The sequence below is a fragment of the Salvelinus fontinalis genome, chromosome 15, assembly GCF_029448725.1.
Source record: "Salvelinus fontinalis isolate EN_2023a chromosome 15, ASM2944872v1, whole genome shotgun sequence".
Lineage (NCBI taxonomy): Eukaryota > Metazoa > Chordata > Actinopteri > Salmoniformes > Salmonidae > Salvelinus > Salvelinus fontinalis.
The window spans coordinates 30,871,128-31,014,654 of record NC_074679.1 but is presented as its reverse complement, the minus strand read 5'-3'; the positions used below and the strand labels follow the sequence as shown (position 1 = coordinate 31,014,654).

The 143,527-nt window shown below is 43.3% G+C and overlaps 7 protein-coding genes and 1 pseudogene across 12 annotated transcripts; 4 read left to right on the top strand and 4 right to left on the bottom strand.

The window, feature by feature from the left end:
- Positions 1–3,136: 3,136 nt before the first annotated feature.
- LOC129811786 (cell division cycle 5-like protein) lies at positions 3,137–24,747 on the bottom strand. Its single transcript, XM_055863395.1, has 19 exons — positions 24,541–24,747; positions 18,927–19,030; positions 18,616–18,777; positions 18,402–18,529; positions 18,196–18,295; positions 17,852–17,978; positions 17,683–17,774; positions 16,841–16,985; positions 16,480–16,674; positions 13,336–13,484; positions 13,077–13,245; positions 12,836–13,000; positions 12,676–12,756; positions 12,430–12,564; positions 12,254–12,358; positions 4,200–4,397; positions 4,016–4,078; positions 3,746–3,895; positions 3,137–3,612 (listed from the first exon to the last, which is right to left on the bottom strand). The coding sequence occupies exons 1-19, from the start codon at positions 24,583–24,585 to the stop codon at positions 3,505–3,507; spliced, it is 2,421 nt and encodes an 806-aa protein (XP_055719370.1). The 5' UTR covers positions 24,586–24,747; the 3' UTR covers positions 3,137–3,504.
- A 15,672-nt stretch (positions 24,748–40,419) lies between these two features.
- On the bottom strand, positions 40,420–47,069 carry LOC129811785 (beta-soluble NSF attachment protein-like). 3 transcript variants are annotated; one of them, XM_055863393.1, is made up of 10 exons: positions 46,853–47,066; positions 43,530–43,612; positions 43,328–43,444; positions 43,020–43,066; positions 42,662–42,739; positions 42,522–42,577; positions 42,221–42,305; positions 42,028–42,132; positions 41,807–41,875; positions 40,420–41,685 (listed from the first exon to the last, which is right to left on the bottom strand). In XM_055863393.1, exons 1-10 carry the CDS (start codon positions 46,948–46,950, stop codon positions 41,533–41,535), a joined length of 891 nt encoding a protein of 296 aa, XP_055719368.1. In that variant the 5' UTR covers positions 46,951–47,066; the 3' UTR covers positions 40,420–41,532. The 3 variants fall into 3 exon arrangements, with proteins under 3 accessions (XP_055719368.1, XP_055719367.1, XP_055719369.1); XM_055863392.1 differs by having other exon boundaries at positions 42,522–42,739; positions 46,853–47,069; XM_055863394.1 differs by lacking the exons at positions 43,020–43,066; positions 43,530–43,612; positions 46,853–47,066 and having other exon boundaries at positions 43,328–43,435.
- Positions 47,070–47,322: 253 nt separating this feature from the next.
- Positions 47,323–55,327, top strand: mcm8 (minichromosome maintenance 8 homologous recombination repair factor). The gene is given in 20 exon segments (XM_055863389.1): positions 47,323–47,560; positions 48,698–48,834; positions 49,030–49,110; positions 49,363–49,445; positions 49,555–49,704; positions 49,774–49,874; positions 49,948–50,146; positions 50,250–50,335; positions 50,525–50,673; positions 50,757–50,831; positions 50,933–51,068; positions 51,166–51,196; positions 51,303–51,443; positions 51,526–51,675; positions 51,678–51,952; positions 52,040–52,253; positions 52,327–52,536; positions 52,648–52,724; positions 53,621–53,810; positions 53,912–55,327. Coding segments are annotated over 19 exon segments (2,571 nt in total). The 5' UTR covers positions 47,323–47,560; positions 48,698–48,704; the 3' UTR covers positions 54,005–55,327.
- Positions 55,328–55,462: 135 nt separating this feature from the next.
- On the top strand, positions 55,463–59,325 carry LOC129811784 (cardiolipin synthase (CMP-forming)-like). The gene is made up of 7 exons (XM_055863390.1): positions 55,463–56,413; positions 56,682–56,819; positions 58,028–58,157; positions 58,340–58,425; positions 58,631–58,699; positions 58,826–58,917; positions 59,026–59,325. The coding sequence occupies exons 1-7, from the start codon at positions 55,859–55,861 to the stop codon at positions 59,114–59,116; spliced, it is 1,161 nt and encodes a 386-aa protein (XP_055719365.1). The 5' UTR covers positions 55,463–55,858; the 3' UTR covers positions 59,117–59,325.
- Positions 59,326–65,100: 5,775 nt separating this feature from the next.
- Positions 65,101–77,304, bottom strand: LOC129812109 (thioredoxin-related transmembrane protein 1-like; annotated as a pseudogene).
- On the top strand, positions 77,142–109,434 carry LOC129811779 (1-phosphatidylinositol 4,5-bisphosphate phosphodiesterase beta-1-like). 3 transcript variants are annotated; one of them, XM_055863383.1, is made up of 33 exons: positions 77,151–77,322; positions 77,561–78,083; positions 78,993–79,070; positions 79,617–79,685; positions 79,945–80,085; positions 80,356–80,435; positions 80,606–80,659; positions 80,925–81,000; positions 81,155–81,255; positions 81,416–81,579; positions 87,084–87,230; positions 90,894–91,051; positions 93,233–93,315; positions 93,412–93,496; positions 93,662–93,848; positions 94,026–94,099; positions 94,231–94,330; positions 94,835–94,919; positions 95,606–95,730; positions 95,852–96,006; positions 96,143–96,307; positions 96,580–96,679; positions 98,260–98,364; positions 98,562–98,674; positions 98,833–98,971; positions 99,130–99,183; positions 99,285–99,501; positions 99,749–99,908; positions 99,974–100,050; positions 100,170–100,259; positions 100,481–100,538; positions 100,686–100,772; positions 107,204–109,434. In XM_055863383.1, the coding sequence occupies exons 2-33, from the start codon at positions 77,985–77,987 to the stop codon at positions 107,375–107,377; spliced, it is 3,600 nt and encodes a 1,199-aa protein (XP_055719358.1). In that variant the 5' UTR covers positions 77,151–77,322; positions 77,561–77,984; the 3' UTR covers positions 107,378–109,434. The 3 variants fall into 3 exon arrangements, with proteins under 3 accessions (XP_055719360.1, XP_055719358.1, XP_055719359.1); XM_055863384.1 differs by lacking the exon at positions 77,151–77,322 and having other exon boundaries at positions 77,398–78,083; XM_055863385.1 differs by lacking the exons at positions 99,974–100,050; positions 100,170–100,259; positions 100,481–100,538; positions 100,686–100,772; positions 107,204–109,434 and having other exon boundaries at positions 77,142–77,322; positions 99,285–99,491; positions 99,749–99,840.
- Positions 109,435–111,442: 2,008 nt separating this feature from the next.
- Positions 111,443–117,517, top strand: LOC129811780 (cell division cycle-associated protein 4-like). 2 transcript variants are annotated; one of them, XM_055863387.1, is made up of 2 exons: positions 111,443–111,604; positions 115,347–117,517. In XM_055863387.1, the coding sequence occupies exon 2, from the start codon at positions 115,356–115,358 to the stop codon at positions 116,256–116,258; it is 903 nt and encodes a 300-aa protein (XP_055719362.1). In that variant the 5' UTR covers positions 111,443–111,604; positions 115,347–115,355; the 3' UTR covers positions 116,259–117,517. The 2 variants fall into 2 exon arrangements, with proteins under 2 accessions (XP_055719362.1, XP_055719361.1); XM_055863386.1 differs by having other exon boundaries at positions 111,444–115,023.
- Positions 117,518–127,861: 10,344 nt separating this feature from the next.
- Positions 127,862–132,998, bottom strand: si:dkey-229e3.2 (uncharacterized). The gene is made up of 6 exons (XM_055863388.1): positions 132,941–132,998; positions 131,870–132,077; positions 131,552–131,700; positions 131,282–131,435; positions 128,367–128,447; positions 127,862–128,241 (listed from the first exon to the last, which is right to left on the bottom strand). The coding sequence occupies exons 2-6, from the start codon at positions 132,062–132,064 to the stop codon at positions 128,101–128,103; spliced, it is 720 nt and encodes a 239-aa protein (XP_055719363.1). The 5' UTR covers positions 132,065–132,077; positions 132,941–132,998; the 3' UTR covers positions 127,862–128,100.
- Between the last annotated feature and the right edge of the window lie 10,529 nt (positions 132,999–143,527).

Genomic DNA, 143,527 nt, shown 5'->3' with positions numbered 1-143,527 from the left:
GTCACACGCTCGCAAATTTGGTTAAATGATCTACAACCACGCATGACAAGGCCAATGAAATCCGCGCCTTCCACATGTGATAGGTGTGAGGGTCAGATTAATTCGTTCAATTTAATACCGCTCTCCACTGCCCAGGAACAGGGAGTGCGGGGCAAAACAGGTGTTTTCCCTCATTCAGTCAGTCAACTTCGGTACAACATGCTATGGGGAATGTGGTAGTTAGCTGGTAGATGAGGTAGTTCTAGGGGCAGTTAGTTTAGTACAGTAGGGTAATTATATCGTAGTAGTTATATGGCAGTGTGTCCAGTGAGGTGTGTACTTAAATTGTTCTTTAGTATTCAAGGTGTGTAATGAAATTGTTCTATATTATTCAAGGTGTGTCTGGTGTCCTTACAAGATCCTCTTTCAGCTCCACAGATACACTAGCACACAGTCAAGAGTGGGAATAAGATTGTGTGTATGTTAACACTGGTGTCCCTCAGGTATCCTAAAATGGCAACTAAGAACCGGGAGACATCTTTGCCAAGTTCTCCGCCTACATCAAACAACGCAGGTACAGATACACACACCCTGCTGATCTAGGTGGGTTGCTTGGGTTTGTGTGTGTGTGTGTGTATTCACTGTGTGGCTCTCTAGGTCTGTCTACAGTAACTTTGATTGCGCTGTGGTACATGGCCACCTGGGGAGAACAGTAAAGTGTTTACCTACAGAGAAAAATATGTTAGACACACACAAACTAACCCGAGAGAGAGAGAGAGAGAGAGAGAGAGAGAGAGATTGCATTACCAAAAGTATGGGGACTCCTGCTCGTAGAACATATCATTCCAAAATCATGGGCATTTATATGGAGTTGTTCCCCCCTTTGCTGCAATAACAGCCTCCACTCTTCTGGGAAGGATTTCCACTTGATGTTGGAGCATTGCTGCGGGGACTTGCTTCCATTCAGCAACAAGAGCATTAGTGAGGTCGGGCACTGATGTTGGCCGATTAGGTCTGGCTCGCAATCAGTGTTCCAATTCATCCCAAAGGTGTTCTATGGGGTTGAGGTCAGGGCTCTGTGCAGGCCAGTCAAGTTCTTCCACACCGATCTTGACAAACCATTTCTGTATGAACCTTGCTTTGTGCATGGGAGCATTGTCATGCTGAAACAGGAAAGGGCCTTCCCAAAAACTGTTACCATAAAGTTGGAAGCACAGAATCATTTAGAATGTCATTGTATGCTTTAGCGCTAAGATTTCTCTTCACTGGAACTAGGGGGCCTAGCCTGAATCATGAAAAACAGGCCAAGACCATTATTCATCCTCCATCAAACTTTACAGTTGGCACTATGCATTGGGCCAAGTAGCGTTCTCCTGGCATCCGCCAAACCCAGATTCGTCCGTCGGACTGCCAGATGGTGAAGCGTGATTCATCACTCCAGAGAACGCATTTCCACTACTCCAGAGTCCAATGATGGCGAGCTTTACACCACTCCAACTCGGTAGTGAGTGTTGCAACCGATGACAGATGATTTTTAGGCGCTTCAGCACTCAGCAGTTCCATTCTGTGGGCTTGTGTGGCTTACCACTTCACAGCTGAGCCGTTTTTGCTCCTAGACGTTTCCACTTCACAATAACAGCACTTACAGTTGACCAAGGTTGCCCTAGCAGGGCAGAAATTTGACAACCTGACTTGTTGGAAAGGTGGCATTCTATGACGGTGCCAAGTTGAAAGTCACTGAGCTCTTCAGTAAGGCCATTCTACTGCCAATGTTTGTCTATGGAGATGGCTGTGTGCTCAATTTTATACACCGGTCAGCAACGGGTGTGGCTGAAATAGCCGAGTCCATTAATTTGAAGGGGTGTCCACATACTTTTGTATATATAGTATATGAGAGTCCCTCACTAAGTGATTGTACAACGTACACACATATATTATGATTTAAGTTTGTGTGTGATATGGGGGTGAGAAAGGCTTTCTTTATAATGTTGAAATAAACATGTAACAATTCGCAACCTTGCCACATTGATCTGAGCCTTGCTGTTGGAAAACCACATTTTTGCCTACTTTAGCCATACCACTCAGTGCTGATTTTGGCAACGTCATCTCACGGAATCTACCTTTAAATTATAGTCATTCTCCCGCCAGATTCAGAAGCTTCTGATTTAAAAAAAATAAACATTTAAATCAGGAAAAAAAAAAAGCTAGAAAATGTCATTAAATGCAGCAGTGGTTTGTAAAGAAAACCAACGAGGGACAAAGTCTATTAAATCGTTGAATCGTGGTAGGATTGCATTATTCTAACACCTTCGACTAGCCAACTTTACTCTTTGCCCCTCAATCTGACTGGGTTCTGGGAGAAAGTGGCAGACCTGTTGGCTAGTTAGAGAACGAGAGCAAAAATAATTAGAAAACTCTGATGGGTGTGTGCGCATGTTGTACATTCCCTCTCGCTGTCTTCAGCCACAAGATTGAATACTGGACGACTGTCCCACAGGATTCACTCATGCAAACACTGAGGGGGTTTTCTGTGTGTATCAAGAATGGTCCACCACCCAAAGGACATCCAGCCAGCTTGATAACAGTAGGAAGCACTGGAATGAACATTGGCCAGCATCCCTGTGGAATGCTTTCGACACCTTGTAGTCCATCCCCTGAAGAATTGAGGGCAAACGGGGGTGCAACTTAATATTAGAAGTGTTCCTAATGTTTTGTACACTCTGTATATATCATTATTCAGATATAAATTTGTCTTTTTAATTAAGCTATTTGATTAGACTGACTCCTTAGTTATTTAACACTGTCAATATGGCACCTTCAACACTTCTGTGACTGTATCAAAATGGATTATCATCCAATAGCCCTTTGACAGAGGAATGCAGACTGCTAAGAACAAATGTCTCTAGGTATTTCATGGGTGCTGAAGTAAGTTCAACTGGGCACAAAGGTCACATCTCGTGACCTAGGGCCTAGTTTCTTTAGCACAGACAGGTACAATTACTGAGCTCTTTCAAAGCAGGAATGTAGTTATTAGAACAGTTCCTGGCGCATGTTTTCAACACACAGCTAACAGTCATGAATAAGAGTGAACACGGTCAGTCAGGAATTTTAAATTTAACATCAACCTGTCACCATGGGACAAACACCAAACGAGAAATCAGTTTTGTATTGATCTCTTTTATTCCAATGACAAGATTCCAATGTCCTCTGATCACTAGTCAGAGGACAGACTGACACTAGGTAACTACTTAGCATGCTCACAGCACTGGGCCATGACATCAAAACATAGAGGCGGAGTTAGAATAGTTAATTCACTTGCATGTCTTTTTAACTTTGGAAAATAAAAAGCAAATCAGCACAATATTTTTTTCTCACAGATTTGCTGAGGGAGACGAGGGTAGCTATGATCCTGTGCATTAGCAGACACCTCCAGCAGCGTGTGTGCATTTACTCAATGTGTTTTATAGTATGTGTTTGTCTTATGTGTTTGGTGTGTCTAGTAAGCACGTATGGTGTATGTATGTGTTAGAATTTGGCAGACAGCAGAGCTTCCTTCTCCAGCAGCAGGTCTCCATATCTCTGTTGCAGCTCCTTCTCTCTCTCCTGCTGTCTCTCCACATCCTCCCTTAGAGCCTAGACAGAATGAGAAAATTAAGTCCATTAAACAACTTCACATGCCTCCAGTTTTTGTCAGCTGCTGTGTGTGTGTGTGTACGTAACCCGATGTTTGTGTGATATGGCCGGGTGTGTGCGTGAATATGTGTACCTCTTGTCTGCGGGGTATAGCTGTGTCTTCTTGTTTCTTCAGCTCAGTGAAGGTGTGGAGCTCTGTAGCTGCCTGCTCAACCTGCTCCCACAGTTCACCATGCTGCTTCAGTAGGCCTACAGCACGGGACTGGTACCCTCCTAGTAACACCTACACACACATCATATAACTGCTCTCACAGATCACCATTATGCTTCAGTAGGCCTAGAGCACACACATGGTTCTGTTTAGAAACACACAGAAAGAGTATAGGTGTATATATATATTCACCTTGAGACGGCGCTCCAGACGAGCAGCACGGCGGGCCTCACATGTCATATGGCCTCGGTTTATCTAGGAATACACAGATTCACACATCATAAACACACACATTCACTTTCAGACACTTCATAATATAAGCCACCTATGAATCAGCAGCTTCTAGTGTATAAAGAACGTGTGTGCATGGTCTAACCTCCAGTTTCTTCTCCAGGGAGTCTATTCTGTCCTTCTTGGAGGCCAGGTTGGCCCTGGTGTAGCGGCTCTGGGCGGAGAGGTACAGCACCTGGCCGTAACACTCCTCCCACACCTGGCTGTAGGCCTCCATGGACAGGTCCCCGTGACCCATACCTGCCCTCACCACCTCCATCTCCTGGCTCAGCAACTCACTGGCCTGGGGTGAGGGGAGAAGACACATTTGATCATTTATGCATTTCAAGCAAATTTTCACATTGCGTGGATAGGGCTGTGGTGGTCATGACATTTTGTCAACCGGTTATTGTCATGCAAATAGACAGTTTCACGGTAATTGTCCATTAAAATCAACAAACATGTTTAGCATCTCAAGGCCTCCACGCATACAAACCACCGATGCAAGCCTTTGGAATATCTACATTTAAAAAAAGTTAATTTAATATACACCATCACAATAAATCCATTATTTTTTAGGCATGTCTAAAGCAACATAAGAAAATGTATTTCAGAAGAACCGAATACGAGTTGGCCTACTGTTTGTTATCTGGTTATCCCATAGGCTGTAGGCTTGTTCATTTAGCAGGCAAGATATAAAGTATAAGTCCCGTGCTATTAATTAATTTAAAAAATAATATAAGTGAACTTTGAATTTTGTAAAATAGAAAGGATATTTTTTCCCATTTCGGAGTGAGTGCGCATATGCCTTGCCTCGGGCTTCACACCCTGTTCTCTCATCAAGTGATCACATTTTCACCCATCAGACTATTCTCTAACACTAAATGTCAAATTTGTTTCGATTTAGAAGGGCCCATTATCAAATGGGTAGGAACAAGGGCAGGGGGAAAAAAATACATGTCATCTCTAGGCACTCGATTCCGGTTTTAGAACTGAAGAGCTGAGAAATTAATATACAGTGAGCTCCATAAGTATTGGGACAGTGACACATTTTTTATTGTTTGGCTCTGTACACCAACACTTTGGTTTTGAAATTATACAATGACTGAGGTTAACGTGCAAACTGTCAGCTTTAATTTGAGTGTATTTTCATCCATACCGGGTGAACCATTTAGAAATTACAGCATTTTTGTACGTAGTCCCTCCATTTTAGGGGACCAAAAGTATTGGGACAAATTAACGTCTATTAAAGCAAATAGTTATTATTTGGTCCCATATTCATAGCACGCAATGACTAGATCAAGCGTGTGACTCAACAAATTTGTTGAATGCATTTGCTGCTTGTCTTGGTTGTGTTTCAGATTATTTCGTGCCTAATAGAAATGGTAAATAATGTATTATGTAATTTGAGTCACTTTTATTGTAATTAAGAATAGAATGTTTCTAACCACTTCTACATTAATGTGGATGCTACCATGATGAGTGAGAAAGTTAGAGGCATAAATACCATACCGCCCAAAAAATGCTAACCTCCCCTGCTATTGTAAAGGAGAGAGTTTAGCATGTCTTGGGGGTATGATATTTGTGCATGTAACTTTCTCACTCATTATTATTCACGATTCATTAAGGACTACCGGTACCCTTAATCATGGTAGCATCCACATTGTAGAAGTGTTTAGAAACATATTCTATTCTTATTTACAATAAAATTTACTCCAAAATGGCAATACATTATTTATAATTAATTGCTACAAAATAAAATAATCTGAAACTAAAACAAACAGCAAATGCATCCTAAAAATTTGTAGAGTCACAAGCTTGATGTAATCATTGCATGCTAGGAATACGGGACCAAATAATTAACTTTTGATCACTTTAATATACACAAGTGAATTTGTTTGACTACTTTTGGACTACGTACAAAAAGTGCTGTAATTCCTACACGTTTCACCCCATATGGATTGAAATACACTCAAATTAAAGCTGACAGTGAACTTCAATCTCAGTCATTGTATCATTTCAAATCCAAAGTGCTGGAGTACAGAGCCCAACCAAAAAATGTGTCACTGTCCCAATACTTTTGGAGCTCACTGTAGTAGCAGCTGGAACCCCCTCTTTCTAGTGGCAATCATCAAAACTCTGCTTTCACACAGGATTGCAAGAACACTTATTTCACTTCACGCATCAACCACTGTTTGAGGAGCATGCAGCCTCTCGCTGCACGACAGGTGATATTCTGTCATGGGCTCTCCAACCATGTTCCTGCAACTACCCAGTGCGTAATTTGGGAAACCAAGTGAAATCTGTTCTGGAACATCGATAGCATTTTTTAAATGAACTAGGCAAGTCAGTTAAGAACAAATTCTTATTTACAATGACGGCCTACCGGGGAACAGTGGGTTAACTGTCTTGTTCAGCAGCAGAACAACAGATTTTTACTTTGTCAGCTCAGGGATTCGATCCAGCAGCCTTTCGGTTACTGGCCAAACGCTCTAACCACTACGCACCTGCTGCCTAGTAACACGTCTTCACAATGAAACATTTAATTAACCCATTGACATCTCCGCGCACTCGAGAAAGGAATTAAGGAGCGAGAGGAGATGGAAATGCAGTGATGAGATATTCTTTAGCCAAAGTTAATGGGGTCAGCCTTTTAACTATGAAAATTATGAAAAGACTGGAAAACCTGGACCCATACAAATCAGCTGGGCTTGACAATCGGGACCCCCTATTTCTGAAACTGTCCGCCGCCATTGTCGCACCCCCTATTATCAGCCTGTTCAACCTCTCCTTCGTATCATCTGAGATCCCCAAGGATTGGAAAGCTGCCGCGGTCATCACCCTCTTCAAAGGGGGAGACACCCTGGACCCAAACTGTTACAGACCTATATCCATCCTGCCCTGCCTATCTAAGGTCTTCGATAGCCAAGTCAACAAACAGATCACTGACCATCTCGAATCCCACCGTACCTTCTCTGCTGTGCAATCCGGTTTCCGAGCCGGTCACGGGTGCACCTCAGCCACGCTCAAGGTACTAAACGATATCATAACCGCCATCGATAAAAGACAGTACTGTGCAGCCGTCTTCGTCGACCTGGCCAAGGCTTTCGACTCTGTCAATCACCATATTCTTATCGGCAGACTCAGTAGCCTCGGTTTTTCTAATGACTGCCTTGCCTGGTTCACCAACTACTTTGCAGACAGAGTTCAGTGTGTCAAATCGGAGGGCATGTTGTCCGGTCCTCTGGCAGTCTCTGTGGGGGTACCACAGGGTTCAATTCTCGGGCCGACTCTTTTCTCTGTATATATCAATGATGTTGCTCTTGCTGCGGGCGATTCCCTGATCCACCTCTACGCAGAAGACACAATTCTGTATACTTCTGGCCCTTCCTTGCACACTGTGCTATCTAACCTCCAAACGAGCTTCAATGCCATACAACACTCCTTCCGTGGCCTCCAACTGCTCTTAAACGCTAGTAAAACCAAATGCATGCTTTTCAACCGTTCGCTGCCTGCACCCACACGCCCGACTAGCATCACCACCCTGGACGGTTCCGACCTAGAATATGTGGACATCTATAAGTACCTAGGTGTCTGGCTAGACTGTAAACTCTCCTTCCAGACTCATATCAAACATCTCCAATCCAAAATCAAATCTAGAGTCGGCTTTCTATTTCGCAACAAAGCCTCCTTCACTCACGCCGCCAAACTTACCCTAGTAAAACTGACTATCCTACCGATCCTCGACTTCGGCGATGTCATCTACAAAATAGCTTCCAATACTCCACTCAGCAAACTGGATGCAGTTTATCACAGTGCCATCCGTTTTGTTACTAAAGCACCTTATACGACCCACCACTGCGACCTGTATGCCCTAGTCGGCTGGCCCTCGCTACATGTTCGTCGTCAGACCCACTGGCTCCAGGTCATCTACAAGGCTATGCTAGGTAAAGTGCCGCCTTATCTCAGTTCACTGGTCACGATGGCTACACCCACCCGTAGCACGCGCTCCAGCAGGTGTATCTCACTGATCATCCCTAAAGCCAAAACCTCATTTGGACGCCTTTCCTTCCAGTTCTCTGCTGCCTGCGACTGGAACGAATTGCAAAAATCTCTGAAGTTGGAGACTTTTATCTCCCTCAACAACTTTAAACATCTGCTATCCGAGCAGCTAACCGATCGCTGCAGCTGTACATAGTCCATCGGTATATAGCCCACCCAATTTACCTACCTCACCCCCCATACTGCTTTTATTTATTTACTTTCCTGCTCTTTTGCACACCAGTATCTCTACTTGCACATGATCATCTGATGATTTATCACTCCAGTGTTAATCTGCTAAATTGTAATTATTCGATTTATTGCCTACCTCCTCATGCCTTTTGCACACATTGTATATAGATTCTCTTTTGTTCTACCATGTTATTGACTTGTTTATCGTTTACTCCATGTGTAACTCTGTGTTGTTGTCTGTTCACACTGCTATGCTTTATCTTGGCCAGGTTGCAGTTGCAAATGAGAACTTGTTCTCAACTAGCCTACCTGGTTAAATAAAGGTGAAATAAAAAAAAATGTAAAAAATCACTATAATTGTAGGCCAACTCTGTAAGCCGCCCTGCACAATCAATAAACCAACAGCATTGCCTAGGCCTATACGTTCTCTCCCATACTCAAGGATAGAAAGTTTGGAGTGTAGCATAAAGTAACAGACGGTAGGCAATTATGGTCACAGCTATGGAAACTTAGGACACTAAAGAGGCCTTTCTACTGACTCTGAAAAACACAAAAAGAAAGATGCCCAGGTTCACACAGATGAGCAGGGACCGTGCCTTAGGCATGCTGCAAGGAGACATGAGAACTGCAGATGTGGCCAGGGCAATAAATTGCCATGTCCGTACTGTAAGACGCCTAAGACAGCGCTACAGGGAGACAGGACGGACAGCTGATCGTCCTCACAGTGGCAGACCACGTGTAACAAACACCTGCACAGGATCGGTACATCCAAACATCACACCTGCGGGACAGGTACACGATAGCAACAACAACTGCCTGAGTTACACCAGGAACGCACAATCCCTCCATCAGTGCTCAGACTGTCCGCAATAGGCTGAGAGAGGCTGGACTGAGGGCTTGTAGGCCTGTTGTAAGGCAGGTCCTCACTAGACATCACCGGCAACAACGTCACATATGGGCACAAACCCACCGTCGCTGGACCATACAGGACTGGCAAAAAGTGCTCTTCACTGACGAGTCACGGTTGTCTCACCAGGGGTGGTCGGATTCGCGTTTATCGTCGCAGGCAATCTCAACACTGTGCATTACAGGGAAGACATCCTCCTCCCTCATGTGGTACCCTTCCTGCAGGCTCATCCTGACATGACCCTCCAGCATGACAATGCCACCAGCCATACTGCTCATTCTGTGCGTGATTTCCTGCAAGACAGGAATGTCCGTGTTCTGCCATGGCCAGCGAAGAGCCCGGATCTCAATCCAATTGAGCACATCTGGGACCTGTTGGATCGGAGGGTGAGGGCTAGGGCCATTCAACCCAGAAATGTCTGGGAACTTGCAGGTGCCTTGGTGGAAGAGTGGGGTAACATCTTACAGCAAGAACTGGCAAATCTGGTACAGTCCATGAGGAAGAGATGCACTGCAGTACTTAATGCAGCTGGTGGCCACACCAAATACTGACTGTTACTTTTGATTTTGACCCCTCCCTTTGTTCAGGGACACATTATTGAATTTCTGTTAGTCACATGTCTGTGGAACTTGTTCAGTTTGTGTCTCATTTGTTGAATCTTATGTTCATTCAAATATTTACACGTTAATTTTGCTGAAAATAAATGCAGTTGACAGTGAGAGGACGTTTCTTTTTTTGCTGAGTTTATGTACCCCACACATACAGTTGAGAGAATGCCAAGAGTGTGCAAAGCTGTTAAGGCAAAGGGTGGCTACTTTGAAGGATCTGAAATATATTTTGATTTGTTCACTTTTTGGGTTACTATATGATTTCATGTGTGTTATTTCATAGTTTTGATGTCTCTACTATTATTTGCTGCTGCTTGACAAAAAAAACTAATCGACCAGTCGACTAATTGGGGTGAACCCTACTACTAGTACACACATACATGTTGTGTTGTAGATATATGTTGTGATGTGAAATGTAATCTAATGTTTTTAATTGTATATAACTGCCTACATTTTTCTGGACCCCAGGAAGAGTCAGTGCTGACTTGGCAGCTGCTAATGGGGCTCCATAATAAATACATATCTAATGTAAGAGTCTTATTTTGAATGGTTTTTTAAAAACAACTTTACTTTAACTTTGTATTTTAATCCCACTTTGTAACAATATTCAGAAAAGTCAAGGTGTGAATATTTTCTGAAGGCACTGGATAGCGAAAAACTAATATGCATATGGGTGTTCTACTTTCAATTTCTTAAATGCTTTGAATTAATCATTACCTTAGAAAGCACTGTCCATTTTGTTGTTTGGCTTTGAAACAACATCCACACTTTTCTTCAAATTGATCATCTAAATTGGTTTAGATTTTTTTTTATCCTCCTATGTAGTAAATTTCTTTCTATTTTCATTGTTTATTTGGGGGGGGGGGGGGGTCCATGTGAAGCACATTGCATGTCTGAAATGAGATGCATAAATAATGCTTGATTTGATCATGGTGAGATAAAATAAAAGTTGCCTAATGGTGAGTTTTAAAAGCATGATTCTCTTTTGATATGCGTTTGTGATGTTCAATTGCATTTGCATTGATGTCAGAGTGGTTAGAGGGACAATAGAGCTTTGAGTATGAGGCCATTAGAACCTGATGATCTTTAGCGAGTTGGGTACTATTAATGTCCGGAGTGCATAAGAAAAGATAACCGTGACTCAGCGGTCACTTGGAATTTGACTGTGGTCACCGCAATAGCCCGATGCGTGGACAATGAAGTTATTGTACTCTATCTAGACAGTGTCCACCTTTCCTATTCATTTTAGGATTGAGGCATACTAGAATAGATGAAAACACAGCTGATGAAGACTAGGGGTGTGGAAACATTGCCATACTCGTAATCATATGCATAAATTGACAGTTAATAGTCGGATCGGATTTTGTACCCTAACCCACATCTGTGCTTCGACACAATCCTGTCTCTGAGCTCCAAGGACAATTCCTTCGACCTCATGGCTTGGTTTTAGCTCTGACATGCACTGTCAACTGTGGGACCTTTATATAGACAGGTGTGTGCCTTTTCCAAGTCATGTCCAAGCAATTGAATTTACCACAGGTGGACTCCAAGTTGTAGAAACATCAAGGATGATCAATGGAAACAGGATGCACCTGAGCTCAATTTCAAGTCTCATAGCAAAGGGTCTAAATACTTGTGTAAATAACGTATGTTTTTTTTGGTTTATAAATTTGCAAACATTTCTAAAAACCCGTTTTTGCTTTGTCATTATGGGGTATTGTGTGAGGGACCTTTTTTTATTTAATCAATTTTAGAAAAAAGGCTGTAATGAAGGGGAAGGAGTCTGAATACTTGCCGAATGCACTGTAGATGTTGGCAAAATATCTCACTGCAAAAAAGATGCATATTAGGAGAAGCACGTGGAGGGGTATGTGTGTCCTAAACTGGCAGTGGGCAGCCAAGCGCGCATTGGTTTAATCTTTTTCCCTACCCTTGCTCTGCATGTTAAATATTATGCACATTAATAGCAAACCTGCTCGCCATGTCATTTAGCAGGCATAAGCAATCTAAATGATCAGACCAAAAACATGCAAGGAAAACCGATCAGGTAAAATTATGAAGCAAGTGGACGTGAAATACAGCTTCACTATCCAAATCAGAGCAGCAGGATGAACTTACAGCCAACACTTCTCTTTACAGACAGCCAGTTGAGTTATTTAGACTACATAGAACCTCGCACATGACTGACTGACATGAGAAAAATGCGTGCTGGCACCCGAAATTTACTTTCCCCCCAATAACAGATAATTACCAAAAATACTCTGATAATAGTTTTCAGAAAATTTCCCATATCCGTTACGATACTTGTTTTGCAACACTACTCAACACACCCCTAATGAAGACCATTGCGATGAAGTAAAAACCGGTTGGGCAACACTGGCTAATAGGTGTGTGTGTGTGTCTTTGTTTTACCTGTGCCAGATCCTCATTGCTGATTGGCTGGTAGGGGTGTCTGTCCAGGTGGGCGATGTGTTCTGCGTTGTTGGAGGTGGAGGAAGGCCCTCGTTGTTTGCTGCGCTGTGGTTGGATAAACAAAGAATGTCACTTCTGCCCCAAATGCAGCCCTGTGTGTGTACGTATACACATACCTGTTGGTTGGCTGGTGGGTGGTGTAGACAGTCAAAGTGCAGCATGGTGATCATCTCCTTCTTGATCATCTCCTCAGCCTGCTGCAGCTCTGACAGAGGATCTGTTCCCATTGGACGTAGGATGGACTCATTCACCTACACAATTTTGCATTAGTATTGTCGCTAATGTCAGGGCCGGGAAGGGGAGAAGGTGATGCACTGGAACTCGGTGTGTGTGAGACAGTGTGTCACTGTGTGTGTGCATACCTCTGATGGTCTGGGTAAAGTCCTCTGTACAGCAGTGTGTCTCAGCTTCAGCTCTTTCTCCCTTTCTACGTCCCGAGCAGCCTGCAACACACACACACAGACATAGGTAGGATAGTCTACAGTAGGGCTTTATGAGATGTATGCATGCGTTACAGTATACCTGTTTGCGTAGCTCTATCTCCGAGGCATCCTCTATGTATCCGGTCTCGGTCTCCATTTCCTCCAGTTGAGTCTCTGCGTTTTCTGGTAGAACAATCTCAAAGTCATTCTTGGGGACTGGCAGCGACATCAGACCCAGCTTCAGCTGCTCCCTCGACTCTCGTTGCTACACACACACATAAAACAGTTATACACACAAACACATACAAAACAGTAGCCAACTCAAAAATAGTTTTTGTTACCAGATGTTTAGCGTAGGCAGGGTCTGCTAGTTGTTCCTCAGTATTGATGTTGAGTTTGTCTCGTAGAGGGGTGCGTCCCGGGGTTACTCCAGGGGTAACAGTACCGGGTCCTTTAGGGGTTAAACCTCCCTGGGGGGTCATACTGCCCTCTGACCCCGGACCAGGGGTTCTACAACAACAACAGTGTGTCAATAGCCTGTCAGGGTGTGTGTGTGTGCGTGCGTGTGTGTGTGTGTGTGTGGATGGCTCACGTGTGTACCTGAAAGGTGTGGTCAGTACAGTATTAGGTGTCTGTACTGCCTGTCTTTGGGGTGTGACTCCTGAGAAGTCACTCTGGTGGAGAGGAGTGTTCAGACCTCCTTTCAGAGGAGTGTCTACATTAGTTAGAGCCATCAGGTTCTGGGCCTCCTAGAGAGAGAGAGAGAGAGAGAGAGAGAGAGAGATACAGGTAACTGCCAAAATAAAGGAAACACTTGAATAAATGAGGGATACAAAGTATTGAAAGCAGGTCATGCCACACAATTGTGGTTCCTGAGTTAATTAAGAATGGAACATTCCCTCATGCTTAGAGACATGTATAAAAATGCCCAGCTGGCCATTATTTTGACTACCATGGCTAGAAGATATCTGAGTGATAGAGGGTCTCAAATGAGCATAGGGTGTTTAAAGGGTGTGTGTCTCAGTCACCAGATGTCAACTCAATTGAACACTTATGGGAGATTCTGAAGTGGCGCCTGAGACAGCGTTTTACACCACCATCAACAAAACACCAAATTAAGGAATTTCTCGTGGAAGAATGGTGTCGCATCCCTCCAATGCGACTATTCCCAAACTGGGGTGCGCGCAATGCCGTCGGGTGTACACCAAATATAAATGTGGTTCACATTTTCAAACAGTCCATTTAGATTTTCCAACGGGGCTATACATTTGGGTGATGATTTTTCGCCTGAGTAGCCTCGTTTCACTGGCAAAAAATTTATTAAACCATCTAGTGTTCAGCGAAATAACAAAGTCAAATACAGGTAGCCTAGTCAAATAATGAACATCCAATCACATTAACCGTTATTCTCTTGCGGGAATTCCACTAATGGTCGGTATGTAGCCAAACGTAGCTGCTGCTCCTTCCGTTTGCTCGAAAACAATGCCAATTTGAAAAATAAGCCACAGGAGTTTGAGCGAGAATTAAGACGACTTTCGAGTAGTAAGACATGTATGAAATCAACAGATACCATTAATAAAAAGGGGCTAGAAGCGTCTTTTATGGTGAGCTACCAAGTGGCTAGGACAGGCAAGCCCCATACTATTGTGGAGGACTTAATTATTCCTGCTGCCGCAGATATGGCTGGGACAATGCTGGGGGAAAAGGCAAAAATACAGACAATACCTTCATCAAACACTGTTTCACAACGCATCAGTGACATGGCAGGAGATGTTTTGAAACAATTACTGCTTCGCATACAAGCCGGTGAAATCTATGTGTTACAGCTGGATGAGTCAGACGTGGCGGGCCTGGCACATGTCCGTTACGTTTATGGGGGGGTCAATTAAGTAAGACATACTCTTCCGCAAACCAGGACAACAGGAGAGGATTATTTAAGTACTGGACAGCTTTGTGACATCAAATGGACGTGGTATCTGTACTGATCGCGCATAAGCCATGACAGGGAGAGTGGTAAGCAATTGCCACTTGGGTACACTGCAGCATTCACGAGAGGCTCTTGCTGCCAAGGGAATGCCTGACAGCTTGAAAGACGTTTTGGACACTAACAAAGTTAACCATTTTCACTGTAAAGCAAGGCCCCTGAACTCTGTATTTTCTGCATTATGCAATGATATGGGCACCGACCATGTAACGCTTTTACAACATACAGAAGTGCGCTGGTTATCAAGGGGCAAAGTATTGCCACATTTTTTTAAATTGAGAAACGAGCATAAAGTTCTTTACTGACCATCATTTTCACTTGTCTGACCGCTTGCATGGTGACGAGTTTCTCACACGACTGGCCCATCTGGGTGATGTTTTTTTTCCCCTCACCTGAATTATCTGAATCTAGGATTACAGGGACTCTCCACAACTATAATTAATGTGCGGGACAAAATTGAGGCTACGATTAAGAAGTTGGAGCTCTTCTCTGTCTGCATTAACAAGGACAACACACAGGTCTTTTCATCACAATATTATTTTTTGTGTGCAAACGAACAAGCTTACAGACAATGTCAAATGTGATATAGCAAAACACCTGAGTCATCTGGGTACACAATTACGCAGGTGCTTTCCTGAAATGGACGACACAAACTGGATTCATTATCCCCTTCATGCCCTGCCTCCAGGCCACTTACCGAGATCTGAACAAGAAAGCCTCATCGAAATTGCAACAAGCAGTTCTGTGAAAATGTAATTTAATCAGAAGCCACTGCCAGATTTCTGGATAGGGCTGCGCTCAGAGTATCCTGCCTTAGAAAATCGCGCTTGTAAGACACTGATGCCCTATGCAACCACGTACCTATGAGTGGATTCTCAGCCCTCACTAGCATGAAAACTAAATAAAAGCACAGACTGTATGGAAAATGATTTAAGACAGACTCCAATACATCCAAACATTGCAGAGTTACGTGCATCCTTTGAAGCACACCCTGCTCATTAACCTGTGATGAGTTATTCACAATTTTCGCCGATCAAATGTATTTTTTTATTTAACAAGGCAAGTCAGTTAAGAACAAATTCTTATTTACAATGACAGCCTACCCCGGCCAAACCTGGGCCAATTGTGCACCGCCCTATGGGACTCCCAATCGCGGCCGGATGTGATTCAGCCTGGATTCGAACCAGGGACTGTAATGATGCCTCTTGCACTGAGATGCAGTACTTAAGACCGCTGCACCACTCGGAAGCCCACACAAATAAGGTTTTATATGTAAGATTGTTAAATAAAGAACAAAATTATTGCTTACTATTATTTGTGCCCTAGTCCTATAAGAGCTCGTTGTCACTTCCCACGAGCCGGGTTGTGACAAACTCACTCATGCTTATGTTTAATAAATGTATCGTATAGTGCCTGTGGCAGGCTTAGAGTGCCCTGACCCTGGTGCTAGAGGGGGTACACAGTTGGAAGTTGAACGTTTGAAGGGGTATGGGACTATAAAAAGTTTGGGAACCACTGCTCAAATAGATTTCCAGACATTTGTAGAATCTATGCCTAGGCGCATTGAAGCTGTTCTGGCAGCTCGTGGTGGACAAACACCCGATTAAGACATGTTGGGTGTTTCCTTTATTTTAGCAGTTACCTGTATGATGTCAAAGGTATTGTGTTGGCATTCATTTGATGTCATGACATTGTATGGTGAACAGCTTGCTTCATGTTATATCCCGAGAGACAGAAAAAGGGAGAGTGAATGTGTGTACCTGTAGTATCTTGTCCTGCGCAGCAGGGGTCTTGGGGGTGCGTAGCCCAGTTGCCATAGCACTGTTGGTGAGGCTGTATTCTGATAGGAGGGCTGAGGAGGCGGAGTTAGTGATCCCAGACTCCTCAGCGGTCTGACGAGCCACTTCACTGGCCTGGCCCAGCTTCACCACCTCCTCCAGCTCCGCATCAGAGATCTACACACACACACAGTGTCAGAAAGACACAGCGTCAAGATACACACACAACAGACAGTGTCAGACACACACACAACATCAGACACAGTCAAACTTCACTGGCCTGACCTAACTCCACCACTTCCTCTAGCTATTCATCAGAGATGAACACACACAGCAGTGTTACCTGCGGTGCAGGCAGCACCAGTTTGCTGCGTTTCTTGGTGAACTCTGCTACTCCGCTGGTCTGCAGGATGGCTGATGGAAGATCACTCTCCTTCTTCTTCTTGATCTTCTGTCTATCCCTCTTCCTCTCCTTCTCTTCCTTTTCACTGAGGACACAAATAATGTCAGACACACACAGGTCTCTCCTCTTCACATTCAAATGAAAAAAATATAAACTATGCACAGCCCAACCCACATCGCACGTAGCGTGACATGCTGACTACACCGGGCACACAACTGCATGTGCGTATCGATTTTGTCCATCCACACCAGACGCAATGAGAACATTCAGGTTGAAATATCAAAATGAACTCTGAACCAACTATATTCATTTGGGGACAGGTGGAAACACATGAAACATTTGTGGACATTTAGCTAGCTAGTTTGCTGTTGCTAGTTAATTTGTCCTGGGATATAAACATTGGGTTATTATTTCACCTGAAATGCACAAGATCCCCCTTTTCTTGGATCTTTGTAGAATTTTGACCCATATTTAGTCCAACAATTAATCCACAGATAAAAGGATAAACCAGGTTAGTTTCTATTAATCTCTTCTCCTTCAGTCTTCTTCAGACTTTATATGGCGGTTGGCAACCAACTTTAAAGGTGCATTACCACCACCAACTGGACTGGAGTGTGGATATCACGCGCTCCTAAAAACCAATGAGATGAGAAAGGCAGGAATTGCAGCACATGAAGCTTAAAAAGCCAGGCGCTATTTCATTAGGCTACGTAGACGCACCTAATGCGAGCGGTGTAAACAGCATGTTAGCCCAGAAGAGTTAGTGTGTTTGTGTGACTGACTTGCGTAGCTCTCCGTCCAGGTGTTGTTGTCGCAGGCGTTTGAAGTTTGGTTCCAGACCTTCGTAGAGCTCCATGCTGGTGTCATAGAATCCCTGGAATCATACTGAGCATTTAGCACCCAATAATACATCAATGTGTGTGAGATGTCTGCGTCTGTGTGATGTGTTACCTGAGAAGGCTTCTTCTCAAAAGGGATCTCAGCATTGTAGTCCACTCCTCTCTTCTTCTTCCTCTTCTTCTGGGCATTGATGCCTGCTGCCCTCAACTCCCTGCGCTTCTGTAGAGCAGCCAGACGTCTGGGAGGGGGAAAGAGGGCGTGTGTGTTTGTCAGGGTTGTACATTTTCTTTATTTGGCGGTAGCACAGAGCAAATTATGAAATGTCTGTCTGAAGGTTATGCTGAACGTTATGCAGCAAATGCCACAGCATAACAGTTTGCAACAATCACAAATCCTGCATTTGTTGTATTCACGACACAGCTCGATTGAAACACAGACGTGTGCAAAAGGTGTACCTGGCCTCCTCCAGCTGTTTCTCTCTGGCTTTCCTCTTAGCTTTCTTCCCCTGAGTGTTGGCCAGACGAGCTCTGGCCTCAGAAAGCATCTCCAGCTCATCTATACACACACACACAGTCAGGTATGGCTGGTTGTCTCATTTATTTATTTTTACCATTCAAAATGACAGCACAGCAATGACCCGAGGAAAAGTTGCACTGTGTACCTTCATCCATGTCCACAGGGTCAGGCCTAGCGGGCTTGGTTTCAGGGTTGGGGTCGATCTCACCAGGTTTCAGTTTCCTGGGATCGTCAGCTGTATCCTCCTCATTGTCCCTCTGAGCCGCTTTGTCGCTATACACACACACATCAAGAAAAAGTATGAGAACACTTCAATAAGTCTTCTCTGAACACAAAGAGAAAGTGTGTGCGTGTCTTACAGCAGGAACTCGTAGTGCTCCAGACACTGGGCAGCGGTGCGTCCTATGATAGGAGCAATGGTCCTCCACTGGGTCGGCATCAGCTTGGCCAGATGTAGTAGTTTCTCCTCTTCCTCTCTGGACCACTCAGTTTTCTTAATGCTGGGATCCAACCACTCATACCTACACACAAACAACAGATTAGACACACAAAGACCTCTTTAAAAAAACACACACACACAGAAACCACTCAGTCTTCTTTGATGTTGGGGCTCAGCTTCTAACGCCACACACACACACACACACACACACACACACACAGACAGACTGACCAGCGGGCCTTGCACTGTTTGGCAGACTTGCGGTGCAGCAGGGAGGCAATACGAGACCACTGGTTCTTCCCATATTTCATCACCGCCGCCTTCAGGATCTCATCCTGGGAGAAAGAGGGGGAGGGGCATTGTTTTATTGATTAATTCATTGTTTAATGATCACAGAGGGAAATTCACCTTCAACTGCAGACAAACTATTTTAAAAGACACAGCATAGACAGTGTTACAGGGATACTTTGTGATTTTGGCAATGAGACCCTTTATCTACTTCCCCAGATTCAGATGAATTTGTGGATGCTAATGCTTTCGTGAGCCGATGCCTGGAAGACTATGGGTAGATATATTTCCAGTCATTGCACTAAAGCTCTTGCACGCAGGTACATAAAAATGGTATCCACAAGTTCATCTGACTCTGGGGAAGTAGAGAAAGGGCCTACTAGCCAGTGTCAACGAGCTAAATTGAAGTTCAGCTAGCAAGCTACTTTTAGCAACACTAGTATATTTACACACTAGCGTGGCTCGTTAATGGGTTGCAATAAAGTGAACGGTCCACGGGAAGCCAGAAGTTAAATGACATAGTCCTGTGTAAATGTGGGCTATTCTTTGCGTGCTGAAATATGTAGATTTTGATAAAACTTAATTTTCTGTGAAGTCGGAACTCCAGTTAGTTCACACTAGTTGCCGCCCAAATCCATTGTAAATCGTTGAGTTTAGTCGTGTTGCTTACTCATTTGAAGTAGGCTATATTTGTCATTGCTAAAGCAACTTGTATTGTCCTAATGTTCCTCTCTTTGTAGCTATGTTTTTATTTTTACTGGTCAAGCAACAACTAAGCGAGCCAAATAAATCCTTTAGGTTGTACTTTATCTCTGACACTAGTACCGCTATTTCAGTCTCGGGAACAGTTATTTTTCATATCTTTTTTGGTTGCTCCCTTGTATTTCATGATGCGGCGTTGTATATTCTCCACAGGTTTTAAAGGTATGATTTTGAGCATATATGTTTAATCAGGGGCATTTGGAAATGCTAACAGACAAGGTCATGCACGAGCACAGCGAACAATTGGTATTTATCAATGGTTATTTTTTTAAACTATGCAAGCCAGTTAAGAGCAAATTCTTATTTACAATGACGGCCAACCCTAACCTGTACGACGGTAGGCCAATTGTGCGCCGCCCTATTGGACTCCCAATCAAGGCTGGATGTGATACAGCCTGGAATCGAACCAGGGTCTGTAGTGACGCCTCTAGCACTGAGACGCAGTGCCTTAGACCGCTGCGCCACCGGTAGGATTGTTTGATAAATTACACTTTTTCTATGCGTAGGACCATTCTAAATCCTGTTCGTAAGTAGCATTTTAAAATAGTTTATACACAATATTTATTTGACCTTTATTTAACTAGGCAAGTCAGTTAAGAACAAATTCTTATTTATAATGACGGCCTACAACATATTAAATTAATGCATTAGTGTTTAAGCATTCAGAAAAAAGTAAGTGATTCTTGAAGCACCATCTTTGAAACCATTAACACTTGTAGTCAATGCATTTACCAAGTGTGCCAAACTAAATGCACGTTCTCTGCTTTACACCCAGTTTGTAATTTTATAACACTTTTTGCAATACTGTAAACACAACTCACTGCTTTACACTCAGTTTGCAATTTAATAACACTTCCAGCAAAACTGTAAACACTGGTCTCTACATTACTAAACTATTTCACCAATTGCCTTTCCACATTGACACATGTGAGATCACTTTTGGTTAATGAGTTGACTTACAAATCAGAGCTTGAGCATTATAAATAGGCCACAGGTAAACATTTGGTTTGGACAACAATGGAGGCCAATATTGGACAGAGAGTAAAAGGGGTGATAACTAGAGGAGGACGAGGAGGTGGTGAAGTATTACGTGGAAGGAGAGGACGAGGAGTCAGGAACACAATAACCGATGAAATCAGAGCGAGTGTGTTTGACAACGTTGTCAACCATGGGATGAGCATGAGGGAAGCTGGGCAAAGGGTCCAACCAAACCTGAGCCGCTACACTGTTGCAGGTATCATCCGGAAATGTTGAAATGAGAACCGGTAAGTAACTGCAAGTACTGTCGTCTTACTGGTACAGTAATATGTAAGGTACTTTCATAATGACAAGGATCTATCACTAAAACCATTCAAATGTTTTTACAGACCTACAAGAAAACCAGTATCTGGTGGAAGAGGTCGACTTTTCACCTCAGAGCAGGAGACACACATTGTAAATATGGTCATTCCAAATAACTGCATCAGACTCAGAGAACTGCAGGACCACATAATCGTAGATAATACCACATTCCAAAACGTCAACAGAGTGAGTCTCTCTGCACTGTCTCGTCTACTGAAACACAATAGAATTAGGATGAAGCAGCTGTACAGAGTCCCTTTCAAAAGAAACTCAGACCGTGTAAAACAGATATGAATATGTGCAGGTAAGCTATACTATCCTATCATTGGTACTGGATCTGGAAGTGTATGGTGCTACATCATATTGACTGAACCCTGTCTTTTCGTACTGTGCTACATTGTTTTGTCTCTTTCAGAGAGTCATGGAGCTAAAAGCAGATGCAGTGCATTATGAGCTAATATATGTGGACGAGGCAGGTTTCAACCTTGCAAAAACAAGGGGACGTGGCAGAAATATCATGGGACACCGTGCAACATCAACATCCCGGGACTTGGTGGCAACATAACATCATGCAATCCTAGGCTAATACAACACTGCACACATTATCACATTTCTGGATAGCCTCCACAACAGACTAATCCCTAATCACCAGGGGCCAGAGCAGCCCAGGTACATTATCATCTGGGACAATGTTAGTTTCCAACGGGCTGCTGTGGTCCGCAATTGGTTAACAGGTCACCCACTTTTCATCACACTCAATCTCCCCCCATACTCTCCGTCCTTGAATCCGATTGAAGAATTATTCTCTGCATGGCGTTGGAAGGTGTCTGATCGCCAGCTCCACCAACGCATACCCCTTCTACAGGCAATGGAGGAGGCTTGTGGAGACATTGATTAGGGGTCATGCCAGGCCTGGATACGGCACTCCAGGCGATACCTTCCACGCTGCCTAGCTCAAGACAACGTCGCATGTGATATGGATGAAGTCTTATGGCCAGACCCACAAAGATGGTAGAGATGTAGCAACAAAAAAAAAAAAAAATTTTTCTAGCACAAATGTTTTTGCTTTCTTCTACTACGCTTGTTGTTGGTTGAGGAGTGTTGGAACATTGAGATTTATTTTAACTTTTTCCCCTTATACGTATTTGATAGTATGTTATGTTCGGAATACACATCCATACTTACACATTTGGATACCTGTGTGTATGTGTGTTTACTACATGCATGACAAAACTTTATTGCAAGCTGCTATGCCCTGTACACAGAAAAAGCAAAAGCCACAAGTGTTTTTCATTTATACTATCAGTGCATAGTTGGTGCTTTGTTTGCTTATTCAAATGATGATTTGTGTGTACTATATTGACGCAAAAATACAACTTTTTAAAAGAGTTTGAAGAGTTTTGCAAGAATTGTTTGCTTTTGCAAAAGATGTATAATGTTTGGTGTACGGTTCTGTGGTTAGTGTGTAGAGTTTGGAAAAATAGCCTATAGTTTCGAAGATAGTGCCTAAGCAATCAGAAAAAAATGTATTCAATGAGGCCCCTGGAATGGAGGTTTTTATTCTAGGCGTTCAGATATTTCAACGTCTACCCTATAGACGATAATAGGCTAAACAGATAACTCGTGCTTGGCTGCCAAATGTATAGGTGTCCCCATAATATTTAAATTGGGGAAGTGTGATTATAATCATTATTTTAGCACTCAATGGTAGAGATCATTACTGATCAAAAAGCCCACCATCTGGCTAATTTGAGCTGCTGAACCATATTTGCAACACTTGGATGAGAAAGTGAATGATCCATTTCCAAAAAGTTTAACTCAGTGGAGAATTGGTGATCTATTGACTAGGACGGGGTTTCCCAACTGGTGCACATGGGCGAATATTTTTACTTGGCCCCCAAAGTTGTTGGGGGGGGGGGGGGGGGGGGGGGGGGGCATAAAGACTAAAAACAGCAGCAAATCAGCTCCAAGTGATTTTCTCTCAGGAAATCAGTTCAAAAGTATTCCCACGCATAATAGAGATATGTGAGCGTATACACATGTATGCAAGGTTTGAAATTATTATGATTTAGTCAAATATTATGTTTGGGCTTCATGCGTTAAATTATTTGTAATTATGTTCCAGCCCCCTGACCAGCCGCCCAAGAAAAAAAAAAACATCCCGTGGCTTAATCTAGTTGATGATCTCTGGCCTAGAATAATAACAGCCAGAGTTTCATTAAATAAGCTTTAGGCACCATACTTTTTATTGCACATTTACTGCCTAATTAAACTGATTCATTTGGGGATGTTTAACATCAATAAATATTTTTATATTCGTTTTATTTAACTAGGCAAGTCAGTTAAAAACAAATTCTTATTTACAATGACAGACTACACCAGCCAAACCCGGACGACGCTGGGCCAATTGTGCACCACCCTATGGGACGGTTGTGATACAGCCTGGAATCGAACCAGGGTGTCTGTAGTGACGCCTCAAGCACTGAGATGCAGTGCCTTAGACCGTTGCGCCAAATTAACTGGCACAATGTAGAATATGTTAACCATTCTCATTGATAGGCTAATATATACTTTAATATTCTTTTGGTAAATCAAGACATTGCGAGATACAGTTTACCGAGATATAGCTTATGCACTCTGTTCCAACCATCTATCCCTAATTTCCCTCCCTCGTGGGCTCGCCTGCTCTCTCTCTCTTTGCTAAGAAAGATGCTAGTGTGTGTTCAACTTTTGGTAAATTGCGTGTAGAATAGCCTACTCATTTATATCCCCTACTTTAGTGACTTGCGAGAAATTGCAAGCCAAGCTATTGCGAAATACAGCTTTTGATGACCAATGCACGGTTCTGACCGTCTGGCTGGTGACCGACCTGCCTGCCTACCTATGCCTAACTGTGCCCCTCCCCTATCCAGCTCGCTCTTTCTTTGCTATGTAAAATGTAAGAGTTTGTTCTCGGAAGTAGTTTGAGGCAAAATACTCCGTCTCCATTGTTGCAAAAATACTAAATCTTTGGAGTTGATTCCTAGCGGGACGGAAACTTCACACAAATAAATGGGAGTAGATTGGGAATCGATTATTTTGTTAAATCTTCATCAACCGTCCGGACCACCAGCAACATTTTATTTCACTTCTGGCACCGCGGACTCTTCAGTTTTTTCCCAACCATATTACGAGCAACGCTAGTGTGTAAATAACATTAAATACACCAGCTATAAACAGCTAACGTTACTAGCTAGCTACCTTAAACTAGCTAATGTTGTTAACTAGCTAGTTGACTAGCCAACTAACGTGATCCAGTGAATTACAGGATGTTAAGTAGCTAAATCAATACATTTACATCAATACATGGTAGCTAGTTAACCTAGCGTAAGAGTTGACTACCTATCTAAAAGTATTTGAATATTAGTTGGAACCTAGCTAACAGCACACCGTAGCGTTAGCCATGCCAACTTACCTCGGTGTTTCGCCATACACCCCCCTTGATCATGATACGCGGCATCTTGGCTGTTGTGTGTTGCTACCCTTCAGGTAGTAATTATAAAGAAACAACTAAGATATCACAAAATAAAATAATACGAAGAGTTGGACAAAATGTTTAACTACGATACACGAACGCGTTATGTTTTCAACATGGACAGAAATGCAATATGGCGGACACCGGAAGTGCGCAAAGTATTGTGGCTCCATAAAAATATAATAACTAGATTGTTCCTGCATAGAGTCACATATAATTTTTTATTTTATTCAGGACCTCTACTGCCTATTTTCGACTCTTACTCTAGTCACTAGTGTATACACCCGTATCAGACAGTACATTCCTTTCACTTATGTTAAACTAGGGCAACCTGTAATCAGCGATTGACATAACATAGTAAAGGTAAATCGGTGACCTCCATTTAGTGTGATACGTTACGTTTCGTATGATGCATTAATTTGTTTCTGTCCATCATCCATTTAGTATATTATGTTACGAATTACTATTTGTATGATGTTACAAATTACAATTTGTACAATTTATTACGAATTTGCAATGCGTAGGGTATGTTACGAAATCCAATTTGTTGTGGCTAACGTTAGCTAGGTGGGTAACGTTAGCTAGGTTCGGGGTTAAGGCTAGGGGGTTCTCAAATGTTTTTGGCCCGCAACCTCATTTTAATATAAACATTTCTTCCCGACCCCACAATGTAAAAAAGTTATGTAATCAACGGCCAATGTTTACTTTTTTAATTTGGACTATGACAGTCTATTACAAATCAGTCTGACACAGTGGAGGGTCTGCAGAGGAGGAAGGAGAGAACCATCCTCCTCAATGAATTTAATTTAAAAAGAAAATTGAACATTAAAAAAGTGATTAGATAAAACTCTACTAAATATATTCACGTCACAAAATAATTTATTACAACACAATGAAGGTCTACAGTAGCCTCAACAGCACTCTGTAGGGTAGCACCATGGTGTAGCTGGAAGAGAGCTAGTTTCCGTCCTCCACTTGGGTACATTTACTTCAATACAAAACCTAGGAGGCTCATAGTTCTCACCCCCTTCTATAGACTTACACAGTAATTATGACTAGCAGAGCTCTTGCAGGATGAACTGACATGTTGTCCACCTAATCAAAGGATCAGATAATTAATCAAGTACTGAAAGCATAAGCTACAGCTAGTTAGCACTGCAGGGCATACAATGTGGCGAGTAGTTCACTCAAAGAGAGAAAAATACAATAGTAGAACAGTTTTGAGCAAATTCATTTATTTAAAAATGATGGAGAGAGATCGAGCAAGCTATATTTTGTTGTATTTTTTTCCACTTTCACTTTCCCTTAGCTGGCGAATGCAGCTAGCTAGTTTAGCAAACTCAAACACCCGGGGATGCTATCTTAGCTAGCTGGCTATGGCTATCCAACAATGGAGCTCTTCCAAGTCAAGGTAAGCTTTTGGTTTTTATTAATTTATTGCAACTGGGCACCGGTGTAACCGCTAAACTGCTTGCTAACTGTACAGCATGATTGTAGCAGGTTTACAAATACGTTAGTTCTAGAAGCTATGTTGACTATGACATTAGCTAATACAGTGACAGCAATGTAGGCTGTGTAGTGGTTAGCGGTTATGATATGAAGGTTTGGCTTGGAAAGTTTTTTTTTCCTGGTCACAGACAGCTGATCTGTTGTGCACTGAAGTCCGCAAGTGAAGAGAAAAGGTGAGAGGAGGAGAGCACGTAGATGTGAAAAGGAATTATACAACAAGCAAAATGATCATGCTGTTGGTATGTGGATGCTATGAAAGTGAACTGTGTTTGTTTGTAATCAGCGCTGTATTCATTCTGCCGATTCTGTTGAAAAACGTTTCTTAAAAGAAAGCAAACAGAATGAAACAGGGATAAACATACCTAAATTTGTCCAATAGAAACTGTTGGACTAATGATTTCACCCTTTTCATGTACTGAATAAAATCTAAAGTTCAACATGTTTCCATTGCATTTTCAACAGTGTTGTCACAAAAAACTGTTGCGTTAAATAGCAAATGCACCTACTCTGGTCTTGGCACGTGCGCTCTAGCCAACAGCTCGCAGATAGGGTAGGGTAGGCTTTGCGGGTAGGCTAGTCTATGATGAGATTATTATGGATAAGAGGAAGAATGAAAAATAAAAACAAAGGCAGTCAAGCATCGATCATCATGTCACCAAAATCAGACCCTCGATATTTATTGGAAAGGAGCATCAAGATCACTGTTTACTTTCACCATCCTGTGAAGTTCATCATAACTTATTTCATCTGTAGTCAAATAACCTGCATGTTTTCCAAGTTGTAGTGGAAGGACCCCACACCATATCATTACATGACTCCAAGTTTACTTTGATATTTTTATTTAACCTTTATTTAACCAGGTACGCCAGTTGAGAACATGTTCTCATTTACAACCGCGACCTGGCCAAGATAAAGCAAAGCAGTGCGACAAATACACAGAGTTACACATGGGATAAACAAACATACAGTCAATAACACAATAGAAGAAAAAAAAGAAATATACTGTGTGTGCAAATGTAGTAAGATTAGGGACGTAAGAAAATAAATAAGCCATAGTAGCGAAATAATGACAATTTAGCATTAACACTGGAGTGATAGATGTGCAGATAATGATATGCAAGTAGAGATACTGGGGTAGAAAAATAAATAACAATTTGGGGAATGAGGTAGTTGGGTGGGCTATTTACAGATGGGCAGTGTACAGGTGCAGTGATCAGTAAGCTGCTCTGGCAGCTGATGCTTAACCTGTTTGGGCTGCAGGGGCAGTATTGAGTAGCCGGATAAAAGGTGCCCATTTCAAACGGCCTCGTACTCAATTCTTGCTCGTACAATATGCATATTATTATTACTATTGGATAGAAAACACTCTCAGTTTCTAAAACAGTTTGAATAATATCTGTGAGTAAAACAGAACTCATTTTGCAGCAAACTTCCTGACAGGAAGTGGAAAATCTGAAATCGATGCTCTGTTCTAGGGCCTGCATATAAATGTCCTTGATATATATCAGTATACATGCACTTCATACGTCTTCCACTAGATGTCGACAGGCAGTGAGAGAAGAAATGGAGTGTATAACTTGATCTGGGGTCGAACAAAAGCTCTTTGTATGACGTGTCACCAGTTTCCTGTTTTCTGGAGAGCGCGTGAAGGGACCTGGTTTTGCCTTCTGTACAGCTGTCGTTATAGACGACTAATATCTCCGGCTTTGATTTTATTTGATACATGTGACAATATCATCGTAAAGTATGTTTTTTCAATATAGTTTTATTAGATTATTGAACATTTTTCGGGACGTTAGGCGTGTTGCGTTGTGTGCCTTTGTTCAGGAAGGAGAGCTTCGCGCCACTTTGCTAGCTTTCCGTGCTAATTGACTGGAGAAGAGGACATTCTAAATCCAAACAACGATTGTTCCCGACAAAGGACCCCTTGTACAACATTCTGATAAAATGGGTCCTACTTTTGACGATCTTTCATGATGCTATTTCATATATCTGTCGAACATGTGAAATAGTCGTTTGCGCCCAGATTTTGGGTACTCTCTCGCTATACCTAAGCTGGATGTCGTAATGAAGTTATTTTTTGAATTCTAACACGGCGATTGCATTAAAAACTAGTGTATCTATCATTTCCTATACAACATGTATTTTTTAGTAACGTTTATGTATAGTTATTTGGTCAGAATAGTTGAGTGCCATAAAAATATCCGCACATTCTGGGAAAAAGATGCTACGTTAGCACAATGTATAACCACTGATTTCAGATCTAAATATGCACATTTTCGAACAAAACATAAGTGTATGTATAACCTGATGTTATAGGACTGTCATCTGATGAAGCTTATCAAGGTTAGTCAAAAATTATATATCTTTTGCTGGTTTATTCGCTATCGCTAACGTGCCTATTGCTATCGCTAACGTGCCTTGATGAATGGATGCGGTAGTGTGGTAGGCTATTGTAGTAAGCTAATATAATGCTATATTGTGTTTACGCTGTAAAACACTTTAAAAAATCGGAAATATTGGCTGGATTCACAAGATGTTTGTCTTTAATTTGCTATACACCATCGATTTTTCAGAAATGTTTTATGATGAGTATTTAGGTATTTGACGTTGGTGTCTGTAATTACTCTGGCTGCTTCGATCCTATTTGTGACGGTAGCTGTGATGGTAGCTGCAATGTAAAACTGATTTATACCTGAAATATGCACATTTTTCAAACAAAACATAGATTTATTGTATAACATGTTATAAGACTGTCATCTGATGAAGTTGTTTCTTGGTTAGTTTGGTTGGTTCTTGGTTAGTTAGGTTGGCTTTGTTCATGCTACCTGTGCTGTGAAAAATGTCTGTCCTTTTTTGTATTTGGTGGTGAGCTAACATAAATATATGTGGTGTTTTCGCTGTAAAACATTTTAAAAATCGGACATGTTGGCTGGATTCACAAGATGTTTATCTTTCATATGCTGTATTGGACTTGTTAATGTGTGAAAGTTAAATATTTCTAAAAAATATATTTTGAATTTCGCGCCCTGCACTTGAAGTGGCTGTTGTCATATTGTGCCCGGCTTCGGGCTTGCAGCCCAAATAAGTTAAAGTTAGTGAGGGAGATATAAGTCTCCAGTTTCAGTGATTTTTGCAATTCGTTCCAGTCATTGGCAGCAGAGAACTGGAAGGAAAGGCGGCCAAAGGAGGAGTTGGCTTTTGGGATGACCAGTGAAATATACCTGCTGGAGCGCGTGCTACGGGTGGTGTTGCTATGGTGACCAGTGAGCTGAGATAAGGCGGGACTTTACCTAGCAAAGACTTATAGATGACCTGATATAATGGTTATTATATCAATATTTGTGCATAAAGGTGTTCCCACCTCCATTTCTCGCATAATACAGTTTACAGACACAAAAAGACACGCCCAGTCAGCAGCTGGGGACCACGTGAACGGAACCTTGGGTGAGGTGAGTGCAGAGTGGGGGGAAGCCAGGGTGATGTAGCCCCGGATGAAGCAGTGGTAGCAAATCCCGGGAAACATTACAGCTGCACTCTGGATGTGGGCTGGGGCCACTCCACCACCGCTCTCACCTTGTCCAGATCCATCTGAATGTTCCCGGCAGCGATTACGTATCCCAGAGAGGAGATAGTGGAGCCATGAAATTCACACTTCTCTGCCTTGACAAACAATTGGTTCTCCAGGAGGCGCTGGAGGACTTGTTGGATGTGGAGAACATGGTCCTGAGCCGAACGGGAAAAGACAAGGATGTCGTCAAGGTAGACAAACACGAACCGGTTCAACGTGTTACAGACCACATCATTGACCAGAGCCTGTGTAACGCTCGTCTTCAGGTGAAAGAGAGGAGGACCAAGGCGCAGCATGGTGAATGTTAATGATGTTGAATTTTAATGATTTATCCAACGAAACAGAACACTGACAAAATACAAAATAACAAAACGACGTGAACAGACCTGAACTTGAGAACATAAGACATGAACGCACAAACAGGAACAAATGAACGAACGAAACAGTACCGTGTGGCGAACAAACACAGACACAGCAACAATCACCCACAAACAAACAGTGAGAACAGCCTACCTTAATATGGTTCTCAATCAGAGGAAACGTAAAACACCTGCCCCTGATTGAGAACCATATCAGGCTAATACAATGAACCCAACATAGAAACACATAACATAGAATGCCCACCCAGCTCACGCCCTGACCAACTAAACAAGGCTAAACAAAGGAAATGAGGTCAGGAACGTGACAGCCTGGAACACTGCGGGAGCGTTAGTCAGTCCGAAAGCCATAACCAGATACTCGTAGTGCCCACTAGCTGTGTTAAAGGCTATCTTCCATTCGTCTCCTTCCCGTATCCGAACCAGATGGTAGGCGTTCCGAAGGTCCATCTTCGAGAATAGAGTCGCCCCCAGGAGAGGCTCGAAAGCCGAGGAGAGGAGTGGTAGCAGGTAACAGTTCTCTTCTGTGATGTCATTAAGGCCCCGGTAGTCGATACATGGGCGCAGGGTTTTGTCCTTCTTCTCCACCAGTGGTGTAAAGTACTTAAGTAAAAATACTTTAAAGTTCTACCTAAGTAGTTTTTTGGGGGTATCTGTACTTTACACTATTTATATTTTTGACAACTTTTACTTTTCCTAAAGAACATATTGTACTTTTTACTCCATACATTTTCCCTGGCAACCCAAAGTACCCGTTACATTTTGAATACATAGGACATGGTAAATGGTGAAATTCACACACTTATCAAGAGAATACATAGTCATCCCTATTGCCTCTGGTCTAGCAGACTCACTACATTTACATTTACATTTAAGTCATTTAGCAGACGCTCTTATCCAGAGCGACTTACAAATTGGTGCATTCACCTAATGACATCCAGTGGAACAGCCACTTTACAATAGTGCATCTACATCTTTTAAGGGGGGGGGGGGGGGCAGAAGGATTGCTTTATCCTATCCTAGGTATTCCTTGAAGAGGTGGGGTTTCAGGTGTCTCCGGAAGGTGGTGATTGACTCCGCTGTCCTGGCGTCGTGAGGGAGTTTGTTCCACCATTGGGGTGCCAGAGCAGCGAACAGTTTTGATTGGGCTGAGCGGGAACTGTACTTCCTCAGTGGTAGGGAGGCGAGCAGGCCAGAGGTGGATGAACGCAGTGCCCTTGTTTGGGTGTAGGGCCTGATCAGAGCCTGAAGGTACTGAGGTGCCGTTCCCCTCACAGCTCCGTAGGCAAGCACCATGGTCTTGTAGCGGATGCGAGCTTCAACTGGAAGCCAGTGGAGAGAGCGGAGGAGCGGGGTGACGTGAGAGAACTTGGGAAGGTTGAACACCAGACGGGCTGCGGCGTTCTGGATGAGTTGTAGGGGTTTGATGGCACAGGCAGGGAGCCCAGCCAACAGCGAGTTGCAGTAATCCAGACGGGAGATGACAAGTGCCTGGATTAGGACCTGCGCCGCTTCCTGTGTGAGGCAGGGTCGTACTCTGCGGATGTTGTAGAGCATGAACCTACAGGAACGGGCCACCGCCTTGATGTTAGTTGAGAACGACAGGGTGTTGTCCAGGATCACGCCAAGGTTCTTAGCGCTCTGGGAGGAGGACACAATGGAGTTGTCAACCGTGATGGCGAGATCATGGAACGGGCAGTCCTTCCCCGGGAGGAAGAGCAGCTCCGTCTTGCCGAGGTTCAGCTTGAGGTGGTGATCCGTCATCCACACTGATATGTCTGCCAGACATGCAGAGATGCGATTCGCCACCTGGTCATCAGAAGGGGGAAAGGAGAAGATTAGTTGTGTGTCGTCTGCATAGCAATGATAGGAGAGACCATGTGAGGTTATGACAGAGCCAAGTGACTTGGTGTATAGCGAGAATAGGAGAGGGCCTAGAACAGAGCCCTGGGGGACACCAGTGGTGAGAGCGCGTGGTGAGGAGACAGATTCTCGCCACGCCACCTGGTAGGAGCGACCTGTCAGGTAGGACGCAATCCAAGCGTGGGCCGCGCCGGAGATGCCCAACTCGGAGAGGGTGGAGAGGAGGATCTGATGGTTCACAGTATCGAAGGCAGCCGATAGGTCTAGAAGGATGAGAGCAGAGGAAAGAGAGTTAGCTTTAGCAGTGCGGAGCGCCTCCGTGATACAGAGAAGAGCAGTCTCAGTTGAGTGACTAGTCTTGAAACCTGACTGATTTGGATCAAGAAGGTCATTCTGAGAGAGATAGCAGGAGAGCTGGCCAAGGACGGCACGTTCAAGAGTTTTGGAGAGAAAAGAAAGAAGGGATACTGGTCTGTAGTTGTTGACATCGGAGGGATCGAGTGTAGGTTTTTTCAGAAGGGGTGCAACTCTCGCTCTCTTGAAGACGGAAGGGACGTAGCCAGCGGTCAGGGATGAGTTGATGAGCGAGGTGAGGTAAGGGAGAAGGTCTCCGGAAATGGTCTGGAGAAGAGAGGAGGGGATAGGGTCAAGCGGGCAGGTTGTTGGGCGGCCGGCCGTCACAAGACGCGAGATTTCATCTGGAGAGAGGGGAGAGAAAGAGGTCAAAGCACAGGGTAGGGCAGTGTGAGCAGAACCAGCGGTGTCGTTTGACTTAGCAAACGAGGATCGGATGTCGTCGACCTTCTTTTCAAAATGGTTGACGAAGTCGTCTGCAGAGAGGGAGGAGGGGGGGGGAGGGGGAGGAGGATTCAGGAGGGAGGAGAAGGTGGCAAAGAGCTTCCTAGGGTTAGAGGCAGATGCTTGGAATTTAGAGTGGTAGAAAGTGGCTTTAGCAGCAGAGACAGAAGAGGAAAATGTAGAGAGGAGGGAGTGAAAGGATGCCAGGTCCGCAGGGAGGCGAGTTTTCCTCCATTTCCGCTCGGCTGCCCGGAGCCCTGTTCTGTGAGCTCGCAATGAGTCGTCGAGCCACGGAGCGGGAGGGGAGGACCGAGCCAAACACAAATGCACCTTTTTATATAATGTCTGAGTGTTGGAGTATGCCCCTGGCTATCCATACATTTTAAAAACAAGAAAATGCTGCCGTCTGGTTTGCATAATTTGAAATTATTTATACTTTTACCTTTGATGCTTAAGTATATTTTAACAATTACATTTACTTTTGATATTTATGTATATCTTCTTTTTTTTTACATTATAGATTTTCAGATGAGGACAGAAGCAGTACAACCCCAACCCCTCATTTTCCCATCCATCCCTCCCATCCATTCCTCCCTATCATCCATCCATCTATCCATCCCTCCCTCTCTCCCTCCAATCCACCCACCCACCAAGGCATCATACTTGGATATGCTAGAAAAGTAAATTAAATGTGACAGAAATAAACAGTAATACAAACAAAAACAATGGAAAAAGTTATATCAAAAATTCTTATCAGAACAAATGGCCACTAGAACAGACATGATTGCTTACCAAAATATGCAAGTTACACTAAGGAAAAGACAGGCTCTCCATGTATTGTATTAATGGGGACCAGGTTAAGTCAAACTTTTGTCGGGACCCATACAGTTTACCTAACCTTCTCCAGAGGCAGAGATGACATCACCTCCTTAACACACTGCATAACTTCCAGTGAAAGACGACAAGGCGGCGAGCTAGCAGCGAGGCAAATTATATCACATTTGCCTGATGCGTGGTAGCATTCTGGTCGAGGGGAAGTACCCCAAAAATGGCAGTGAACGTGTTGGGGCTAACAGTTGTATGACACATTATTTGAGAATGCCTCAAAAATGGGGTCCCAGAAGCCACTCAAAGATTGGCATGATCAAAATATGTGTCCCACAGTCGCTGGACTCTGGTGGCATCTCAAACACTTGGGGTCAACATTTGGATATATTTTTGACAATCTGTCATTTGAGTAATGGAGACGGTGCAAAACTTTAAACTGAATGAGCCCATGCCTTATGCAAAATGATGATGTGTGGATAGGCTCAATACTTTGTTGCCATGTCATCAGGTAGCGCGCTACCAGTGTCTTGCTCCCATGCAGATTTTGTACTTGCCAAGGAAGGCGGATTAATGTTCTGTATTATGTCGTATAATCTGGGGATTGTGCCCTTCAGATACGGATTAAGATCTAAGCACCTCTCGACTGGACACTTAAAGGGCTCAAGTGGAAATAAGGGAATGTTTTTTTGGTAAAACTGACAGTTTGCAGATATCTAAAAAAAAAAAAGGTGGGTATTGGGAATATTTTGGTCAACCTTCAGAGTATCGAATGAGATGAATGTGTTATCAACAAATATGTCACAAAAAAACACCAGACCATTCCTATACCAGAATGCCGTGTCAATCTGTGACGCTGGGAAGAGATGATTAGATGTTAATGGAGAGAAGCAGCTTGCTTGTTTAAGGCTAAAGTGATTTTGGAATTGGGACCAGATTTTAAGGGAGTTCTTGACAATGGGATTCAAAACATGGGTACCAAGGTTCATGGGCAGTGGGGAGCACAGGAGTGAGCCAGGAGAAGTTGGCAGGCTTGACTGTAACTCCATGATGGCCCATCCTTATTTTCAAATGTAGAAACTCAATAAACACATTTAGATATATTTGCTGAACAGTAGTAGTGTAAAAAAATTGGCCTGCGGGCTTAGGTCTCTCTAAATATACCTTTCTCATTCGTGGATTTGACTTATTCCAAATGAAGTTGGAAATGTAGCTGTCCAGTTATTTGAACATCGACTTTGGCAGAAAAATGGGAATCATTTGGAATAAGTACAAAAACCTAGGTAGTACAGTCATCTTAACAGAATTAATGCAACCTGCTAATGAAATGGGAAGAGGCGACCGCCTTGTGAAATCCTGGTTAGTGCGCTCCAGAAGTGTTTTGAAGTTATGTTTAAACAGAGCCTTAAATGAGCATGTGACCTTTATCCCCAAATAAGTAAAAACCTGATACTCCACCTTAAATTGAGCATAATTTAAGGTGATTAATGGGGAGGAGCACAGTTTTTGTTAGGTTTAACTTATAAACAAAGAATGTCCCAAAACCTTGTAGCATGTCCAAGAGATAGGGTATAGACTCCACGGAGTTAGAAATGTATATAAGAAGATCGTCTGCATATAAGGACACCTTGTGAGTTGTCGCCCCTTAGTATTCCCTTAATCCTCTCCTCCGTGCGCAGGGTGATAGCAAGAGTCTCAATAGCTATATCAAATAGGAAAGGGATAAACAGCAACCCTGCCTGGCCCCCTGTGGAGAGGGAAGTAGCTGGAGGTAACATTGTTGGTGCAAACAGAAGCCACTGGGGACAAGTACAAAATCTTAATTCAGGAAAGGAATGACGGGCCAAACCCCAATCTCTAGTTCTGTAAATTGATATTCCCACTCAAGCCGGTCGAAAGCCTTCTCAGCATCAAGAGAGATGGCAATCTCTGGCTGTTGAGTTGAGTGGGCAGAATAAAGAACATTAAATAGCCAGCGCATATTATAGAAAGATTGCCTATCTGAGATAAATCCGGGTTGGTCAGAGTTAATTATATTAGGTATTACTGTCTCTAAATGGCGCGAGAGGACCTTAGTGAGAATTTTATAATCGCAGCACAAAAGACACAAAAGGCGGTATGTGTAACGTTCGTCGAATGGAGGAAGAGAGGAGGACCAAGGCGCAGCGTGAAAAGTATCCATTTTTAATAGAATACGTAACAAACAAACAAAATAACGAGAAACGAGAAACACACGAAACGAAACAGTTCTGTCTGGTGCAGACACACAAAGACTGAAAATAACCACCCACAAACCCCAACAGAAAACAGGCTACCTAAATATGGTTCCCAATCAGAGACAATGACTAACACCTGCCTCTGATTGAGAAGCATACCAGGCCAAACACAGAAACGGGAAAACTAGACACACAACATAGAATGCCCACTCAGCTCACGTCCTGTCCAACACTAAAACAAAGAAAACACAAAAGAACTATGGTCAGAACGTGACAGTATGAGTCACAGTCTAGGGGATTCTTGTCCTTTTTAAGCAAAACTGAAATAGTTGCCTGCGTAAGTGTCTGGGGCAGTTTCTGACTAGAAAGGATTTCATTTTACATTGAGCTGAGGATAGGGGATAGTTTAGAGGAGAATGCTTTATAAAATTCAATAGGGAAGCCATCAGGCCCAGGAGCTTTGCCGTTCTGCATGGAATGGATTGCCAGAGTAGCTTCGAACATCACTTATTGAGGCATCTATGCTGGTTTTATCATCTGAATTGAGACAGGGGTTGCCCAGATTGTCTAGAAATGCATGCTTACGAGATATCAGCAAGAGCCTCAGACGAGTAAAGAGCAGAGTAGAATTGCTTAAATTGATTGTTGATTTCTTTGGGATTGATAGAAGTATCAAGCCCTGATCTGTTTCACCTGTCCTTGTGATAGTCTCCACTCCCTCCAGGTGTCACTTATTTTCCCTGGTGTATTTATCCCTGTGTTTCCTGTCTATGAGAGAGTCGAGGTCCAAGGGCAGCTCCCGGGCTGCGAGCTTGTCCTTAATTCCCTTTGAAAAACCATGAAGGAACGTGTAGAACAGGGATTCCGGGTTCCAGGCACTCTCGGCGTTAAAGTGCACTGCGTAGTCTGCCACACTACGGGAGTCTTGATGCAGTTGAAGTAGCTTCCGAGCCGCCTCTCTCTCAGACAATGGAGAATCGAACAACTGCCGCCACGAAATCCTCCAGACTACGGCAAACAGTGGATTTGTCACGTTCGTCATACGAATGAGACCAAGGTGCAGCGTGGTATGCATACATTCTAATTTATGAAGAATGAACACTGAACAAACTAACAAAACAACAAAAACGAACCGTGAAGCTAATATGAATAGTGCAGACAGGCAACTAAACATAGAACAAGAACCCACGAACACAAAAGGGAAAATGGCTACCTAAATATGATCCCCAATCAGAGACAACGATAAACAGCTGCCTCTGATTGGGAACCATATCAGGCCACCATAGACATACAAATTACCTAGACCTACAAAACCCTAGACATACAAAACCCCTAGACAATACAAAAACTAGCATACCCACCCTCGTCACACCCTGACCTAACCAAAATATAAAAAAAACAGAGATATCTAAGGTCAGAGCGTGACAGGATTGTTCCTCCCACACCGCCGTAGCCCAGGCGAGTGCCCTCCCGGACATCAGCGTTATAAGATATGCCATCTTTGAACGGTCCGACGGAAACGAAGAGGGCTGTAGCTAGAAAATGAGGGACCACTGGGAGAGAAACGCCCGGTTCGTAATCCTGGTAAATCGGTAGACGTAGACGGCAGGCAGGCTCAGGACAGGCAAAACAGGTTGTAACCGGGGAGACTGACAGTGAGAATAAAGTGAGACACGTGCCCAGTGAAACACAGGTGCTGTCCCGCGTAGATGGAAACAGAAAAGTCAGAGCCTCTTGCTTAAAACACCAGGGTAAATCCTCAGTGAAAATGCGCCATAAGTAGTGTAGTCAAACCTTAAGAAAAATATTCAGCTTTATATTGATATAATTCTCATGTGGCTCATGGAATAGAAGGCATTTTTATAATGTCAGTTAAGTTGATTGCAACTAATGGATAGGAAAGATTAAAATGGTTAAGCACGGAAATTCAAGAGCTGTAGGTTACTGTTGACGTTCATATCAAGAGCCACTGACTAAGTGCCTTTATCCAGTATATTCCAAACTCTTTGATTGAACTATAGGGTGAAATCTAATCTACAATATATCAAATTATAATAATAGTGTTATTAAAATTGCATAAAAGAAAATGAAGAACACAATTCTATACAAATGTCCTCCTTTATTGGTGTTGCTTTATATATTGTGTGTGTGTGTATGTGTCAGGTAGGTACAGTCTGATCTGGTGTATGTGCCTGTGTGTATGCCTGTGCATGTGTGGACAGCCAGGGGTGTGTGAGAAGCTCGGAGGCAGAGAGGCGGAGGTTGGGGTTAGAATGCAGGGCTGAGCGTATCAGACAGCGAGCCTGCGAGGTTAGTACGGCCCCCTCTTGGGTTAGTCCATCCCCAACAGGGTAACAGCCCAATAGCAAGGCGTGGAGCATCACTCCCAGAGACCAGACATCTGTAGCCGGAGCACAGACCCACAAACTGCCAGAGACGTCCCCATGTCCTGGGCTGCAATAGGGGGAGGTGTTTCCTTCCTGCATTATGACTGCATCATCCAAGCTTTCCAGCATCAACAGGGTCCTGACACACACACAAATGGGGCCCGACCAAAAATAATAAACTCAGTCGGGATCTCAACTAGAATACACAAGATGTAGAATACACAAGATGCAATTTCAAAATCGAGCAAAATTGGTTGCTCGATTTCAGTTTTTCTCGTGTTACAGTATGTCAGTCACTGACAGTAACTCAATTAGCCATGTCAGCTAACAATTTTTACGTTGGTAAATTAGTCTAGCCAGCTATCTAAATGTGTATTAATCATGGCCGAATACAGGCACGCAGGGCATGTGCCGAGGGTCCCTGACCTCCAGGGGGACCCCATTGATTTAGTAAGTCACTCAGATATCAATAACATGGCATACGTCATGGCAAAATGAGTAGAATTGCTGCCCCATGGCAAAATGTGTAGAATTGCAGGAAATTAACTTTAAAGGCCCAGTGTAGTCAAAAATGTGATTTCCCTGTATTTATATATATTTCCACAATATGAGGTTGGAATAATATTGTGAAAATTATGACAATGCCCTTTTAGCGCCTGAAATTTCAGCCTGTTTTGGTGGGATGGAGTTTTGGCCTGCCTGGTGAAATCAACAGGCGGTAAATTAGTTAATAGACCAATAAGAAAGAGAGTTCCAAACCTCTTTGCCAATAACAGCTAGTTTTCAGTTTTCCCCTCCTACTCAGACCACTCCCAAATAGTCCTAGCAAAATTATTGCTTGAGAAATTGTTCTTTGCTAAGAAGCTATTTGTCACGTATGCTCCCTCTCCGGCCTCTAGGTCATCAGGCTGCTCTGCACACACACCTCTCCTTGTTCTTGAAGACAAACTTGTTCAGCTTGAGGTCTCTGAGCACTAGTCCATTGTTATGGCAATGTGCCACAGCCGACACCAGCTGGCGGAACAGGTCTCTGGCTGTGTCCTCTGGTAGCCGCCGGGCCTGGAGCATCACCCCTATGTTCCCGTAGGAACGTGGGAAGAACAAGTAGGCATGGGCGTCCCCGACAACCACATCACGCATCTCAATTATGTTGGGGTGGGGGGGCAGGCAGTAGTACGAACACAGAACCTCCCGGTACCGAGAGACAGGAAGGACCTAGAACACAGGAAAACTGTTGAGAAGTCATAAAGATTCTACAATAGCTAATATTATAGGTGGAACAACTGGAATTCAGAAATACTTTTGAGGCCCTATGCAACCAATAAGACAACATCTGCATTGTGGTGTAACTGTGTTTGCACAGCCTACATACGAACACATGCCTACTGTACACGAGGGTCCTGTTTCTGTTGAGCATGTTGGCACTGCAGGAATAAAAGGAGATAATGTGGAAAGGCTGGAGTAAGGAGACAAAGAGAGAAGAGACTAGAAGATGGCGCCAACGATTGAAATGGAAAAGAGATAAGAGTAGGTGATTGAGCACCATCATGTTTTCATTTTTTTTTTTTAATATATATATATTTGTTTTAATCCACAGACCTTGCACACCAACTCCTCTCCGCTGTGAGCATTCGCAGCTCTGAGTACGTTTTCCTGCAGCGGATCATACAACAGGTAGTTCCCCACGTTGCGGGACGGGAGGGGAGGGCAGGACACACCTACGGGTTGGCTGCGTGATTCAAAAGGACCGCTCGAGAGACTGTCCGAAAGAGAGTTATAGCGATCTGGTGACTTACGGATGCTCTCAGGTGATTCTGACACTTCCTGAATGTCCATGTGATAAAATTATCTAAAAGTAACCTATATGAAATATATAAAGTTAAATATCTTCCGTGATTAATGGACAGGGTAGACAAAATAACAAACAACCAGAAACGAACTGCCAATAGAACGTTGCTGATAACAAATAACGCGTTTTTCTAAAAACAACATCGGAATGTCTGAAAAAATGACGAAGCTGCTGCTGTTTCATTGACAAGATGAGATGATACAGACTGAAGGAAATGTTTTGTTTGTAGTCCTACAGTCTGACAAACGTGCAAACAATTAGGAAAATCAGTGTTAGATATAATTGTTATTTAATTTCACGAAAATTCCCATCCTTTTAAATGTATTACCTTTTTTTTAACATTGATTTTGATTATAGAAAGATACAATATTCCCCTCTCTCGCGTTCTTTCACACAAGCACACACAGACACACCGCAGCAAATGCAAGTTTGTTGAAGTTTTATTTTTAGTAAATTTTTGCACAAACGTGTGGTAATTCATGAACATAGAGATATGTGTGATAACCTGTAGTTTGACTGCACACAACACTGAACACACACATCATTACCATGGCAACATGCTGAGAGGAATACACACACCACAGCAACACACACTACATTACAGACACTTCCCATAATCTCTGGCCTTAACCCTTAACCTTTGACCCTTAACACATGTGTAGATCTGAGAGGATTGGATATGTGTGTGCTTATACCTATCCAATCTTTTCAGATCATAAGTGTCTAGCGGGTTTGGGGAAGTGTCTAGGGGTGGAAAACATATCTAAGGGGACCATAGAAATAGAATGAATAGAACAGAATGTCCCTTTGGTTGTTTCTCTCACTCACTCACTCACACACACACACACACACACACACACACAAAACAAGAACAAAAACAACAAAACAACCACAACCAGCACTGTCACAGATATATTGGCTTCAATGTGATACATTGTGTGCGTGCCACACACACACACTCCACCTTTACACACACTATCTGTACAGCCCTACACTTTAAAACATGAACGTACAGGGCCCAAACAAGGGAAGACATTCAGTGGAAAGGTTAGGAAGGTTAAGTGTGCCATGCACTGTAAAAGGCTTACTGTTTCAACTTAAAAACATGAGTGTAAGTGTACCCCACTGACCTAAAATATAAAGTTGTATGAACTTGTATACTATAATGTATCTAATCATTTGTTCCCTGGTTTTGTCAACTCAACTTGATAAGTTGACGTAACTTTACATCAGCTGGGTAACTCCTATTTTAAGTTGAAACAGCTAACGTTTTTGACAGGAGTTTGAGGAAAGGTATGGTAAGACACGATGGACTACAGGAGCCATGGACTTATTTACACTGAACACATCAAATGCATAGAGACCTGTCTCCATTCACACCACTGCCCTAACCCTATATCTCTCCCTCCCTCATCTCTCCTTCTGTCTCTGTCCATCCTCTCTCCCCTCCTCTCTCTCCATCATCTCTCTACATAGCCATCTTTTTCTCTATCCCTCCCTCCTTGTATCCTCCCCCAACCCACCCCTCTATCTCTCTTTATTTGAGATCTCCAGCATCTCCCTGGATGGTCTTCTTGATACGGAGCAGCATGGTGGTGAGCCATTGGTCCAGACGAGAGATGGAGTCAAACTCTTTAACAGCTTCAGTAAACGCCTCACAGTTCTGCTCCTCATGGGCATCCAGCAACTTCTACAGAGAGACAGAGAGGGGGAGATGGGTGTGTGCTCGTGAAGAAGGAAGCTATGCTGTTAAACGAGCAGCGTGAAGTCTTTTACACACACGCACACACAAAGGCGCTCATTGTGTCTACCTTCAGCAGCTTGCACTCTCTGGAGTCTGCGAAAGCAGGAAACATCTCCTCATACTTCTCTATGGCCAGCTATAAAAAACACAAAACGCACACACAATCACTAATAATTGACAGGTACTCCCTCGGTTCAGTTGGAATAATATGAAGAATGTGTCTACTCCGTGTGTCTTGCTTCAAAACAAGAAAACAACTACCACTAATAATAATGATAATAATAATACCTTTGCATTGAGTTCATCCACTATGAAGTGACAGAGGGAGGCTTTAAAGAAGTACTCTTTGGCATTATACTTCAGCAGGGGGTTGTCCATGGTATTGGTGGCCACCTGACACACACACCATTACATCACTGTGACATCCCTCAGAGAGAACCGATCATCACATTTCAGGGCTATAAAATGCAGGCAAACACACCTGCTCGTAGATCTCAATGGCTTTCGGATACTGCTCCAGCTGAGCACTGTAGTGGCCCACCTTCAGCAGACACTTGTTAGCAGAACTGAGAGAGAGGAGAGAGACAGCGAGAGAAGGAAGGAACAGTACAGGTCCCAGCATAGAGACCTGGGGAATCCCTCATGACAACTCCCCTTGAACCCTAATTTCTATGATAGAAAGTACTTGAGTAGTATAATACAATAGCATTTGAGTAATAGTAGAGGGTAGCATAACTGAATGGTATAGTATTAATTTATACTAAACATCACAGGAGACTCACCTGTTGGACTCCTCCCCTTTATAATAATCGGCTGCCTGCTCATAGTGGGCGATCGCCTGGGCAACGAGACACACACATAAAGTATTGTTCATATGGAGTTCTGTGTGTGTGTGTGCACGCGTTTTGTGTGTGTTCCGTACCTTCTCTATGTCCACCAGCTCAGACTCATACACCTCTGCGATGGTGATGTGATGTTTGGCTGCAATAGTAAACCTACCCTGTAATACACATGTGGATTATTAGGACAGAGATGGAGAATAACATGTCGATTGCAACAACGCTGATACAGAATCACTAGAATATACAGTACATACTGTATCAGCCTTCATATCGGGCGGTCTCAGCCGATGATGGCTAGAAAACATAGCCCCCTTCACACACAGTACATGCACAATTGCACATAGAAACGGGTGAAGCAGGTTCAAGATGAAAGTGGTATGGTTAGAGGTCACAGGTTAGGGATTAGAGGTCAGGGCTCAAGGGTTAGACTAGGCTTACCATGTCAGTGTAAATATCGATGGCTGCATTTAGACAGTTGATAGCCTCTACAAGGAAGAGGAGGAAAGGGAGGAGTGAAAAAGGGGAGAGAGAAAGAGAAAAGGGGGCAGGGAGATATATGAAGGGAGCAGAGAGTAAGAGAGGTTAGGTTTTCCCACCAGAGAGGGTCAGAGAGAGACCAAAGACAAAAGCATACTTTACCTACTATTAGGGACTAATATCAAAGGGGAGGGTCCCAGATGTCAGGGAGGCTTTCCCCTCTAGTCTAGTATGTTTTGGAGTGAGTGGGTGTGGGTACATGTTCCTACCCTGAGGGTCAGCCTTCTTGTAAGCGTTCCCTGCGTCGACGAAGCTGGTGGCTGAGTCCAGTTTGTTCTGCAGCTGCATGTGGAGCCGGGCCCCCTGGCAGAACGCATTACCAGCAGCTACACACACACACACACACAAACATAATTATCATGTCTATGGAACATCTATAGTATTTCAGCAGTGTGTGTGTGTGAGGCCCACCAGTCCAGTTCTTGGCCATCTTGAACATGTTGGCTGCTCTGGCGTACATCTCACATGCATCTTCTACTTTGTGGTGACTCCCCCTGAAATACACGCACACACACACACACACACACACACACACACACACACACACACACACACACACACACACACACACACACACACACACACACACACACACACACACACACACACACACACACACACACACACACACACACACACACACACATGGTTAAAAACTGGCAGGTATATGAGCTATAGACCTGGACATCGTCAGACAATGTGTGTTTGTGTTTACTGGGTCTCATTCAGATGGATACAAACTGAACGTTGTCTACTAAAGAAAATCTCATGAATAGAGCTGGCCTACTACATGTCAGAGAGCCATGTCTGTTCTACAGAATAGGCCAATATGGAAGTCCAGAGAGGACATTCTGTATGAATAAAAACATTATTATCTTGTTATCTAAAGATCACAACTTATTTATCTCATGATCATTACAGTACATAACAAACAGTGTTTTGTCAAGATCACAAGATTATTTTCTTGTGATCATGACATAACAAAAGTTGCATGCCGCACCCAAGACCACAGCCAATCGCATGCATTTGGCTAGTTTTGTGAGCTAGCTAGCTAGATAACAAGCTAGCTTGCGATCTATGCTGTTTGTTAGCTTCCATAACTGTTATTTAATTATATGAGACACTTCATGTTTTGTGTATAATATTTAAATTTACAGTGTGTAAGCTCCATTCCTGACAGGCTGATCAGATACAATTTCAGCCTCAGAGGATGTTGCCTTGTAGGCTGTTTCATAGGTAAGGCTCGTTTCATGCAGATTAGCTGTCAAAGTGCTTTATAGGCTGATGCATATCATCTAGAGTGGGTGTGGGGCGGCAGGGTAGCCTAGTGGTTAGAGCGTTGGGCTAGTAACCGAAAGGTTGCAAGTTCAAATCCCTGAGCTGACAAGGTACAAATCTGTCGTTCTGCCCCTGAACAAGGCAGTTAACCCACTGTTCCTAGGCCTTCATTGAAAATAAGAGTTTGTTCTTAACTGACTTGCCTAGTTAAAAAAAAAAAAAAAAAAGGTTAAATGTAAGTCGCTCTGGATAAGAGCGTCTGCTAAATGACTTAAATGTAAATGTAATGTGTGCTCTATTACTGGCAGGCTGATTAGATTCAATAGCAGCTTCATATGTAAGGCTCATTTTATGAGCCTCTGAGGATGCTATTGAATCTGTTCAGCCTGCCAGGAATAGAGTGCAACCACTCTTGATCATTTACATAATGCACTGAATGCTGATCTGCTTGCAAGGAGCATTACCTAGGAAAGCCTACAAGGCAGAATCCTGACTTATCAGCCTCTGAAGCTGCTATTGAATCTGATCAAGCTCTGTAAATTTAAATATTATCCATAAAAACAAGTGTCCCTTACAATTATATGCATATCAGTTATGCAAGCTAACAACCTGCACAGATAACAAGCTAGCTAGCAAGCTAGGTAACAAGACCACTCACAAGACTAGCCAAGTTGGCTGCGTTATTTCTTGCATGCGATTGACTGTGGTCCTGTGGGTGGAACACACAGCCTTGGAGACAGTGCTGCCGTCAGACAACATTCAGGGCTTAAATGCCCCATGTGCTTTTAGCTCAAGGCAAGGAACATTTAGCTTGCTAACATTCTAACTTAGTGTAGCAATCAATAAAAAAACGTATGCTCTGATCCACCACAGGCTCTTCCACCTCAGCCATACTGTCAATCCATCATCAATACGTTCACACTCCTATTTCTAGAGTGTATCTTGTGATCTCAACAAAACAACTTTTGTTATGTTGTGACCATGAGAAAATGATATCTTGATCTCGACAAAACAACTTTTGTTATGTCGTGATCATGAGATACACTACATGACCAGAAGTATGTGGACACCTGCTCGTCGAACATCTCATTACAAAATCATGGGCATTAATATGGAGTTGGTCCCACCTTAACTGCTATAATAGCCTCCGCTCCTCTGGGAAGGCTTTCCACCAAATGGTGGAACATTGCTGCAGGGACTTGATTCCATTCAGCCACAAGAGTATTAGTGAGGTCGGCACTGATGTTGGGCGATTAGGCCTGGCTCGCAGTTGGCGTTCCAATTCATCCCAAATATGTTCAATAGGGTTGAGCTCAGGGCTCTGTGCAGACCAGTCAAGTTCTTCCACACCAGTCAGGTTCTTCCACACCGATCTTGACAAACCATTTCTGTATGGTTTGTCAGACTGCCAGATGGTGAAGCGTGATTAATCAATCTAGAGAACGTGTTTCCACTGCTCCAAAGTCCAATGGCAGTGAGCTTTACACCACTCCAGCAGACTCTTGGCATTGTGCATGGTGATCTTAGGCTTGTTTGCGGCTGCTTGGCCATGGAAACCCATTTCATGAAGCTTCAGACGAACAGTTCTTGTGCTGACGTTGCTTCCAGAAGCTGGTTGGAACTCGGTAGTGAGTGTTGCAGCCGAGAACGGACGATTTTTGCATGCTATGCGCTTCAGCACTTGGAGGTCCTGTTCTGTGAGCTTGTGTGGCCTACCACTTCGCGGCTGAGCTGTTGTTGCTCCTAGACGTTTCCACTTCACAATAACAGCACTTACAGTTGACCGGGGAAGCTCTACCAGGGAAGAAATTTGACAACTGTCTTGTTGGAAAGGTGGTATGCTATGACGGTGCCATGTTGAAAGTCACTGAGCCCTTCAGTACGGGCCATTCTACTGACAATGTTTGTCTATGGAGATTGCAGGGCTGCGTGCTCGATTTTATACACCTGTCAGAAACGGGTGTGGCTGAAATAGAATCCACTAATTTGAAGGGGTGTTCACATACTTTTGGTGATGTAGTGTAAATAAGTTGTGATCTTGACATAACGAAGGAATTTATTTATTTATTCATACAGTATGTCCATTCTGGACTTCTGTACTTAAATATTAGGCCATTACCCTTTCATATGTAATGAGCAACGATATCCTGGTGGTTAAACAGTAAATGTTGACAATTTGCAGTCAGATGACCGGAACACTGCACATCTTCTCCCCAAGGCAGAGGCCTGACTGACTGCGACAAACAGGCCCGACATTCTCCCCCTCACTACTGCATAATGATACTTTTAAAACATTTACATTATTGTAGTCCTAATCATCATACAGCTACATCACCAATACACTCGCGATTTCTTTGTCCAATGTCATGCAACGCATCGACCCTTCCCCCCTCCGTGATGAATTACTGAATCAGCGCTCGTGTACTGACTTGAACAAGGAAACCAGTGCATCTCACCCGAACATCCCCCCCAGGAATGAGCCGGAGGATTTGACCTTCTTGTCGGCTTCAGCCATCAGCTGCATCGCCTCCTTCTCTTTCCCGGAGGTATCCATCGATGTTTGGGCTGTGTGTGTGTCGTCGACAAGGTAAAAACAAATATTCCGGAGAATCCGTTTAGCTGGGAATGGATGCTGAGAGGTGGTGCTGATGAGAGAGAATCTTCCTCGGTTGTGTGAATATTTATTCTCATTTCCTCAAATACTTGGTGCATCCCCACCACCTAGCGAGCTGGAGAAAATTGAACGTTTTAATCCAGTACGCTTTTTTTCGTACGAATCATACTGCATTTATATTTTCTGCTAGCTCCTATAACAAGTATGTTATATAGCTATTCATACAAGACTTAAAACAAAACTATGATTAGTATTTGTTTATGCTGTTGGTATGGTCTTCCGCTGCAAAGAAGCGGAAGTTGCCTCGAAATTGCGCCAAAGCTAAAGAAAAATAAACAGAACCATCATCAACTGAATAGAAGCTGTCGTTTTTTAAATAGCTAACTGTTAGCCAAATATATGGTTTATATTTATATATCTGCTATAACGTTAGCTAGTTAAGAATATAATTGCACATTTAGCTTATGAAAGAAGCGTAACCAAAGAGTATCTATTATCCTGTAAAGTTTGTCTTTAGAAGTGACGTTTGCATCCCAGCTAAGCAACTCGAGTGAGTAGAAACATTTGTCTCCACGATTGTAGCTAACTAATTTAGCTATTCTAGTAGCAGGTGAGGTAGCTGAAGATAGTTAAGCTAGGTGGTAACTTTTCACCATACATTGTGAGTTAGCTAGCTCAGGTGACCTAAGTTAGCTGTCGTTCACACCCAACATAACAGCGAACGTTAGCTATTGAATTGACTGTTAATTGCGTCATATTCCTCTATTAAACGAGTTATGTTAGCGAGGTTAATCTTCTCTTCTCCTGAATTATGGCGGTCCGCGGAGCATCCATTGCCTTTTCTTCCTAATTTGAACTTTTTCCTTCGGCTATTTGCACTGCCTCTGCATAGGAGACCTGGTGGACAGCTCGGATTCTTGCTACTTCGACCTTCTTCACCCTTACAGTGAACTCAGGAACGTGATTCCACTGACTCTTCCACAACATACCGTATTTATTCCTTCTGCACACACTTGCCATTGGCCAAACATGACATTTTACATTATGACACTACAACGGTCTGTTCACATAAGCTCTCACTACTTATCTCATATACCCCAGCTTTACATGTCAGAAGAGATTCTTCATCAAATAACAATAGCACCGATATGCTTTCCTCTGTCCTTCCATTCACCATACGGTTCATTCGACTTGCCCCCACTACTCCTGGTACCATTCTGCTTTTAGTTTTTCATCCTCAATTTCCACCGCAACGCCAGAGATGACACGTTTTACCGGTGCCCAGATCAGAAAATTACAACTTTCTACTAAATACTCAGATAATTCCCCAAGACACAATGCACTTTCATTTTGTTCTTCTAACATGCAATAAATCAACACAATACCACTCCGGGTCACTTTCCCAGTGTGTCCTCCACCATCTCGTTGACCGCAGATGGATCTACCAAAAACACATCCTTCTCCATGAAACACTCCATCAAGGAACGAGGCATTATTAGAGCGAGGACTATCTTCATTAGCAACTTTAGCCTGGTTTGCTCCATTCTCCAATGTTAGTTTTTCACAAATGTTCAGGATGTTAGGATGCCTTCAGAATGAGCTATCCCTATTCATCCCCAAACACCTGAACCTCTCTTTCTCTACAATCTCTCTATATTTCTCTATGTTATCCCTCTCTCATTTCTAGGTGTAAGATGAGTGGAGAGGGTTCTGCTCACAGCTCCTGCAGAGGACGGCAGAGGGGAGGGGGATGGAGGGGAGGAGGAGGGGGATGGAGGGGAAGACCATGGAGAGGAAACTCACGCCCCCCCAGTGCTCAAAGAGGTTTGGGTCAGACACACACACACACCACACAGTTAGCCTGGTTAGAGGTAAGGGACAGTTAGAGGTAAGACTAGCCCCTTACTAGCCTCTAAATATTCCTTAACTTCTCAATGATTTCCAACCCCTTGGTTTTGGGACAACACTGACTCAATTGTGGAGGCTTCAGTATCTCTTTCTCTTGCTGTCTCTTTCTAGGCTCCTCTCAGTCCCGTGTGTCTCAGACCACTCTGGACAGACTCTCTCCCTATAAAGGCTGGGCCCTCTACTTCACTGAAGGTAGGTGTGTATCAGTGGAGGCTACTGAGGGGAGAACGGCTCATAATAATGGAGTAAATGGAATGGCATCAAACACATGGAAGTGATGTGTTTGATGTATTTGATACCGTTCCACCTATTCTGCCCCAGCCATTACCACGAGCCCGTCCTCCTCAATTAAGGTGCCGCAGACCTCCTGTTGTGTGTTTGTATTTTAATGTGTGTGTGTATTGTCTATATACCTATTTTTTTGTGTGTGTTTCCTGTATGAAGGTTTCATAGAGAGTTCTCCATATGTGGAGAAGATAAAAGTGTTTGAACAGTACTTCACCTCACAGATACACCTCTATGACAAAGTAAGATGAAAAAAAAAGAGATTTCTGCACATTGTTTTAACCTCTAAAAATAGTAGCCTTTAGTGAGTGGGCAAGCTTAATTTGTGTGTGTGTGTGTGTGTGTGTCTAGGATGAGATTGAGCGTCAGGGCAGTGTGTTGGTGGACTATAAGGCTCTTGTTGAGGATAAGAAGGTGTGTATGGCTCTGCCGGACCTGTCCAATCAGCTGAGAGAACAACCAGAGACCACTCTCAACTGTCTGGGCCTCGCCATACACCAGGTACATATACACACACGCTTCACTGAAGGTAGTTGTGTCTATGTATTTTAATGTGTGTGTGTGTGTCAGGTTTTGACGATGGACTTGGAGAGACACGCTGCAGAGTTACAGGGGGAAGGGCTTCCTGGGGGAGCCACACCCATCATTAACATACCCCACATCAGCGCCAGGTAAAACACGCACACTCTCTCACGGTCTCTCTCTGACTCAGTTTCAGGTTGTATAACTGTGTGTTTGTTTCAGGTTGTATAACTATGAGCCATTGACAGCCCTGAGGACGCTGCGTGCAAGTGTGTTTGGTCGGTTGGTGTGTGTGAGGGGGACCGTGGTACGTGTCAGCAACATCAGACCACTCTGCACAAGCTTGGCTTTCACCTGCTCCGGCTGCTCACACACACACACACTCACCCTGCCACACGGCAAGTTCACCACGCCCACCAAGGTACAACACATACAGTCACCTTGCCACAGAGCACATTCACTACAACCTACATTGGATTGAACCACAGGCTGTGTGTGTGCTGATTGTGCGTGTGTTTCTTCAGTGTGTGCAGCCACAGTGTCGCAGTCGTTCCTTCGTCCCTAACAGGAGCTCCCCTCTCACCCTCACTGTGGACTGGCAGAATATCAAGTAACTACACTATTATTTATAATGCTTATACATACCTATCCAATCTTCGTAGATCTCCATGCGTTTCTAGGGTGTATGGGCTAGGGGTCTGTGTCTAGGATGTATGGGCTAGGTAGGGGTCAGTGACTAGGGGGAAAGTGTTTAGGGGACTGAAGCTGTGTATGCAAACTATTTCCCATGGTGCCCCAGGGTCCAGGAGCTGATTGGAGGAGAGCAGAGGGAGGCAGGGCGGATCCCTCGGACGGTGGAATGTCACCTGACCTCTGACCTCTGTGACAGTGCGGTCCCTGGAGACACCGTTACTATTACTGGAACAGTCCGAGTCAGCCAAGACGACGGTATTCACTCACACACATACACAGTTGTTAACTTCACTGGCACTGTCTGAGTAATTGATGAGGTGTGTGTGTGGTGTGTGTAGGCGGCAGCAGGGGGAAGAAGGATAAGTGTATGTTCCTGCTCTACATTGAGGCCAACTCCGTCAGCAACTCTAAAGGTAGCTGTAGGTCTGTTATTGTGTAGTTGTCACTCATGTTATTGGGAGGCCAAACAATGAAGTGTTTTCAAATTGTGTGGACAATCAAGTTTCTTCTTAAGGTCAGAAAGTGAAGGAGGCTGGAGGTCAGGGGTCATCTGGAGGTGAAAGGTCATCGGGGATAGAGTTCTCTTTGAAGGAGCTGTACGCCATCCAGGAAATACACAGCCAACCTGATCTACTAAAGCTCATCGTACAGTAAGACACGCACACATGGAATATTACTGTGACACTACTGTACTAATATAGTGCTTTTGTTATATATTGTGAGTGACTGATATGATTTGTATTCCAGCTCCTTGTGTCCAGCCATCTACGGCCACCTGGTGAGTAAGCCTAGTTTCCATTGGTCATGTTGTTTCAGGTAAGCTGTGGCCATGTTTCAAAGAAGGTGTTTGTTTAAAAAGAAATGTGTGTTTTGTTTGTGTGTAGCTAGTAAAAGCAGGCCTGTCCTTAGCGTTGTTTGGAGGCAGTCAGAAGCATGCTGATGATAAGAACAGGATCCCCATCAGAGGAGACCCTCATATACTGGTGGTGGGAGACCCTGGCCTGGGGAAGAGTCAGATGCTACAGGTAACATGCACACACACTTACGAACACGCCAACCTCAAACTCGCCGTTGTAACTGTGTGTGTGTGTGTGTGTGTGTGTGTAGGCGGTGTGTAATGTGGCTCCCAGGGGGATCTATGTGTGTGGTAACACTACCAGTACGTCAGGGCTGACCGTCACTCTGTCCAGAGACGCCGGCTCTGGAGACTACGCACTGGAGGCTGGAGCTCTGGTACTAGGAGACCAAGGTAGGGGTGTGTGTGCGCTTACATCCCAACTATCATCATCCCAACTGTCATCATCCAACCTATCTGTGCCATTTGTGTGTTTGTGTCAGGGCTGTGCTGTATAGATGAGTTTGATAAGCTGGGCCATCAGCAACAAGCGTTACTAGAGGCCATGGAGCAGCAGACCATCAGTCTGGCTAAGGCTGGTCTGGTGTGTTCCCTACCTGCTAGGACCTCTGTTATCGCTGCTGCTAACCCTGCTGGAGGACACTACAACAGGGCCAAGACGGTCTCCGAAAACCTCAAGTAGACTCACACACATTTTCACCTTTCATTTTTAGCTAATGCTAAACTGTAGGTACAAGTTGACTTATTTTGTGTATGTGTGTGTAGGATGGGCAGTGCCCTCCTGTCGAGATTTGACGTGGTCTTCCTCCTATTGGATGTTCCTGATGAGTCGCATGACCGCCGGCTGTCGGAACATGTCATGGCCGTCAGGTCAGGGAAGGGAGGGGCTTCAGGTGCCGTGGTTACACGAGGAGACGACCATCAATCACAGAGCTCGCTGCTGGAGCCCTCCGACACACCTCTTTCTGACCGGCTGCAGGTACCCACACACAAATACCAAAGTACAATACCAAAATATATGGAATTTCTGACATTGAGTCTGTCTCTGTTAGGTGTGTCCAGGGGAGTGTGTAGACCCCATCCCCCACTCCCTGCTGAGAAAATATGTTGGTTATGCACGTCGCTACGTTCATCCCTCGCTCTCTACCGCCGCTGCCCAGACGCTCCAGGACTTCTACCTCTCCCTACGCTCACACACACACCCCGTCGACAGCACACCCATCACCACACGCCAGCTGGAGTCCCTCATCCGCCTCACAGAGGTAGTCAAACACACTCACTCAAATACACACATGGAATTTGATCATAACACATCCTAAAGTCTCTAACATGTCACACAGAGCTGAGCCTGTGCCCTGACTATGTGTGTGTAGGCACGGGCGAAGCTGGAGCTCAGAGAGACAGCCACCAAGAGTGATGCTGAAGACGTTGTGGAGATCATGAAACACAGGTAACACTATCCCACATACATTCCCCTACGTATTTATTTGGACAGTGAAGCTAAAACATTTAATTTGCCTCTACTCAAGCAGTTTGGATTTGAAATCAAATGTTTTAGGTGGTGAGTACAGAATACATTTTTATTTGAGGGTATTTCCATACATATCTGTTTTACCGTTTAGAAATGAATGTACTATATGTATCTAGTCCATTTTGAAGGTGTCAGATGTATTTGGACAAATTCACTTTTGGGGTACATAATGTACTGTCACTTACTTTAAATTAGAACAGAATGTTTCTAAACACTTCTACATGAATATGGATGCTACCATGATCACAGATAGTATTGAAAGAATCATGAATAATGATGGGTGAGTTCGTTACAGATGCACAGAGATCATGCCCCCAAAACATGGAGGTTAGCATTTTTTGGGAGGTATGATATTTATACCTCGAAAGATTTCTCATTATTATTCATGATTCATTCATGATTATCCGTAATCCATGGTAGCATCCACATTTATGTAGAAGTGTTCAGAAACATATTCTTATTTACAATAAAAGTGACTCCAAAATGACACAATCCATTATTTACCATTAATTTATAATGGGCACAACATAATCTGAAATGCAAGCAAAACAAACTGCAAATGCATTCAACAAGTTTGTAGTCATTGCATGCTAGGAATATGGGACCAAATACAAAACGTTTGACTAAATTGACTACACTATAAGTTAATTTGTCCAAATACTTATGATACTTTCAAATGGGGGAGGACTAGATAAAGTGTTTTCATTTCTGAACGGTAAAACAGATTTATAAAAATACCCTCAAATAAAAGGGACACTTCTCTGGGGGACATTCTAGTGTGTGTGTGAATGTGTATATTGTCTGGTGTGTGTTAGTCTGGCAGATACCTTCTCTGATGGTAGTGGAGGTCTGGACTTTGAGCGGTCAGTACTGGGTGTTGGGATGAGTCAGCGTTCGGCTGCCAAGAGATTTATCACTGCACTCAACACACACGCTCAGCGCACACACACCATGTTGTACGACCTCACACAGCTACGCAGCCTGGCCAAGGACCTCAACATACAGGTAACATCCACACACACCCCTGTTTGTTGCTTTCGATCTTACGGCTGCTGTTATGTTGCAGGTCGTGGAATTCAAAAGGTTGTGTGTGTGTGTTGATTCAGGTTGCAGACTTTGAAGGTTTCATCAGTTCTCTGAACGAACAGGGCTACCTGCTGAAGAAAGGACACAGACAGTACCAGCTACAGACTATATAACACACAAACATCATTTAAAGACCTGCTGTTACTTAACGCAATACACGTTTTGTAAAGAATTGGTTGTTTATCAGAGAATTCTTCCAATACTGAGATGTATATCTATACAGTACCAGTCAAAAGTTTGGACACCTATTCATTCCAGGGTCTTTATTTATTTTAACTATTTTCTACATTGTAGAATAATAGTGAAGATGACATCAAAACGATGAAATAACAAATATGGAAACCTGTAGTAACCAATAAAGTGTTAAATCAAAATATATTTAAGATTCTTCAGTAGCCACCCTTTGCCTTGCACACTTTTGACATTCTCACCAGCTTCACCTGGAATACCTTTCCAACAAACAGTCTTGAAGAAGTTTCCACATATGCTGAGCACTTGTTGGCTGCTTCTCCTTCACTCTGCTGTCCAACTCATCCCAAACCATCTCAATTGGGTTGAGGTCGGGTGATTGTGGAGGCCAGGTCATCTGATGCAGCACTCCATCACTCTCCTTCTTGGTCAAATAGCCCTTACACAGCCTGGAAGTGTGTTGGGTCATTGTCCTGTTGAAAAACAAATGATAGTCCCACTAAGCGCAAACCAGATGGATTGGCGTATCAGTGCGCCTTGAATTCTAAATAACTCACAGACAGTGTAACCAGCAAAGCACCCCCAGACCATCACACCTCCTTTTCCATGCTAAACGGTGGAAACCACACATGCAGAGATCATCCTTTCACCTACTCTGCGTCTCACAAAGACACAGCGGTTGGAACCAAAAATCTCCAATTTGGACTCCAGACCAAAGAACAGATTTACACTGGTTTAATGTCCATTGCTCGTGTTTCTTGGCCCAAGCAAGTTTCTTCTTATTGGTGTCCTTTAATAGTGGTTTCTTTGCAGCAATTCGACCATGAAGGTCTGATTCAGTCTCCTCTGAACTGTTGATGTGTCTGTTACTTGAACTCTGTGAAGCATTTATTTGGGCTGAAATTTCTGAGGCTGGTAACTCCAGTGAACGTCTCCCCTGCAGGTAACTCTGGGTCTTCCTTTCCTGTGGTGGTCCTCATGAGAGTTTTTGCGACTGCACTTGAAACTTTCAAAGTTCTTGAAATTCTCCAGATTGACTGACTCACCTTGAGTAGGTGTGTCAACTTTTGACTGGTACTGTATATTAATACATAACGGTTTAATACATTAATAATGAATCTGTTTGAATATGAATTCCTGACCAATGTTAATGTATTTTGCATATTTTGACTATTTGTATTGTGGAAATCTTATAATTTGACTGCATTGGGGACGAATGTGATCAAATAAATAAGCTAGAAATATTATGAACATTTTAATAAAGTAAATGTTGAAAATATTAGGAACAACAGGGTTTTGCAGACACCTTTACAGCTGCGTATAGAGTCCACTGCTAGGCGCTGTTTGTTCAGCTGTGGCGCAAGTGACTGGTTCAAGGATTTATCTGAGTGCGCAGGCGTGAAATAAATAACCTTTACATTTTAGAGAAAATGAGGCAGGTAGTGGTAAGATTATGCACTCTGAACGCCCAAAATGGTGACACATCCGGCATTATCGGATTATAATTACCCAAATTATCAAAACTAGCTAACTTGTTAAATCAGGGTTTTGGGAAACTGTTAACTGGCATCAGAGATGCTTGTATCCATCTCTGGTGATATCCACCATTACCACGACGTCGTAAAACTCGCGGAATACGGCAGCAAACATGGAACACGTTGGTTTGATCGGCTAGAGCTGCTGGTTGATACTGAGGAAACAGGACAAATATGAACCAGCGGGGAGGTGTTATAAAGAGTTGTAAATGAGGTTAGTTTGTAAGTCGCGTCTTGTTCGCGATGTTCTTGTTGGTTTCTAAAAATAACTTGGCGGTGTGTGCGAGAAGTGTGTGTTGGGCATTTCCTGCGTCATGGCGGCAGCAGACAGGTGTGTGTGTGAGGGTAGAACTGAAGTTGCTGCAGAGACTTAAAAACAGAGTCTCCTCTGTCGCCCAGTGGTCCAGCTACACACAATATCACACACACACCCCACAGGACACGCACATCCCCAGCCCAACGACCCCAGAGGTTAGCGGCCATGCGCTAAAGGGTTCCACCGAAATCGTCATCCGATTTTGTCGCCGCAGAGGTCACGAGAGGACGCAGGGTAACAACGACCGCTTTAGGTTTTACCCTACGGATCAGGATCACTCCTCGTCTAACTCTCATGTTCTCCTGGGGTTGAGGTTGTTCCCTGTGAGTTCTGGTGTGTTTCCAGGCTGGAGAGGTCTCTGTAGTGGAAAACCCCGTGAGACCCCAGCCGACTGCCCACCTGGAGTGGACCTGAGGGAAACCACCCAGCCAGCTGATAGACCATCTGATCTTGGTCAAGGACTGTTCAAGTTTAAAGAACTGGTAGGTCGGTGTGTGTTGTAAGACAAGTGGTAGTCTTGGCAGATTCATTGTTGTTGATATCTGTGTGCAGGAAGTTGCCCTGCTGTAGGTTAAATTATGCCATATTGCTACTTTTAGGGCTGATTTCCCTTGCTGTCACTTTTGTCCTGTCATGGCATGTTTTAAAGACAAAGAACCACACACTCTCTAGTCATGAACAATGCACAGTCCTGCACTAAATATTGCTCAACCAGTGTTAAAAAAAATAATAATTCTATGTGTGTTTCAGTATGAGAACCCGTGGACTATCCCCAACCTGCTGTGTGTGTGTCGCATCGCACTGGCTCCAGTCCTGGGAATCCTGATAACTGAGCAACATTTTCACCTCTCCCTTGGGCTGTTTGCTTTGGCTGGATTTACTGACGTGGTACAAACACCTGCCTACACACACAGCTTGAAATACACACATACATACAGCTTGAAATACACTCTATGACCAAAAATATGTGGACATTGCTCGTTGAACATCTAATTACAAAATCATGGGCATCAATATGGAGTTGGTCCCCCTTTGTTGCAATACGGCATTTCACTAGATGTTGGAATATTGCTGCGGGGACTTGCTTCCATTCAGCCACAAGTGCATTAGTGAGGTCGGGCACTGATGTTGGGCGATTAGGCCTGGCTCGCAGTCAGCGTTCCAATTCATCCTGAAGGTGTTCAATGGGGTTGAGCTCAGGGCTCTTTGCAGGCCAGTCAAGTTCTTCCACACTGATCTCGACAAACCATTTCTGTATGGACCTCACTTTGTGCACGAGGGCATTGTCATGCTGAAACAGGAAAACTGTTGCCACAAAGTTGGAAGCACAGAATCGTCCAGAATGTCATTGTATTTTTTTTTTTTTTTACCGTTATTTTATGCTGTATGCTGTAGTGTTAAGATTTCCCTTCACTAGAACTAAAGGGCGTAGCACGAACCATGAAAAACAGACCCAGACCATTATTCCTCCTCCACCAAACTTTACAGTTGGCACTGCATTAAGGCAGGTAGCGTTTTCTTGGCATCCGCCGAACCCAGATTTGTCCGTCGGACTGCAAGATGATTCATCGCTCCTGAGAACGCATTTCCACTGCTCCAGAGTCCAATGGCGGTGAGCTTTACACCACTCCAGCTGACGCTTGGCATTTCATGAAGCTCCCAAAGAACAGTTATTGTGCTGACATAGCTTGTGTGGCCTACCACTTTGTTGCTGAGCCGTTGTTGCTCCTAGACGTTTCCACTTCACAATAACAGAACTTACAGTTGACCGGGGCAGCTCTAGGAAGGCAGAAATTTGACAAACTGATTTGTTGAAAAGGTGGCATCCTATGACCGTGCCACGTTGAAAGTCACTGAGCTCTTCAGTAAGGCCATAATACTGCCAATGTTTGTCTATAGAGATTGCATGGTTGTGTTCTTGATTTTATACACCTGTCAGCAACGGGTGAGGCTGAAATGGCTGAATCCACTAATTTGAAGGGGTGTCCACATACTTTTGTGTATATATAGTGTACTTTGATTAAAAAAAAATATATATATGCCACCGTACACACATACATACTACACACTGTTAACCCTGTGTGTTGTCTTTGTAGCTGGATGGTTATATAGCCCGTAACTGGCCCAGTCAGAAGTCTGCGCTTGGCAGCGCGCTCGACCCATTGGCTGATAAAATCCTCATCAGCGTTCTCTACATCAGTCTCACCTATGCACAGCTCATCCCAGGTGTGTGTTGAAATGCAAGTCCTTCCTTGCTGTGAAATTAAATCTTTCTGTTTACAGTGCTAATAATCCCAAACAATGTCAACACAATCCTCATAGATGTAGAAGACACATTTGAAAGCAAAAAATAATTAGTTGTTCAATTTGTGGTCTTCCAGCACCTCTGACCATGTGTCTTTTCTTAGCTCCCCTGACAGCGTTGGTGATAGCCAGAGACGTTGGTCTGATAGCAGCTGTTTTCTACGTCAGATACAAGACTGTCCCACCTCCTGTAAGTCTCTCACACACACACAGCGGGCTGGTTCAGGGCTGTCACGGACACTATTGTCCATCAGTAGGATACAGGAACGAGGAGATGAATGGCAGTGGATCCAGAACTTTGTTGCGTTTAGATCTTTGGCGTTGCTCTGTTTAGACTACATAATAATTATCTTCCGCTCCCTCCCCTCGCTCTGTTTCCTTCTCTCTCGTTCCAGGTGACTCTCAGTAAGTTTTTTAACCCCTGCTACACAACAGCGCAGCTCAAACCCACCACCCTCAGCAAGGTAAGTTTCTGTACCTTATATACACACAGGCATATATCTAAATACTCATGCACAAAACGTCATCCAACAGTCCTCAGTTGTTTGTCTAGTTGGTTAATCATGTGTGTGTGGGTTGTGTGCGTGCAGGTGAACACAGCGATCCAGCTCTTTCTAGTAGCAGCATCGTTGGCCTCACCTGTCTTTCACTACACAGACAGTCCGTTCCTGCAAGCCCTATGGTAAGACACACACCACAGGCAGTCTGTTTTGGCACACTGCACTCTGAAACTCTAAATGGTTCATTATTTTTGTTTTGAATGTGTTGGTAATACTGTGTTTATGTGCAGGTATATCACAGCGGTAACGACGACTGTGTCAGGCTACAGCTACTATCACTATGGCATGAAGACTGTCGCTGTGCTCAACAGCACCAAGTAACCATGGCAACTCAGCAAGCACCAAGTAACGGTTGCAACTTAATACACTCCACAACCATTGTTGCGCCTGAGTACTCAAGTTGAACAGACACACGCACTTGTGTTTGGAAAGACTCAAATGAACTCTGAGTGTGTATTTTTAATCTCAGTATTGCCATGGGAACCGTTTTGTATCTGATGAATGTGATTAAACCATGACCCTGCTCTCCCGCCGTATGTATCAACTCCTTGTTTAGATTGCTAGTATGGTCTGTAAAGAAGATCAGGATTCTGCAAGAGTGTGTGTGTGGCGGGAATTTTAAACGTGTATGCGATGGGGACGTTTTCAACATTGCCACCAATTGTACCAAGAAGGTTTAGTGTGTCAAAGCTGTGTTAGTGGCAACTGCTGGTCTACTGAAGTCACCAGCTGTTGATTATGAGACTGACTATTGATATTTGTATTGCGATCATTTTTTTTATTTTTTATTTAACTAGGCAATTCAGGTATGAACACATTCTTATTTACAATGATGGCCTACCCCGGCCAAACCCTCCCCTAACCCGGCTGACGCTGGGCCAATTGTGCGCTGCCCTATGGGACTCCCGATCACGGCCAGTTGTGATACAGCCCGGAATCGAACCCGGGTCTGTAGTGACGCCTCTAGCACTGAGATGCTGCGCCACTCGGGAGTTCTGTCTCCTAGCTTAGTGATTTTTCCAATACAGCAGGTTTAGTCAAACCCTTGGAAGCCCAGGGTTCAGTGTGACAAGATTTGGAAGGATGGCTGTGCAAGGCTAGTCGAACTGCAACATCAGTAATATTGGAAAGAAACATGATTTAATGAGGCTTCAAATGATCAGTGGTGTAAAGTACTTAAGTAAAAATACCCCCCGAAACTACTTTAGAACTTTCAAGTATATATACTTAACTATTTAAATTGGTCAACTTTTACTCCACTACATTCCTAAAGAAAATGTACTTTTTACTCTGTACATTTTCCCTGAAACCAAAGTACTGATTACAATTTGAATGCTTAGCAGGACCGGGAAAATGGTCTAATTCACGTACTTAGAGAGAATCCCTGGTCATCCCTACTGCATCTGATCTGGCAGACTCACTAAACACACGCTTTGTTTGTAAATTTATGTCTGAGTATTGGAATGTGCCCCTGGCTACCTGTAAATAAATTTAAAAAAACAACAAAATCGTGCAGTCTGGTTTGATTATAAGGAATTTGAAATTATTTATACTTTTGATACTTATATTTAAAGCCAAATACTTTGACTTTTACTCAATTAGGATTTCACTGGGTGACTTTGACTTGAGTCTTTTTCTATAAAATGTATATTTACTTTCAAGTAAGAAAATTGGGTACTTTTCCCGCCACTGCAAACTATACTAGGTGATGAGGGTTATTTCATCAGTACATTACATGAGATTTGTAGTGTTTTGGAAACTTGAAAAGCAGTGAGGATCACTACAATTTATTAAATCATTAATTTATCCAGGTGTTACATGGCTGGTGCCTTGAAATCCAATTTGTGTGAGTGTGAGAAAATTCAGCGTCTTCACTCTTCAGATCCCGGAGGTGAATTCAGGTCTTCTGACAAGGGATCTTTTAACCTCCACCAGCGAACAACATCCTGCAGACAAAATCAGTTCAACCCTCACCTCTGAACTCCGGTCAGTGCAGATAAATGCAGTCATGGGTAACTGCATACGTGGAGTGTGTCTGAAAGTGGCCATGGCGAAAGAACAGGGTGGATGAACAGAAGTTGGTGTCTGGAAAGCGAATTAGCTAATTGGGCAGATTTGTTTCCACTCGACTGTTTCAGGTGGCTGCTATTTTAACATTAAGCTGACCCATGGCGCACCGGGCTATGGCCTGTCTAACCAATAACGGAGTGCTGATGTTACACACATCACTGTTGATCCACCCACTTTTGCAACACCCACTTTCAGACACTCCAAGTATGCAGTTACACATACTTGGATACATTAAAGGATTGGAGGTGAGGGCTAGAATTAAGAGACAAGGAGGTAACGGCCAGAGTAGCTTAATTAGCTATGGATAGTGGTCACCATGGTTACCTGCCAGGGCCATCGCCAGGTGTAGCTCATCTCTCATGAGCTCCAGAACATAACTGACACCCTGCTCTCCCTACAAACACCCACACACATTTTACATTTCACTTATTTAGCAGACACTCAACTGAAGTAGGTAACACAACCATATATGATTATTGTAATTGGCATCATCTGCACACACACACAGTTGTACCTGGCAGGCGAGCCCCCAGAGTACAGGTCGTTCAAGGGTGACAGCGGTAGCCCACAGAGCTAAGGCCTTCAGGACGTCAGTCCCTCTCTGTCCACGTACACCTCACACCACCCTGCTACCAAATCAAATTGTATTGTTACCATGAAATCCTTACTTACAATCCCTTAAAATTAACCAACAATGCAGTTCAAGAAAGAGTTAAAATAATTCCTAAATAAACTAAAGTTTGAAAAAATCTAATCAATGAAAAAGTAACACAATAAATGTACATTACAATAATGAGGCTATATACAGGCGATACCGGTACCGAGTCAATGTGCGGGGTACAGGTTAGTCAAGATAATTTGTAAAGTGACTATGCATAGATAATAAACAGCGAGTAGCAGCAGTTTAAAAACCTATGGAGGACGGGGGTCAATGTAAAATAGTCTGGGTGGCCAATTGATTAGTTGTTCAGCAGTTTTATGGCTTGGGGGTAGAAGCTGTCAAGGAGCCTTTTGGTCCTAGACTTGGCGCTCCGGGACCGCTTGCCGTGCAGTAGCAGAGAGAACAGTCTATGACTTGGGTGACTGGAGCCTTTGACAATTTTTTGGCCTTCCTCTGACACTGTCTAGTGTATAGGTCATGGATGGTAGGAAGCTTGGCCCCAGGGATGTACTTGGCCGTACGCACTACCCTCTGTAGCACCTTACGGTCAGATGCCGAGCAGTTGGCATACCAGGCGGTGATGCAACCGGTCAGGATGCTCTCGATGGTGCAGCTGTAGACCTTTTTGAGGATCTGGGGACCTATGCCAAATCTTTTCAGTCTCCTGAGGGGGAAAAGGTGTTGTCGTGCCCTCTTCACGACTGTCTTTGTATGTTTGGACCATGATAGTTCGTTGGTGATGTGGAAACTCTCGACCCGCTCCACTACAGCCTTGTCGATGTTAATGGGGGCCTGTTCGGCCCGCCTTTCCCTGTAGTACACGATCAGCTCCTTTGTCTTGCTCACATTGAGGGAGAGGTTGTTGACCTGGCACCATCACTTTTGAATGTTGGCGGTGCTTTCACTCTAGTGGTAGCATGAGACGGAGTCTACAACCCACACAAGTGGCTCAGGTAGTGCAGCTCATCCAGGATGGCACATCAATGCGAGCTGTGGCAAGAAGATTTGCTGTGTCTGTCAGCGTAGTGTCCAGAGCATGGAGGCGCTACCAGGAGACAGGCCAGTACATCAGGAGAAGTGGAGGAGGCCGTAGGAGGGCAACAACCCAGCAGCAGGACCAGTACTTCCGCCTTTGTGCAAGGGGGAGCACTGCCAGAGCCCTGCAAAATGACCTCCAGCAGGCCACAAATGTGCATGTGTCAGCATATGGTCTCACAAGGGCTCTGAGGATCTCATCTCGGTACCTAATGGCAGTCAGGCTACTTCTGGCGAGCACATAGAGGGCTGTGCGGCTCCACAAAGAAATGCCACCCCACACCATGACTGACCCACCGCCAAACCGGTCATGCTGGAGGATGTTGCAGGCAGCAGAACGTTCTCCACGGCGTCTCCAGACTCTATCACGTCTGTCACATGTGCTCATGTGCTCAGTGTGAACCTGCTTTCATCTGTGAAGGGCACAGGGCGCCAGTGGCGAATTTGCCAATCTTGGTGTTCTCTGGCAAATGCCAAACGTCCTGCACGGTGTTGGGCTATAATTACAACCCCCACCTGTGGATGTCGGGCCCTCATACCACCCTCATGGAGTCTGTTTCTGACCGTTTGAGCAGAGACATGCACATTTGTGGCCTGCTGGAGGTCATTTTTCAGGGATCTGGCAGGAGAGGCGGCCAAAGGAAGAATTGGTTTTGGGGGTGACCAGAGAGATATACCTGCTGGAGCGCGTGCTACAGGTGGGTGCTGCTATGGTAACCAAAAAAGTGTTTAACAAATCAAGATATATTCTATATATGAGATTCTTCAAAGTAATCACCCTTGTAGTCATCTTATCTTGGCATTCTCTCAACCAGCTTCATGAGGTAGTCTCCTGGAATGCATTTCAATTAACAGGTGAGCGTTGTTAAAAGTTAATTTGTGGAATTTCTTTCCTTCTTAATGCGTTTGAGCCAATCAGTTGTGTTGTGACAAGGTTGGGGTGGTATACAGAAGATAGCCGTATTTGGTAAAAGACCAAGTCCATATTATGGCAAGAACAGCTCAAATAAGTAAAGTAAAACAACAGTCCATCATTCATTTAAGACATGAAGGTCAGTCAATATGGAAAATGTCAAGAACTTTGAAAGTTTCTTCAAGTGCAGTTGCAAAAGCCATCAAGCACTATGATGAAACTGGCTCTCATGAAGACCGCCACAGCAAAGGAAAGCCAGAGTTACCTCTGCTGCAGAGGATACATTCATTAGAGTTAACTGCACCTCAGATTGCAGCCCAAATAAATGCTTCACAGAGTTCAAATAACAGACACATCTCAACATCAACTGTTCAGAGGAGACTGAGTGAATCAGGCCTTCATGGTTGAATTGCTGCAAAGAAACCACTACTAAAGGACACTAATAATAAGAAGAGACTTGCTTGGGCCAAGAAACCCGAGCAATGGACATTAGACCGGTGGAAATCTGTCCTTTGGTCTGTTGAGTCCAAATTTGATATTTTTGGTTCCAACCGCCGTGTTTTTGTGAGACACAGAGTAGGTGAACGGATGATCTCTGTATGTGTGGTTCCCACCGTGAAGCATGGAGGAGGAGGTGTGATGGTGTGGCGGTGCTTTGCTGGTGACACTGTCAGTGATTTATTTAGAATTCAAGGCACACTTAACCAGCATGGCTACCACAGCATTTTGCAGCGATATCCCATCCCACCTTGTTTGTGCTTAGTGGGACTATAATTTGTTTTTTAACAGGACAATGACCAAAAACACACCTCCAGGCTGTGTAAGGGCTATTTTACCAAGGAGAGTGATGGAGTGCAGCATCAGATGACCTGGCCTCCCCAATCACCTGACCTCAACCCAATTGAGAAGGTTTGGGATGAGTTGGACCGCTGAGTCAAGAAAAAGCAGCCAACAAGTGGTCAGCATATGTGGGAACTCCTACAAGACTGTTGGAAAGCATTCCTCATGAAGCTGGTTGAGAGAATGTTGAGAGAATGCCAAGAGTGTGCAAAGCTGTCATCAAGACAAAGGGTGGCTACTTTGAAGGATCTCTAATATAAAATATATTTTGATTTGTTTAACACTTTTTTTGGTAACTACAATAGTAAAACTAGTAAAAATAAAGAAAAACCCTGTAATGTGTAGATGTGTCCAAACTTTTGACAGGTACTGTATGTCTCTGGGCTTAGCTATACCACAGCCTCTGCCATATAAGCAAACAGAGCATGGCTTTGTGTCCGTGGTTGCACCTTTGCAATGCAGAAAACCTCTCATCATTAGCTCAAATTGTTCAACACTAGAGACCTATTTTACCAGAGCTAAAAAAAAAATATATATATATACACAAATTAACCATCAAGATCAAGGAACTATCAAAACTATTTCAAATAAACCCTATTTAATAAAGTTTTTTTTTTACCGAAAAGTGCAGTATGGATCAGATGAGATAGGGGTCATTACCACTAAATATATGCTATCAAGGTGTGCCACGGTTCAAAAAAGGTTTCGTAACCACTGCTGTAGAGCATAAATAACACACTTTATGTGTGTGTGTTGTTGCGTTGTTCTGTGGAATCATCCTCTCACCTACTCTCTCCTCTTTCTGCTTATGTCAGGTGGACAAAGGCAATCTGCAAGAAGGACCAGCACCTACACACACAAACACACAGAGAGAGAGAGACACACAAGTTGAAAGAAACTATGTTGAACGGAGGGAAGAGTTGAGACAGGATCAGAGCAGTTAGAGACGGGGTTAACAAAAACAAAAATAAAGTAAACTAAATGTAGTTGATCATTTAGTTTAGAATTAAGGTAGTTAAGAGGGCAAAGTTAATGTCAGTGTGGGCAGGAGTTGAGTTCCAAACTTTTAGGCGCTAGAAGACAGCTGGTTACACAAGAGAAGCTGAGTGCAGCCCACACACACACACACACACACACACACACACACACACACACACACACACACACACACACACACACACACACACAAACACACACACACACACACACACACACACACACACACACACACACACACACACACACACACACACACACACACACACACATACACACACATACACACACACATCTGTCCTCCTGATGCCTCTCCAGTCTCCTCTGCCCAGTCCCGAAATAGCAGCCATCCTCCTACTCCCACTCTTACATAAGATCACATTTCACTGCAGAGAAACTCATCGAAGTGTGTGTTTGTGTGTCTACATACTCTAGTAGGTTGTAAGAGAGAGGTGATTTGGCATCTTTCTCAGAATGATGACATTGTCAACATGTTCAGTACCCTTCAAAAGCACATTTTGTTACGTTACAGCCTTATTCTAAAATTGATTAAATTGTTTTGGGCTGTTGGGTGTTTAGTAATAGTAAAGTAGTAATACCATAACATAGTGAAAGTATTATTAGTGTGTAAATAACCAGTCCCATGAGCAGCACAGTGACAAGTGTTGCCAAGACAAAGGAGAGGTTGGAGCCCCACTACAGCACGCCCAAATCCCACCTTGGATACCCATGAGTCCGCTGCACACGCACACACGTATGATTCTGTGTGTGGATCCTTTACACCATTCTATGTGTGTGTGTGTGTGCATGTGTGTGTGAGAGATTGGGTCTCACCCTGATCCACAGAGAAAGCCTGAAAAGTCCGGCCATGCAGCTCATCCTGGAGGGAGGAGATCCACAAAGTCAATGGTAAAGTCAGATATTAGGTTACTGCCAGGTAAATGCCAAAATAATAGCACAATAGCAATAATAGAAAATGAATATTTCCATGTTTATGTGTAATATACTGTATATGGTGTGTATATTTACAGAGGAGAAAGAAGGAGACTTTCACGAAGGCAGTGCTTCCACCTCCTCCCACCTAGTGTTAGAGACATACATACGCATGGAACTCCAACGCCTCACGGACAGACACGTACCTCCTCACGCTACCCTCCTTTACACTGTAAAATATACACACACACAGATAAATACTGTACACTTACATAGAAAGGTTAGAAGTTTACTCAGATACTAACTGGAAAATGGTTGGCTGTGTAGTTACCAAAAGAGAGAGAGAGAGAGAGAGAGAGAGAGAGAGAGAGAGATAGAGAGAGAGAGAGAGGAGAAATGGGGGGTTAGAAAGAGACTCATAATCAACTTCATAATATTTCTATACCAGGCTGTTGTGTGACGTCCACCTCTCCTCCATAAACCGCCATGGCTGCTGCCAGGCTAGAGAATCTCTCCTTCAGCTGGGCACAGGCCGGGCACCAAGGGGCAACACTACACACACAGACACTAACATCTATCTATTGACATAATGGAGATTCTACGGACGGGTGGCGAGATTCTACAGAATGTTCAACATATTTTGAACATTCTGTGTTGTAGCTAGAGATTTATATTAAATTATTTGAGGGAAAATGGCAGCCATATTGGTCAGGAAGAAATCCAAACCATTATAATTGGAATGAATGGCAGTAGAGGCATAATCTTGATTTTACTTATGGAGGAAAATAAAAGTGAGGCATGCGATGTATCAGAACTGTCACGTTCCTGACCTGTTTTCCATTGTTTTTGTATGTGTTTAGTTGGTCAGGGCGTGAGTTGGGGTGGGCATTCTATGTATTGTGTTTCTATGTTGGGTTTAATGTGTTGCCTGATATGGTTCTCAATTAGAGGCAGGTGTTTGACGTTTCCTCTGATTGAGAACCATATTAAGGTAGGCTGTTCTCACTGTTTGTTTGTGGGTGATTGTCTTCCGTGTTTGTGTCTGTGCACCACACGGGACTGTTTCGTTTGTTCGTTCGTTTGTGTAGTCTGTACCTGTTCGTGCGTTCTTCGTGTATATGTAAGTTATCAAGTTCAGGTCTGTCTACGTTCGTTTTGTTGTTTTTGTATTTTTCCGAGTGTTTACCGTATTCGTTTTTTTCCTTAATAAATATTAATGTCTGCATACAACGCTGCATTTTGGTCCGACCCTTACTCCTTCTCCTCATCCGAGGAGGAGGAAGTAGACAGCCGTAACAAGAACATGTGTAATAGAATCATTGTCAACCTAAAAGATTGTTATATAATTATAAATACAGTTTATACAGTAAAAAGAAACAGCATCTAAAATATATTTAAACATACCATAAATGTCTAAATTTGGGTTTTCTTGGAAAGTTGTGAGTGCTATTATATCACAGGAGGTTGGTGGCACCTTAATTGAGGAGAACGGGCTCGTGGTAATGACTGGGGCAGAATCAGTGGAATGGTATCAAATACATCAAACAGATTGTTTCCAGTTGTTTGATGCCATTCCATTTGCTCCGTTCCGGCCATTATTATGAGCCGTTTTCCCCTCAGCAGCCTCCACTGTATTATATTATACAATATCCAGTACTTGTTGCCTTTACAACTTGTCTAGGTTCTATCATCAACAGATTTCAGCCAGTGTATGGTTGTGGATTGACTGCGTTGGTTGAATGGAATGTTGGCATATTGGCGGTTCATTTGAAAAATGTATGGAATCATTCCTCTAAAACTGTCTGGCTCGTTAGCTAACAAAGATACAGTGCAGATAAATTCTTCAAATTCATCATTTTATAATTACTATGAGACAACAGTTACACTGTCTGTCTGTCTGTCTGTCTGTCTGTCCCTATATGGAACATTTACAGTGCTTTCAGAAAGTATTCACACCCCCTTGACTTTTTCCACATTTTGTTGTGTTACAGCCTGTGTCACTGGCCTACAGACAATACACCATGATGTCAAAGTGGAATTATGTTTTTTTTTAAATGTTGACTAATTAATGAAAAATGAAAAGCTGAAATGTCTTGAGTCAGTAAGTATTCAACCCCTTTGTTATGGCAAGACTAAATAAGTTCAGGAGTAACAAGTCATGCATTACAAGTCACCTAATAATTTGCATGGACTCACTCGGTGTATAATAATAGTGTTTTATATGATTTTTGATTAACTACCTCATCTCTGTACCCCACACATACAATTATCTGCCTCGCAAAGTGCACATATTGGTAGATGGGTAAGAAAAAAGAAGACGTTGAATATACCTTTGAGCATGGTGAAGTTATTAATTACACTTTGGAAGGTGTAGCAATACACACAGTCACTACAAAGATACAGGCGTCCTTCCTAACTCATTTGTCGAAGAGGAAGAAAACCGCTCAGGGATTTCAACATGAGGCCAATGGTGATTTTAAAACAGTTACAGAGTTTAATGGCTGTGAAAGGAAGAAAACGATGGACATTGTAGTTACTCCACAATACTAACCTAATTGACAGAGTGAAAAACTGAAAGCCTGAACAGAATAAAAATATTTCAAAGCCTGCATCCTGTTTGCAACTGTCACGTTCCTGACCTGTTTTCTGTTGTTTTGTATGTGTTTAGTTGGTCAGGACATGAGCTGGGTGGGAATTCTATGTTGTGTGTCTAGTTTGTCTGTTTCTATGTCAGCCTAGTGTGGGTTCTCAATCAGAGGCAGATGGTAATTGTTGTCTCTGATTGAGAATCATATATAGGAGGCTTGTTTTGTGTTCGGATTTTGTGGGTGTTTGTTTCCTGTCTCTGTTTGTTTCCTGTCTCTGCACCAGATAGGTCTGTGTCGGTTTTTGCACATTTGTTATTTTGTATTGTTGTTTGTAGTGTTTTACTGTTTCTTTATTAAACATGTTTAACACTAGCCGCGCTGCACTTTGGTCCTCTCCTTCACCCCTGGAAGAAAACCGTTACAGAAACACCCACCAAACCCGGACCAAGCAGCATGGCAACGGGCAGCAGCAACAGCAGCAGCGGTACCAGGAGGAATGGTCATGGGAGGAAATCATAAACGGAAAAGGACCCTGGGCAAAGGTTGGAGAGAATCGCCGCTCTCGGGAGGAGAAGGAGGCAGCCACAGCCCAGGAGCGGTGGATTGAGGAGGCAGCACGTAAGAGAGGCTGGAAGCCCGAGAGGCTCACCCAAAAATTTCTTGGGGGGGGGGGGGCTAAAGGGGAGTGTGGCGAAGCCGGGTTGGATACCTGAGCCAACTCCCCGGGCTTACCGTGGAGTGAGAGGGCGTCGTACTGGTCAGACACTGTGTTATGCGGTAAAGCGCACGGTGTTCCCAGTACGCGTGCTTAGCCCAGTGCGGGCTATTCCACCTTGCCGCACTGGGAGGGCTAGGTTGGGCATCGAGCCGGATGTCATGAAGCCGGCCCAACGTATCTGGCCTCCAGTACGTCTCCTCGGGCCGGCGTACATGGCACCAGCCTTACAGGTGGTGTCCCCGGTTCGCCTGCATAGCCCAGTGCGGGCTATTCCACCTCGCCGCACTGGCAGGGCTACGGGGACCATTCAACCTGGTAAGGTTGGAGAGGCTCGGTGCTCAAGAGCGCGTGTCCTCCTTCACGGTCCGGTATATCCGGCGCCACCTTCCCGCCCCAGCCCAGTACCACCAGTGCCTACACCACGCACCAGGCTTCCAGTGCATCTCCAGAGCCCTGTTCCTCCTCCCCGCACTCGCCCTGAGGTGCGTGCCCTCAGCCCGGTACCTCCAGTTCCGGCACCACGCATCAGGCCTATAGTGCGTCTCAGCCGGCCAGAGTCTGCCGTCTGCCCAGCGGCGCCTGAACTGCCCGTCTGCCCAACGCCGTCTGAACTGTCCGTCTGCCCAACGCCGTCTGAACTGTCCGTCTGCCCAGCGCCGTCTGAGCTGTCCGTCTGCCCAGCGCCGTCTGAGTCATCCGTCTGCCGAGCGCCGTCTGAGCCATCCGTCTGCCCAGCGCCATCTGAGCCATCCGTCTGCCCAGCGCCATCTGAGCCATCTGTCTGCCCAGCGCCATCTGAGTCATCCGTCTGCCCAGCGCCATTAGAGCCGTCCGTCTGCCACGAGCCATTAGAGCCGCCCGTCTGTCCCGAGCCATTAGAGCCGGCCGTCAGTCAGGAGCCGCTAGAGCCGTCCGTCAGTCAGGAGCTGCCAGAGCCGCCAGCCAGTCAGGAGCTGCCAGAGCCGCCAGCCAGTCAGGAGCTGCCAGAGCCGCCAGCCAGTCAGGAGCTGCCAGAGACGCCAGCCAGTCAGGAGCTGCCAGAGACGCCAGCCAGTCAGGAGCTGCCAGAGACGCCAGCCAGTCAGGAGCTGCCAGAGACGCCAGCCAGTCAGGAGCTGCCAGAGACGCCAGCCAGTCAGGAGCTGCCAGAGACGCCAGCCAGTCAGGAGCTGCCAAAGACGCCAGCCAGTCAGGAGCTGCCAGTGCTGCCCTACAGTCATGAGCTGCCCTACAGTCATGAGCTGCCCTACAGTCATGAGCTGCCCTCCAGTCATGAGCTGCCCTCCAGTCATGAGCTGCCCTCCAGTCATGAGCTGCCCTCCAGTCATGAGCTGCCCTCCAGTCATGAGCTGCCCTCCAGTCATGAGCTGCCCTCCAGTCATGAGCTGCCCTCCAGTCATGAGCTGCCCTCCAGTCATGAGCTGCCACTCAGTCATGAGCTGCCACTCAGTCCGGAGCTGCCACTCAGTCCGGAGCTGCCACTCAGTCCGGAGCTGCCACTCAGTCCGGAGCTGCCTCTCTGTCCTGAGCTACCTCTCTGTCCTGAGCTACCTCTCTGTCCTGAGCTACCTCTCTGTCCTGAGCTACCTCTCTGTCCTGAGCTACCTCTCTGTCCTGAGCTACCTCTCTGTCCTGAGCTATCTCCTAAATCATGTGGGGGCCTTTGGGAGGATTCTTAGGCCAAGGTCGTGGGCGAGAGTCGCCACTCAAAGGACGCTAAGGAGGGGGACAAAGACAGTGGTGGAGTGGTGTCCTCGTCCTGCGCCGGAGCCACCACCGCGGACAGATGCCCACCCAGACCCTCCCCGTGAGTTTTAGGGGTGCGCACGGAGTTCGCACCTTGAGGGGGGGGGGGGTTCTGTCACGTTCCTGACTTGTTTTCTGTTTTGTATGTGTTTAGTTGGTCAGGACGTGAGCTGGGTGGGAATTCTATGTTGTGTGTCTAGTTTGTCTGTTTCTATGTCAGCCTAGTGTGGGTTCTCAATCAGAGGCAGATGGTAATCGTTGTCTCTGATTGAGAACCATATATAGGAGGCTTGTTTTGTGTTGGGATTTTGTGTTTCTTTATTAAACATGTTTAACACTAGCCGCGCTGCACTTTGGTCCTCTACTTCACCCCTGGAAGAAAACCGTTACAGCAACAAGGCACTAAAGGAATACTTTTCCTGTATACAAAGCGTTGTGTTTGGGGCAAATCCAATACAACACATTACTGAGTACCACTCTCCATATTTTCAAGCATGCTGTTGGCTGCATCATGTTATGGGTATGCTTGTAATCATTAAGGACTGGGGAGTTTTTCAGTATAGAAAATAAATGGAATGGAGCCTGCTTCAGTCTGCTTTCCAACAGACACTAAGAGATAAATCCACCTTTCAGCAGAACAATAACCTAAAACACAAGGTCAAATCCACACTGGAGTTCCTTACCAAGAAGACAGTGAATGTTCTTCTTGGTAAGGCCAAGTTACAGTTTTGATTTAAATCTACTTGAAAATCTATGGCAAGACCTGAAAATGGTTGTCTAACAATGATCAAGAACCAATTTGACAGAGCTTGAAGAATATTTATCATGGACAAATTATATAAATCCAGGTGTGGAAAGCTTACCCAGAAAGACTTACAGCTGTAATCACTGCCAAAGGTGCTTCTACAAAGTATTGATTTTGTGGTGTGAATACTTATGTAAATGAGATATATTTTCAATTAATTTGCAAACATTTCTAAAAACATGTTTTCACTTTGTCATTATGGGGTATTGTGTGTAGATGGGTGAGATTTTTAAAATATGTAATCCATTTTGAATTCAGACTGTAACTCAACAAAATGTGGAATAAGTCAAGGGGTGTGAATACATTCTGAAGGCACTCTCCATCCATAGTGACCGTCCAGTTAGTGTCAGTTATTGTCAGGACTCCTGTCTCTGTTTCTGCTGTAGCAGAATCCCCAATGGAGCTGAGTAATATTATTAATAAGGACAGGAGTGGTTGGACAAGTTGACTACATGATCATTTACATGAAGGTGAATGATAATACATGACAGTTTACAGGAACATTTTGGTTTCAACTGTGCCGTGTTTCTGTTCCCGAAACTGCCTGAACTTTTATACACGGAGGTAACAAACAGTGATTATTTTAAGGTGTACCAGCTCGTCTGGCGGCCAAATGTTTGTTTTGTGTGTGTGTGTGTGTGTGTGTGTGTGTGTGTGTGTGTGTGTGTGTGTGTGTGTGTGTGTGTGTGTGTGTGTGTGTGTGTGTGTGTGTGTGTGTGTGTGTGTGTGTGTTTGTAGTCTGATACATTAGAGCCAGATCTTAACATGTAAATATATTTTTGAAAGATATGTTTAACATATCATCTGTGCAATATACAGTTGAAGTCGGAAGTCGGAAGTTTACATACACCTTAGCCAAATACATTTAAACTCAGTTTTTCACAATTCCTGACATTTAATCCGAATAAACATTCCCTGTTTTAGGTCAGTTAGGATCACCACTTTATTTTAAGAATGTGATTTGTCAGAATAATAGTAGAGAGAATGATTTATTTCAGCTTTAATTTCTTTCATCACATTCCCAGTGGGTCAGAAGTTTACATACACTCAATTAGTATTTGGTAGCATTGCCTTTAAATTGTTTAACTTGGGTCAAACGTTTCCGGGAGCCTTCCACAAGCTTCCCACAATAAGTTGGGTGAATTTTGGCCCATTCCTCCTGACATAGCTGGTGTAACTGAGTCAGGTTTGTGGGCCTCCTTGCTCACACAAGCTTTTTCAGTTCTGCCCACAAATTTTCTATAGGATTGAGGTCAGGGCTTTGTGATGGCCACTCTAATACCTTGACTTTGTGGTCCTTTAGCCATTTTGCCACAACTTTGGAAGTATGCTTGGGGTCATTATCCATTTGGAAGACCCATTTGCGACCAAGCTTTAAGACTGATGTCTTGAGATGTGGCTTCAATATATCCACATAATTTTCCTACCTCATGATGCCATCTATTTTGTGAAGTGCACCAGTCCCTCCTGCAGCAAAGCACCCCCACAACATGATGCTGCCACCCCCATGCTTCACGGTTGGGATGGTGTTCTTCGGCTTGTAAGCCTCCCCCTTTTTCCTCCAAACATAACGATGGTCATTATGACCAACAGTTCTATTTTTGTTTCATCAGACCAGAGGACATTTCTCCAAAAAGTACGATCTTTGTCCCCATGTGCAGTTGCAAACCGTAGTATGGCTTTTTTATGGTGGTTTTGGAGAAGTGGCTTCTTCCTTGCTGAGCAGCCTTTCAAGTTATGTTGATATAGGACTCGTTTTACTGTGGATATAGATACTTTGTACCAGTTTCCTCCAGCATCTTCCCAAGGTCCTTTGGTGTTGTTCTGGGATTGATTTGCACTTTTCGCACCAAAGTACGTTCATCTCTAGGAGACAGAACGCGTCTCCTTCCTGAGCGGTATGACGGCTGCATGGTCCCATGGTGTTAATACTTGCATACTATTATTTGAACAGATGAGCGTGGTACCTTCAGGCGTTTTGAAATTGCTCCCAAGGATGAACCAGACTTGTGGAGGTCTAAATATTATTTTTTTAGGTCTTGGCTGATTTCTTTTGATTTTCCCATCATGTCAAGCAAGGAGGCACTGAGTTTGAAGGTAAGCCTTAAAATACATCCACAGGTACACCCCCAATTGGCTCAAATGATGTCAATTAGCCTATCAGAAGCTTCTAAATCCATGACATCATTTTCTGGAATTTTCCAAGCTGTTTAAAGGCACAGTCTACTTAGTGTATGTAAACTTCTGACCCACTGGAATTGTGATACAGTGAATTATAAGTGAAACAATCTGTCTGTAAACAATTGTTGGAAAAATGACTTGTGTCATGCACAAAGTAGATGTCCTAACCGACTTGCCAAAACTATAGTTTGTTAACAAGACATTTGTGGAGTGGTTGAAAAACGAGTTTTAATGACTCCAACCTAAGTTTATGTAAACTTCTGACCTCAACTGTTTAACATACGGCAGGTAGACTAGTGGTTAGAGCATTGGACTAGAAAACGGAAGGTTGCAAGATTGAATCCCCGAGCTGACAAGGTCAAAATCTGTCGTTCTGCCTCTGAACAAGGCACAATTGTTCTTAGGCCGTCATTGAAAATAAGAATTTGTTCTTAACTGACTTGCCTAGTTAAATAAAGATGGAAAAAGAAAATAGCACAATAAATGGGCTTGTAAATTATGATAGAACACATATCTAAGCAATGTGAACATGACAGAGAGAGGGATATGCTTGAGTCTTTTATTCAGCTATCACCAAATTATTATATTTCCAAATATATATAAAAAATCCACTCTGGGCAAATGGCCTGTGGCACAAAAGGAAAAATATTTTACATCACTGCTACTTTAGCCATGTGTCATATTAAGTAAAAGCACAGCTAATGAAATGTACCATTAAGGTAAGACTTTACTTGACACCCAGCGTCATAACACGTTATGACACTGTCATAACCATGTCATAATATGTCATAACAGCTGATATAACTTGTCATAACCTGTTATAATATGGTCATAACACTGTCATGACACATATTTAGACCTGTTGTGACACATATTGCGTTATTTTATGGCTGGTTATGACACCTACTTAAAAGTGTCAAAACCCACAAAACATTCCATTACACCATAGCCTGCGTGTCAACAGTATGTTTATGTTGTAAATATATATATATATATTAAAATGAATGTTACAATTATCATTGTAATTGCGTACACACTGATGTCAGACATGCACCTACCCAAAATGCTCTGTTGCTGATGACTGGGATGAATGAAGGAGCAGATTTCAGGAGCAGGACAAGACACCCTCTTTTGACTGATGACTGACATAAGGGCATGTACTGTACATGATAGACCTATCTGGCTGATATAATTATGATGGTCATAATGCTTCTTGACAGTGTCATAAAATGTTATTTAAAATATTATGAAAAAACATGACTGTAAAGAATTCATTACAACAACAACTAAGGATTTAAGAAATAAACTTTCAACAAAAGGAAACTTCTTGGCAGGGAAAAAACTAATTTGAATAAATGTGGGCACTTTTGACACTCTTATGCAGGTGTCATAACCAGCCATAAATATATGAAATATATGTCACAACAGTTGTAAATATATGGGTCATGACAGTGTTATAACCATATTATGACAGGTTACGTCAGCTTTTCTGACATATTATGACATGGTTATGACCATGTAAAGTGAAGTGTTACCGAAGTTAATATATTTTGGAAGGATTGTACAGAATCATACCTCAGCAGGGTAGAGTGCCAACACAATCAAATGGCATAGACATTAGCGCCATGGGGTTGGAGGTGTGCGCGAGGGAGCTGGCCAGGGAGTGGCCTCAGCATCTGGCTTGGAGCCTTTGTGGTGGTCGCATCAGTTGCATTGTAGAGTTTCCGCCCCATATACCTGCTGTTAGTTGGAAGAATTTTAGCAGGATGATTGGTGGGCAGTATTCTAAAGCATGGGGGGAGGTGGTGGTACGAGAGTGTTCTCCACATACCCAGGATACATCCCCAACAGGGAGGAGGTGGTACATGCTTCTTCTGTAAACACATTTCCAAAAATATTAGTAACATTCTCACAGTTAAAATATAACTGTCCACTACTTTAAATTGACATGAATTAAAGTGAATACCTCACCCTTAGTCTGAGCCAGCCACCACTTTTTGGTGTCTAAATAATGGACAGCAGGGGTCTTAGGCTCAGCCACCGGCTGGCTGCCAGTTTGGCTCTGAGGGTTGCCCTTGGTGTGGTTCACCACTGATAAATGAATGGTTACATGAAACATCACAATTATCATTTGGTCACTCAATGCGTCACATGTTACAGTCACTTAACAGGGCCCATCACATAGAAATAGAATCCATGGATTCTATGGCCCATCACATAGAAATAGAATCCATGGATTATATGGCCCATCACATAGAAATAGAATCCATGGATTCTATGGCTAATCACATGTTTCCTATCTTTTCATATTATGTTTTTTGTGTACTGCACCACTGAAACTGGCTCTGAACTTGTTCTTAACTGACTTACCTAGTTAAATATAGGTTAAATAAATAAATAAATAATACATTATGATGATTTGTCCAATGCCAGAATCATGGCACAGGCAAACAAAACACTGATTGTGTGTATATTGTACTGAGAAATGTAAAGGGCACGCTGTCTGCCTGTTTGTATGTCCTCTCCTCTCTTCTCCAGTCATCATCACATCCACATTGTAACAACACTATTCTTTATTTAGTACTGGATGAGAGTAGAGGGTACACATAAGCCTTTGGTTTATGTATGCATACATGCACGCACACACACACACACACACACACACACACACACACACACACACACACACACACACACACACACACACACACACACACACACACACACACACACACACACACACACACACACACACACACACACTCACACACACACACACACACACACACACACACACACACACACACACACACACACACATACACACTATATTAACAACACACACACACCATATCAACTAAATAAATGCTGTAGCTCGCCCACACACTCAGGACTCTTCACCACTTGAGGATGGAGTGGGAGAGTAGGAGCTGAAATAGCTCCTGCAGTAGTCCTGTACAGACGCGCACGCGCACCGACCACAGGTCAAGCTTTTTAGGAGTCAAACCTTTGCAACCAACCATGATGGAAAACCTGTACAGGTATGTATGGTCCTATGGTATGGTGCTGCACGTGGGAGCCCATACCCTCTGTATTGTTTTTGATTATTATTTTATTTAAAAAATAGATACAATTGATTATGGATCCAATAAGTTGTCTACATTGGTTTCATATTATCTCTCTCTCTTTTTGTCTGTCTGTGTATGTGTGTGTCTGTGTCTGTGTGTGTGTCTGTGTGTGTGTGTCTGTGTGTGTGTCTGTGTGTGTGTGGGCGTGCAGGCTCCATACGCATGTCAGAGTGAGTCAGTGTGTGGAGGCAGTAGCAGTTATGTCTCACAGAGCGAGCTGACAGAACAGGACAGCTAGTACTATATTATCTTGTTTTACACTAGGTATACAAGAGGACACTGATACTAGAAGAGTAACCCTAAGACAGTCAGCTAGTACAGTAGGACGCATTATACTAAAGAGGAGTATACTGTTGATTCTACAGAACTGACTAGACAGGGCAAAAGACACCGTTGATTGTAGATGGATATGCAGCTTGTTTCAGTGATGTACATACCAGATCACTATCATCCAACCCTCTCAGTCTACTGACTAAAGAGGAGAGAAGAGGAGAGGAAGACAGGAGAGGAGAAAGAGTATAGACGGAAAGGGAAAGAGGACTTCCCGCGCTGCTGGTTGAAGGTGTGTGTGTACCATGGCAGGGGCTCAGCCAGGGACACATGCTCTGAAGCTTAAACCCCCGACCGTCCCCGATACTCTGCAGAATGGCAGCCGCTTCATGAAATGGGATGATGTGAGTATCAGTGTGTGAGTGTGTTGTTAACACTCCTTTTAGGAATGATAAGTGCTAGACATTTAAGATGAAAATGTGCACACACTTGACGTTTGTGGTTGTGATTACACATGTAACACATGTGGTTGCAAATATGTTGTAACGTGTGTGTGTGTGTGTGTGTGTGTGTGTGTGTGTGTGTGTGTGTGTGTGTGTGTGTGTGTGTGTGTGTGTGTGTGTGTGTGTGTGTGTGTGTGTGTGTGTGTGTGTGTGTGTGTACATGTGTATAGGTGTGTATGTGCGCGTGTTTGCAAGAATGTGTGTTGGTATGTTGAAGGTTTTAAGCACATAGCAAGGATACAGAGAAATGTGCTGGCATGTTGCTATGGTAACTGCCATGGTTAAAATCCCTCCTCGGTTAGCCGAAATGTTCCACCACATAAAAGAGAGAGATAGATAGAGGGAGAGAGAGTGTGTGTGTGCATTGGTGCGTACGTGTGTGTGTCAGTATATATTTCTAAGTAAAGAGGTAATTTGGGACCAAAGTGATTCATGCTTATGCAACGCCTTAGTCAAACCCAACTCAGCTTCTAACATGCGCGCACGCGCACACACACACACACACACACACACACACACACACACACACACACACACACACACACACACACACACACACACACACACACACACACACACACACACACACACACACACACACACACACACACACACAATACAACATTTTCACAACCACATTACATGCATAATCACAACCAACAATGTCATGTGTGTGTGTGTGTGTGTGGTGTGTGTGTGTGTGTGTGTGTGTGTGTGTGTGTGTGTGTGTGTGTGTGTGTGTGTGTGTGTGTGTGTGTGTGTGTGTGTGTGTGTGTGTGTGTGTGCTAATCTCTGTCTCCATGTGGTCAGGATCTCTCAACAGTGACTCCCATCACCCTGACTGTGGATCCACACGGATACTTCCTTCACTGGACTGACCAGAACAAGGTACACACACACACCCAGACACACACACAGACACACACACACACACACACACACACACACACACACACACACACACACACACACACACACACACACACACACACACACACACACACACACACACACACACACACACACACACACAGGAGCTAAGTGGAGGAGACGCCATGCTGTCTCTCACTTTGGGACTCCCACTGTGTATTCTACTTCCTGCTGGGGCTTAGTCCCCCTGTGTGTGTGTGAGTGTGTGTGTGTGTGTGTGTGTGTGTGTGTGTGTGTGTGTGTGTGTGTGTGTGTGTGTGTGTGTGTGTGTGTGTGTGTGTGTGTGTGTGTGTGTGTGTCTGTGTGTGTGTGTGTGTGTGTGTGTGTGTGTGTGTGTGTGTGTGTGTGTGTGTGTGTGTGTTTTTGAGTGAGTTAGTGAGTTAGTGAGTGAGTGATGAATATTTTAACACCCCTCGCACTCCTTCTCTCATGTCTTTACTCCCTCCCTCATTATCTCTCTATCCTTTTTTCTCTCTGTCTTTCTCCCTACTATCTCTCCTGCAGGAGACAGAGTTGTTAGACATCACCCATATAAAGGATGCCAGAACAGGGAAGAGCACCAAAACACCAAAGGTACTTCACCCCCAGGACCTCTGAATCTTGACTCAAGCGTGTCAAACCAGGCTCCTGTTGGTTTTCATCACTGCTTTTGATTCATAGTCATCAAAAAGCCAATCAGCCAATCAGCAATACTAATCAGTAACACTGATCAATGATGTACCATGTTGAAATGAAAACACATTTTGAGGACTGGAGCTGACACCCCTGGTCTAACCTGTGACCTGTGACCTTGACCTCTAACCCCTAAACTCTGACCCTCTGTCCTCTCTAGGAGGCGAAGCTGCGTGAGCTGCTTGATGTGGGGAACCTAGTTGGTCGTATAGAAAATCGTTTGTTGACCATAGTCACAGGACCGGACATGGTCAACATCACATACCTCAACTTCATGGCCCTGCAAGAGGAGGAGGCCACGGTACACACACACATACATTTACACACACACACACACACACACACACACACACACACACACACACACACACACACACACACACACACACACACACACGCGCACGCGCACACACACACACACACACACACACACACACACACACACACACACACACACACACACACACACACACACACACACACACACACACACACACACACACACACACGCACACACGCACACACGCACACACACACACACACTGTCCCTCTCTTTGTCTGTGTTGCATAGGAGTGGGCTGAGGAGCTGTTCTCTCTGGCCTCCAACCTGTTGAGTCACAACATGAACAGAGAAACAAGTCTGGAGAAAGCGTGAGTCTATCAGGAAAATACATTTTGGTGCTGATTAAATCTTTACGGCATTTAAAAAGGAAACGCGGGTGCCAGACAGATCTGTGATAGCAATGAAGATCACTGGAAATGTTAGTGTGACAGAGGTGTGTTTATTCCTGTCTCCCTTTTTCCTAATCTTTCTCTAACAGGTATGTCAGACTGACCCTGCAGCCAAACTCAGAGGGGCGGATCCCAGTGAAGAAGTAAGTGAATCCCATTGGTTCCTCAATCACTTTAGGGGATTGTCCTGAGAAAGGTCTTGTGCAGAATCACTGATCTATATAAATTACCTGGTATCCCAAATAACTACTCATTATGGGATCAAGATTAGTGAATCTGTGCAGCGCTTTGCTCAGGGCCCATCCCTTCGAACACTAATTGTCACTCCTGTGTCTGCTGATTAACTCCCTGTGAATCCGTTGGGATGTGATTGATTTATATTGTGCATGTCCTGCCCCTTTTATCCAGCATCGTCCGCATGTTCTCAGCGGACAAAAAGAGGGTGGAGACGGCTTTGGAACACTGCAATCTACCATTTGGACGGGTATAGATTATAACTATGGAATACTATACAATAATAAAGCTGGTAGTGGTGGTATTTTAACTGGAAGTTATTTCCTCTCACACTCAAGCCAACTATTTAAATGATCACTTCTTGAAACCTGAATCATCTCAGTGGTATTTGTGTTCCTCTGCAGAGTGACTCTATTCCCCTTGAGGACTTCACCCTTGACCTTTACAGATCTTTCCTCTCCCACCTCTGTCCTCGGCCAGAACTCAGCTCAGTTTTCTCTCAGCAGTAAGTACTGATACTACCTCCTGGTACCCAGCTCTAAACCCTGACCCTTTCTGATCCTTCCTCTCCAATCCTCTGCTGTTCAGCCATAACTCAGCTCAGTCTTCTCTCAGCAGTATGTACAGTCACTAATTCCAGACTATTTTTCTCTCTCTTTCTGTAGAGGTGCTAAGGGTGCTTACCTGTCGGTGGATCAGATGACAGAGTTCATTAATGAGAGGCAGAGAGATCCTCGTCTGAATGAGATTCTGTATCCTCCTCTCAGACCCTCTCAGACACAGACCCTGATGGAGAAATATGAACTCAACCACAGCCTGCTCAAACAAGGTCTGTGTGAGTGTGTGTTTTGTGTGCATGCGCTTGTGCCTACGTGTAAGCTTGCGTGCATGCATGTATGCATACTTGTGTGTGTGAGATATGAGTGTCTTTGTGTATATACAGTGCATTCGGAAATGATTCAGACCCCTTGACTTTTCCAACATTTGTTACGTTACAGTCTTACCATTACAGTTTTTTCCCCTCATCAATCTCAACACAATACCCCATAATGACAAAGCAAAAATAGGATTTTAGAAATTGTTGCAAGTGTAAAAAAACTAATAACGGAAATATCACATGTACATAAGTATTCAGACCCTTTACTCAGTACTTTGAAGCACCTTTGGCAGCGATTACAACCTTGAGTCTTGGGTATGACGCTACAAGTTTGGCACACCTGCATTTGGAGAGTTTCGCCCATTCTTCTCTGCAGATCCTCTCAAACTCTGTCAGGTTGGATGGGGAGCATTGCTGCACAGCTATTTTCAGGTCTCTGCGGAGATGTTCGATCAGGTTCAAGTCCAGGCTCTGGCTGGGCCACTCAAGGACATTCAGAGACTTGTCCAAAATCTACTACCGCGTTGTCTTGGCTGTGTGCTTAGGGTCATTGTCCTGTTGGAAGGTGAACCTTCACCCCAGTCTGAGGTCTTGAGCGCTCTGGAGCAGGTTTTCATCAAGAATCTCTCTGTCCCTCGATCCTGACTAGTCTTCCAGTCCCTGCCGCTGAAAAACATCCCCACAGCATGATGCTGCCACCATCATGCTTCACCGTTGGGATGGTGCCAGGTTTCCTCCAGACGTGACACTTGGCATTCAGGCCAATGAGTTCAATCTTAGTTTCATCAGACCAGAGAATCTTGTTTCTCATGGTCTGAGAGTCCTTTAGGTGCCTTTTGGCAAACTCCAAGCAGGCTTTCATGTGTCTTTTACTGAGGAGTGGCTTCCGTCTGGCCACTCTACCATAAAGTTCTGATTGGTGGAGTGTTGCAGAGATTGTTGTCCTTCTGGAATGTTCTCCCATCTCCACAGAGCAACTCTGGAGCTCTGTCAGAGTGACCATCGTGTTCTTGGTCACCTCCTTGGCCAAGGCCCTTCTCCCCTGATTGCTCAGTTTGGCCGGGCGGCCAGCTCTTGGTGGTTCCAAACTTCTTCCATTTAAGAATGATGGAGGCCACTGTGGTTTTGGGGACCTTCAATGCGCGGAAATGTTTTGGTACCCTTCCCCAGATCTGTGCCTCAACACAAACCCGTCTCGGAGCTCTACGGACAATTCCTTCAACCTCATGGTTTGGTTTTTGCTCTGACAGGCACTGCCAACTGTGGGACCATATATAGACAGGTGTGTGCCTTTCCCCCCCAAAAAAAGTATTTTTTTATTTCACCTTTATTTAACCAGGTAGGCTAGTTGAGAACAAGTTCTCATTTGCAACTGCGACCTGGCCAAGATAAAGCATAGCAGTGTGAACAGACAACAACACAGAGTTACACATGGAGTAAACAATAGACAAGTCAATAACATGGTAGAAAAAAGAGAATCTATATACAATGTGTGCAAAAGGCATGAGGTAGGCAATAAATCGAATAATTACAATTTAGCAGATTAACACTGGAGTGATAAATCATCAGATGATCATGTGCAAGAAGAGATACTGGTGTGCAAAAGAGCAGAAAAGTAAATAAATAAAAGCAGTATGGGGGTGAGGTAGGTAAGTTGGGTGGGTAGTTTACAGATGGACTATGTACAGCTGCAGCGATCGGTTAGCTGCTCGGATAGCAGATGTTTAAAGTTGTTGAGGGAGATAAAAGTCTCCAACTTCAGAGATTTTTGCAATTCGTTCCAGTCGCAGGCAGCAGAGAACTGGAAGGAAAGGCGTCCAAATGAGGTTTTGGCTTTAGGGATGATCAGTGAGATACACCTGCTGGAGCGCGTGCTACGGGTGGGTGTAGCCATCGTGACCAGTGAACTGAGATAAGGCGGCACTTTACCTAGCATAGCCTTGTAGATGACCTGGAGCCAGTGGGTCTGACGACGAACATGTAGCGAGGGCCAGCCGACTAGGGCATACAGGTCGCAGTGGTGGGTCGTATAAGGTGCTTTAGTAACAAAACGGATGGCACTGTGATAAACTGCATCCAGTTTGCTGAGTAGAGTATTGGAAGCTATTTTGTAGATGACATCGCCGAAGTCGAGGATCGGTAGGATAGTCAGTTTTACTAGGGTAAGTTTGGCGGCGTGAGTGAAGGAGGCTTTGTTCCGGAATAGAAAGCTGACTCTAGATTTGATTTTGGATTGGAGATGTTTGATATGAGTCTGGAAGGAGAGTTTGCAGTCTAGCCACACACCTAGGTACTTATAGATGTCCACATATTCTAGGTCGGAACCGTCCAGGGTGGTGATGCTAGTCGGGCGTGCGGGTGCAGGCAGCGAGCGGTTGAAAAGCATGCATTTGGTTTTACTAGCATTTAAGAGCAGTTGGAGGCCACGGAAGGAGTGTTGTATGGCATTGAAGCTCGTTTGGAGGTTAGATAGCACAGTGTCCAGGGAAGGGCCGGAAGTATACAGAATGGTGTCGTCTGCGTAGAGGTGGATCAGGGAATCGCCCGCAGCAAGAGCAACATCATTGATGTATACAGAGAAAAGAGTCGGCCCGAGAATTGAACCCTGTGGTACCCCCATAGAGACTGCCAGAGGACCGGACAACATGCCCTCCGATTTGACACACTGAACTCTGTCTGCAAAGTAGTTGGTGAACCAGGCAAGGCAGTCATTAGAAAAACCGAGGCTATTGAGTCTGCCGATAAGAATATGGTGATTGACAGAGTCGAAAGCCTTGGCCAGGTCGATGAAGACGGCTGCACAGTAATGTCTTTTATCGATGGCGGTTATGATATCGTTTAGTACCTTGAGCGTGGCTGAGGTGCACCCGTGACCGGCTCGGAAACCGGATTGCACAGCAGAGAAGGTACGGTGGGATTCGAGATGGTCAGTGATCTGTTTGTTGACTTGGCTTTCGAAGACCTTAGCTAGGCAGGGCAGGATGGATATAGGTCTGTAACAGTTTGGGTCCAGGGTGTCTCCCCCTTTGAAGAGGGGGATGACAGCGGCAGCTTTCCAATCCTTGGGGATCTCAGATGATACGAAGGAGAGGTTGAACAGGCTGGTAATAGGGGGTGCGACAATGGCGGCGGACAGTTTCAGAAATAGGGGGTCCAGATTGTCAAGCCCAGCTGATTTGTATGGGTCCAGGTTTTCCAGCTCTTTCAGAACATCTGCTATCTGGATATGGGTAAAGGAGAAGCTGGGGAGGCTTGGGCGAGTAGCAGCGGGGGGGGGGGCGGGGCTGTTGGCCAAGGTTGGAGTCGCCAGGTGGTAGGCATGGCCAGCCATTGAGAAATGTTTGTTGAAGTTTTCTATTATCACGGACTTATCAGTGGTGACCGTGTTATCTAGCCTCAGTGCAGTGGGCAGCTGGGAGGAGGTGCTCTTGTTTTCCATGGACTATACAGTATCCCAGAACTTTTTGGAGTTAGAGCTACAGGATGCAAATTTCTGCTTGAAAAAGCTGGCCTTTGCTTTCCTGACTGACTGCGTGTATTGGTTCCTGACTTCCCTGAACAGTTGCATATCACGGGGGCTCTTCGATGCTATTGCAGTTCGCCACAGGATGTTTTTGTGCTGGTCGAGGGCAGTCAGGTCTGGAGTGAACCAAGGGCTATATCTGTTCTTGGTTCTGCATTTTTTGAACGGAGCGTGCTTGTCTAATATGGTGAGGAAGTAACTTTTAAAGAATGACCAGGCATCCTCAACTGACGGGATGAGGTCAATATCCTTCCAGGGTACCCGGGCCAGGTCGATTAGAAAGGCCTGCTCGCAGAAGTGTTTCAGGGAGCGTTTGACAGTGATGAGGGGTGGTCGTTTGACCGTGGACCCGTTGCGGATACAGGCAATGAGGCAGTGATCGCTGAGATCTTGATTGAAGACAGCAGAGGTGTATTTGGAGGGCAAGTTGGTCAGGATAATGTCTATTAGGGTGCCCATGTTTACGGATTTAGGGTTGTACCTGGTGGGTTCCTTGATGATTTGTGTGAGATTGAGCGCATCAAGCTTAGATTGTAGGACTGCCGGGGTGTTAAGCATATCCCAGTTTAGGTCACCTAACAGAACAAACTCTGAAGCTAGATGGGGAGCGATCAATTCACAGATGGTGTCCAGGGCACAGCTAGGAGCTGAGGGGGGTCGGTAGCAGGCGGCAACAGTGAGAGACTTATTTCTGGAGAGATAAATTTTTAAAATTAGAAGTTCGAACTGTTTGGGCATAGACTTGGAAAGTATGACAGAACTTTGCAGGCTATCTCTGCAGTAGATTGCAACTCCTCCCCCTTTGGCAGTTCTATCTTGACGGAAAGTGTTATAGTTGGGTATGGAAATCTCAGAGTTTTTGGTGGCCTTCCTAAGCCAGGATTCAGACACGGCAAGGACATCAGGGTTGGCAGAGTGTGCTAAAGCGGTGAGTAAGGCAAACTTAGGGAGGAGGCTTCTGATGTTGACATGCATGAGGCCAAGGCTTTTTCGATCACAGAAGTCAACAAATGAGGGTGACTGGGGACATGCAGGGCCTGGGTTTACCTCCACATCACCCGAGGAACAGAGTAGTAGTAGGATGAGGGTGCGGCTAAAGGCTATCAAAACTGGTCGCCTAGAGCGTTGGGGACAAGGAATAAAAGGAGCAGATTTATGGGCGTGGTAGAATAGATTCTGGGCATAATGTGCAGACCAGGGTATGGTGGGGCACGGGTACAGCGGAGGCAAGCCCAGGCACTGGGTGATGATAAGAGAGGTTGTATCTCTGGACATGCTGGTCTCAATGGGTGAGGTCACCGCATGTGTGGGGGGTGGGACAAAGGAGGTATCAGAGGTACGGAGAGTGGAACTACGGGGTCCATTGCAAACCAAAACAATGATAACTAGCCTGAACAACAGTATGCAAGGCATATTGATATTTGAGAGAGACATACAATAAGGCATAAAGTGATTGCAGGTCATGATTGGGAGAGCTAGCTAAAACAGCAGGTGAGATAACAGCAGCTAGTCAGCTAGCACAGCAACAGAAGGTAAAAATGGCGACGACTGGGCAGAGAGGGTCGGATTAACTACACACAGATCCTGAGTTAAGGCACAGAGCCATGTCCAATCAATTGAATTTACCACAGGTGGACTCCAATCAAGTTGTAGAAACATCTCAAGGATGATCAATGGAAACAGAATACACCTGAGTTCAATTTCAAGTCTCATAGCAAAGGGTCTGAATACTTATGTAAATAAGGTGTTTCAGTTTTAAATTTTTTATAAATTATCAAGTTTCTAAAAACCTGTTTCACTTTGTCATTATGGGGTATTGTGTGTAGATTGCTGATGATTTTTTTATTTCATCCATTTTAGAATAAGGCTGTAACGTAACAAAATGTGGGGAAAGTAAAGGGGTCTGAATACTTTGTGCCTGTGTGTTCTGTAGGCCTGATCACGTTGGAGGGGCTCAGTAAGTACCTGGTGTCTGATGAGAACGGAGTGATTCCTCCTGAGAAGCTGGACCAGTCCGAAGATATGACCTTCCCTCTGTCTCACTACTTCATCAACTCCTCACATAACACCTACCTCACAGGTACACACACACATGAGTGATTTAGGGTCATGAAATATTGTGTGGTTGAGGGGTGGGTGGGTGGCGGGTAGGTTGGTTGGTTGAATAAAGAGAACACAATACCTTAAATCCATAATGCACTGCATCATAAATGTATAATTCTTGTGCCATTTATATTTATAGGCTACTTTGAGGTTTTTCTCTCATTATTTTAGGTTATCTGGCATTAGTGCGTAAACTTATGCTTTAGGGCCTAACTGGAGCCTATGCACGCCAAATAGGCTTTATGCCAATCATGAAATGCTTTTAGGAACGGGCAGAAAAAGTTCATGTAGATCCACAGAGGCAAAAACGACAATCTCGAGTGTAATTCAATAAAAGAAAAGCTGTGAAATGGAGAGTTAAAAATAAAGAGAAGGGAGGGCAAGAAAAGTAATGTTTGGGAAAGATTTTAAGTGGTAAGAGGATGAAAGCAGTGCCGGGCTCTGTTATGTGTTACGATTGTGAGGCACTATACAAATAGAGAGTAACAAGACGGGAACAGAAGTGGAACATTTTTATTTGCTGGCTGCTACCAGCTCTCAGTCAGAATTAGATGTTCACCCATGCTTCTCAAATGTCAAATTTTGAAGTTCTTCCAAACATCAAGTGTTTTAAGTTTAGGCATGAACTCCAAATGCTTAAGGTTAGCCATTAACTCAGAATGTTTAAGGAAAGAGTTAAGGTATGGGATAGGCTTGGAACAAAAAAGTCAAAAACAACTTTTTTATTGCTGGATTCCAACTTGCAGCCTTTGGAATCAGAGACAGATGCTTACGCCCATCCGCTATTCCCGTCCACATCGCCCTAGCAAAACCAAAATCTACTTGAAGGTAACAGTGCTTACTGTTGCCCAGAGTGGCTGGTTTCCACATCATCTCCTGACTTCCTCAGACATGGATGGATGTCAAATACTGACTTGTATCACAGGTGACCTGGATGATTTATTTCAGCATCTTGAGAGAATGCGAAGTTAGATACTGTCTGTATAGCTATTTTTAATCAGCATCTTAAAAGCTGATAGTAGGCTATTTCATCCATATAAAATATGCATCTTGTAACGATGTATGCTGAGAGTCGGGAAGCAAGTACAGGGAGTGAATATTTAATAAATAAACGGAACATAATACACACCAAGAATAGCACATAGACATGAAACTGAAACAGAAACAATAACGCCTGGGGAAGGAACCAAAGGGAGTGACATAAATAGGGCAGGTAATCAAGGAGGTAATGGAGTCTAGGTGAGTGTCAATAAGTGCTGGTGCGTGTGACGATGGTGACAGGTGTGCATAATCAGCAGTCTGGTGACCTAGAGGCCAGAGCAGGAAGGTTCCCGAAGCGTGGGAACCTGTTGAGCCGGCTGGGGCACGGCTAGAGCGCAAAAGAAGGAGCAGACGATACAGCACCCTCTCTCCGACGCGCGGCTCCAGCCGCAGGACGCCGACCAGAGGGACGTTCCGGGGATTTAGGAGCGGATCTGTCGCTTCCATAGGGGCACAGGAACCTGACTAGCAGCCTGATGTGCAGGAGCCTGGCGAGCCAGTTGTGGCATGGGAGCCTGCCGAGCTAGCTGAGGCATCCTCGGTAGACTCGGCAACAGACACTTGACCCGCCAACCGAGTCTTGACACCCCGATGTACCGGCTGAGGCATGAAAGCCTGAAAAGCAGGCTGAGGCATCCTCGGTTGCTCCGGCAGTGGAACCCAGACCTGATGTCACCTCCAACACAAAAAAAAAACACTCCCTGATGCTTCCCTTTGTTGAGGCGTTATTCTGTAAGAAAGTACAGGGAGTGCATATTTAATAAATAAACGGAACATAATACAAAACAAGAAACACAAACAGCACACAGACATGAAACAGAAACAATAACGCCTGGGGAAGGAACCAAAGGGAGTGACACATATAGGGCAGGTAATCAAGGAGGTAATGAAGTGTAGGTGGGTGTCAATAAGCGCTGGTGCACGTGACGATAGTGACAGGTGTGCGTAATAATCAGCAGTCTGGTGACCTAGAGGCCAAAGAGGGAGTATACGTGACACATCCAAGCCAAACTGTAATCTTATCAGAAACATCTTGGGTCGTTTTCATAGCTTTCTATTTCCTTACAACCGGTCAAACTGATGTCATTTTGACATTTTGCACTGAAAATCTTTCCTGGTTTTTGTTGTTGTCGAGTTATTGTATTTTCTCCCAGGCGCCCAAATGTCTTTGCTCCGCAAAGAAGCAGAGACGACAGAGAAAACTTTTTCGATGTCAACTAGAATGAAGCATTCATTCTTTTGATTTAAGACATTATTCTGGGTTTATTTCGTCTTCTAGGGAAACATAATGACAGAAGATAAGGTGCATATATGTAATGATAGATAAGTTGAGGAACAAATAGAAATTATAACTGGAAACATATCTTCAGTGCATTCAGAAATTATTTTGTTATCTGACAGCCTTATTCTAAAATTGATTAAATTGTTGTTGTTTTTAAATCATCAATCTACAGTACACACAATACCCCATAATGACAAAGCAAAAACATATTTTTAGATGTTTTTGCAAATTATAAAAAATACAAAATTGAAATATCAGATTTACATAGGTACTCAGACCCTTTACTCAGTACTTTGTTGAAGCACCTTTGGCAGTGATTACAGCCTCACGTCTTCTTGGGTATGGCGGTACATGCATGGCACACTTGGGGAGTTTCTCCTATTCTTCTCTGCAGATCCTTTCAAGCTTTGTCAGGTTGGAAGGGGAGCATCGCTGCACAGATTGTTCAGGTCTCTCCAGAGATGTTTGATCAGGTTCAAGTCCGGGCTCTGGCAGGGCCACTCATTGACATTCAGAAGCCACTCCTGCGTTGTCTTGGCTGTGTGTTTAGGGTCGTTGTCCTTTTAGAAGGTGAACCTTCGCCCCAGTCTGAGCTCTCTGGAGCAGGTTTTCATCAAGGATCTCTATGTACTTTACTCCGTTCATCTTTCATTCGATCCTGACTAGTCTCCCAGTCCCTGCTGCTGAACAATATCTACACAGCATGATGCTGCTGCCACCACCATACTTCACTGCAGGGATGGTATTGGCCAGGTGATGAGCGGTGCCTGGTTTCCTCCAGATGTGACGCTTGGCATTCAGGCCAAAGAAGTTCAATCTTGGTTTCTTGGTTTCAATCTTGGTTTCAATCTTGTTTCTCATGGTCTGAGAGTCCTTTAGGTGTCTTTTGGCAAACTCCAAGTGGGCTGTCATGTGCTTTTACTGAGAAGTGGCTTCCGTCTGGCCACTCTACCTTAAAGTCCTGATTGGTGGAGTGCTGCAGAGATTGTTGTCCTTCTGGAAGGTTCTCCCATCTTGACAGAGGAACTCTGGAGCTCTGTCAGAGTGACCATAGGGCTCTTGGTCACCTCCTTGACCAAGGCCCTTCTCCCCCGATTGCTCAGTTTGGCCGGGCGGCTAGCTCTAGGAAGAGTCTTGATAGTTCCAAACTTCTTCCATTGAACAAACAGCTGACTCTGGCATCACTAACACACACACACACACACACACACACACACACATATTATTTGTTGACTCACACAAATCTAGTCTGTGTGTAGGCCTATATATATTTATAAATATGTGTGTGTACGTGTATGTGTGTGTGTGTGTGTATAGCGGGGCAGCTGGCAGGTAGTTCGTCAGTGGAGATGTACCGTCAAGTGATGTTGGCAGGCTGTCGGTGTGTGGAGTTAGACTGTTGGAAAGGACGGACCACAGAGGAGGAACCAGTCATCACACACGGCTTTACCATGACCTCAGAGATCTGCTTTAAGGTACACGCACGTCGCACACCGCTCGCACGCACACACAAACACACACATGCTCTGAAATCTCCTGCATCAAGGCTAACTCCATTCATCTGTGTCAAGGCTACATTAGTCTCCGCCTTGTCTCTGCTTCTAAAACGGATCATTTTATTCAAATATAGTCTATATCGGACGTGGCAGGCCACTGCAGTAAGCTGAATTCACTGTCATGTTCGTGGAACCATTCCTGGACAATCCTAGCTTTGTGTCATTGGGCATTATCCCGCTGAAAAAATATTTTCACAGATGGATACACTGCTGCCATGAAGGGATGAAATTGGCAATGTGTGGCTCAGTTAGTTGATCATGGTGCTTGTAACACCAGGGTTGTGGGTTTGATTCCCACGGGGGACTAGTGTGAAAAATAATGAAAATGTATGTACTCACTACTGTAAGTTGCTCTGGAGAAGAGTGTCTGCTAAATGATGTAAAAATGGCAATGATATCCTGGGGCATTCAAACATTGCGCCACATTTATCAAGGGGCCAAAGTGTGCCATGAAAACACAACCCACACCATGAAACCACCACAACCTGCCTTCAATGTTGACACGGTGCGTGATAGATGCAGTAGTGTAAAAATTCTTTAAAGTACTACTTAAGTAGTTTTTTGGGGTATCTGTACTTTACTATTTCTATTTTTGACAACTTTTACTTCACTACATTCCTAAAGAAAAGTATATACTGTTTACTCCATACATTTTCCCTGACACCCAAAAGTACTTGTTACATTTTAAATGCTTAGCAGGTGTTAGGAGTATGTATTGGAGGCGAAGTCAGGTGCAGGAGAGCAGAGTGTAGTGAACAGGCACACTTTTTATTCCGGTCAAAAATAACAGCACAAAATACATAAAATGTGCTCAAAACACGGAACATAGACAAAAAGTAATGCGCGTAACAATATCCACAATAGCAAAGTACACGTAACACAAACAATCCTACACAAAGACATGATGGGGAACAGAGGAATAAATACATATGAATTGATTGGGGAATGAAAACCAGGTGTGCAGGGAACAAGACAAAACAAATGGATACATGAAAAATGGAGTGGCGATGGCTAGAAAGCCGGTGACGTCAACCGCTGAACGCCGCCTGAACAAGAAGAGGAGCCGACTTCGGCGGAAGTCGTGACAGCAGGACAGGAAAATTGTCAAATTCACACACTTATCAAGAGAACATCCCTTGTCATCCCTACTACCTCTGATCTGACAGACTCACTAAACATATGCTTCATTTGTAAATTATGTGTTAGTGTTGGAGCATGCCCCTGGCTATTTGTAAATTAAAATAAACAAGAAAATTATGCCGTATGTTTGCTTAATATAAGGAATATGAAATTATTTATATTTTTACTTTTACTTTTCATACTTAGGTATATTGTAGCAATTAGATTTACTTTTGATACTTAAGTATATTTGAAACCAAATACTTTTAGACTTTTACTCAAGTAGTATTTTACTGGGTGACTTTGACTTTTACTTGAGTCATTTTATATTAAGGTATTTTTACTTTTACTCAAGTATGATATTTGGGTACTTTTTCCACCGCTGGATAGATGCATGTACTCATGTGGTTTTCTTCATACCCTCGTCCTCCCATCAGCGTGAAACAGCAGGAACCAGGATTCACCAGACCAGGCAATGTTTTTCAAATTCTCCAGTGCCAAGTGTTTTCGTTCCTTAGCCCACTGCAACGGCAGTTTCTTGTTTTTTGCTAAAAGAAGTGGAACTCTATAAGGTCGTTGGCTGCCATACCCCAATTTGTGTCAATGTACGATGAGTTGTGCCTTCTTGTCACGATCGTCTTCTTGAAAGACTTCTTTTCTGGGTCTTTGGGCACGAATGTTGTACTGTCAGTTGACAAACTGTTGCCCATCTGTTACTCTGCACAGTTCATGTCAGCCTCCTTTTTCTTATTTCATCAATTACCCGTTTTTGACCACTGGCCTGCCATTGGCTGGATGTCCTTTGGGTGGTGGACTATTCTTGAAACACAGGAAACTGTCGAGCGTGAAAAACCCAGCAGCGTTGCAGTTCTTGACACACTCAAGCGTTGCAGTTCTTGACACACCTAATGTTTTGTACACTCAGTGTATATATGTGTAATAAAATAACCAACTATTATAACTTCTCCTTTTACTCTACAGGAGGTGATTGAGGCCATCGCTGAGTGTGCTTTCAAAACCTCTCCTTTTCCCGTCATTCTGTCCTTCGAAAACCATGTGGACTCGTGAGTGAACATATATATATATTAATAGGCGAATATATTAGAAAATATTTGGTGAACTGCTCTTTAATCCTGACCCCTGATCTCTAATCCTAAAAGGCCGAAGCAACAAGCCAAGATGGCAGAATACTGTAGGTCGATTTTTGGAGATGCACTACTGATTGACCCACTGGAGAAATATCCTGTAAGTTTTTAGGACACACGCGCACCCCACCAACCCCCCCCCCCCCCCCCCCCCCCCCTCACCTCCTCTCCCCACACACACACACTTGCATGCATGTACACTGATATGTGTGTGCGTTGCCTGTGCGTGTGTGTGTGTGTGTCTGTTTGTTTGTGTGTGTGTTAGCTGGAGTCTGGGGTACCCCTGCCAAGTCCTCAGGAGCTGATAGGTAAGATCCTCATTAAGAACAAGAAATCCCACAAGCCCTTGGCTGCCCATGGCAACAAGAGAATGGCAGAGCACCCAACCAACCAGAGCGTAGTAGCAGAACAGGCAACAGATGAACCCTCGTCTCCTAGCAACATTACAGAAGGTGAGGCTGTCTGCAAGTGTGCTCTAATGCATAAAATGATGATAATAATAATAATCATATTCATCGTCTTCATCACTACCATCACAGCTGGTGAGGCTCTCTAGAAGCCTTTTATAAGAGATGACAACAACAACAAAAACACTTTTAGAGTATATGGAAATGTAAACATTATTTCAGGAGAAATAGAGGGTGAAGACGATGATGATGACGATGATGATGATGACGATGACTGTAAGAAGACATCAGATGAGGTGAGTTCAGTAGCTTGTACTCTGCTACCATGGTTACTTGGTTACCCTTTAACACTGCTGATGTAGGTTAGAGGTGAAGGGTCAGGGTTAGGGTAACATGGCTGCCTGTTATGTGATGACTTTGTCTCCAGGGGACAGCAGAGGAGCGGGAGGCCGTAGCCACAGAGGAGATGTCCACTCTGGTCAACTACGTCCAGCCCACCAAGTTTAACTCCTTCGAGGCGTCCAAAAGTATGCTGGCTCACTGCATATATACTGAGTATACCAAACATTAGGAACACATTCACATGGAACACATGTTGATTCCAATGCTTCACAAAGTTGTGTCAAGTTGGCTGGATATCCTTTGGGTGGTGGACCATTCTTGATACACACAGGAAAATGTTGTGTATAAAAAAACAGCAGCGTTGCAGTTCTTGACACAAACCAGTGCACCTGGCACCTACTACCATACCCTGTTCAAAGGCACTTCAATGTTTTGTCTTGCCCATTCATCCTCAATTGTCAAAAGGCTTAAAAGTCCTTCTTTAACCTGTCTCCTCCACTTCATCTACACTGATTGAAGTGGATTTAACAAGTGACATCAGTAAGGAATCCTAGCTTTCACCTGGATTCAATTGGTCAGTCTGTCATGGAAAGAGCAGGTGTTCTTAATGTTTTGTATACTCAGTGTATACACACATATGAGCGCATAAACACGCAAATGCATAATAAACCATTATGTTCTTTCCCCAGAGGTTAATCGCAGCTATCAAATGTCATCATTTGTGGAGACTAAAGCTCTGGAGCACCTCACAAAGTCGCCCGTGGAGTTTGTGGAGTATCCTTAAGATTCAGCTACCCTCTAAATAACCCCAACAATAACCCAGAACCCTAACTCTACTTCAGTATTAGTTTGTAGTGTGGTTGATTACTTCCCTCTTAAGGGTTTGCTTTGCTCTCTATTTTAGCTAATTCCATTGAAGATTAGCAGCAGTTAAGTCTCATCAATGCAGTTGACTAATATACATGCCCTACTCTACACTCTTAGAAAAAGGGTTCCAAAAGGGTTCTGTGGCTGTTCCCATAGGAGGACCCCTTTTTGGTTCCAGGTAGCACTCTTTTGGGTTCCATGTAGAACCCCAATGTGGAAAGGCTCCTACATGGAAACCAAAAAGGTCCTATCTAGAACCAAAATGGGTTCTTCAAAGGGTTCTCCTAGGGAACAGTCAAAGAACCCTTGTTGGTTCTAAGATCAATCAATCAATCAAATGTATTTATAAAGCCCTTTTTACATCAGCCGATGTCACAAAGTGCTATACAAAAACCCAGTCTAAAACCCCAAACAGCAAGCAATTCAGACGTAGCAATTCAGAAAAACTCCCTAGAAAGGAACCTAGGAAGAAACCTAGAGAGGATCCAGGCTCTGAGGGGTGGCCAGTCCTCTTTTGGCTGTGCCAAGTGGAGTGTTCTAGTAAGAGTGTTCTTACTATAATGTAATGTCATGTCTTTAACATGTCCTCTCAGATATAACAAGCAGCAGTTGAGTCGTATCTACCCTAAAGGCACTAGGGTGGACTCTTCCAACTACATGCCACAACTCTTCTGGAATGCTGGCTGCCAGCTGGTGGCGCTCAACTTCCAAACTATAGGTGAGGCCTGCCTACTTGACCTGTGACCCCTGACCTCGCTTAACCTCTGACCTCACCATGACCTCTGTCTCTCTCTCTTTCTTTATCCCTCTCTCTCTCTCTCTCTCTCTCTCTCTCTCAGATCTGTCTATGCAGTTGAACCTGGGCATGTATGAGTACAATGGGAAGAGCGGCTACAGACTGAAACCAGAGTTCATGAGACGACCAGACAAACACTTTGACCCGTTCGCTGAGAGCACCGTGGACGGCATTGTGGCTAACACAGTCAAGGTCAAGGTAGAAGTTACAGAATACTCTAACCATAACCATAACCCAACCAACACACTCTCTGTCAAGGTTAACCAGTTACTGTAGTTTAGACTAAAGCGTGGATATAATTAGCCCATTTAAACCGAGCGTCTCTCTCCTACAGATAATATCAGGCCAGTTTCTGAGCGACAAGAAGGTAGGTGTGTACGTAGAGCTCGACATGTTTGGTCTTCCTGTGGACACCAGGAGAAAAGCCCTGAAGACCAAGACATCCCAAAGCAACGCTATCAACCCTGTCTGGGACGAGGACCCAATCATCTTCAAGAAGGTGAGACAACAGTATGACCGACTGGGTTGGAACCCAGGCCCCCTAAATGCCATAAGACTGGACTGTGTTAGCCCTCTGAGCTAAAACCTAGGCATTAGCTCAGAGAGCTAACTCAAATCTTCAGGATTCAGGCAAACTGTATAACCATAGGTTAGCGTATAATATTGAAGTGTAACAGTTTAACTGTGTAAAACTGTATTATTTTAACTGTATAACTGTGTATAATATTAAGGTATATCAATGTATGACTGTGTCTAATTGTGTTTTTGCAGGTGGTTCTCCCGACATTGGCCTCTCTTAGGATTGCTGCATTTGAGGAAGGAGGAAAGTTCATAGGTCACCGTATTATCCCTGTGCCAGCCATACGGCCCGGTAAATAAAATAAAATCAAATTTTATTTGTCACATACACATGGTTAGCAGATGTTAATGCGAGTGTAGCGAAATGCTTGTGCTTCTAGTTCCGACCATGCAGTAATATCTAACAAGTAATCTAACAATTTCACAACAACTACCTTATAGACACAAGTGTAAAGGAATGAATAAGAATATGTACATAAAAATATATGGATGAGCGATGGCCGAACGGCACAGGCAAGATGCAGTAGATGGTATAGAGTACAGTATATAGATATGAGATGAGTAATGTAGGGTATGTAAACATTATATAAAGTGGCATTGTTTAAAGTGGTTTGTGATACATTTATTACATTCAATTTTTAATTATTAAAGTGGCTAGAGATGAGTCAGTATGTTGGCAGCAGCCACTCAATGTTATTGATGGCTGTTTAACAGTCTGATGGCCTTGAGATAGAAGCTGTTTTTTACTCTCTCGGTCCCTGCTTTGATGCACCTGTACTGACAGCGCCTTCTGGATGGTAGCGGGGTGAACAGGCAGTGGCTCGGGTGGTTGTTGTCCTTGATGATCTTTTTGGCCTTCCTGTGACATCGGGTGGTGTAGGTGTCCTGGAGGGCAGGTAGTTTGCCCCCGGTGATGCGTTGTGCAGACCTCACTACCCTCTGGAGAGCCTTACAGTTGTGGGTGGAGCAGTTGCCGTACCAGGCGGTGATACAGCCCGACAGGATACTCTCAATTGTGCATCTGTAAAAGTTTGTGATTGTTTTTGGTGACAAGCCGAATTTCTTCAGCCTCCTGAGGTTGAAGAGGCGCTGTTGCGCTTTCTTCACCACATTGTCTGTGTGGGTGGACCATTTCAGTTTGTCCGTGATGTGTACCCCGAGGAACTTAAAACTTTCCACCTTCTCTACTACTGTCCCGTCGATATGGATAGTGGGGTGCTCCCTCTGCTGTTTCCTGAAGTCCACGAGCATCTCCTTTGTTTTGTTGACATTGAGTGTGAGGTTATTTTCCTGACACCACACTCCGAGGGCCCTCACCTCCTCCCTGTAGGCCGTCTTGTCGTTGTTGGTGTTGAACATTGAGATATTAAATAAATGATAGAGACGAAGCCTTGAATAGAAAGAATCTGTAGCGACCCAGAAGGCTTTGGAATGTGTTTGATGGAGGAGAGGAGAGCGATGTGTTGATATAGGGAAGACAGATGGATATCTGTGGATTAGGTAAAGGAGAGGTTGAGGCCCTCTTGTCCAGATGGATTAGGGCAGTGTGCAGTGTGATTGCGTCGTCTGTGGACCTATTGGGGCTGTAAGCAAATTGGAGTGGGTCTAGGGTGTCAGGTAGGGTGGAGGTGATATAGTCCTTGACTAGTCTCTCAAAGCACTTCATGATGACGGAAGTGAGTGCTACGTAGCGATAGTCATTTAGCTCAGTTATCTTAGCTTTCTTGGGAACAGGAACAACATTATATTTACCTGTAAACAGTAAACACTGTTTCTGCAAATAGTTTTGTGTTTCTTTCTCTCTGTAGTCCTTATTGTCCTCTGTTTTCCTTTCCTGTCCTCGGGTTATTAACTATGTTCTGTCTGTCTCAGGTTATCGCTACATCGGCTTGAGGAATGAGAAGAACCAGTCTCTGATTCTGCCTGCTGTGTTTGTCTACATTGAAGTGAAGGATTATGTCCCAGACACCTTTGCAGGTAGGTCTGGTTATGACAATGCCTATTAGACCTGGAGGTCTCTGTATAAGCTTAATACCAGCTTAGTCATCAGTGGTAAGGAACACGTGCACGTGTGGCAGGAATATCTGGCCTCAGAGAAGTAGTCTTTTTCTTCAGCTTGCCCACATTGCATCAAGGCTAATCCCTAATGTGTGTGTGTGTGTGTGTGTGTGTAGATGTGATCGAGGCGCTGTCTAACCCCATCCGGTATGTGAATCTCCTGGAGCAGCGATCCCAGCAGCTGGCTGCTCTCACCCTAGAGGAAGGGGAGGAGGAGACCAGCAAAGAGGTTTGTGGTCAAACTAGGGTTTTGTGGTCGAAAGGGGGTTATGGACAGTAAAAACGGGTTCTCCTTGATATACATGCATTTAGAAATACTGTTACATTACTGTTGTTGCTGGTGTTGATTGTAATGTTAAATGCTGTTGGTGTTTTTGTGTTATAAAGGTTGAGGCTAATGCTGATCAGCCAGGGCCCGCTGAGCCAAAATCGAACCTACGACCTGCTCCTCTGGAGAACGGTCTCAGCCCCAGCCCTACCGTCACACCCAGGACTCCTACTAACACACCTCAGCCTGCAGCCACAGGTAACCCTGGACTTCTGACTCCTGACCCACCAACTTCTATCTGCCAAAGTCACACCCAAGACTGCTACAATGTCACCGCAGATGTATTGACATGAATTAATTTCCCCATTTAAATGGTGTGCCGCCAACAAATATTAGTGTTTTTGTTGTCTTTTCAGAACCAGCCAAAGCAGCGTTGAAGACTGAAGACATGGTGCAGAGCGTTCTGATAGGTCAGAGGGATCAGGGGGCGGGATTGTGTGTGGTCAGTATAAGACAGTGTGGCTGTGGTGTGTAGTCTATGTGCTCGACTGTGTGGTCTCTGTCGGTTCAGATATGGAGGCGGCCACACTAGAGGAGCTCAGGCAACAGAAGCTGATCATGCGGGAGCAGAAAAGACACTACAGGGAGATGAAGGATGTGGTGAAGAGACACCAGAAGAAGACTTTGGAGATGGTGAAGGAACATACCACCAAATACAACCAGGCTAAGAACCAACACACACGCAGACACAACGCTCTCCTGAAGACTAAACAACATGGTAAGACAAGGTAGGTAGGGTGGAGGGGGGGAAGTAAGGTAGAGTGTTGCATCGTGTGTGTATGTGTGCGTTGTCCCTAACCCTGACTCATGTCCCTTTTGTGTGTGTGTGTGTGTGTGTGTGTGTGTGTGTGTGTGTGTGTGTGTGTGTGTGTGTGTGTGTGTGTGTGTGTGTGTGTGTGTGTGTGTGTGTGTGTGTGTGTGTGTGTGTGTGTGTGTGTGTGTGTGTGTGTGTGTGTGTGTGTGTGTGTGTTGTAGAAGCTTGACGCCTGGAGGGGAGGCTGAACTGAAGCAGTTTGATGAGGAGGGAGAGGACCAACTGGGGGAGCTGAGAGAACAACAACAGCAACAGCTACTGGAGCTGAGGCAGGAACAATACTACAGCGAGAAATACCTCAAAAGAGAACATATCAAACAGGTAACACACACACACACATTAATACATTATATAACTGTACATTCTAATACTCTCCACTATTGCAGCTGATGGAGAAACTGACTATGGTGACTGAGGAAAGCCAGAACAACCAGATGAAGAAATTAAAAGACATCTGTGACAAGTGAGTTTGACATGACTGTGAGACGTCAGTTTAACAGAGTCGTAAAGTGAGTGTATTATAGAGATATAATTGTAAACAATTCTATAAAATATCTAATTTGTGATGCTCCACCATTGTAGAGAAAAGAAAGACCTGAAAAAGAAAATGGAAAAGAGGAGAACAGAGAAAATCAAAGAAGCAATGACGAAAGAGAAGCACTTGGCTGAAGAGTAAGAGAGAACTCTCTCTATGTGTGTGTGTGTGTGTGTGTGTGTGTGTGTGTGTGTGTGTGTGTGTGTGTGTGTGTGTGTGTGTGTGTGTGTGTGTGTGTGTGTGTGTGTGTGTGTGTGTGTGTGTGTGTGTGTGTGTGTGTGTGTGTGTGTGTGTGTGTGTGACAGAGAGATAGAAATACAGCCTATGTGTATGATTGTATTTCTTCTTCTGTTGTCAGGGAGAAGTTGGAGATCAACAAATCATATGTGAATGAAGTGGTACAGAACATCAAGAGGGTAAGGATGAAAGGGTTTGGGGACAGACATCACTCAAAACTCCTGTTGGTGAATCATCTGCGGGACGTCAAGTACTGTTATAGTGATAGCGATTCCAGGAACGAGTGGTCCAATCACTGAAGGTAACCTCTCTGTTCTCTGCTCTAGCTGGAGGATGCCCAGGCAAAACGTCAAGAGAGACTGGTGGAGCAGCACAAAGGCATCCAGCAACAGATTCTGGATGAAAAACCAAAGGTGACACACCAACTAACCCATGACCTCTAACCTTTAACCCCGTAGCCCTTATTTATTTATTTAACCTTTATTTAACCAGGTAGGCCAGTTGAGAACAAGTTCTCATTTACAACTGCGACCTGGCCAAGATAAAGCAAAGCAGTGTGACAAAAACAACACAGAGTTACACATGGGATAAACAATCGTACAGTCAATAACACAATAGAAAAATCTGTATACAGTGTGTGCAAATTAAGTAAGGAGGTAAGGCAATAAATATGCCAATAGTGGCAAAGTAATTACAATTTAGCAATTTACACTGGAGTGATAGATGTGCAGATGAGGATGTACAAGTAAAAATACTGGTGTGCAAAAAAGCAGAAAAACAAAAACAAATATGGGGATGAGGTAGGTAGTTGGCTGGTTGGTTGGTTGGATGGGCTATTTACAGATGGGCTGTGTACAGCTGCAGCGATCTGTAAGCTGCTCTGACAGCTGATGCTTAAAGTTAGTGAGGGAGATATGTCTCCAACTTCAGTGATTTTTGCAATTCGTTCCAGTCATTGGCAGCAGAGAACTGGAAGGAAAGGCGGCCAAAAGAGGTGTTGGCTTTGGGGATGACCAGTGAAATATACCTGCTGGAACGTGTGCTACGGGTGGGTGTTGCTATGGTGACCAGTGAGCTGAGATAAGGCGGAGCTTTACCTAGCAAAGATTTATAGATGACCTGGAGCCAGTAGGTCTGGCGACGAATATATAGCGAGGGCCAGCCAACGAGAGCATACAGGTCACAGTGGTGGGTAGTATATGGGGCTTTGGTGACAAAACGGATGACACTGTGATAGACTGCATCCAATTTGCTGAGTAGAGTGTTGGAGGCTATTTTGTAAATGACATTGCCAAAGTCAAGGATCGGTAGGATAGTCAGTTTTACGAGGGTATGTTTGGCAGCATGAGTGAAGGAGGCTTTGTTGTGAAATAGGAAGCAGATTCTAGATTAAAATTTGGATTGGAGATGCTTAATGTGAGTCTGGAAGGAGAGTTTACAGTCTAGTCAGATACCTAGGTATTTATAGTTGTCCACATATTCTAAGTCGGAACCGTGCAGAGTAGTGATGCTAGTCGGGCGGGCAGGTGCGGGCAGCGATCGGTTGAAGAGCATGCATTTCGTTTTACTAGCATTTAAGAGCAGTTGGAGGCCACGGAAGGAGTGTTGTATGGCGTTGAAGCTCGTTTGGAGGTTTGTTAACACAGTGTCCAAAGAAGTGCCAGATGTATATAGAATGGTGTCTTCTGCGTAGAGGTGGATCAAAGAATCACCCGCAGCAAGAGCGACATCATTGATATATACAGATAAAAGGGTCGGCCCAAGAATTGAACCCTGTGGCATCCCCATAGGGACTGCCAGAGGTCCGGACAACAGGCCCTCCGATTTGACACACTGAACTCTATCTGAGAAGTAGTTAGTGAACCAGGCGAGGCAGTCATTAGAGAAACCAAGGCTGTTGAGTCTGCCAATAAGAATGCGGTGATTGACAGAGTCGAAAGCCTTGGCCAGGTCGACGAAGACGGCTGCACAGTACTGTCTTTTATCGATGGCAGTTATGATATCGTTTAGGACCTTGAGCGTGGCTGAGGTGCACCCGTGACCAGCACGGAAACCAGATTGCATAGCGGAGAAGTTACGGTGGGATTCCAAATGGTCGGTGATCTGTTTGTTCACTTGGCTTTCAAAGACTTTAGAAAGGCAGGCCAGGGTGGATATAGGTCTGTAACAGTTTGGGTCTAGAGTGTCTCCCCCTTTGAAGAAGGGGATGACCGCGGCTGCTTTCCAAACTTTAGGAATCTCAGATGATATGAAAGAGAGGTTGAACAGACTAGTAATAGGGGTTGCAACAATTGCGGCGGATAATTTTAGGAAGAGAGGGTCCAGATTGTCTAGCCCAGCTGATTTGTAGGGATCCAGATTTTGCAGCTTTTTCAGAACATCAGCTGTCTGGATTTGGGTGAAGGAGAAGTGGGGGGGCTTGGGCCAGTTGCTGCGGGGGGTGCAGAGCTGTTGGCCGGGGTTGGGGTAGCCAGATGGAAAGCATGGCCAGCCGTAGAGAAAAGCTTATTGAAATTCTCAATTATTGTAGATTTCTCAGTGGTGACAGTGTTTTCTAGTCTCAGTACAGAGGGCAGCTGGGTAGGAGGTACTCTTATTCTCCATGGACTTTACTGTCTCCCAAAACCTTTTGGAATTAGTGCTGCAGGATGCAAATTTCTGTTTGAAAAAGCTAGCTTTTGCTTTCCTAACTGTGTCTATTGGTTCCTGACTTCCCTGAAAAGTTGCATATCGCGGGGACTATTCGAAGCTAGTGCAGTATGCCACAGGAGTGTTTTTGTGCTGGTCAAGGGCAATCAAGTCTGGAGTGAACCAAGGGCTGTATCTGTACGTAGTTCTACATTTTTTGAAAGGGGCATGCTTATTTAAGATGGTGAAAACAGCAGAGGTTTATTTAGAGGGCAAGTTGGTCAGGATTATACAGTGGGGCAAAAAAGTATTTAGTCAGCCACCAATTGTGCAAGTTCTCCCACTTAAAAAGATGAGAGAGGCCTGTAATTTTCATCATAGGTACACTTCAACTATGACAGACAAAATGAGAAAAGCAAATCCAGAAAATCACATTGTAGGAATTTTTATGAATTTATTTGCAAATTATGGTGGAAAATAAGTATTTGGTCAATAACAAAAGTTTATCTCAATACTTTGTTATATACCCTTTGTTGGCAATGACAGAGGTCAAACGTTTTCTGTAAGTCTTCACAAGGTTTTCACACACTGTTGCTGGTATTTTGGCCCATTCCTCATTGCAGATCTCCTCTAGAGCAGTGATGTTTTGGGGCTGTTGCTGGGCAACACGGACTTTCAACTCCCTCCAAAGATTTTCTATGGGGTTGAGATCTGGAGACTGGCTAGGCCACTCCAGGACCTTGAAATGCTTCTTACGAAGCCACTCCTTCGTTGCCCGGGCGGTGTGTTTGGGATCATTGTCATGCTGAAAGACCCAGCCATGTTTCATCTTCAATGCCCTTGCTGATGGAAGGAGGTTTTTACTCAAAATCTCATGATACATGGCCCCATTCATTCTTTCCTTTACACGGATCAGTCGTCCTGGTCCCTTTGCAGACAAACAGCCCCAAAGCATGATGTTTCCACCCCCATGCTTCACAGTAGGTATGGTGTTCTTTGGATGCAACTCAGCATTCTTTGTCCTCCAAACACGACGGGTTGAGTTTTTACCAAAAAGTTATATTTTGGTTTCATCTGACCATATGACATTCTCCCAATCTTCTTCTGGATCATCCAAATGCTCTCTAGCAAACTTCAGATGGGCCTGGACATGTACTGGCTTAAGCAGGGGGACACGTCTGGCACTGCAGGATTTGAGTCCCCGGCGGTGTAGTGTGTTACTGATGGTAGGCTTTGTTACTTTGGTCCCAGCTCTCTGCAGGTCATTCACTAGGTCCCCCCGTGTGGTTCTGGGATTTTTGCTCACCGTTCTTGTGATCATTTTGACCCCACGGGGTGAGATCTTGCGTGGAGCCCCAGATCGAGGGAGATTATCAGTGGTCTTGTATGTCTTCCATTTCCTAATAATTGCTCCCACAGTTGATTTCTTCAAACCAAGCTGCTTACCTATTGTAGATTCAGTCTTCCCAGCCTGGTGCAGGTCTACAATTTTGTTTCTGGTGTCCTTTGACAGCTCTTTGGTCTTGGCCATAGTGGAGTTTGGAGTGTGACTGTTTGAGGTTGTGGACAGGTGTCTTTTATACTGATAACAAGTTCAAACAGGTGCCATTAATACAGGTAACGAGTGGAGGACAGAGGGGCCTCTTAAAGAAGAAGTTACAGGTCTGTGAGAGCCAGAAATCTTGCTTGTTTGTAGGTGACCAAATACTTATTTTCCACCATAATTTGCAAATAAATTCATAAAAAATCCTACAATGTGACTTTCTGGATTTTCTTTTCTCATTTTATCTGTCATAGTTGATGTGTACCTATGATGAAAATTACAGGCCTCTCTCAGCTTTTTAAGTGTGAGAACTTGCACAATTGGTGGCTGACTAAATACTTTTTTGCCCCACTGTATCTATGAGGTTGCCCATGTTTACGGATTTGGGGTTGTACCTGGTAGGTTTCTTGATCAATTGTGTGAGATTGAGGGCCTCTAGCTTAGATTGTAGGACGGCCGGGGTGCTAAGCATATCCCAATTTAGGTCACCTAGCAGGACTAACTCTGATGATAGATGGGGGGCAATCAATTCACATATGGTGTCCAGGGCACAGCTAGGAGCTGAGGGGGTTCTATAACAGGCGACAACAGTGAGGGACTTATTTCAGGAGAGATGGATCTTTAATAGTAGAAGCTCAAACTGTTTGGGCATAGACATTTTTACATTTACATTTTAGTCATTTAGCAGACGCTCTTATCCAGAGCGACTTACAGTAAAGTGCATACATTTTTATTACATTTTTTACATACTGAGACAAGGATATCCCTACCGGCCAAACCCTCCCTAACCCGGACGACGCTATGCCAATTGTGCGTCGCCCCACGGACCTCCCGGTTGCGGCCGGCTGCGACAGAGCCTGGGAGCGAACCCAGAGACTCTGGTGGCGCAGCTAGCACTGCGATGCAGTGCCCTAGACCACTGCGCCACCCGGGAGGCCACAATAGACCTGGATAGTATGACAGAACTCTGCAGGCTATCTCTACAGTAGATTGCAATTCCGCCCCCGTTAGCAGTTCTGTCTTGATGGTAAATGTTGTAATTGGGGATGGACATTTCTGAGTTTTTGGTGGCCAGGATTCAGACACGGCTAGCACATCAGGGTTGGCGGAGTGTGCTAAAGCAGTGAATATAGCAAATTTAGGGAGGAAGCTTCTGATGTTAACATGCATGAACCCAGGGCTTTTACGGTTGCAGAAGTCAACAAATGAGAGCGCCTGGGGACACACAGGGCCTGGGTTAACCTCTACATCACCAGAGGAGGAGTAGGATGAGGGTACGGCTAAAGGCTATAAGAACTGGTCGTCTAGTATGTTGGGAACAGAGAATAAAAGGAGCAGATTTTTGGGCGTGGTAGGATAGATTCAGTGCATAGTGTACAGACAAGGGTAAGGTAGGCCATGAGTACAGTGGGCGTAAACCTAGGCATTGAGTGACGATGAGAGAGGTTACATCTCTGGAGGCGCCAGTTAAGCTGGGCGTGGTCTCTGCATGTGTGGGGGGTGGGACAAAGGAGCTATCTAAGGCATGTTGAGCAGGACTAGGGGCTCCACAGTAAAATAAAACAATGAGAGCTGCCCTAAACAATACAAGGCATATTGACATTAGAGAAAGGCATACGCAATCACAGGTGTTGATTGGGAGAGCTAAGACAACAACGGGTGAGACAACAACGGGTAAACAGCTAAGACAACAACAACGGGTATGGCGATGAATGGGCAGAGAGGGTCAGTTAGCTACACACAGGGCCTGAGTTTGAGGCTGGGGCAGACAGATAAACAAAATTAAGTACCGTGTTAATGGACAGTACAGCAGGTATCGGCTGTGTAGCCGAGTGATCATAGGGTCCAATGAGCAGCACGAGATGAAACTGGGAGCCGTTCGGTAGTTGATTACTACGTTGAGAGAGCGGGAGACACGGCGTTCAGGGAGCTAGCAGGCCGGGAATAGCAGATGGATCATCACCAAACATCCACAATGCAGAGGCCGGTTGAGAGCACATCGGCCGAGTTACGTCAGCAGACCAGCAGACCAGTCGTGATGGATCGGCTGGGCTCCGTGTCGACAAAGGGTCCAGACCAATTGGCAAGAGAAGTGTTGTAGTTGGTGTACTTCGTTTGGTAGCTGGGAGATGGGCCTAGCTCAAGGCTAAATGGTGCATGCTTCTGGACAAGGGTGTTAGCCACAATAGCTCCTCTGTAACCATTAGCTAGATCCATTGTGATGGTCCAGAGCTTGCGGCAGGAATCAGGTGATGTAGTGGAAAAAAGCAGTCCGATATGCTCAGGGCTGGTATCGCGCTGTGCAGACTGGCAGGTGTTATCCGGGCTATCCAGACTAAAGCTGCAGGAGTCCGAGCTAAAGGTAAAGACCGCTAGCAGAGGCTAACAATGACTAAATAGCTAGTAGCTAATTAGCTGACTAACTAATGATGGAGGTTCCAGTTATAACGTCTATAAAATAAAATAAAAGCTGGTCCGTACCACATTGGGTGAGGCGGGTTGCAGGAATGTATATTTATTTTGAAAATGGAAAAAAGAGATTGAAATGTATACAAAAAACCCCGCAAAGACAATATTTACATGGGACGAAAACAAACACGTCTTACTGCTGCGCCATTTTGGATTACCATAACCGGCAAACGCCTAACTCTAACCCCTGACCACTGACCCTAGCTGCAGGGTGCGGTGGAGGCGGAGTACCAGGAGAAGTTCCGCCTGTTGCCGGGGGAGATCCAGGACTTCTTGCAGAACAGAAAAGGAGGGGTCAAAGGTCATGTCGTGCCCCGCCCCTCCACCCCTCATGACACGCTCTCTGAGGAGGAACTAGATGAGGACCGAAGGGAGTGAGAGAGAGGGAGGAGAGAGAATGGGAAAAAGTCCATCCTTTTCATACTCCTACTCTGTAACCCGGAAAACGATGAGTGGTTGAATGGTCGAGGAGAGTGTCAATTCGTTAGTAGGCAAACAGAGAAGTATGCTCAACTCCTCAATTACCTACTTTGGCAGAGGATGCACAAGAGTATCCTCCCGGCGGCTAGCGCAGAAGTGTTTAAAAATCTGCCACACCCCCTTTGAATCAGCTGTTGTTTTCTCAAAGGAGAAAAGCATGAACACATTTTATCTATAAAATGTGTTGCACAACAAGCTACATTTGTTTTTATCACTTTACACATTTATTTTGGGATTCCACCCCTGTAAATATAATTTGCCTGATAATGCGAAAGTGGAGAAGGAGAGTCTCATTTCATACAAGTGGATTTGTTTCCACATTTCCTCTCCTCGCCTCTGCTCCTCAATTACCTTTGACCTTTTTCAAAAGCAGGCAAGCAGTGGAGGGAGGAGAGGACATGAGGAGTCGAGCAAAACCAATTGAGGTTCTGCCAGAGAGAGAGAGAGCTTTTCTTCTTAATGAATGCTGGTTTAGTGATGCACTCTACAGGTAGTCCGGGACAATGTGTATTGTCATGTTATCTGCGGCATATTAACCATAACTTTTTGATAGTTGAGATTTGATATACAGTATACTAATACTGCTACATTGTGCTCTCCTGCCTTAGAGGACTCATAAGTAGGCCTAGTGGCCAAGCAGAGTGTGTTGCATGAGGCCAAGCAAAGCACGTTATTATTCTACTGACCACATCTTGACCTCAGACACGGTCCTGTTGTTCTGACCGCATGTGATTCTTATCTGGTCGTGGGGTTGTGGTAGTCAGTGGACAAGGGAGAGGCTTTTTGCTGAATTTCTATTTGCACTGAAATGTACACCATTTGCTTCTCTTTGCAACACTCCTGGCTGTCTGTGCTTTTCTCTTGAAAGACGTTGCTGCTGAAAAGGTTTGTTTAATTGTTTTCTACTTGATATTAATTCTTTTAGAGAGTTTTATATACAGAAATTTTGCTAATGACATTGATATGTTATTTAAAAAATAATGAGCTGTTGATTGTTGTGGTTCCTTACAGTTTCAGGGATGCATGACTTTATGCAGTATTTTTATTGAATGTTTCAAATGTACTATTATATGGTTATTAAAATGGATGTACTGGTTCAATCATAATTAATGACTTAGTTTAATTTTAGTTTATGTTAAATTATATTTAATACAATTATATCCCAAACCATTTCCACCCCTATCTCATGTCTTACTCCTGATGTAGTGTAAAATAACCAAATAAAATGTCAGATCCAACAAATATTTAAGAAGCGGTTTCACAGGGGACCAACAATGTGTTGCAACTGGCTAAGTATGTTTTTGTTTGGTTATTTATTTGTATTTATTTTACTTTTATGACATTATCTTGAATAGTGTTAATGTTACGGGACTGTGTGTCTGTGTTAAGGTGAGGGCATTTGTCCTGTGTATGTGCTTTGCCCAGAATTTGTGAAACCCCTTATTTTAAATATTTCACTTTAAGCATCATAAAATATGTTTGACCATTTTTCTGGGGTTGGATGTATGTTTTGATAAAACAACTATAGGCCTAGTATACCGTAGAAATTACAAAAAATGAAGTTGTATTAAGTTTGGATCAATAAAATTACATGAATTCCTATGAAGAAAACCTACATTTCTCAACATGTTATGGAATTACAAACTGTGTTTAAGTCTCTTTTTGAATACAGGTTTCAGGTAATTATATTAATATTTCTGATGTATATAATTGTATTGGGTTTATTTGTATATAGTTGCATTTGTTTGATTGTAGTACTATATTCAATAATGATAAGATAAGTCAAATATATTGGGGGTTACTAGTAAGTATGTTACTAGTAAGAATTATTTGTTGATACGTTTAACTTTAAAAGTTCTCCTTTGTATAGAGCCTTAGCTCTCAGTAATGATTTGCCCCTTGTTTTTGTGATTACTTGAACCACATTTATGACTAAAATATTTATTCTGAAATGAGATGTGTGTATTTTCTTTTGTTAAAACTTCTTATGGCTGCAATCCCGCTACCGGAATCGATATGACAACAGCCAGTGAAAGTGCAGGGCGCCGAATTCAAACAACAGAAATCTCATAATTAAAATTCCTCAAACATACATGTGTTTTATATAATTTTAAAGGTAATCTTGTTGTTAATCCCACCAAAGTGTCCGATTTCAAATATGCTTTTCAGCGAAAGCACTACAAACGATTATGTTAGGTCACCACCAAACCACAATAAGCACAGCCATTTTTCCAGAGAAAGATAGCAGTCAGAAAAAGCAGAAATAGAGATAAAATTAATCACTAACCTTTGATTATCTTCATCAGATGACACTCATAGGACTTCATGTTACACAATACATGCATGTTTTGTTTGATAAAGTTCATATTTATAACAAAAAATCTGAGTTTACATTGGCGCGTTACATTCACTAGTTCCAAAAACATCAAGTGATTTTGCTTAGCCACATCGTTTCAACATAAATACTCATCATAAATGTAGATGATAATACAAGTTATACACATGGAATTATAGATATACCTCTCCTTAATGCAACCGCTGAGTCAGATTTCAAAAAAACTTTACGGAAAAAGCAAAGAGCTCGGAACAATAGCCAAATTAGCCGCCATGTTGGGGTCAACAGAAACCAGAAAATACATGATAAATGTTTCCTTACCTTTGATGAACTTCATCAGAATGCAGTCTTAGGAATCCCAGGTCCACAATAAATGCTTGATTTGTTCGATAATGTCCGTTATTTATGTCCAATTAGCTACTTTCGTTAGCGCGTTTGGTAAACAATTCCAAAGTCACAAAGCGTGTCCACTATAACGTGACGAAATGTCCAAAGGTTCCATAACAGTCAGTAGAAACATGTCAAACGATGTACTGAATCAATCTTTAGAATGTTGTTAACATACATCTTGAATAACGTTCCAACCGGAGAATTAGATTGACTTCAGTTGAGCGATGGAACGGAGATGCCTATCACGTGGTCAGCTCGTGGCAGTGGTGACTAATTCCTGTCTCCTTCGGCCCCACTTCACATTAGAGTCATCAGACAAAGTTCTATTGATTGTTGACATCTAGTGGAAGCCGTAGGAAGTGAAAACTCATCAATATCTCGCTGCAATTTCAACGAATGCTTGGTTGAAAATCTGCCACCCTCAGAAAAAATTCAAACAGGAAGTGGAACTTCTCAGGTTTTTGCCTGCCAAATGAGTTCTGTTATACTCACAGACATAATTCAAACAGTTTTAGAAACTTCATAGTGTTTTCTATCCAATACTATATGCAAATATTAGCAACTATGACTGAGGAGTAGGCCGTTTACTCTGGGCACCTCTGTGCACCTTTCATCCAAGCTACTCAATACTGCCCCTGCAGCCATAAGAAGTTAAAAGCATACATTCACACAACCTAATTTGTACCCACAAATGTAAAAATATTATTTTGAAAACACTGACATAAGGTTATTTTAACAGCCATACAAACCATATAAAATAGACGCTTGACAAATCAGTCAATATTGGCAATAACAGTGTTGCGCCACCGTATGGTGCCACCACTGAGTTTTTGAACAGGCACATCCACTAACTGCAAACTCAGAGTAATTTGTAAAAAATATTATTTTTTTATGATTCCTTGGTAAACCACAGCCTTGGACATTTTGAACAATAAAATACATTAAAATAAATAAAAAGCTCAACGTCATTACATTCTGTATAACTCGTCATAGTTCTATTGCATTTAATGTTGACCATTTTTCACAGTGGAATTTTTTCTTCTTCTGTGAATTAACAATTTCCTCCCATATGTACCGAGGTCCGCAGTGATTACAGTCTGTGTAGTTGTGAAGAAACGCACGTGAGCTTTGATTTACATGTTGCTTTGTTGTTGTTTTTGTGCCTTTTGAGAGTATACCTTTTGTTCTGGTGCTCTAATTCAAGTGACAGCATGTCGATCAAGATGCATGGAGCCCGCCCCCTTCATCCTTCCCCCCATTCCTCCACCCTCCCTGCTCCCTGGCCGTAGCAAGCAGCAGTGAAGACGAGGTATTTTTGAAGCCGTGGCATTAATGATCTCATCTCAGCATCCTACAGAGGATCTTATGACCAACACCGGAATAAAGTAAAATAAACGAAGGTACGTTGAATGTATTTATTTGTTAGGATTGATACGAAATATTTATTCCCGAAACTCTTATCAAATGTTAGTCTGGTGAGGCGGGGTGAGGGGGCTAGCTAGCTATGTTAGCTACACATTTAGCTAGGTAGCTAAACCATTTTGTAAAGCAGAAGTATTACACGCCAGTTTGGGAGAGTTGAGAAATTATGTAGTTGGAACAAATGAAGTTTTGTAATTTGAAAACTGTGTCACAATTTATCCCCATTTTATCTCGATGAGTAGGAATTGGCTAGCTAGCTTGTTATTTCAAAATGGCCTCATCTCCATTGTCGCCCCAGCTTCCCTTTTGCTCGAGCTAGACAAAGCATGCGGTGCAGCTACCAGAGAAGGCCACTAGCGATTGCAATGGGTGCAATGTAAATAACTGATTTAATTTTGTAAATTTATTTTTTATTAACCTATTATGAATTGCAGGATGCACCCTCGCACTGTTGGGTAGTCAGATAATTTCTCCATTCAAATAACCATAAGCGGTCGTGGAAATATCGACGTCAGTACTGTGGGGGAGGGGAGCCAATTCCTAGGTGGAGCCATAGACGAGGAGGAGGATCTCTGGTGGAGCTGTTGCTCTTTGAAGTTTAGTGGTGTAAACTGAGACATAACACAGGGTACTTGCAACAAGCACAGCCTACAGGATTGAGGTTCCCTCCTTACATGTGGCACTGACAGACTAATTGATTGGAGTAATCAGCAAAAGACAACCTAAAAGTGTTGTATGTTGTCTTGACCTATGTTTTGTTTTTATAGCCACATTAACCTATTTGATCCTTTTTTTCCATGGATATCGGCCTAACAGATTTGTATTGAACAGTCCTTTTTAGGTTTGCAGTGTTTTATAAGGAGCAATAAGGCCCCATCCTCGCACCAGTAACTCATTCTTGTCACATCATAATGATTGCATCTCTTTTTCCTTGTTTTCAGATATCCAATCAGCTAGACTTCCTTAGTAGAAACCCGTTGTTTGTGGGGATTGGTGAATTAACATGAACACAGTGTTGTTGTTACTTGTGTAGTATTTTGCTTCTTAGTTAGAAATTATCCTTTGTTTTTGACAGGCTTCATTCACTAAGGTAAAAAAGAAACAGAGAGAGTACATTCATATGTCTGCCTCACATTTTAATTTTTAATAGGGTACCTGGCAACGCCCCTCATGAATTGGACTAGAACATTTGCAGCTATGCAAATACCATTTGGGTTCTAGCAACTTGGAACACACAAACATTTGCTGAAGTTTGCAGTTTTCTTGTACTTCAGAGGTTTGTGTCAAAAACCTACTGTTCATACATTTTATCTGTGGTCTGATGCGGGTCCATTTGCAGTGTTCAGTTGTTGCAGTTAAAATAATCTTACATTTCATTAAGGGCGCCAGTCCAATTGTGTGACAGAGTATTTCATCATAGTTTATTTATGGCTAATGACATTAGAAGCACTTTACCACCATCTAGTAAAAGCAATAGTTAGGTGGTGGGCCATAAAGTCTGCATTCAAGTTAGGTTCATTAACACAGTACTCTCCTGGTTACTTCCAATGGTAAAAATATACAGTAAATGCAAGTGTCACCTTGTGATAGCATTTGTTGCTCCAGTGGTAAGATGTCCACTAGGGTAGGACCAAACCTAAATGTTCTCCCCTGGCCAGACTGATTGATTGTGTCCCTGTGATGTCCACAGTGTACCCCTACAGCTCTAGAATAGATACAAGACATTGCTAATTAGAAACGTTGCGTAAGTTGCTATAATCAACTGTGTGCTTTTTTGCTATCAGCAAGTATAGTGTTAAAATAATCTATACTGAACAAAAATATAAATGCAACATATAACGTGTTGGTCGGTCCCATTTTTCATGAGCTGTAATAAAAGATCCCCGAAATGTTCCATATGCACAAAAAGCTTATTTATCTCCAATTTTGGGCACAAATTTGTTTACATCCCTGTTAGTGAGAATTTTTCGTGACAGGTGTGTCATATCAAGAAGCTGATTAAACAGCATGGTCATTACACAGGTGCGCCTTGTGCTGGGGACAATAAATGGCCACTCTAAAATGTGCAGTTTTGTCACACAACACAATGCCACAGATGTCTCCGATTTTGAGGGAGCGTGCAATTGGCATTCTGAATGCAGTCATGTCCACCAGAGCTGTTGCCAGAGAATTGAATGTTTATTTCTCTACCATAAGCCGCCTCAAATGTTGTTTTAGAGAATTTGGCAGTACGCCCACCCGCAGACCACGTGTAACCACGCCAGCCCAGGACCTCCACATCCGGCTGCGGGATCGTCTGAGACCAGCCACCCGGACAGCTGATAAAACAGGAGAATTTCTGTCTGTAATAAAGCCCTTTTTTGGTGAAAAACTCATTCTGATTGGCTGCAAGGCTGCACCCCTGCCCAGTCATGTGAAATCCGTAGATTAGGGACAAATTCATTTTTTCTATTGACTGATTTCATTATTTGAACTGTAACTCAGATTTTTTTTTGCATGTTGCGTTTATATTTTTATTCAGTATATTAACTACAAATGTTTTGAAACTATGTCTCTTGTCTGTTTTAGTTTTCTTTATTGCATTACTTACCTCCTGTTTTTATATCCTTTGTTGCTTCGTGGATGGTTGATCATGTAGCAGAGTAGTAACGCCAATCAATGCCCTACCCAGAGCTCTCTCTGAGGGGACACATACCCTTACAGAAGTTCCTTTGTTTTAGTCTTATGGGAAATGTAGTCACACCAGGCTCATGTCCTGTGTTCTCTCCCTACTCTGCTCTTCCCGGCTTGTTTGTCCCTTGGAGCCAGCAGCCGACCCTGTTGTTTTGAGGCAAGTCTTCTGATATCTTCTCATTCAGGCAGAGATACAGCATCGGGAAGGTTAATGTTAACTTTTCCTCCTTTCCCTGTAATGACATTCTAGCAGTTCTAGTTTTCGGAGCATGGTGTGTGCATATTTCAAACATAATATCACATTAAACCTGTGTGGTTTCATTTGACTTTTCTCACCCAGTATGTGTCCTGTTCTCTTTTGTACTACCGGAGTGAAGTTGTTAACTCACTTTTGCCCATAATTAGGAGATGTCTGACGACAGGTGGCAGTGGGGTGGGATGGTGTGTGTACATGAGCTGATTGTGTTTTTTTGAGAAAAGTCTGACCTGTCCTGACTTTGACCGCAGTGATGGCAGGTGGTTGGTAACATGCTGTATTTTCGGTGGTTCAGTGGGTCTGTTAAAAGTGTGGTTGTTCCGCCCAGCAGGAGCCTTGCTTCAGACTGGCCTAAAATGGGCAGAAAGGGTGCAGAACAAAAGCTGCTTGTTGCTTGTACAAAAGTACTGAAGCGCTGCAGCCGGGACCAAGCTGCTATGCTAATGCCTGTGCCTCTCAACAGGAAAGGTATAGCAAACTTTCAGAAAAACAACAAGCCATTTATACTGTAGGCCACTACATGAATATTTAGCTAACCTTCTAGAGATTCTTCATCACAGAATTCTCTTACCAATTGAAATTTAGCTTATCACCTTAATAGTTTGTCCTTATGCCACACACTTCAAACATAACACCACACATAAGTTCATTCATTTTTAGAATGTACTTTTGATAAGTAAAATTCTGCAAAACAACAGTCTTTCATGATACCACGTGTGTTTGTGTCAGAATGGTAAAGTTTTTGTGACAGATTTTTCGTCAATAACACTCTCCGTCTCCCCTTACACCAGAGAGCCAAAATGTTCCCGAAGGGCACGAAGCGCAAGTTTTCGGACTCCGGGGATGAACCTGCGGCGGGTGGTGAGGATGTAAACCAACCAAGTTCGGTGGCCGTAAGGATGCTGTCATCCTACAGCCTGCAGCGGCAGTCCCTGCTGGACATGTCCCTAATCAAGCTGCAGCTGTGCCACATGCTGGTGGAGCCCAACCTGTGCCGTTCAGTGCTGATTGCCAACACGGTGAGGCAGATCCAGGAGGAGATGACCCAGGACGGCACCTGGCAGATCATGACCCAGGCCCTGAGTGCTGCCAACGCTGCTGCCCAGTGCTCTGCAGACCGCCTGGTGGCCACCGAGGTGCTGTGTCGGCAGACCGAGGCAACCCAGGGGGAGCAGGTACTCAAGCCCTTCCCAGCGGTGGGGTCAGAGGGTTGCCTTGCAGAGGAGGAGGAGGTGGTAGTGGAGGGCGAGGGGGGGGTGACCATGTCCACGGTTTCCCCCCAAGCCCCAACCTCCTACCTGCCAGGCACCTTTGGCATGGACCCCTGCTGGGAAGAGGAGAATGGTGAAGATGAGGAGGAAGATGAGGACAGTGAGGAGTGTGGGTCTGGTTCGGAGGAGGGAGACAGTGACAGGCTTGTGGATGACTCCAGGACAGCAGAGCAGGTCTTTGGCACGTTCGAGATCAAAAACCCTGCGCCCAGCCCCGACCCTGCCCTGGAGGAACTGTTTTCAGATGTGGATGCGTCCTATTACGACCTTGACACGGTGCTGACAGGCATGCAGAGTGCGCCTAAGATGGGGCCCTACGACCTCCTGGAGAGCCTGTCTTCCCATGGGCCCTCAACCCTCAGCTCCAGCACCAGCTGCCGATCAGACCTCAATGAACTGGACCATATCATGGAGATCATAGTGGGCTCTTGAGAAACAACACATTCCCATTCATACAGACTTGGTAGACTCTTTACAGACAATGCACATGGTGCGTACATGGATATGGTGTTATTATTATACATTCAGATGTTGAGGGTTTATGAAATCAATAACTTATTCAGTGTTACCACATGCAGGTGTGAATCTGTTAGTGGGCAGAGATTACAGCATATACCATTATGATTTTTCTTATTTACATACTTTTCTATGTTTCCTTTTATCATACAATCTATTTTTCCAATTTTAATTTATTATGTATGGACTGAAGAACAATGTCATTACACTACACCAGAATAGAGACCGGAACATCCAAACCTTTGAAGCAATGTATATTTTCCTAAAGACTAAAACAAATATTAGTGAAATAGATGTATATTGTACGTATATATGTATATTGAAATATATTTTTTGCAACATACAGTTTGGGAAATGTATCAGTATGACTACATCTAATCCCCCCTCCTATTTTTAATCTGACAGAGATTTTGAAATGTTAATGTAGCCCGATTCGACCAGTCTTCCTATGGTTTGGTATCAAGTAATTAAGTCTCAAGACAGGGACTGTCCTGCTATTTCAGGCACCCCCCCCCCCCCCCCCCCCTGCTTGATTTGAATCCATCTCTTACGACCTAGATTAGATTTGTTCAAGTATTAACAGAAACTCTTGCTGGATATCAGCATTAAGAAGCCATATTTTCTGATATTTGTGTTATTACAAATTAAGAATTATGGGTTGACCCATTAAGTTATTACTTTAATTTATTTAATTTATTTAATAGACTGAATTGTGTAGACCCATGAGATATATTTCATATCACAAGGGTCTACCCAACCCCCCCCCCCCCCCCCCCCTTTTTTTTTTCTCCAAAAGAACTATGGGCCTGGGTTTACTATTCACTATGCAGTTCATTTCTTAAATGATATTTTGTACAGAATTCATCCATAGAAATGTCAAAATGTTTTTTTGTCCCCCCCCCCCCCCATTTTTTGGGATGTACAAGCAACTGCCATTCTAAAGATTTTTCAAAATGTCTTATCATGATTAAGAGATTACTCAGGCAAACCGTATCAGTTAAATCTGACAGTATTACTCCGGTCATTACTACCACAACACTCTTCTCTGAATGATGTCACTCTGCTTCAAACAGGAGCTAGAATTTCAACAATTGTTAAGTATATGCATTTTTATATTAATAAAAAAAATGTAGCATCTTTGTAAATATTTTTTATAATAAAAGGTGCAAAGGTAATTGTCATTTATTTTCTTTTTTAATTAGATAAAATGTATCCGTTAGTTTAAGGATCAACCCTTTTTTTCAATTTTTGCTTAAAATGACATATCCAAATCTTAACTGCCTGAAGCAAGGATATGCATTTTCTTGATACCATTTGAAAGTAAACACTTTGAAGTTTGTGGAAATGTGAAATGAATGTAGGAGAATAACACAAAGGGAAAAAATGCATTTAAATTTTTTTGTACCATCTTTGAAATGGAAGAGAAAGGCCATAATGTATTATTCCAGCACATGTGCAACATATAATTTGGCCACTAGACGGCAGTAGTGTATGAGCAACGTTTTAGACAGATCCAATGAACATGTTCAAAATGTTGTATCAAGACTGCCCAAATGGGCCTAATTGGTTTATTAATACATTTTAAAGTTCATAATTGTGCGCACTCAAACAATAGTATGGTATTTTTTCACTGTAATAGCTAGTGTAAATTGGACAGTAGTTGGATTAACAAGAATTTTAGCTTTCTGCCCATATCAGATATGTCTATATCCTGGGATTTTTTTTTGTTACTTACAACCTCATGCTATTCACATTAGCCTATGTTAGCTCAACCGTCCCGCGGGGGGACACCAATCCCGTAGAGGTTTTAAAGGTAAACTAAGTTCAAGGTATTGTGTTTGATGTGAAGTTGGTGAAAGACACTAAGATGTCCAATGTGCATACCAATCAGTGGACAAACAACAAAAATGTAAACAATAGAGCAAATGCACACCATAATATTTTCACATGCAAATACCACTTGATTTTTATGGCATACAGTGCTTTCGGAACGTATTCAGACCCCTTGACTTTTTCTACATTTTGTTACCTTACAGCCTTATTCTAAAATGGATTAAATCTACACACAATACCCCATAATGACAAAGCAAAAATAGGTTTTTAGAAATGTTTGTAAAAAAATCCAGAAATATCACATTGACATAAATATTCAGAACCTTTACTCAGTACTTTGTTAAAGCACCTTTGGCAGAGATTACAGACTGGAGTCTTATGCCTGGGTATGACGCTGCAAGCTTGGCACACCTGTGTTTGGGGAGTTTCTCCCATTCTTCTCTGCAGACCCTCTAAAGCGCTGTCAGGTTGGATGGGGAGTGTTGCTGTACAGCTATTTTCAGGTCTCCAGAGATGTTCGATTGGGTTCAAGTCCGGGCTCTGGCTGGGCCACTTGAGGACATTCAGAGACTTGTCCCGAAGCCACTCCTGCATTGTCTTGGTTGTGTGCCTAGGGTTGTTGTCCTGTTGGAAGGGGAACCTTCGCCCCAGTCTGAGGTCCAGAGTGCTCTGGAGCAGATCTTCATCGAGAATCTCTCTGTACTCTGCTCCGTTCATCATTCCCTCTATTCATCTTCCCTAAATCCCAGTCCCTGCTGGTTAAAAACATTCCCACAGCATGATGCTGCCACCACCATGCTTCACCATAGGGATGGTGCCAGGTTTCCTCCAGACATGATGCTTGGCCTTCAGGCCAAAGAGTTCTAAATTGGTTTAATCAGACCAGAGAATCTTGTTTCTCATGGTCTAAGAGTCCTTTAGGTGCCTATTGACAAACTCCAAGCGGGCTGTCGTGCCTTTTACTGAGTAGTGGCTTTCATCTGGCCACTACCATAAAGGCCTGATTGGTGGAGTGCAGCGGAGATGGTTGTCCTTTTGGAAGGTTCTCCCATCTCCACAGAGGAACTCTAGAGCTCTGTCAGAGTGACCATCAGGTTCTTGGTCACCTCCCTGACCAAGGCTCTTCTCCCCCGATTGCTCAGTTTGGCCAGGCGGCCAGCTCTAGGAAGAGTCTTGGTAGTTCCAAACTTCTTCCATTTAAGAATGATGGAGGCCACTGTGTTCTTGGGGACCTTCATTGCTGCAGACATTTTTTTGTAACCTTCCCCAGATTTGTGCCTCGACACAATCCTGTTTCGGAGCTCTACGGATAATTCCTTCGACCTGGCTTTGTTTTTGCTCTGACATGCACTGTCAACTGTGGGACCTTATATAGACAGGTGTGTGCCTTTCCAAATCATGTCCAATCAATTGAATTTACCACAGGTGGACTCCAATCAAGCTGTAGAAACATCTCAATGATGATCAATGGAAACAGATGTGCTTGAGCTCAATTTTGAGTCTCATAGCAATGGGTCTGAATACTTATGTCAATATGGTATTTCTGTTTTTTGAAATGTCTAAACCTGTTTTTGCTGTGTCATGGTGTTTTTATTTTATTCAATCAATTTTAGAATAAGGCTGTAACATAACAAATTGTGGAAAAAGGGAAGGGGTCTGAATACTTTGCGAATGCACTATCTGTAGTGCTCAAGAAATGATTTTCCATGAGACCAACATTACACTTCTTTACAAATGATTTGAAACTACATAATTTGTACAGTAAGTTAGTGACGACAAAAAATATCAACACTGGGTCCTCCTTAGATTTTAGTTATTGATGGCATATTCTTACAAATAGTCATTGAAATGACTAAATCATATTGAAACATACAAAAACACATTTATCTCAAAGTATGTTCCTATTAATTCCTCTCCTTCAAGGTTATCATGTACATTTCACCTTCACAATTACAATAGGCCTTTGTCCTTACATGGCTGTTCATGGTCCCGTCGACCACAATAGTTATTTGCTCATAAGGAACATTTATGTTACATTGTATGAGTGCCTTCAGAAAGTATTTACACCCCTTGACTTTTTACACATTTTGTTATGTTCAAGTGGGAGAAAAATGTATTTAAATGTCCTTTTTTTGTCAACGATCCCCACACAGTACTCTGTAATTGGGGTGGCAGGTAGCCTACTGGTTAGAGTGTTGGACTAGAAACGGAAAGTTTGCAAGATCGAATCCCCGAGCTGAAAAGGTAAAAATCTGTCATTCTGCCCCTGAACAAGGCATTTAACCCACTGTTCCTAGGCCATCATTGAAAATTAGAACTTGTTCTTCACTGACATGCCTAGTTAAATAAAGGTAAAAAATATATATATATTGTCAAAGTGTAAGAAAATGTATGATTTATTTTACATTTTTAGGAAAAATATAACACTAATATATCTTGATTCGATAAGTATTCAATACCCGAGTCATGTTAGAATTAACTTTGGCAGCTGTGAGTGTTTTTGGATAAGTCTCTAAGAGCTTTGCATACCTGGATTGTACAATATTTGCCCATTATTCTTCAAGCTTTGTCAAGTTGGTTGATGATAATTGTTGGACAGCCATTTTCAAGTTTTGCCATAGATATTCAGGCCGATTTAAGTCACAACTGTAACTAGGCCACTCAGGAAAATTCAATGTCATCTTGGTAAGCAACTCCAGTGTATATTTGGCCTTGTTGTCCTGCTGAAAGGTGAATTTGTCCGCCTGCGTCTGTTGGAAAGCAGACTGAACCCATTTTTCCTCTAGGATTTTGTCTGTGCTTTGCTCTATTATGTTTAAAAAAAAATCTTAATTAACTCCCTAGTCCTTGCTGATGATAAGCATACCCATAACACGATGCAGCCACCGCCATGCTTGAAAATACAAAGTGGTACTACTCAGTGATTTGTTATGTTGGATTTGCCCCAAACGTTGTTACAACCTGTCACACCCTGATCTGTTTCGCCTGTCCTTGTGATTGTTTCCAGCCCCCTTCAGGTGTTGCCTATCTTCCCCATTATCCCCTGTGTATTTATACCTGTGTTCTCTGTTTGTCTGTTGCCAGTTTGTCAGGTCAACCAGCGTTTTTGTTCTCAGCTCCTGCTTTTCCCAGTCTCTCTTTTTCTCACCCTCCTGGTTTTTGACTCTTGCCTGTCGTGACTCTGAGCCCGCCCGCCTGCCCCTGACCTTGAGCCTGCCTGCCTGCTAACCTGTACCTTTGCCCCACCTCTGGATTGTTGACCTCTGCCTACTCTGAGCCTGCCTGCCGTCTGGTACCTTTGCCCCACCTCTGGTTAACTGACCTCTTCCTGCCTTGACTTGTCTTATTGCCTGCCCCTGTTGGAATGTTAAACCATTGTCAATTCGACGTTTCTGCATCTGGGTCTTACCTTGATTCCTGATACAACCACCATTATAACAGTAGCACAAGTCTGGTTTGCACTCAGAGAACCACTACGTAGTAGACTGGATACAGTGTATTTCAACGCATGTAAAAAGTTCCAATCCTAGAGAATGTGTTGCACATTTCCCAGCCCTGTGAGTGGTTAAGACCGCCCACTGACTATTATAATATTGAGGGAGTTTGATTAAGTGCACCGTGCTATCAAATTAAGTAGCTCCATAATACAGGTCCAGTAGCCTAGGGGAAAGTTGGGTAAGTTGAGCCAAGTACAGTGAAGTACAGCCCCACTGTATTTTAGGATGTTGTGTATTCTTGGAAATAATCAGAGTTAATTTAAACGTTTCAGTTTTGAAAACATAGGTTGTCCAACAAAAAGTGGTCTCTTGGCACAACTTACCCCGGGTATGGGGTAAGTTGAGCTGCGGAACAGGGTAAGTTAAGCAGCCTACAAATTTCTGTACTGAATAAAATTTTACCACTACCCCACTACCATATCTTTAATTCCCAAACACAATTCAACACAATCAAAATCACATTTTTGTATTTTAATAATTGTAAGCATCTTAACACAGGTTTAAACACCTAACAAACACTTTGTAATTTTATACTTTTAACATAGGCACTGTTGTTATCTCATATCTGAGCAATAATGCCTTGCATTACGCCTGGGAAAAAAACACTTCAATTTGCTCAACTTGCCATTGGCTCAACTTACCCCATAGCCATTGGCTAAACATATCCGAAGACACAGCTACAAGGATGCACTTTCATGCTAGGTTTAGGACCTCATATTGAAGCTTATACAGACCCCAACTGATGTATAGACCAATCTTAAAATTATCTACTTTGGTTTTGATACAAGCATCATGAAACCTCTAACACAAGAAATTAATTTGACTTAGTGAAAATCTGTTTTTGGGCCTAACTTGCTTACCAGAGTAGTGTCAACACTGAATAAATTGTCTTTGTAAATGATGAACAAAAAAATCTAGATGCATCATTCAATCTAAACTCAAGCTCATATTTAGTAGTTCTTACACATGAACAAATTCATAAATACAGTGGTTTAGATCACTGTAAACAGCGAGTGCTAATATAGTAGCCTATCAACTCACTGAACAAGAAAGAGCCTTATATCACAAACTATATTTAAAACCGTATGAAGACAGGACTATAGATGTACATTTCATACTTAAATGTTGATCAATGAAAGTGATAGATATCCTTCCTGTCTAGATTCATGTTGGGTCGTGAAGTGGAAGCGGAGCTGTAATGAGGCAGATGGACTTACGGTCTATGGGCCAGAGAAGGCTGAGGTCCAGGTTCAGGGTGGGGATTCTTACCTGCCTCACCTGCAGCAGTGCCAGCTGGTGCTCAGCCTGTGCCTGGACAAGCCACAGCACAGTTAAACAGGAGTGGAACTCAGCCTGCACCGCTCAGTGCTGCTGGTGAATACCTTGAGGCAGATTCAACAGGACATGCAGAGGGAAGGGCCAGGTAGTCTGTAGGTAGTCCCAGTCACTCTCCCCTGATGCACCTGCCCACATACCTGGCCTCTCAGACTTGCCTTTTAATGATGTCCACCATGATTCCCCGCTCTGTGACAGTATTTGGGAGGAGGACGGGCCAGTCACCTACCCAGGGTGTGCTGAAGGAAACGGACTGGGTGTCTCCTCACCGCACCATATTTCCTACATCTCCCTCTCAGGACAGCTCTTCTGGACACCCCAGATCCAAAGCCCCTTGGCACCCCTTTGCTCTTCTAAGAGCAAGACGCCAAACTCCCTGGGCTGCCTCACGGACCTTTCCCCGGATGGCATCTTTGAGGACAAGGACACCTCCATGTACTACTCTGATCTCCCCTCTACCTGGGCCGGCTACCTGTGCTGATGGGCCAGCGGGATGGTCTCCTGGGGGAACGAGGGACTAAAGATGTGCTCAGGTTATATCTCGGTCAGCACATTACAGCCGTGTCTGACCGACCTCAATGATCTGGACCACATTATGGAGATCCTGGTCAGCTCGTGATACATGGGGTTCACATCAGGGGTCATGACCTGGTTGTTAAGGATCTGAACATCATCAGGATAACCTGGCTTGGTCCGGTTAAGAATTGTAAATGACAATATATATTTTTTACAATGTGGATAGTATTTTTGTCATACTACAATGGTTTTATTCAGGTGACGAAGACTTGTGTATCTACTGTGAACAGAATATTCCCTTTTTGAGGCAGTTAGTAGAATGCAAGAAAAATATGCACTACTTGTAGAGCTTGTCTTGTTATATAATACCTCTTCTTAAAATTGTACATTATCTTTGCATTTAATCTAATTATTCCAATTCTACTTCTCTTGATCAGCACTGTACTTGTAAAGTCTGTGTCACACCCTGATGTGTCACCTGTCTTTGTGCTTGCCTCCACCTTCCTCCAGGTGTCGCCCATATTCCCCTGTGCATTTATATCTGTGTTCTCTGTTTGCCTGTTGCCAGTTCGTCTTGTCCCGTCAAGCCTACCAGTGTGTTTTTCGTACTCCTGTTTTCTTGAGCCCGTTTTCTAGTTATGCTGGTTTTGATCATTCTGCCTGCCATGAGCCTGCCTGCCGTTCTGTACCTTTTGACACTGCCCTGGATTACTGACCTCTGCCTGCCCTGACCCTGAGCCTGCCTGCCTCTCTGTACCTTACGGACTCTGCCTTGGACTACCGACCTCTGCCTGCCCAAGACCTGTCGTTTGCCTGCCCCGTTTTATAATAAATGTTTTATTCGAACTGTCTGCATCTGGGTCTTATCCTGAGACGTGATAATATTGAGTTATTCTGTATAATCAAAGGATGTTCCTTGTTCAACCACTTTTCCCTTTAAAAAATAATGCCTTAAAGACTTAAAATAGTTCTGTAGAAATGTAGTATTTGAGTTACAATAAGGAAAGTTAGCAAATATATCCATCCAGCTGAGCAGTGAGCGGCTTCCTCCAGTGGCGGACTGGGACAAAAATTAGGCCCTGGCATTTGAGACTCAACAGCCCACATTACCGCTGACACCATATATACAGTGCCTTTTTTGCCTCCCTGTTGTGCAGTTTTCCTCTGCATCATCTCTGCTGTCACTCTGTCTGTCTGTGCTTCTTCTTGTTCTTCTCTATCACTCTGTCTGTCTGCCTGTCACTCCTAAGTATTAATAGCTATTATACTGAACAAAAATATAAATGCAACATGCAACAATTTCAAAGATTTTACTGAGTTACAGTTCATATAAGTAACATAGTCAATTTAAATAAATTCATATGGCCCTAATCTCTGGATTTCACATGACTAGGAATACTGATAACTGAAAAAAATGGGCCTCAGAATTTCGTCACGGTATCTCTGTGCATTCAAATTGCTATCGATAAAATGCAATTGTGTTTGTTGTCCGTAGCATATGCTTGCCCATAGCATAACCCCACCGCCACCATGGGGCACTCTGTTCACAATGTTGACATCAGCAAACCGCTCACCCACATGACGCCATACACGCGGTCTGCGGTTGTGAGGTCGGTTGGACGTACAGCCAAATTCTCTAAAACGACATAGGAGGCAGTTTATGGAAGAGAAATTAACATTACATTTTCTGGCAACAGCTCTGGTGGACATTCCTGCAGTCAGCATGCCAATTGCACTCTCCCTCAAAACATCTGTGGCATTGTGTTGTGTGACAAAACTGCACATAAAAGTGGCCTTTTATTGTCCCCAGCAGAAGGTGCGCCTGTGTAATGCTGTTTAATCAGCTTCTTGATATGCCACACCTGTCAGGTGGATGGATTATCTTGGCAAAGGAGAAATGCTCACTAACGGATGTAAACAAATTTGTGCACAAAAGATAAGAGAAATAAACTTTTAGTGTGAATGGAACATTTCGGGTATCTTTTATTTCAGCTCATGAAACATGGGACCAACACTTTACATGTTGCGTTTATATTTTAGTTCAGTATAAATTATGAACTTCACAGGGTGGTGAAAAGCGCAAGGTGATGTGCTCCTTTCCAATAAACATAAAGGGTCTTATTCTGGTGACATGATCATCGATGCTTGGCTGCCATTTGACAAATAGAAATAATCTTGTCCATAATAATCTCATCCATAGGCTATTGGCCTACTCGCACAGTGTCTGCGAGCTGTTGGCTAGAGCACACGTGCCAATACCAGTGGGAACACTCACTATATAACTCACGTTGTTTGTGAGAAAATCAACAGTAAAGTTGAAAATGCAATGAAAAGGGTATTATTTTGTGCACTACATCATCACGCACAGCCTTTTATCCGCAACAAGTCAATTTGATGGAAACCCCTTGGAGTTGGTTAATTTCATCCATTAAGCAGCTGTGGCCTCTAGCCTTTTTTTGGTCTCTTAACTTTTTTCGGCACTACCTTTCCGGTTTTTACGAGCCATGATCTGGGCTGACTAATGACAAGAGTCAGAGCAAGGTCTCTTTGCTGATGTGCGTTTGACTTTGAACATAAATTTTGCGCCACCTCAGCCAATCAGAAAACCGGGCAGGCCTATCTTGGTAGGGGGGACTGGCCGTTGTCCACAGATCAGGCAAATGCTCAAATTTATTAATATGACAATAGAGAAATTGCACAAAAGTCATAATCTTTACAGGCCCAAAGGCCATCTGCCATTGCCCCTAAAAAAAGTCAACTATTTGTATTATTATTCATTTATTTTGACCATCTCACCCCAAAAAAAGATGGTCCAATGCGCCCATGCCTTCTTCTGTGTGTGTGACATATAAGGCACAATACAACCCAGGATCATCCTTCCTTCCTCCATGTCCCTTTGCCTTTTTCCCACCACTGCACTGCAACGAAATGTAATCTAAATTCACTCTGACATCCCGCTAGTGCACTAGCTGAGAGGAGATAGTGGAGAGCGAGAGAGCGAGAGAGCGAGAGCGAGAGAGAGAGCGAGAGCGAGAGAGAGAGCGAGAGCGAGAGAGAGAGCGAGAGCGAGAGAGAGAGCGAGAGAGAGAGAGAGAGAGAGAGCGCGAGAGCGAGAGAGAGAGAGCGAGAGAGAGAGAGAGAGAGCGCGAGAGCGAGAGAGAGCGAGAGAGAGAGAGAGAGAGAGAGAGAGAGAGAGAGAGAGAGAGAGAGAGAGAGAGAGAGAGAGAGAGAGAGAGCGAGAGCGAGAGAGAGAGAGAGAGAGAGAGAGAGAGAGAGGGGGAGGGAAGTGTAGGGCTTGTCATGTAGTGTAGGGCTTGTCATGTAGGAGGGGCCTACTTGTAAAAAGGTGATGTTTTTTCTCTCAGTATTTCAATTCTATTCATAGACTCAACCCGCCAGCCAAACAAGTGACATGTGGGAGGAGTGTGCACCTCCACTAACCCCTTGTTTTCTCTGTCTGGAAACGCAAATCCTGGTGGTTGAAATGGAAGAGAACTGTCTGAGATGCAGTTGTATACATGTAATAACCTCTCTGTTATACTGATTTGTGCTGATTAGCTCCATGATACCGTGCAGTCTTACTTACAAAATTGCCAATGACATGAAACATGTCTATGGTTTTGAGTATTAAGGGAGGTAAAGAAAAACAGAGGACCGAACTAAGGAAATATTAAGAAGTGGAGGACACCAATAATGTGATGCCATAAATAGTTCAAGCACAAGCAATCCAAATTTCCATAAAAATGTATCCACAGTGGGAAGACACACCCAATTACTTTTTTTTTGGACCATGCACTGCCCTTCATCGCAAGCCAGGTTTCTACAGTGAGACTGGGACTGAGATTGGTATTCTACAAAACAAAATATATGGACAAAGCTTGTTTCTTGAGGTATTCATTGTTTTGAGGTGCATGGTCTGAAGGTCTACACATGTTGTAGTCGGTGCATGTGACAAATAAAGTTTGATTTGATTTTTTGTTTTGAATACTTATGTAAATAAGGTATTTCTGTTTTTAATACCTTTGCCAACAATTCTAAAAACCTGTTTTCGCTTTGTCATTATGGGGTAGTGTGTGTAGACTGATAAAAAAAAGTGTAATCAATTCCAGAATAAGGCTGTAACGTAACAAAATGTGGAAAAAGTCAAGGGGTCTGAATACTTTCTGAATGCACTGTATGTTTGCAAAATGGGGGTTGGGACTTATGAGGAAGCCAGTATGCCCTCTAGTGGAGTGCTGTGACTGTGACTTCCAAAGTCTTCCAAAGAATTGCATTGTTCCCTCTGCTCTTGACAATAGTGGTATAAAACAGCTGTTACACTGAATAAATAACTCAATACATCTATAAGAACATTTTATAGTGTCACTGTAACTGCACTCCATATCAAAATAGTATATATAAAACCAGGAACACGCCTGCAAACTAAATATACAATATCATAGAATGTATTTTCTTTACAATCTGTATAAATAAAATGTTGCGAAAAATGTATACTTTGTTCTCACCCGGGTAACAACCCAACCCGTTTCACCCATCTACAACAGTTCAGTAGGGCTATGCTAAGCAGCATCTTCATCTTATCCTTCTCCAAAGTTCAGTGCAGGAGGCTTCTTGTGGTGCTGAGGCTGCAGGTGGATGCTGCATTGAGTCAGCCACTGCTGGGAGATTTGGTAGAGGAAAGCTGGGGTGTCACCATGGCAGGAGGAGTGCGCCAGCAGCTGAGTGGAGATGAGAGTAAGGCCAGAGGTGAGGTTACAGGTGTGCTCCCTGCCAATAAGAGTAGAAAGACGCCCAGTGCTGCCCACTTCCTAAAAAGGAGAAGCTTCCCCCCCAACACACACACCTTGGTTTTGATGAGAGCAGCAGCAGGGGGGCAAGAAGTCTCTGTAGTTTCTTCATGATCTTCCAAAAAGACTGACTCACACTATGGAAGGGAAAGACCACAGATATAGAACCCTGATATACAGTGTCTTCAGAAAGTATTAACACCCCTTGACTTTTTCCATTTTTTGTTGTGTTACAGCCAGTATTTAAATGGATTAGACTGTGTCACTGTAGTACAAACAATATCCCATAATGTAAAAGTGGAATTATGTTTTTAGAAAGGTTTACAAATTAATGACAAAATAAAAGCTGAAATGTCTTGAGTCAATAATTACTCAACCCCTTTGCTATGACAAGCTTAAAATAGTTTAAGAGTAAAGATTTGCTTAACAAGTCACATAATAGGTTGCACGGGCTCACTCTGTGGCCAATAATAATGTTCAACATGATTTTTTTTATGACTACGTCATTTCTGTACGCCACACATACAATTATATGTAAGGCCCCTCGGTCAAACAGTGAATTTCAAACACAGATCCAACCACAAAGACCAGGGAGGTTTTCCAATGCCTCACAAAGAAGGGTACCCATTGGTAGATGAGGGGGGGGGGGGGGGCAGACACTGAATATCCCTTTGAGCATGGTGAAGTTTTTAATTACACTTTGGACGGTGTATCAATACAATCAGTCACTACAAAGGAAAGAAACAGCTCAGGGATTTCACCATGAGGCCAATGGTGACTTTAAAAGAGTTACAGTTTAATGGCTGTGATAGGAGAAAACTGATGATGGATCAACAACATTGTAGTTACTCCACAATACTAACCTAAATGACAGAGTGAAAAGAAGAAAGCCTGTAAAGAATACAAATATTCAAAAACATGCAACCTATTTGCAATAAGGCACTAAAGTAAAACTGCAATAAATGTGACAAAGAAATTACCTTCATGTCCTAAATACAAAGCATTATGTTTGGGCTAAATCCAACAATGCATATCACCAAGTACCATTGTTCATATTTTCAAGCATGGTGGTGGCTGCATCATGTTATGGGTATGCTTGTTATTGGCAAGAACTGGAGGGATTTTTTTAGGCTAGAAATAAACAGAATATAGCTAAGCACAGTCAAAATCCTAGAGGAAAACCTGGTTCAGTCTGCTTTCCAACAGACACTGGGAGACAAATTCATCTTTCAGCAGGACAATAACCTAAAACACAAGGTCAAATATACACTGGAGTTGCTTACCAAGATGACATTGAATGTTCCTGAGTGGCCTAGTTACAGTTGTGACTTAAAATCAACTTGGAAATCCACGGCAAGACATGAAAATGGCTGTTAACAACCAACTTGAAAGAGCTTGAAAATAAAATAATTTGCAAATATTGTACAATACAGGTGTGCAAAGCTCCTAGAGACTTACCCAGAAAGACTCACAGCTGTAATCGCTGCCAAATGTGATTCTAACATGTATTGACTCAGGGATGTGAATACTTCTATTTCATTTTCACTTTGTCATTATGGGTTATTGTGTGTAGATGGGTGAGAGAATATATATATATTTTTAATACATTTTGAATTCAGGCAGTAACACAACAAAATGTGGACTAATTCAAGGGGTATAACTACTTTCTGAAGGCACTGCATTGTCTATGCAGAACACGAGGCAGACGACTTGGCAAATATATTTCCTCCAGTGTGGAGTCTTGGAGCATCATCTAGCGCAGGGGTTCCAAAGCTTTTTTACTCAGGCCCCCCTTCCAGCATTGGGGAACATACCGCCATTGGTTGAAACACAACATGCTCTTGAATACAGGGTGGGTGTCATGTTTGGCTGATATATGGGAATCAAATTGAAATTTCAACTTTCAAATGGTACCATAAAGATGGTTGGAGGCCCACACATCAGATAATGTTGACTTGAATGGGAATATCTGTTGTTTTCAGTCAATCCTCCATAGGAAACCAATTGAAATCATAGAAATATAGATAATAGAATAGAGATTACCATTTAAGTTTACAAGGGGAGGGGAGTATTGAAAACAGGGATGCCAATAATATTTACCCCTATCGTTTTGAGAGTTTCTATTTTTATTACTTGTTAAAACTTCTTCAGGATTATTGGGTCCCCTGCGGGACGGTTGATATAATGTAAACTAATGCAATTAGCATGAGGTTGTAAGTAACAAGAACATTTCCCAGGACATGATATTGGCAGAAAGCTTAAATTCTTGTAAATCTGTCCAATTTACAGTAGGTATTCCAGTGAAAGAATACCATGCTATTGTTTGAAGAGAGTGCAAAGTTTTGAACATGAAAAGTTATTAATAAACAAATTAGGTACATTTGGGCAGTCTTGATACCAAATTTTTAACAGAAATACAATTGTTCATTGGATCAGTCTGAAACTTTGCACATACACTGCTGCCATCTAATGGCCAAAATCTAAATTGCACCTGGGCTGGAGTAATACATTATGGCCTTTCTCTTGCATTTCAAAGATTGTATTATCTTTTACCAGATCTAATGTGTTATATTCTTCTACATACCTTTCACTTTTCCACAAACTTCAAAGTGTTTCCTTTGAAATGGTACCAAGAATATGCATATCCTTGCTTCAGGGCCAGAGCTACAGGCAGTTAGAGTTGGGTATGTCATTTTAGGCAACAATTGAAAAAAAGAGTCCGATCCTTAAGAGGAAAGAAAATCTCTTTCTCCCAGCAATTGTATTAGTATAAAATACTATAATTTTCTATTTTTGGGCCGGATACAATATAGCTCAGATTTTTTTGCTAATTTTTATCAACGGTGCCAATTATTTTGGACCTGACTATCGTATTTCCAATTAATACCCCACAATTTTTTTCACAAAAGGTAAAGACATTCATCCAACTAGGCTGGGTGTATTCATTTTAAGGACCCCATTCCCCACCTACCCATCTCACCTGGTCAGAGGTGCAATTTGAGGGTGTGATTCTGAGGGCAGAAACCATTCTGCTGTGGCTGTGGCAGTGTAAGCTGGGCTTTGGCTCTGACAGCCTCAGCCTGCTGGGCTCAGCCACCAGATGGCTCCACAAGCTGCCACAGTCACTAAGCAAGAGAGAAGAGGAGTCAGCTACAACCTCATGGAACACAGAAGTGAAGCTTCATACATATACAGAGGCATGTCTTTAGTTACAGTAAAAAAAAAAGGATAAATTAGACACCATATTGTAGCTGTTGGTTGAAAAGGCTGTGTGTTTTCTAGCAGCTGGGACAGAGATCGTACAGTACAGTTGGTCTCTTTAGATTCACCCAAGACCTGGAAGCACTCCTGGAAAACTACAGATGATTTCTTCACATCGCCATTCTCCAGCTGTATAGAAAAATATATCACATATCATATTTGTACATTGTTTATATATTAGCCTACATTAGGAAAATGACAATTAAGACAGCTCCTATTTAGATCACAATTCACAGGTAATAATTTCCTCTTAAGTAAAGTAAACTTGGAATGATCAAAAAGATTGGTGCACTCTCACCTTTGTTGAGAGTTTAGAGATGTCCATGGGTGAAGACAGAGATGAAGATCTTTCAACTGCATCCGACTTGTTGCCATTACAGGCAGAACTCCAGTCTCCAAACGCACTGTCCACCTCGGCGTCATTCTGTTCCCAAGCAGTTTGGACAGACCAGTCGACGAAATCCCCGCAAGCAAAAAATAATGGTTCCTCCATTGAACGGATAAGCCTGTTTTAGGACAAGGATTAGATAATGGAAGAAATGACAATTTATCCGTCCGTCCACATCCACAGACGCCCCCAACTTCTGGACTGATCAGGCAATGCTGTGATAAGTAGGCCATCAGTGACTTCCCTCTCTCTATTGTTATGATTTCCTGTGCAGCCCATACACTTAAATAATACGGTGCAACATGTAATAGAGGATAGAACCACGACATGAAGTGAATTAGTGTAATGATAGCCACAAAAAACATACATGTGTGCAAATTAAAACGATAATTATACAAACCTGATTAATAAAACAAGAAACACAACCTACACATAATGCTAACCTGTTGATAGACTGAACTCATTTGAAATAACCATATTACGTACATTAGGATTACAGTACACCCACGATATAGTGTATCGGATAGGTCTACACCGTTAGATCCTATGAAGTCTTTAGCTGAGAGACCTCTAAACAGGGTAAATATTCCTTACCGGTGGCGCGTCTGTAACAGGGGAAGTTTCTAAGAATCCGGAAGGTGATAATAAACAATAGCCTATGCCGCGTTCAGAAGAACTGTGAGCTCGGAACTCGGAAATCGTCGACTTCCGACTTCAGTGGGTTTCAAACAACTGGGAACTCTGAAAACAAAACGAGCTCGACTGGAAAAACACGATTTGAACGGTCATCAAACCAAATTCCAACTATGGAACTCGGGCCTATACAACTCCGACTTTTCCGACCTGAAAATCAATGACGTCATGATTTAACATCGTATTTTTTCCGAGTTCCCAGTTCTTCTGAACGCGGCACTACTTCCCACTGTTTTGGATCCACCCCGATGACGAAGAGATTGCGTAGGAGCCCAGAGCTAACCTTACCTGACGCAGGTGCATTGACAGCGAAAATCTAGACGCAACTGAAACCGACAGAGGGCGCCCTAAATTCTAAGATGTGTGTTTGAGCCACAGTTGTGTAACTTTGGCCTACTTGACAAAGTAAGAATTGATTGTCAAGAAATTACTAGACAGGCCCAACATTAACATTTGACCCTCCATAGGGAGATACTATATATTATTTAAAATGACTGGTGATGAATAATGTGTTGGCCTCAAGTTGGTAAAGCAGTCAAGGACATTTACTGTGAGTAAACATGTATTTTATTTCATTTGATTCCGTTTGCCCTGAGACATTGGGAGAGAAATACACAGCCTGACTCTACTCTTATGGTTTGACATAATGAGAACAATTACTTGGGAGGAAATATGTATATCCATCCACATGGTTAAAATCAAAACCCTACGGTCAATTAGTAGTAACAGTACACACAGTTGCTCACAGACAGACTGACAAGACTGACATGATTAGGCTTTTTTTTCAGGTTTTGTTGATAGACAGTATGAAGAACAATATTTTTAGCATTCCTCGACCCCAGCTCATTTAAGGCATGCCATGTGAACTCAGAGCAGTAATTGGAATAGTAAATTAAGCTAAGCAGGGCTGGGCTTGGCTTGGTAAAACTCTGGATGAAAGACCGAAGGGTAGCTGTAGATAGATCAATTGCCCAGTCTATAGTTTATTTTCTGATAGTGGATATAACGTTGAAGATCTGATGTTGTTTTAAAGGTACAAATTCAACATATTTTATACAAGGTTTGTCTATGTTGAAATTTGGTTACCATGATGACATAATCCTGTGGTTGAAATTTCACACTCAAAACAACCATTTACTTTGATTACTTTTTTCAAATCCAATGCATTTTCCACGTAGATTACACATTGACAAATTAAGGTGAAACAATGTTGATTCAACCAGTTTGTGCCCAGTGGGATGTTACTCAACCAAAGAATATGGTAGGAGGCGAGACTATATGTTACCTATTTATTTGGAACTTTTACCATTATAGGTCTTCACACTGATATGAAGTTGGATGCATTACAAGATGAAGATGTTTTTCATTACACTAAACCAACATAAACAATGCTTTATCGCTCTTTAATTTAAAGTACTTGGCATGGCCATGTAATGGAACCTTGCCCTTCCAAAGTTCTATGCAGAGAAAAAATACTATGGTGGATTTATTCATGTTTTCACTTTATCCCTTTTGCAATTCCATTGTAAGTCACAGGACAGGGGTTACATTGTGTCAGTGAAGGAGCAAATCTCAGATTTGTATCAGTTTGATGTGGAGACAAAGCATGGAAATGGAGGAATGAGAGATAGAATTCATTTGACCTTTCTCTGCCTCAACTTTCTCATATATACAATGTCCAACTACTGCACCATCAGATATATAATTTCCCGTGAGGACGAGGACATGGACAGTTATACCATATGTACCCTGAGTAAAGTAAACAGAACCACGTCGTTGATTTTCTATATTGACAAGGATTCCGATGTGGATTGCATGCAGTATTTCTGGTGTTCCATTAAAGCTAATTTCCTAGAGTAACACCATTTTGTGCAGCTCTGTCTTCCCACATGAAAAACCAGTACTCACAGTATTGTTTTTGCGAACTTTACTGTACTTTCAGGGGTTTTGCTGACACGACTGTAGTATACTGTATTATTTATATTTTACTGCAGTTTAAATTCTGTAGTAAAAAAAACGAGTATATAATATAGTATTTACTGTAGTGTTTTTGCAGACTGTAGTGTTTTTGCGGGCATTACTATAGTATTTACTGCAGTATTTACTACAGTGTTTTTTTGCAGATAATACTGTAGTATTTACAGTATTCTACAGTGTACTACCACATTCTATATTAAGTACTACACAAAGGATACCTCAGTGTGTACTATAGTATTTGTCATGTATGCTCTCTCCTCCAGCGCTCTAGGTCGCCATGCTTCCACATCTCAGCCAGATTGACAGGTTTCCCGCTCCTCAGCAGAGGTGACTGGTCCGCTCCTTTTCCACAGGATCGTCATTTTGGTCGGCGTTCTGCGGCTGGAACCGTGCGTCGGGGAGGGGGTACTGTGCTCCCTCTTCGGCCTCTAGGTCACCAGGCTGCTCGATATGGCACACACCTGTCACCATCGTTACGTGCACCTCCATGTCTTCAAACTCACCTGGACTCCATCACCTCCCTGATTACCTTCCCTATATATGTCACTCCCTTTGGTTCCTTCCCCAGGCTTTATTGTGTCTGTTCCATGTTTGTGTGCTGTTAGTGTTTCTTGTTTTGTATTATGTTCCGTTTATTTTATTAAAACACTCACTCCCTGAACTTGCTTCCCGACTCTCAGCGCACTTGTTACAGTATTATAGTATCTATTACAGTATACAACAGCTTACTGAATAATTCTATAGTAAGCACTGTATTATTCTATAGTAAACTGTAGTGTTTTTTCATGTGGGTATTATGGGCACCAAGGGCATTATTGTTGAGATGGTCCGTGAAGGACTTTCTGATTCTTCAGTGTGTTAGGTTGAGACTAGAGATGCAGAAAGGGATGCATACCATTGATTTTATATTTAAATAGTAGACAAAAGGGTGTCCTCTATGATACCGGTGGAAAAAGCAGAAATATGCATGACTTAGGATCTCATGATTTTCAGATTCCAATGGGGTAGTCATGGATGGAAATTGTTTGTACAAGTGTATAGGTACAGTATGTATCTGTGTACATGAGTGGTGTTTTCAGTGTTTTGTAGGCTACAAATGTAATGTGATGCCAGTATGTCTGGGAACCTCAGGTTTGTTTACTCTGTGCCTAAATATAACCCCTCACCCTCCTGTGTGACCTTTCTCTGAGTCATGAGCATCTTCTCACAAGATCCCACACACTTCAACCTTTTTACAGGTTTTCTGGAACTGATCCGGGTAACATCATATGCTGCTCTATGGAGCTAAAGACACATACACTTTGCATAGCTGCACACTGTATTTTTTCTACACATACTACATAGTGACAATGGCTTTATGGAATGTAAACTGGGTTTACATTAAATGGGTTATGATATTATAAATTATTGTTAGATCAAGATGAGTTTATGTTTTCCTTCCTGTGCTTTTCAGAAGGATGAGATCCACAAAGAAGAGGTATAGCCTGAATATTTTGGATGAGCACAGGATGGGGGAAGAACATTTTCTTGTTTCTCTTGAACTAGCATTGATTCTGGTTTGGAGTTGTTGCTTGATCCTGTGCCAAAAGCTAATGTAGTATCATCTTGCAGCTCACAATTATTACAATCTAATTCAGATGCATTTGTGAGGCTTGATCCAATTGAACACATATTCAATGTATGTATGTGGAAAAAAGCACATTACTGTGCATCACAATAAGGATATGATAATGTTCCCCAGAGGCTTCATACCCCATACCCATAAAGGGCACAGGGGCACGTGCCCCCTCAGATTTTTATCTCTGTAATATTGCTAGCCACTTGGCAATTTTATGAAGTTGGCTTTAGCTAGCTCAGATATGTTCCCAACTCCCAACCACACAAATAGCTACCAAGAAGCAATTTCCGGCTATCAATCAAGTTAGAGTAGCTAGCTTGTCTATCTACACTACATGACCAAAAGTATGTGGACACCTGCTCGTCGAACATCATTCCAAAATCATGGGCATTAATATGGAGTTGGCAATGGCAATATGGCAATGTCATGCTGAAATAGGAAACTGTTGCCACAAAGTTGGAAGCACAGAATCACCTAGAACAGTGGTTCTCAACTGGTTTTGCCCGGGGACCCAAATTTGACAATGACAATTGAGTCGCGACCCAATATTATGGACTGTTGATGATTACATTTTATGTTCCCTTTCAAAGTATACTCTGTCTCAATTAGGGTATTAAAGAAAGTCATTACACAGCCATATTAACTGAAAACATTTATTAACAATTCAAGAGAATAAGCCATTTAATTCAGCGACCAGTTCAGGAGTGGGGTGTAATAAATTATCAGACTCAGAACATGACATCAAAACCAGTCCAATAATATTAATGAACAGTAACACATACCAGTCCAACAATGTTAATGAACAGTAACACATACCAGTCCAACAATGTTAATGAACAGTAACACATACCAGTCCAACAATGTTAATGAACAGTATCACATACCAGTCCAACAATGTTAATGAACAGTAACACATACCAGTCCAACAATGTTAATGAACAGTAACACATACCAGTCCAACAATGTTAATGAACAGTAACACATACCAGTCCAACAATGTTAATGAACAGTAACACATACCAGACCAACAATGTTAATGAACAGTAACACATACCAGTCCAACAATGTTAATGAACAGTAACACATACCAGTCCAACAATGTTAATGAACAGTAACACATACCAGTCCAACAATGTTAATGAACAGTAACACATACCAGTCCAACAATGTTAATGAACAGTAACACATACCAGTCAAACAATGTTAATGAACAGTATCACATACCAGTCAAACAATGTTAATGAACAGTAACACATACCAGTCCAATAATGTTAATGAACAGTATCACATACCAGTTTTTAAAATTGAAAAAACAACAAATCATTAGGAATTCTTAATCATCAATTATCATGTCAATAGTTTCACAACGTTGAAAAGTGTTTTTAAAGGTGTACGTTTTTAACCCGTTCAATAAAATGTAATATGAATGTCAGAATGAATTAACATAGGGAACAATAACTCATTAACCTGTTTATTTAGTGTGTGTGTGTGTGTGTGTGTGTGTGTGTGTGTGTGTGTGTGTGTGTGTGTGTGTGTGTGTGTGTGTGTGTGTGTGTGTGTGTGTGTGTGTGTGTGTGTGTGTGTGTGTGTGTGTGTGTGTGTGAAAAGCTGAGGGTGTCAGTTGGAAAGCTGGGGGTGTTTCTTGAGTTTGATAAGTTTATTGAAGTTTGGTTGACAGGGCAACTCGAAGGTCATGCTTGCTGTCCAGTTTGTTTCTGCTTTTGTTTTCAGCACAGCTATAGCAGAGAACCCACTTTCACACAGATAGGTAGTTCTGAACGGTAGCATGATTTTGATTGCATGACAGACGAGAGCAGGATACTTGACTGTTCTTATGTCAGAAGATTTTGGAGTTAGTTGAAGATTTTATTTTAAAAGAAATTACTATTAATGTTAATCTGAGAGACTCTGATATAATTTTTTCTTTTGATCCAAATGATATGGACCCTGATTTAACTTTCATTGTTAATTTGTTTATTTTTCATGGAAGATTCTTTATCCATAAAATGAAGTGGGCAGAGAACAAACCCCTCTTCACATTATTTAAGATATCATTTAAATATTATTTTGAAATGATCAGTAAATGTAAAAACAAAAATGCAATACGCACCCAAAAACTTTTTGACAAATTGAAAATGTATCTCGATATGTAATACTCCTGTCTGTTAGGTTTATGTACTCTTGTTTGTAGTGTTCATAATAGAGAGTAGAATACTCTCCCATTACGCTACTTCAGAACTTTGGCAGTGTCATTTCCGGCAAGCGCATGCTCAGTCCGCGATCTAACGACAGCTCCAACAGCAGAGTCTCTTCGTTGCATGGCAACGTGACTCTCCCCATCTCCACTTGAAAGGGGTCGCGTTTCTAGTTGTCTTGCCTCCTGTTCTCCTCCGGAAAGTAGTTGCAAAACTTTCCCTGCAGCTTGACAAGATGCTATTTAACGTTTTTTTCCCAGTGTGTCGCTGTGCGCTTTGTTGATCAGGTTCTGAATCTCGAAATCAGCATTAGGAAACATGTCAATCCTCCCGTTAGAAACATGACTTGTCCAAACGGTAAGCTTCATCTTGAAGGCATCCACTTCGTCAAATCGATTGTGCCACCTCCCACAAGTCGATTGTGCCACCTCCCTTGCATTGACACATGGAGAAAATTCAGATGATCAAAAATATCCGCCAGATAGGCAATTTGCGTGAACCATTCCTCACAATCGACATTTTCGGGCAGCGGACCTCTGCATGATAAAGCACATGCTGGTGCACGCTCCCCATATCCCTACATAAGGCCTGGAAACAACTGCTTTTCGTGGAACTCTTTTTGATATAGTTGACACACTTGATCACATCCTGGAGCGTGGCGTGGAGCTCAGGCACCATGTCCTTCCCTGCCAATGCCTCCCTGTGTAGGAAGCAGGGGTTCCACGTCTGTCCAGGATCCGCTTTAATACCCCGGAGTGCTTTCCGGTCATGGCAGCTGCCCCGTCAGTGGTCACACCGACGCACCCATCCCAGGCCAGTCCCACGGAGCCCAAGTACATATTCATTGTGTTAAAGACAGGCTCTGCAGAGTTGGTGTCTGACATACACCATTAGAATGGCATGGTTAGCCACGTCTAATGCTCTCTGAGGTCTGGCGCGTTATGTCCTCAGACATGTCCTGAATTCTCATCCTCATGGTGTCATTGGATAGGGGGGTGGTTTTAAGTTTGTTGGCGGCTGACTCCAAAGATTTCAATGTACATTTCATTCGCAGCAGGGAGTATGAGATTCTCTGCGCTGATGTGAGCTTTTTTGCACTCAGCAATGCGCTGGGCCACAAGGTATTATGCGTGAAATGACTTTTTATGTACCATGCATACCTTGTTCTATGAATCTTGTGAGGCCTCCAGATATTAACATTTCCTTTTAAAAAAGTCCGTTGTTTTATCTTTGTGGCTTGGATGCTGGTGCCCAGATGACGTTTCATTTTGGAGGGTTTCATGCTCCCATTAGCTAACAGCTCGTTGCATTGGACGCACTACGGTCTACTCACCCTTGGCACACTCAGACGAGAGTGGTCTGAAATCTGAGTAGATAGCCAGAGCGAATTTACGAATGCACCCTAAGTAAAACCACATTTGATAAAGTCGGGCTCGTATTTTCTCTTCTTGGACGTGTCACATTTAAAACTAAACAATGTTGCATAATGAAATGTTTATTGGATCTGCGTGTGTGTGTGTGTGTGTGTGTGTGTGTGTGTGTGTGTGTGTGTGTGTGTGTGTGTGTGTGTGTGTGTGTGTGTGTCGAGAAATCTGTAATTTCATTGGATCAGTGTGTGTGTGGGTGGCGAGAACGTTATTGTAATAGTCAATGAGCGAGCGCAGCGCCAAACCCCTCGGAGTCCGAATTTCACAACTGCGGACCCACTGCACCTGTAAAGTCAACAACAATAATCTGTTCAGCAGGTATCATTTCCAAATAAAAGTATCGGTGCGGCGGTTACCTTTCAATATAATGTGTATTTTGTCCCACGACCCCTTAAAATCCTGTCCTGTCCAAAATTGTAATCAGTAACGTAACTCGTAATCTGATTACATTCCGTTACTTTCCCTTTAAGATACATTAGAAAAATACAAAAATGTATGTTACCAATTGAACGACTTATATTGCAGGATAAATCAATTTTAAAGTTTACATAGCTGGCCATATATGGATGTTAAATTTTATTTTATGGGTTGGTTATGTAGGCTTCTTTTAACCCATCGCTTTCTAATACATATAATAATAGGATTCAATTATATATTTACATTAAAAACCAAAGTCTAATGGAATTCCAGTCATTCCAATAAATGTTATACCCCTTGATCTTTAAGAATAGGACTTGGAAATATGGAAGAATAGATTAGCCAAATTGTTTTACCTGAGCATGACCCCTAAACTAAGGACTTATTAGCCAGCCCTACTCTGTTGTTTATGATTTTGTTGTCATGGAGGACTGATTGGGCTCATTGATTTGAGTTGAAAAATAAATGCTGCGCTCATGGAATGGCATGCTTTGAGCACTCCTGAAAAGTGCTATTTACATGTGAAAAATGAATGCCATATGCTGCATTTGCTATAGGCCTATTGTTTACCTTTTTGTTGGTGACACTTTGATATCTTGATAATATGCAGCTGTTTAAAGGGAGAATCCACAGATGAAACAATAACAAAACGGTCGCCCAGGCTCTGTTTTGGTTAAAAGCTGAGGGATGGCCTGGAGAAATGTAACTACTTTCAGATTAATAGACAGAGCTATAGATGCAAGGACTGACCATCCATGATATAGAAATTATTGTTTTAACCATGTTATGAGGCTATACAGTGTTTGTTTACATTTACAATGTTTACAAACATTGGGGGGGGAATTGCTTATAATTTGGGTTTTCATGATGTGACAGTTGAACTAAACTCATGAGGTGAACTAAGCTCATGAGGCATTAATAAGTTATATTCTTCAAGAATCAATGGATATATATATATATATATACAGATACAGTTGAAGTCGGAAGTTTAAATACACTCGTTTTTCAACCACTCCACAAATTTCTTGTTAGCAAACTATAGTTTTGGCAAGTCGGTCAGGACATCTACTTTGTGCATGACACAAGTCATTTTTCCAACAATTTTTTACAGACAGATTATTTCACTTATAATTCACTGTATCACAATTCCAGTGGGTCAGAAGTTTACATACACTAAATTGACTGTGCCTTTAAACAGCTTGAAAAATTCCAGAAATTATGTCATGGCTTTAGGAGCTTCTGATAAGCTAATTGACATAATTTGAGTCAATTGGAGGTGTATCTGTGGATGTATTTCAAGGCCTACCTTCAAACTCAGTGCATCTTAGCTTGACATCATGGGAAAATCAAAAGAAATCAGCGCAGACCTCAGAAAAAAAATTGTAGACCTCCACAAGTCTAGTTCATCCTTAGGAGCAATTTCCAAACGCCCGAAGGTTCCACGTTCATCTGTACAAATAATAGTATGCAAGTATAAACACCATTGGACCATGCAGCCGTCATACCGCTCAGGAAGGAGACGTGTTCTGTCTCCTAGAGATTAACGTACTTTGGTGCAAAAAGTGCAAATCAAGCCCAGAACAACAGCAAAGGACCCTGGGAAGATGCTGGAGGAAACAGGTACAAAGTATCTATATCCACAGTAAAAAACGAGTCCTATATCAACATAACTTGAAAGGCTGCTCAGCAAGGAAGAAGCCACTGGTCCAAAACAGCCATAAAAAAGCCAGACTATAGTTTGCAACTGCACATAGGGACAAAGATGGTACTTTTTGGAGAAATGTCCTCTGGTCTGATGAAACAAAAATAGAACTGTTTGGCCATAATGACCATCGTTATGTTTGGAGGAAAAAGGGTGAGGCTTGCAAGCCAAAGAACACCATCCCAAACGTGAAGCGCAGGGGTGGCAGCAACATGCTGTGGAGGTGCTTTGCTGCAGGAGGGACTGGTGCACTTCACAAAATAGATGGCATCGTGAGGTAGGAAAATTATGTGGATATATTGAAGCAACATCTCAAGACATCAGTCAGGAAGTTAAAGCTTTGTCGCAAAGGGGTCTTCCAAATGGACAATGACCCCAAGCATACTTCCAAAGTTGTGGCAAAATAGCCTAAGGACAACAAAGTCAAGGTATTGGAGTGGCCATCACAAAGCCCTGACCTCAATCCTAGAAAATTTGTGGGCAGAACTGAAAAGCATGTGCGAGCAAGGAGGCCTACAAACCTGACTCAGTTACACCAGCTCTGTCAGGAGCTTTGAGCTTTGAGCTTTGAGCTTATTGTGGAAAGCTTGTGGAAGGCTACCGGAAACGTTTGACCCAAGATAAACAATTTAAAGGCAATGCTACCAAATACTAATTGAGTGTATGTAAACTTCTGACCCACTGGAAATGTGATGAAAGAAATAAAAGCTCAAATAAATCATTCTCTCTACTATTATTCTGACATTTCACATTCTTAAAATAAAGTGGTGATCCTAACTGACCTAAAACAGGGAATGTTTATTAGGATTAAACGTCAGGAATTTCCGGCGCCGACAGAGATACAACTTCCGGCGCCAACAGAGATGGCCGCCTCGCTTCGCCTTCCTAGGAAACTATGCAGTATTTCGGTTTTTACGTGTTATTTCTTACATTGGTACGCCAGGTAATCGTAGGTTTCATTACATACAGTCTGGAGGAACTACTGAATATAAGAGCAACGTCAACTCACCATCATTACGACCAGGAATATGACTTTCCCGAAGCGGATCCTGTGTTTTGCCTTCCACCCAGGACAATGGATCTGATCCCAGCCGGCGAACCTAAACAACGTCGCCGTAAAAGGGGCAAACGAAGCGGTCTTCTGGTCAGGCTCCGGAGACGGGCACATCGCACACCACTCCCTAGCATACTACTCGCCAATGTCCAGTCTCTTGACAACAAGGTTGATGAAATCCGAGCAAGGGTTGCCTTCCAGAGAGACATCAGAGACTGTAACGTTCTTTGCTTCACGGAAACATGGCTCACTCAAGAGACACTATCAGAGTCGGTGCAGCCAGCTGGTTTCTTCACGCATCGCGCCGACAGAAACAAGCATCTTTCTGGTAAGAAGAGGGGTGGGGGAGTATGCCTTATGATTAACGAGGCGTGGTGTGAACATAACAACATACAGGAACTCGAGTCCTTCTGTTCACCTGACTTAGAATTCCTCACAGTCAAATGTCGACCGCATTATCTACCAAGGGAATTCTCTTTGATTAT

What these genes read in the sequence shown, in the direction of transcription:
- LOC129811786 (XM_055863395.1), bottom strand. Translation starts at nt 24,585, where the DNA reads ATGCCGCGTATCATGATCAAGGGGGGTGTATGGCGAAACACCGAG. An exon ending in CTGCCTACGCTAAACATCTG is followed by an intron (nt 13,001 to 13,076) that starts GTAACAAAAACT and finishes GTGTGTGTGTAG; the next exon opens with CAACGAGAGTCGAGGGAGCA. An exon ending in CTATACCCCGCAGACAAGAG is followed by an intron (nt 3,613 to 3,745) that starts GTACACATATTC and finishes CATTCTGTCTAG; the next exon opens with GCTCTAAGGGAGGATGTGGA.
- LOC129811785 (XM_055863392.1), bottom strand. Translation starts at nt 46,950, where the DNA reads ATGGATACCTCCGGGAAAGAGAAGGAGGCGATGCAGCTGATGGCTGAA. An exon ending in TTCCTGGGGGGGATGTTCGG is followed by an intron (nt 43,613 to 46,852) that starts GTGAGATGCACT and finishes CGTGTATTTCAG; the next exon opens with GGGGAGTCACCACAAAGTAG. An exon ending in CCATTGAGATCTACGAGCAG is followed by an intron (nt 42,133 to 42,220) that starts GTGTGTTTGCCT and finishes TGTGTGTGTCAG; the next exon opens with GTGGCCACCAATACCATGGA.
- LOC129811784 (XM_055863390.1), top strand. Translation starts at nt 55,859, where the DNA reads ATGTTCTTGTTGGTTTCTAAAAATAACTTGGCGGTGTGTGCGAGAAGT. An exon ending in TGTTCAAGTTTAAAGAACTG is followed by an intron (nt 56,414 to 56,681) that starts GTAGGTCGGTGT and finishes TGTGTGTTTCAG; the next exon opens with TATGAGAACCCGTGGACTAT. An exon ending in ACAAGACTGTCCCACCTCCT is followed by an intron (nt 58,426 to 58,630) that starts GTAAGTCTCTCA and finishes CTCTCGTTCCAG; the next exon opens with GTGACTCTCAGTAAGTTTTT.
- LOC129811779 (XM_055863383.1), top strand. Translation starts at nt 77,985, where the DNA reads ATGGCAGGGGCTCAGCCAGGGACACATGCTCTGAAGCTTAAACCCCCG. An exon ending in GGGCGGATCCCAGTGAAGAA is followed by an intron (nt 80,660 to 80,924) that starts GTAAGTGAATCC and finishes CCTTTTATCCAG; the next exon opens with CATCGTCCGCATGTTCTCAG. An exon ending in AGGAGGAGACCAGCAAAGAG is followed by an intron (nt 98,675 to 98,832) that starts GTTTGTGGTCAA and finishes TGTGTTATAAAG; the next exon opens with GTTGAGGCTAATGCTGATCA.
- LOC129811780 (XM_055863387.1), top strand. Translation starts at nt 115,356, where the DNA reads ATGTTCCCGAAGGGCACGAAGCGCAAGTTTTCGGACTCCGGGGATGAA.
- si:dkey-229e3.2 (XM_055863388.1), bottom strand. Translation starts at nt 132,064, where the DNA reads ATGGAGGAACCATTATTTTTTGCTTGCGGGGATTTCGTCGACTGGTCT. An exon ending in CAACCAACAGCTACAATATG is followed by an intron (nt 131,436 to 131,551) that starts GTGTCTAATTTA and finishes TCTCTTGCTTAG; the next exon opens with TGACTGTGGCAGCTTGTGGA. An exon ending in CCTCTGACCAGGTGAGATGG is followed by an intron (nt 128,448 to 131,281) that starts GTAGGTGGGGAA and finishes TCCCTTCCATAG; the next exon opens with TGTGAGTCAGTCTTTTTGGA.